General features: G+C 40.7%; 5 protein-coding genes and 3 long non-coding RNA genes across 16 annotated transcripts; 5 read left to right on the top strand and 3 right to left on the bottom strand.

Annotated features, from left to right (window-relative positions):
* Positions 1-859: 859 nt before the first annotated feature.
* On the top strand, positions 860-14,388 carry LOC124264317 (microsomal glutathione S-transferase 3-like). Of its 4 annotated transcripts, none has more exons than XM_046699067.1 (7): positions 860-984; positions 1,889-2,030; positions 5,126-5,190; positions 6,646-6,703; positions 7,038-7,110; positions 10,267-10,392; positions 13,553-14,388. In XM_046699067.1, exons 2-6 carry the CDS (start codon positions 1,896-1,898, stop codon positions 10,374-10,376), a joined length of 441 nt encoding a protein of 146 aa, XP_046555023.1. In that variant the 5' UTR covers positions 860-984; positions 1,889-1,895; the 3' UTR covers positions 10,377-10,392; positions 13,553-14,388. The 4 variants fall into 4 exon arrangements, with proteins under 4 accessions (XP_046555023.1, XP_046555020.1, XP_046555022.1 ...); XM_046699064.1 differs by lacking the exon at positions 10,267-10,392 and adding an exon at positions 9,793-9,925; XM_046699066.1 differs by lacking the exon at positions 10,267-10,392 and adding an exon at positions 9,793-9,925 and having other exon boundaries at positions 926-949.
* An 8,041-nt stretch (positions 14,389-22,429) lies between these two features.
* LOC124264325 lies at positions 22,430-23,407 on the top strand. Of its 2 annotated transcripts, none has more exons than XR_006895101.1 (4): positions 22,430-22,462; positions 22,547-22,625; positions 22,946-23,006; positions 23,110-23,151. It is a non-coding gene; the product is annotated as an uncharacterized LOC124264325 (long non-coding RNA). The 2 variants fall into 2 exon arrangements; XR_006895102.1 differs by lacking the exon at positions 22,430-22,462 and adding an exon at positions 23,398-23,407 and having other exon boundaries at positions 22,537-22,625; positions 23,110-23,148.
* LOC124264324 (N-alpha-acetyltransferase 25, NatB auxiliary subunit-like) lies at positions 23,132-56,345 on the bottom strand. Its single transcript, XM_046699081.1, has 28 exons — positions 56,278-56,345; positions 53,294-53,379; positions 51,720-51,858; positions 50,987-51,183; positions 49,624-49,729; positions 48,503-48,583; positions 46,164-46,275; positions 45,597-45,686; positions 44,708-44,865; positions 43,966-44,078; positions 39,508-39,576; positions 38,745-38,880; positions 38,377-38,466; positions 37,744-37,851; positions 37,257-37,326; positions 36,527-36,626; positions 35,598-35,645; positions 35,130-35,233; positions 34,376-34,428; positions 32,807-32,879; positions 31,178-31,220; positions 30,507-30,707; positions 29,611-29,734; positions 28,635-28,694; positions 27,422-27,519; positions 26,548-26,658; positions 24,534-24,680; positions 23,132-23,591 (listed from the first exon to the last, which is right to left on the bottom strand). Exons 1-28 carry the CDS (start codon positions 56,330-56,332, stop codon positions 23,469-23,471), a joined length of 2,895 nt encoding a protein of 964 aa, XP_046555037.1. The 5' UTR covers positions 56,333-56,345; the 3' UTR covers positions 23,132-23,468.
* A 10,087-nt stretch (positions 56,346-66,432) lies between these two features.
* On the top strand, positions 66,433-77,579 carry LOC124264349. Of its 5 annotated transcripts, none has more exons than XR_006895108.1 (7): positions 66,433-66,743; positions 67,927-68,098; positions 68,685-68,807; positions 70,420-70,693; positions 71,055-71,190; positions 71,240-71,268; positions 77,568-77,579. XR_006895108.1 is itself a non-coding variant. In XM_046699106.1 (4 exons), the coding sequence occupies exons 1-4, from the start codon at positions 66,568-66,570 to the stop codon at positions 70,621-70,623; spliced, it is 675 nt and encodes a 224-aa protein (XP_046555062.1). In that variant the 5' UTR covers positions 66,433-66,567; the 3' UTR covers positions 70,624-70,808. The 5 variants fall into 5 exon arrangements, 1 of the variants encoding a protein (XP_046555062.1); XR_006895106.1 differs by having other exon boundaries at positions 70,420-70,727; XR_006895105.1 differs by lacking the exons at positions 71,055-71,190; positions 71,240-71,268; positions 77,568-77,579 and adding exons at positions 70,875-70,908; positions 70,954-71,020 and having other exon boundaries at positions 70,420-70,796.
* Positions 73,822-77,269, bottom strand: LOC124264350 (mitochondrial import inner membrane translocase subunit Tim10-like). The gene is made up of 2 exons (XM_046699107.1): positions 77,110-77,269; positions 73,822-76,419 (listed from the first exon to the last, which is right to left on the bottom strand). Exons 1-2 carry the CDS (start codon positions 77,184-77,186, stop codon positions 76,215-76,217), a joined length of 282 nt encoding a protein of 93 aa, XP_046555063.1. The 5' UTR covers positions 77,187-77,269; the 3' UTR covers positions 73,822-76,214.
* Positions 77,348-104,529, top strand: LOC124264332 (TRAF-type zinc finger domain-containing protein 1-like). The gene is made up of 12 exons (XM_046699089.1): positions 77,348-77,431; positions 82,387-82,521; positions 84,471-84,663; positions 87,266-87,760; positions 89,395-89,581; positions 96,549-96,616; positions 96,812-96,987; positions 97,795-97,876; positions 98,317-98,890; positions 100,401-100,503; positions 102,819-102,954; positions 103,511-104,529. Exons 2-12 carry the CDS (start codon positions 82,481-82,483, stop codon positions 103,553-103,555), a joined length of 2,100 nt encoding a protein of 699 aa, XP_046555045.1. The 5' UTR covers positions 77,348-77,431; positions 82,387-82,480; the 3' UTR covers positions 103,556-104,529.
* A 199-nt stretch (positions 104,530-104,728) lies between these two features.
* LOC124264352 lies at positions 104,729-105,978 on the top strand. Its single transcript, XR_006895110.1, has 2 exons — positions 104,729-105,704; positions 105,753-105,978. It is a non-coding gene; the product is annotated as an uncharacterized LOC124264352 (long non-coding RNA).
* A 7,363-nt stretch (positions 105,979-113,341) lies between these two features.
* Positions 113,342-114,215, bottom strand: LOC124264351. Its single transcript, XR_006895109.1, has 2 exons — positions 114,152-114,215; positions 113,342-113,928 (listed from the first exon to the last, which is right to left on the bottom strand). It is a non-coding gene; the product is annotated as an uncharacterized LOC124264351 (long non-coding RNA).
* Between the last annotated feature and the right edge of the window lie 8,001 nt (positions 114,216-122,216).

The raw sequence follows: 122,216 nt of genomic DNA, 5'->3' as shown, positions 1-122,216 counted from the left end.
ACGACGTATAGCTCAGTGTGTTGTACCATAACTTTACAACACTGGGGACTTTGAATTCTCAAAGGGTTTAGATTACACCAACGCTTGATCGTTCCTAACAAGTTTTTTATAACCCACCACACATTTGTTTGCTACACAAGTTTTTGACTACCAGTTAACACATTGTTTTCAAATATTTTCCGCATATTTTTAACACGAAGCCAAGCTAAGTTGAAGTTACAACATAAAGATAATTAAAGATGATTATAGATGAATTTATTAGCGCGTTTTCTTTTAAAACAGCATGAGTGTTTGGGTCGGCCAGTGCAGAACGTGAGTTTGAATAGTATTTTAGAAGTCACATACAACGGTCAGATGAACTGGGTCGGATGGTCGAGGTAAAGCAGGTGTTAAATACATAGTGCTTGGGAGAAACCTGAGAGGACAGGATTGACAGACCCAGTATCAGATTTGGGATTTGAAGAAATGGCCTGATGTCACAATGAAGTAGAAGAGCGTTTTCTAAGACAATAATATAATTTCTCTCTCTCTCTCTCTCTCTCTCTCTTCTCTCTCTCTCTCTCTCTCTCTCTCTCTCTCTCTCTCTCTCTCTCTCTCTCTCTCTCTCTTTTTGCATCAAAGACTTGGATATATCAAACTGAATTTGAAATTAAGCTTCGAGTAAAACGTAGATGTTGCTATTGTTGTTATCACTGGTATAAGTATTTAAAAACACTAATAAAAATTCAAAACTGCTAACTGTAGGCCTAGTTGTACGTTTTCGGTGTTTTCTGAAATTTTGGGGAGGCATTGGTGGTATGAAGTACACAATCATCTCTTTAAACTCCCTTAGTGGACATGTTATAACGTCTTGTTTCAGTGTGGTACGTTAACCAAAATTGATCCTCTTGTCTAAGGGAGATCACTCTCATTTCGCGTCCCCTTCCAGAAAGCTCGTGGAGGACTCAAGGTCAGTTGCAGCAGCCGTATCACGTATCGCTTCAGGTGGGTTTATAATTATATGCGTGAGCACTATTAAAATTATGACCTGTCATGAAGTAACTAACTAGTTGTAAAACTTAAATTATACAAACATTAAAGCTGAACGGCGTGGACACTTCAGTGTCAATCGTGTGATAATGAATTTAGCTGACGAAACCGCAAGGAACGGGTTTCCCAGAGTCTAACATGTCTATCAATGCGAAGTGATAACGCTGTGCATGATATAACATGCTAGTAAATTTCGTCAGTTTGGGCAAACAGGGGCTTGGACTTTGGTCCATATTTATCTTCAAATTGTTAGTGTCCTACCTGTCTTCACGACTTCATTTGTGAAGTGCACCTTGAAGATATTGACTACTTCGTACAGTTTATGGTAATTGTCAAAGTATTGTTGACTTACCCTTGAAACAGTGTGTATTTACAGGTTCTTTATAAATTTAGTTCTCGCATTAATAACAGCGCAGTTTTGGAGATCAAAAGGTGGGGAAAATTCTAGTTCAAGTTCAAGTAAATTATATATGTCCTGGATGAATTTTCTTTTCTATTTTCATTTTGTAGTTCGAGGTAGGTTTTAAGGAAAGATTTCCGCCGGTAACCCTCGTTTTATTATCATTCCATGCCTAAGATTTATAGTAAGAATTGATGGTTTTTATAAAAAGCCTATGTTAACCCTAACCCTAAACCTAACATAATGCTGAATCTAAACCCTAAACCTAAACCCTAACCCCCTTGAAATTAACATAATATATAGAATACTTTTCAAGTGGTGGTTACCGGCAGAACTCTTACTGGTTTTAACACAGTTATTAAAGAATGATTATATGATAAATATTCTAGGCAAGACAATGTCATGCAAGATCTATTAAAAATGTTCTGTTATATTCTGGAAGTAATTATCTGATTTCAGCTGAGTCATGGTGTTGTCGAAGTTCTTTGAGACGCTCCCTGAGGGGTACGGCTACGTAGTGTTCGCTGGCACGGGCAGCATCTTCGTCAACATGTGGATGGCCATCAATGTTGGCAGAGCTAGGAAGAAGTTTGAGGTTCAGGTAAGAGGTTAAACAGAGATGTGTCAGAGCAGAAACATCAGGCAGCTATGAATACACAATGCCATTTAGAATCAGTTGCTTCTTTGTCTATATTTGACCTAATGCAGTGTTTAAAACTCCCGAAACCCCAAGCCAGACAGCCTGACAGGTAACTTTAAAACATTACCAGTCCGGATACAAACTTGCCTGTCCGGTTTTCAACAATGAATTTTTTTTTTTAAAATCAGGTTTCTTAATACTTTACTGAACTACATAGCACTAAGAGGCACATCCTGGTTCCCGGGCCTGTTCAGTTCAGGACAGTTGTTCCCGGGCCTCTCATTAGTTTTTATAAACTAATGAGGGGCCCGGGAACCAGGATGCAAGAGGCAATGCACCTAGTTTAGGTAAACTGAAAGTACATGTGTTGTGATTGGTTATTGTAATATGAACTGTCCAATCGTAAATAGTTTAACATAATTATCATAGTACTTTAAACATCTCAAACTGACGACAAGAGAACATGTCTGATGTTATGATATATTTACTGTTAGGGGTGAAAAGATATACCAGACCACCGGACAGGCTACTTTTGAAGTTTGACCGTCCGAGATGAAAAAGACCATTCCGGAATTTTAAACGCTGCCTAATGCCATAAATAATTTTGGGAGCCTCGCCTGACCAATTTGTCTTTTTAAACTTATGTAATGTGATCCACACCATGATGACATGTTTCTGAATCATATTGTATTGCCGAGTACGACATAAAACTAAACACACTCTGAATCCATACCCATATGGAGTTCTAGCACTATTGATAGAATAAATCTTCAATACTGATCTCCCTTGTGTTAGCAGTTATCAATCGGCTCGGGAGACAAATTGATATTTTTAAAAAGTGAAAAATCAAATTAAACTTCAGAAAGCATTTTCATTGTTTTTCTTGTTGAATTAATACATAAACAACTGATGCAGTTTCCTGACTCGTAAAACGGCAATGTAAACAACGTACATGCGTGTCTCAACAGGAAGTATCCTTGATTGACTTGATCATGGTATTAATCAGTGCCTGATTTGTTTGCACAGTGTTATGTTTGTGTCCTGTTACTGCCTATATGAGTTATGTGGAGGGTTTAACAATTATTTAGACAATAACTAGCGAGTGACGGGGAATGACAGATTATCGTTCCCAAGTTTTATTAATTATGTAGTTCTCCAGCCTTGGCATAATTAATATAACAAAGGGAAAATAATCTGTCATTCTCTGTGATCAGTTAGTTATTGTTTTTACTACCCATATCAGTTTTCGATCTAAAAAATGCTAAAATGAACACAGCAGGGTGGTTACACTTTTAGGTGAACGTTGATTGGCTGTTTATTTTCTGAAACAGCCAATCAACGTTCTCCAAAAGGTGTAATCTCCCTAGGGGCTTAGAGGAATAATACTACCCTGTGTCCTCCTTCCCATATGGGTAATGAAATTGATTATTGATCAAATGCTGAGCTCCGAAAGTTGACTTGAAGTATGCAAGAGAGAACCAGCACTAGTAGGTCCTGTAGAAACTATCCATCCATAATAATAATTATAAGGAGAAGAATATCTATAATGCTCCATTCCAGGCTCAATATACACAAACTATGGCACTATTTTAGGATGCTCAATGCGCACAATCTCATTATTATTACCCCTGATAACCCAAGCAGACAGGTTATCCATGTGTTTGCTGTGTTTTGTTTCCAATGAATGACTCACAAACCTTTCAACATACATTTATTTATCTTTGGGCGGTGGGGTAGCCTAATGGTTAAAGCGTTGGCTCGTCATGCTGAAGACCCGGGTTCGAATCCCCACATGGGTACAATGTGTGAAGCCCATTTCTGGTGTCCCCCGCCATGATGTTGCTGGAATATTGCTAAAAGCGGCGTCAAACCAAACACAGTCAGTATTTATCCAACATGGCGGTTCAGTTGAGGTATCCTGCATAAAATAACTCAGTAAGCTCAAGTGGTTTGAATCTGATTTTCAGGATTGGCCTCCACAAAAGCAACATCGAAAAAGCCAGTCGTGGCCATTCCTCAGTCAGTTTCTGTTTAGAATGTCGCCAGTTTTGGTCTAAGAGTAGGAGTAGTGAATCTCAACATGTATGTTTCAAAATTGGTGAGATTAGTTTCTGACCTTGATCTGACTTTAGCAAAGTTCACAGTCAATACTTCCATCCTGAGTTTGAGGTCAGATATAGAGAGTTTGAGCATAATGGGCTCTCACTGACAAAACCTGCAAATAAATAGCATAAATAATGATTTGATATAGAAATCTTTCAATGTTTCATCACAAGGCATTGTCACTACATGATATGGTATCCTTGAAGACCTTCTCAGGTGCCCACCTGGTGCTACTATAAAAAAAATTTAAAAGTAAAAATATATATAAAACCGACCCACCTATTTTTAAAAACATGTAATAGGAAGCGGACATATTTTTTTTGGGGGCCTAAGTTTGGTGACAGGTTTTACACTTATAATTGATTATTGATCGAAAGCTTTGCTAATATAGTAAGAGAACCAGCTCTAGTAGGTCCTGTAGAAACTGTCCATCCATAATAATAATTATAAGAAGAAGAATATTTATAACGTGCCTTTCCAGGCTTCATGTCATGCTCAATGCACACAAACTATGGCACTATTTACAAACGTAAGGATGCTCTATGGGCACAATCTCATTATTATGACCCCTGATAACACAAACAAGTTATCCTGTGTTTGTTGTGTTTCCAGTGAATAACTCACAATTGGAAACCTTTCAACATGCATTCATGAATCCTGCGTAAAATAACTTGGTTTGCTCAAGAGGTTTGAATCTGATTTTCAGGATTGGCCTCCACAAAAGTAACATTGAAAAAGCCAGTCGTGGCCATTACTCAGTCAGCTTCTGTTTAGAATGTCATCAGCTTTGGTCTAGGAGTAGGAGTAGTGAATCTCAACATTTATGTTTCATTTTTGGTGAGATTTTTTATTCTGACCTTGATTTGACTTCAGCAAAGTTTGCAGTCAATACTACCTCCCTGAGTTTGATGTCAGGTATAGCTGGTTTGATGATTTATCTGTTTTCGTTGCAGTATCCCGACATGTACAGCGCCACATCTAAGGAGTTCAACTGTATTCAGAGAGTTCACCAGAACACGTAAGCTGCCGGACATATATGTTTTTAAGGGTACTACTGACAACAAGAGGAGACCATATTTCAGGAATCAGTTTGTAGCTAGTTGTTCTGGGACGGGAGAAAAATATTTATAATGTTTACATTTTCTGCACGCTCAAATGCTACTACAGTCCGTTTGAGTCAGAAACGGACCGATGAATTGCAAATTTCATCATTGTACAAAATTGCCACATAAATATAAATAGTACACATGTTTATCATTTACTAATACCCAACAGCTTTCTTATATTTGAAAATTTTCCGGACTCCACCAAAAAAGTTGTTTAAGAAACTATCACCTTGAAAACGCAAAAGTTGTTATCTGTCGCGGTGGGGTGAAACAGCACAATTAAATTATCTGAAGCTAGCTAGAGAGAATTTCATGCTTCTGCATGATTGTTTCTAGATTTGTGAGCATTATGCCCGTGCTTGTGGTTTTATTGAAGTGGTAAAACATGTGAAACCAGCAACACATGCTTTACTTATGGGCCATGGGGTAGCCTAGTGGTTAAAGTGTTCGCTAGTCACACCAAAGATCCGGGTTTGATTCTTCACGAGTACAGTGTGTGAAGCCTGTATCCAGTGTCCACTGCTGTGATATTGCTGAAATAATCCTAAAGGCAGCGTAAAGCTTAACTGACTCATTCACTCATGCTTTACACCAATATTGAGCTGACAGGCCTAGATATAACTACAATACTGTTATTAAACCCAACTCACGCACTACATTGTGTTGAAGATATAGAGATTATTGATTATGCATTGTTACCTTTCTGATGTGTGAAGATCCGGGGTAGAATAGGTCTTCAGCAACCCATGCTTACCACAAAAGGCAACTATGCTTGTCGTAACAGGCGACTAACGGGATCGGGTGGTCAGGCTCGCTGACTTGGTTGACATATGTCATCGGTTCCCAATTGCGCAGATCGATGCTCATGCTGTTGATCACTGGATTGTCTGGTCCAGACTCGATTATTTACAGATCGCTGGAATATTGCTGAGTGCGGCGTAAAACTAAACTCACTCACTCCACTCACTCTGATGTTAGCCCATTTCTGGTGTCCCCGCCCGTGATGTTGCTGGAATATTGCTAAAAGCGGCGTAAAACCAAACTCAGTCAGTCAGTCAGTTCTCATGTTATTCACCATAAAGTAGTAAATGTCAAGGATGTGCTTTACATCATGGTTACTTGATGCACACTCACTCACTCACTCACTAGGGCTGTGGGTAGCCTAGTGGTTAAGCGTTCGCTCGTCACGTCGAAGACCCGGGTTCGATTCCCCACATGGGTACAATGTGTGAAGCCCATTTCTGGTGTCCTCCGCCGTGATATTGCTGGAATATTGCTAAGAGCGGCGTAAAACTAAACTCACTCACTCACTCACTCGGTCTGGCTGTCAGGACACTAGTTTCCATTTTGTGTGTTTTCTGTTTCAGATTAGAATCGTATCCCCAGTTCCTCATGCTACTGTTTGTTGGAGGGCTCCAGTACCCTGGTCTACCTTCTAAGTATTTCAGATGTATAATCCTGTCTTCAGATTATTCATGGGCGGTGGGGTAGTCTAGTGGTTAAAGCGTTCACTCGTCATGCCGAAGGCCTGGGTTCGATTCCCCACATGGGTACAATTTGTGAAGCCCATTTCTTGGGTCCCCCTGCCATGACATTGCTGGAATATTGCTAAAAAAGGCATAATGCCATACTCGGTCAGTCAGTCAATTATTCATTCATTTATCCATACAAACATCACTACAACTGGTAACTTCTTATTCGTATTGTCCCAAGCATTGTTCCCTTGTTTTTCTATTGTACTGATTATTGTTTGTTTCAGAAAATCAGTGCAGCAGCAGGAGCTGTGTATCTGGCAAGCAGAATTGCTTATGCCCTCGGCTACTACACCGGAGGTAAGGGGAGACAATTTAGAAGACAATATCATGTCGTGGTGGCAAATCATAATTCAAAATAAGATTTGATTATTTCGAACACTGCTTATGATCACTGATCATTTTGTTGAATCAATTTCTGGATGTGATTTACCGAGAATTGGCACCATACTTCGATGGAAAGGATCTTGCACCAATGATATACTCTTAAAAACAAGTAGGGGAACTTCATTTTTTATTTACGATTGGGGGCCTAGTGGTTAAAGCGGGTAGCCTAGTGGTTAAAGCGTTGGTGTCCCCTCGATATTGCGCCGAAGACTCCTAAGATATTGAGAACTGGTTGAAAATACGATTCCCCACATTGGCACAATGTGTGCAGCCCATTTCTTTGTGTCCCCTGATGTGATATTGCTGGAATATTTACAAAGCTGTGACACATAAATAACACAGTGGCGTCGCCCTAAACACCCAGTTGCAGGTACAGCCCAGCGTGCAGTAAACCTTGGACAAAGTACTGTGACTATGTGTCCACAGTCCACCCAGCTGTGAATGGGTACCTACAGCGTGCAGTAAAGGATGGGAAAGCCACATTAAATAGGTACCTCGATGGGAAAGCAAGACTAAGCCTAGTGGCTGCAAGGGTTGCATGCTCCCTAGGGAGTTGAGATTGACAATACGATGTGCCGTTGATATTGACATCCAGTGATCGAGGGAAAAACAAAGCGCCTTTGAGCAGCTGAGCTGGATATCGGCGCTATACAAATGTATGTTTGATATATGATGACAGTGGCACGAAAATAAATGCTGTGTCCAAAATTAATACTAATAGGTGGATTCCCTGTGGCCATGTACTATGACCAATGTTTTATACCCTTCTCCACCACATGGCTTACTGACTTTAACATACATGTGTTGTTTTATAGCTGTATCACCTTAAGATGTCATATACCAGTCGCTGCCACGATAATCCACTGAGATGAAGAGTAAAATTTGTGGGTGAAAGAGTCCTCAATGAATAGAAACATTAGAAGATACAATTGATAATCAGTTTTCCATGCTTAGGTTTCCGTCAAGCAGGACTAGCTCCATCCTCGATAATCTTCAGGGCATACGTTACGATCACTCTTCACTATACCCTGGATGCATCCACGGCTTGGCCCGATGATTTTATTACCTCCCTTGGCTGGCTTTTTATCCAATCAGGTGTCTATGATGGGAAGTTGAGCGAACCAATCACAACTCACTTTCGCTTCTTAAATTATCTAGCCATTTAAACTTGGCAACAAAATTGATGCAGAGGTACTCTGAAAGAGGAAGAAGGAGTTCTTTCATATATTTTTTTAAAGTTTTAGATCTGTCAAGTTGTCTGTAAAAGTTTCAGATCTGTCAATTTGTCCGTATGATTTCCCCCAAAATCTGAGTGTCACTGCGAACAAACCCTTGCGACTGCGACCGCTATCTTTGTTGACACTGGCAAGCTCGGATGTAACGGCAGCTTAGCTGATTGGCTACTGTGAGAATGCGGAGCCAGCAAAGGGAGGTAATATAATTATCGGGCCAAGCCGTGGATGCATCCAGGGTATAGTGAAGAGTGAAACAGTGAAACTATCATATATTTTCATTATATTGTACAGTCGAGCACCGTTGTGTTAAACTCTGATGCATCCGATATCTCGGTTGAAATTAATATAACATCATAATGCCAAAATCCTTTCATAGTTTATTATTCAAGCTCTTTAATCGAGACGGAACACGATATTTAGGATATCTCGATATAATTTCATGGTCCCAACAAACAAAATTACCCCTTTAACTCGATGTTTTCAAAGAAACTCGATATTCACCTACGTTTCATGACAAAATTTTATTTCAGTCTCTCTACTTTTACATCTTTTCATGGAAGGAATATACACACCTAAAACAGCACCATCTAAAGAGTTATGGGAGACTATAAAGCGGTTTAAAAATCTGCAACAGAAAAAGTTTTACATAACTGACAGCGCTTCAAAGAATTCCTTGGCAGGTTTTGGCTGCAACAAAACAAATATCAACAACATGAAGAATGGTGGCCAGTTTATCTATATCCGGCATATTAATAAAAGCCAGGATATTTTCATTTATATTCAGGACAGTCTGATAGCATTATATGAAGGACAGTGAAGAATGGCGTGTGCCTCGTCTTCAACAACATATTTACAGTGGAAACAAGTACAGATTTTCGCGTGGAATCTTCTCATATCTCCGGTTTCAATCCTGATAATTTATGAAAACAGCTTGAAACTTGGATAGTGCAGATCTATAAGATTTAGGCATTTGTCTCAGTAGGTATGTTTCCGCAGTATACACTGACTTGAACTAGTTATAGAGTATTAGCTTGCTACTCCCTTGACGTCGCCGTTCTGACGTGAGGTCAACTTTCCACTGACTGATACAATCATTAATAAGACGTTCCTGGACCATACAGGCTACGTTTCTGTATATGACTGTTACAAAGCAATACCTCTTGAAAACCCAGGGAAGTTAATTTCAGATAACTCAATATTTTTCTTGGTCCCATGAATATCAAGACAACGGTGCTCGACTGTAATTACAACTAAGAATTCAATATATTTGTGGTTATTGTGAGCTGGTTATGTTTTTATGGCTTAGAAAGTTGATAAATATTGATGTAAGTTTTTTTCCATTGCTAACTTCCGCCTGCAGACCCTGAGAAGAGGAGATGGGGAGCGTTTGGCCATTTTGCAGAGCTGGTGCTTCTAGGCAATGTGGTGTCCTTGGCTGCCCACCAGCTGGGCTGGGTCGGCAGTGGCCATTGTCGTATGAGATTTTGAATGTGGTAACAATCGTTTTTCAGTTTGATGTTGTTTTGTTTCATTTTTTATTCTATTTTCTTTCGGGAGATGTTATGGGCTCACTCTTGCAGAGGTCAGCGCTAACACGTCAGTCAAAAGAGTTTTTGATTATTGAAAAGTAATTTCTTGGATGTTAAATCCTTTAGAGAAAGAGACAATTAAAAAGGACTTCAGAGAAACCATATTGTGTTGCATTTGAAAGAAATTTGTTCCTGATTTTGAACTGGCAATGGGTGGAAGCTGCTGCAAGTGTTGGCCCTTAATGTCTCCCTGTCTGCATGTGCCTGTGTGGGAAGTCTGGTCAGTAGAATCTTGTTGCTGGCAGATCCCGAGAAGAGGAAGTGGGGATTGTTTGGGGCCTTCGCGATGCTCACCCTGTTAGGAAATGCCATCTCACTAGGAGCTCACCAGCTGCGATGGGTTCCCTTGAAGTAGCGGTGATGTCAACAGGGTACTGTACTAATGCTGCTTATCTCTACCTAATATTGCTGCGACTCAATGATTCAGCTTCCATTATATTGGTGCCTGCAGAGTCAAGAATTGTTCAAATATTACATAATTAAAGCAGTTATGTGCTCTTTGAAATTAGATTTTGGCTTCATGTAAGAAAAGTGGCAGTGGGGGTAGCCTAGTGGTTAAAGCGTTTGCTCATCGCACTGAAGGCCAGGGTTTGATTCCCCACATGGGCACAATGTGTGAAGCCCATTTTGGGTGTCCCCTCCCCGTGATATTGCTGTAACGTTGCTAAAAGGCGTAAAACCCAACTCACTCACTCACTCACTCACTTGTAAGAAAACACTGGTTGTCAGGATTGCACCATTTGTTCTGCAGAGTTGCCTCCCCTATATTGTGAAATTTTCATGTCATGGTGTAAACGAAACTATGCGGCTGCCTGTGAACTTAAGAGAATATTGATATATTTCTGTGATCACAGTCTAATCCTTCCTTTTGAAATAGATATCCCCTTAATTAGCTGTGCAGAGTTTTGACCCTCCTGTAAGCTTGACACCTATGCTTGTGTGTTAAACTCTCTGTTAATCCCTTGGACCCCTGGTACTGGATTTCCCCAAAGTGGTAAATGAGAGCAAAATGTGAAGCCCATGGCTGGGTGCCGTCGCTCAAAGCGATCTTAGCGTTAAGGCGACCGTAACCCCAAACCTTAACACAGACTTAAGGTAGTCTTAGCGCTGAGGTTGTTCTGCACAACAGCACCCTGGTGTTCCTGACTGTGATGTTGCTGGAATAAAACCAAATCCCCTGTGTACCTATACTGCCAGGAACTGCCCTGTATCACTGACTTTAGGGAGTTGTGGGGTCGCCTAGTGGTTAAAGTGTTCTCTCGTCACGCCGAAGACATGGGTACAGTCACAATGTTTGAAGCCCTAGAATATTGCTAAAAACAGCATAAAACCATACTCACTCACTCACCAGCTTTGGCATAACAGAATCTGTCTCCATTGCCTTGTGAATAACAGTTTTTTTAAAGTGTTTGATGCTTTTAACTATTTTTTGTTTGTTTTGAAATTGCTTCATTTAGCATGTAAAGTGATTAATATACTACTCACACTTTGCTAAGGATCACAAAAATTCACAGCTTTACTAAAACATAGATTTATAATTTGAAATTGTATCCATTTAAAAATGGATAAATAATAATATGGTAACCCCTCTTTAGGCAGACAGTCAATTTAATCTAACCTTATGCACTTGGTACATGAGTAACCATGAAAATGGTTTTCATGGCACCAATTAACCATTTTGCATATCATGGAATGAGTCATTGGCAAGTACACAGCACCTGTCAATAGCAGGTATGGGTTCCACAAGATGAAATGACTTACTGAAACCTAGGATCCATGCTTACAATAAGCTAAGATGCTTAAATCAAACTTGGCCCCACATCATAGTTTTCTGTTCAGTCCATAATTTGATCCTTAGCAAAGTGTGAATAGTATATGAGATATTCTATTAGCATGTTGATATTGTCTTTGTGAATGTTTTAAAAAATACTGTCGATTGAGTAATTCCCATCGGCACTATACAATGTATGATTATTTTAGGGTTGTCTCCCCTTGTTGTTTTTGTTGCATTATATGTTTTTTGCTTGTTTTTTATAATTTGTTGAAAATATTTTACGTTCTTCTTGTATTTTGAATGTCTAAAATATATTTTTATTTCAATAATTTTGTGCATTTGGAGACATTTTGCAACATAATTCTTATACTATGATGACAGGTGTATAAAAATGATATTCAACTTTCATCCAAGAGATCACTGCTGTTATCTATCACTGGATTGTCTGGTCTGTACTTGATTGTTACAGCCAATGTTATAGAGCTGGAATAGCCAATGTGACAATAAAAAACAAACATACAGCTGGGAATATTGCTCAGGCGTCATGACAATATGTTAAGGTATGGGAAAATCAAACAATCGCTGTACAACAGGGCCCTGACGTGCCTAGGTGGACCAGTCATCTAAGGCACCTCAATTTGTTTTGTACAGTTGCGTTCCTTGGGCTTGCCAGAACCCTATGATCATTGGGGACGCCGTGGTGTGTTGTAAGTTAGGTGGTCATACCAAAGAGCACTTGTTGGTCCCATCGGCATTAATGGGTACAACAAGGACGAGTCAGTATAATGTGTCTGAGTGAGGTATTCATGCTTCACTGCAGCGTGGTATCCCAGTGGACTAGCACTATAAAACCAGCAGTCTTGGCTAGTACAAGCAGGCGCACATACACATACCTTGTCATCATATGAGGCGAAATATTCTCAAGCACGAAGTTAAACCCCATTTCACCTCACCTCACCTATGATCATTGGTTCGAATCACTGTTCAACTCTGATTAGTCAATGAGGCTTATGAGCAATGTACCCATGGTCATGGGTTCCACCATAATGGTAAAAGTCGCCTAATGGTTAAAGCGTCTGCTCATCACGCTGAAGACCGGGGTCAATTCCCAACATGGGTACAATGTGAAGCCCATTTTTGGTGTCCCTTACCGTGGTATTGCTGGAATACTGCTAAAAGCTGTGTAAAACCATACTCATGCACTCACTGAACAATGGCATCTCATTATGCCATCCTCCTACATTAAGGGACAGTGGGTTAGCGTAATGGTTAACGCATTAACTCATGATCCGGGTTTGATTCCCTGGTACAATTGTGAAGCCCATTTCTAGTGACAACTGCCATGATATTTCTGGAATATTGCTGAAAGCAGCAAAAAACCATCCCCACTCGCTCCATCATAGAGAAATATTTCCCTTGATGGTAAATCCTTTAGAGAAAAAGTACCATTTCATTGTTTTCCAACTTTAAACTGACACGACATGATGTAAGTGAAAGACATTTCAAAGCGACGTTACATCTCACTCGCATCTCCAAAAGGAATCTGAGGTAGAAGAGATAAAAAATATTCCAAACCTGTTGTACGAGTTGACTAAACGGGATTGGTTGGTCACAATGACCTTGAGTGTGGATTGGTGTTCATAACATCAACCACCAGTTTGCCCATACGACATTATATGAACCCCATTTAGCTGACATATTGGTGAGATGTTAAGCAAAATATATTTCTGATAACGAGACTGTTTCTCATTTTGCAGATGATGTATAACGCCACTGAGAAGGAAGGGTGCCTTTTAGACATGAAGAATGACAATTGTCTATAGGTTGTCAAGTCGCTAATACTAATAGCAGTGGCGCACATTGCCTCACCATGACCGTGCACACAAGGATTCTAGGAGCTAGGATGGGTAAACCTGAAAAATATGAAATCCACGGGAAGACACCCAAGTCCTTGATTGAAAGCTTTATCATGTTTAAATTCCAATGAAAAAATGCTTTATTTTGATTACTTCTTTTTTTAAAATAGTGAAATGACTAATTGATGCTGTGTATAAATCAACCTATTTGAAGTTACGAATCATAATCTTTATTTGTTACAATTCAGGTATTGTGTGTGTTAAATGTTAGAGCATAGGATTAGGTCAGAAAGAAACATTTTGGTATTTCTCTGAAAGTCCCTGTACGGATAGTCTTGTGAATGTCATTAGACGTGCCACGTGTTTGAGCACCCTCAGTGATTGTTAGGTGTGTGTGTCCTCTGTGTGTACGCTGCAGACAAGTCCATTGGCTCCATTTCGGCTGTAGTAGATGCAAACTAGTAACCTTGTGTTGGGTTTTCTTTTACACCTTGTCAAGTTTTGGGAGAAGGAATTAATAATGAAATAATTTTGAAGTACTTATGTCAATTTCCAGATATGTTTGGATGAAATTGTCCTATTTCTGTGACATTTGTTAAGATTTTTGTATATTTATTTTGGACTCATTCTTCAAATTTTGACTGTCCAAAAGAGTGAAAATCAGGCTTGTTTCACCATTGAACAATACTTGTCATTGTTTTGCAGCATGGACCAATAAAGTGTGTCTGTATGCACAATGTGCGTTGTGTTTTTCTTTGTTGAATGGGTAAACATGTGAAGTTAATTATGTTATAAACTGTTTCAGTTTTCTTGAATGGCTGTACCTGTGTAGGGCTACTGCTATGAACTGTTTCAGTGTCTCTGTTGAATGGCTGTACCTGTGTAGGGCTACTGCTATGAACTGTTTCATGTTCTCTGTTGAATGGCTGTACCTGTGTAGGGCTACTGCTATGAACTGTTTCAGTTCTCTGTTGAATGGCTGTACCTGTGTAGGGCTACTGCTATGAACTGTTTCATGTCTCTGTTGAATGGCTGTACCTGTGTAGGGCTACTGCTATGAACTGTTTCATGTCTCTGTTGAATGGCTGTACCTGTGTAGGGCTACTGCTATGAACTGTTTCATGTCTCTGTTGAATGGCTGTACCTGTGTTGGGCTACTGCTATGAACTGTTTCAGTTCTCTGTTGAATGGCTGTACCAGTGTAGGGCTACTGCTATGAACTGTTTCAGTTCTCTGTTGAATGGCTGTACCAGTGTAGGGCTACTGCTATGAACTGTTTCATGTCTCTGTTGAATGGCTGTACCTGTGTAGGGCTACTGCTATGAACTGTTTCATGTCTCTGTTGAATGGCTGTACCTGTGTAGGGCTACTGCTATGAACTGTTTCATGTCTCTGTTGAATGGCTGTACCTGTGTAGGGCTACTGCTATGAACTGAACTGTTTTCAGTGTCTCTGTTGAATGGCTGTACCTGTGTAGGGCTACTGCTATGAACTGTTTCATGTCTCTGTTGAATGGCTGTACCTGTGTAGGGCTACTGCTACTGCTATGAACTGTTTCATGTCTCTGTTGAATGGCTGTACCTGTGTAGGGCTACTGCTATGAACTGTTTCATGTCTCTGTTGAATGGCTGTACCTGTGTAGGGCTACTGCTATGAACTGTTTCATGTCTCTGTTGAATGGCTGTACCAGTGTAGGGCTACTGCTATGAACTGTTTCATGTCTCTGTTGAATGGCTGTACCTGTGTAGGGCTACTGCTATGAACTGTTTCATGTCTCTGTTGAATGGCTGTACCTGTGTAGGGCTACTGCTATGAACTGTTTCATGTCTCTGTTGAATGGCTGTACCTGTGTAGGGCTACTGCTATGAACTGTTTCAGTTCTCTGTTGAATGGCTGTACCTGTACCTGTGTAGGGTGTAGGGCTACTGCTATGAACTGTTTCATGTCTCTGTTGAATGGCTGTACCTGTGTAGGGCTGTACTGCTATGAACTGTTTCATGTCTCTGTTGAATGGCTGTACCTGTGTAGGGCTACTGCTATGAACTGTTTCATGTCTCTGTTGAATGGCTGTACCTGTGTAGGGGCTACTGTTTCATGTCTCTGTTGAATGGCTGTGAACTATGAACTGTTTCATGTCTCTGTTGAATGGCTGTACCAGTGTAGGGCTACTGCTATGAACTGTGTCATGTGGGGCTACTGCTATGAACTGTTTCAGTTCTCTGTTGAATGGCTGTACCTGTGTAGGGCTACTGCTATGAACTGTTTCATGTCTCTGTTGAATGGCTGTACCTGTGTAGGGCTACTGCTATGAACTGTTTCATGTCTCTGTTGAATGGCTGTACCTGTGTAGGGCTACTGCTATGAACTGTTTCATGTCTCTGTTGAATGGCTGTACCTGTGTAGGGCTACTGCTATGAACTGTTTCATGTCTCTGTTGAATGGCTGTACCTGTGTAGGGCTACTGCTATGAACTGTTTCATGTCTCTGTTGAATGGCTGTACCTGTGTAGGGCTACTGCTATGAACTGTTTCATGTCTCTGTTGAATGGCTGTACCTGTGTAGGGCTACTGCTATGAACTGTTTCATGTCTCTGTTGAATGGCTGTACCAGTGTAGGGCGACTGCTATGAACTGTTATAGTCTTGTTATACTATAGCATCGCAGACATTGGAGCCAACATTATCATACCATTACCCTGGATTTGAAACCCACAATCAGCAGATCCCATCACCAGAAAGGGATGCTATTCAGTTGTCATATACTGTACATCATGAAATTAAAGTGTCACGAATTTAATGCGAGTGCGAGGGTGTAGTCTAAAATGCAAGCTCAGGAATCTGTGTTGATGATAAAATGAATTGAGCTTGTTAAGCAATGAATGGAAATGAGCTGACGATGTTTTGATTGCTTGCTACTACTTGTCTTATGACAACATGTATAAACGTAATCCGACTTGAAAGACACAAAAGTCAGCTACCAAGGTACAACAAACAAGTGGCTGGAGAATGTCCGGCCTGGATGATGTGCTTGAGTGACTTTAACAATGACCAGGGATTGTAACCAGTGATAATTACATGTGGCTTGAGAGACCTGTAATGAGGAAGTGACCTGTATTGGTGTAATGTGTAGTGTCAACAGATTTACGTTTTCTGTCTTTTATTAAGTAGACATGGTCAGACTGAAATGCGTCGTTATGATAATGCGAGAAGAGTACAGACGCATTTTTCGCATTAATTTCAAGATTTACAGTATATTTTGGACGCGGGAACCTTTGGATGTTCCTGCAGCTGGGGGTGCTGGGGTAGCCCAGAGGTTAAAGCATTCGCTTGTCACATCCACGACCTGAGTTCGATTCCACACATGGGTACAATGTGTAAACCCATATTTGTGTCCCCTGCCATGATATTGCAGGAACATTGCCAAAAGGGGCTTAATCATACTCACTCATCACAGCTGCCATACAAAACGGTGTTTAATAATTTGCCATTTGTGATATAAAGCTAAAAACGAAAATAGCCTGAATTTCATTTAGGTACTGAACAGAAACAAGTCTAAAGAACAAAAAAGATACTCCATTTAAAAAAGAATGTATTTATTTCATTGTACATATGCAAAGTAGTTTCACATCACGGATGTGGATAATGTGAGTAGTTTAGACGGTGCGTAAGAAACAGTCAATGTACATGGCTACACGTGACAGTTGCCAGGCAACATCAAAACACTGGATCTAGCACGAGATGATGAACCTTCCTCAAGGGGTTGGTAGCTTAATGGACCTGCATGCATTTGGGTGAAATTTCCCTATATTTACAAATGTGAGGTCCTTAATATGCAATCAATTATTCTCCACAACTTTTGGTTTAGCTCTATACCTGTATCATGTAGTGTGACGATACATCGATCCATGGGCCACCAATACAGTGAATCGATACCAAGTTTTACATCGTCGTATATCCCGATACGATACTTCAAATGGGCCACGATACATCGATCTTTAGCTTTGAAAATTGCAGAATCGCGATATCTGTCAAGAAAAAATTCTTCTGTTTGATGATTAAAATATGTACATACTTATTTTCCTTTCATAAACAAACGTTTTCTCGGTCAAGAACTGTATCAGACATAGCGCTCGCATGTTATTAACATTCACAAAGTCCGTGTACAAATATAATTATCTCGTTTCCGAATTAACATTGAAAAACGCTGGCGGAATTTGATGAAATACTTTATAATGGTTTTGTTTTGATCTCAGGGCGTTTTATAGTTGGTGTTAGAATTAAAGATTTTAATACATATCGTATCGCCACCCTTATATCAGGATTTGTATCGTATCGCAGCTTCAGTGCACAATACTTTGGCAATATATCGTCGGGACTAAAATGTTATTATCGTGATGTATCGTATCGCAGGCCAATACCAGCACTAGTATCATGATCAAATGATTAATACTGGTACGAATATGACTGACCATCAACAACGGCCATTTTGACCTTCCAATACCCTGTTCTTTGAGATCTATGAGGAACTGACGACACCACTTTTTGTCCATTCAATCCGGATTTGTCTGAATTGCCTGGCATCTGTCCCTTCATATAATACTCGGTTCATCAAGCCTAGCACTCACGCTGACCACTAACAAAACAAACACAACACACCCTCATCACTCCTGGGTGAACCTCAAGATGATCATATTTCTAAATGTTAGAAATTCTCATACATCTTACTTTTACAAACCCTATTCAACATCTCAAAGCCGAATGCCCTCTTGAACACATCTTTTCACAAAAACTGTGAAAAAACGTCACTTCTCTATATGGTACCAGATATTTATTTTCTTTTATTTGTTTGTTGTTCAATGCCACTCAGAAATATTCCAGCTATATGGCAGCAGTCACTAAATAATAGAGTCTGGACCAGACAAGTCAGTGATCAACGTCATGAGCATCTATCTACGAAATTGGGATACGATGACATGTCAACCAAGTCAGCGAGTCTGACCACCCCATAACGTTGATGATTGCCTCTTATTACAAGCATAGGTTGCTAAAGACCAATTCTCATCCTGATCTTCAATGGTTCACTTTTATTAAATACTGGCACAATTATTTTTACATTGCTGGCTGCTGTTGTACAAAGCGATCTTAGCGCTAAGGTGACCGTAACCCCCATACCATAACATAGACTTAAGGTAGTCTTAACGCTAAGGTGACCGTAACTCCCATACCTTAACATAGACTCAAGGTAGTCTTAGCGCTAAGGTGACTGTAACTCCCATACCTTAACATAGACTTAAGGTAGTCTTAGCGCTAAGGTGACCGTAACTCCCATACCTTAACATAGACTCAAGGTAGTCTTAGCGCTAAGGTGACCGTAACTCCCATACCTTAACATAGACTCAAGGTAGTCTTAGCGCTAAGGTGACCGTAACTCCCATACCTTAACATCGACTCAAGGTAGTCTTAGAGCTAAGGTTGTTTTGTACAACGGCACCCAGGACACTAGCTTGGAATAGTTTCCTGAAATGTTCCATGACGGTTCACAAGTACAAAAATCCAGACAAGCTGGTTCCGATCCTTGCAAGACACTATGACCTTCAAGGAAAGAACAACCCATTCTGTGATCAACACGAAGTTGACCAGAAAGTGAGACATGGATTTCGATAACAGAATTAATGCCATTGTTGGCATCAATTCAGAAATAACGGCCTTGAAATTTCATTTGGAACTGGCAGTGACAGTCTAAGGTTTCAAATGCTACAGATTCTGTGAATCAAATACTCCATAACCAAAATTTAAGGCATGATGAAGAACACAAAAGTTGTTTGATGTGCACAAAGAATAAAACACTGATGAATCATAACATACCTCTGTATCCTTGACACACAGATTTTTTTAGTCCTTTTCGTTGAGAAATCAGACATTGCTTTCACATGCATTCCCCCACACCAACAATCCCACCCCAATGCACACACACAAGTACCCCCCCTTACACACACACAAGTACAAGTACCCCTTACACACACACACACACACACATTTACCAATGTTCAAACTAATAAGCTCACATTTTGATATGACCAACATCACTTGTCACTTTGGTTTGCAAAAGGCATACATAACGATGAAAACTCCTGTAGAAAATTGCTATGCAAAGTAGAGGGACTGAGGTTAACAGCATGTCGACAGACAAAGGGTTGCAACCACACACAAATCTGATTAGTATCAAAATATCAACACCGAAGGCTTGAATCCTCAACTCCCATACCTCCATACATCCTCCTTACAGATTAGTATTGTCGTAACACGTTATATTTGGGATTACACTTTCTCAGTAAAATACAGATTCCAGGGCTATTATTGGGTTGAGTCTCATCCGGGATTTGAACCCACACGTTAGAGTCAGGTACCTAATCGCCAGCACACAAAATCAGCCACCTAACCCGCTCAGCCACCTCAGCTTCCACCGCTGGCGATAAGGTGCCTGACTCTTAGGGTGTGGGTTCAAATCCCGGGTGGGACTCAACCCCAAAGAAAGTGTCAGAATCTGTACTGAGGAAGTGTAATCCCAAATATAACGTGTTACATTTGACCACTTTCTAAATGGCATTGTGTATTCATCGTATTGATGTTTAAACAGACAAGACTTCACTCCAGTTCCTGCACCTAAGTGTGTTAACGCATGTCAGGCAGAGCTTCCAGTCTCCAGTCCTTGCAGACCTAACCTATATGAAGAAAATGGCTTCATATACAGAAAGGTAACATGCTGTCCAAAATCAAGATCCACAGGGAAGAACAAATAATTTCTGCACTTCTGAGTCTGGCTAGGGAAGATTGTTGAGTCAGATTACCCTAACAGGTGAGCTCAAAGCTTCCACAGGCTACTTCCTCAGGTGAATTCTACTGGCAAGTCCCATGGGACAACTCCAAAGCTGTATTCCACACGCTGTTCCACCAGAGAGCTCCACAGGCAAGTCCCACAGATAAGATCAAAGCTGTATTCCATAGGCTATTCCACAGGCTATTCCACCAGAGACTTCCACAGGCATCCGCCAGGAAAGCTCCAAAGCTGTATTCCACAGGCTATTTCACCAGAGAGTGCCACAGGTATCCCACAGGAAAGCTAAAAAACCCTGTGTTCCACAGGCTATTCCACCAGGAACTCCACAGGTAAGCTCCAAAGGTAGGTTAGCTGACAAGTGTATTCTACAGGTGAGTTCCACAGTACCCAAGACAGTCCACAGGTGATGCCATGGGCGAGTGCTTCAGCTAGTGAGTGAGTGAGTTAATATTTAACGTCACATCGGCAATATCTCAGCCATATCGTGATGCTTCAGTTAGTGATGAAGAACTTGCAGCAGCATGAGTGATAAACAACATGTGGTGAATCTCCTCCAAACTGTCCTCACTTTCCACAATCAGATGAAATACTGCAGATTTTTCTGCAAGACACTGAAGGAAACAAATGCTTTCAGGTAGAGCTCCTGCAAAGCGGCACTCAGAAAACGTTCAGACAATAACAATCCCAAGTTTGACATGTCCAATATATTAATAACAATATTTATGACTGTACCCATTGCCTCACACACTTGGTGCTAATATAAAAATTCACGAAAAACGCCTCATGGACAGCTATCCATTACTTTGGGTCAGTATGATACTTACAGATGAAAAAATAGCTCATGGTTTTGTTGAAGATGTGTGTCACATAACAGGAATTAAGTTGAACTTGATGCATGGAATCTTGGATAATGTACCACATCCACCTTGACAAGAATGTGCTGCCATTTGATGACTACACCAGGACCTCAGAAGGGGCCCTTTCCTTTTCCTTCAAGGCCCCAAGCATGGATTTATAGTGAAGTCTTTCCTTGGTTAAGCTGGTTAACAAACTAGTATGAATAAACCATCATTGCTTCTTTTACAATCACAAGCCCTGAATGTGGACTTTGTGCATCATGTACCTCATTGTCAAGAGTCTTTGGGTCATTACTTATCCAAATATGGATTTATAGCACAGCAAAGGCATAGAGCAGAATCAGCATCAGATGAAAGGTTGAACTGTTTAACACATCAGATAAATGTCCATAGTAAGGGCATTTCCTTGCTACATTTTACCCTCACAGTGTATAATAAATTATCAAAATCTTCACACACATATAAATTTGTCTTGAAAACACTCCGGTCCAAGTTTTGAGAAATTGAACATTGTCTGTACAGTTCTACTGGCCGGCAAACAAAGAGATGACCTCAGATCAGGTCCATCAGGTCATGTGTATCATGTCAGGTCTTTAAGTTGGGTCCTACATATCAGATCCAACAAGTCAGATGATACACGTCTAGTCCTACACTCCAGGACCCACACTTAAGGTACAGCAAGACAGGATCTACACTTCAGGTCTCCTAAATAAGGTCCAGCAAGTCAGGACCTACACTTCAGGTCTCCCACATAAGGTCCAGCAAGTCAGGACCTACACTTCAGGTCTCCCACATAAGGTCCAGCAAGTCAGGACCTACACTTCAGGTCTCCCACTTAAGGTCCAGCAAGTCAGGACCTACACTTGGTCCTGGACTTCAGGTCCAACATGTCCGGTCCTGGACTTCAGGTCCAACATGTCCGGTCCTGGACTTCAGGTCCAACAGGTCTGATCCTGGACTTCAGGTCCAACAGCTCAGGTCCTGGACTTCAGGTCCAACATGTCCGGTCCTGGACTTCAGGTCCAACAGGTCCGGTCCTGGACTTCAGGTCCAACAGGTCCGGTCCTGGACTTCAGGTCCAACATGTCCGGTCCTGGACTTCAGGTCCAACAGGTCCGGTCCTGGACTTCAGGTCCAACATGTCCGGTCCTGGACTTCAGGTCCAACAGGTCTGATCCTGGACTTCAGGTCCAACAGGTCAGGTCCTGGACTTCAGGTCCAACATGTCCGGTCCTGGACTTCAGGTCCAACATGTCCGGTCCTGGACTTCAGGTCCAACAGGTCCGGTCCAGGTCCAACATGTCGGTCCTGGACTTCAGGTCCAACAGGTCTGAGGTCCTGGACTTCAGGTCCAACATGTCAGGTCCTGGACTTCAGGTCCAACAGGTCCTGGACCAGGACAGGTCCTGTCCTGGACAACATGTCCTGGGGTCAGGTCCAACAGGTCCGGGGTCCTGGACTTCAGGTCCAACAGGTCCGGTCCTGGACTTCAGGTCAACAGGTCCTCAGTCCTGGACAGGTCGGTCCTGGACTTCCGGTCCAACATGTCCAGTCCTGGACTTCAGGTCCAACAGGTCTGATCCTGGACTTCCTGCCAACAGCTCAGGTCCTGGACTTCAGGTCCAACAGGTCCGGTCCTGGACTTCAGGTCCAACATGTCCGGTCCTGGACTTCAGTTCCAACAGGTCCGGTCCTAGACTTCAGGTCCAACAGGTCCGGTTCTGGACTTCAGGTCCAATAAGTCTTGTCCTACACTTCCTACAAGTCCGAGTCAACAGGATATGTAAGGTCCAACACAGGTCAGGTCATAGACTTCAGTCCTTCATGTCAGGTCCTACACTTGGTGTACAATTTAGGTCCAACAAGTCCGTCACTACGTTTCAGTTCCGACAAGTCTGGTCCAACACTTCATGTCTAACACTTCAGGTCCAACAAGTAAGGCCCAACATTTCAGGTCCAACAAGTCTGGCCCTATATTTCAGGTCAAACAAGAAAGGCCCAACACTTGAGGTTTGACACACTTCTGGCCCAATAAGTCACTCAAACACATCAGGTCCAACTCATTGAGTCCTACCACGGCACCCAGTCTGACCAGCATGTGAGACAGAGGAGAGAAACAGAGCTTCATAATTTGAGTGTGTGGAGATACTGCAGTTTCAGATGAACGTGGTCATGTACAGCTCGAGAAGACTGCTGGTAGCTGTTCTCCACCTTCAGCCACACTTCCTTCTGTATCTCCATCTCTTCCTGTGGGAAGAAAAATGTCACTTTATCACAGGAAGCAGGAAAGATGAACTGAATGTATCAAACCCCACAAGACTGCCATTTTCCACATGACAGAGTATCAGAGCGGCTGTGTCATCCATTTGGCTGTCCCAGATACTGATGGTGTAGCTCATGGATGCCAGTGTTGCCCATATGCCGGACCTTGAGACCAAGGAGCGAATTTAGTTTTATGCCCCATTAAGCAATATTCCAGCAATATCATGGCAGGGGACTTGTTTGGTTTGTTGTTTAATGCAGCACTCAGCAATATTCCAGCTTTGTGGCGGTGGTCTGTAATTAATTGAGTCAGGACCAGACAATCCAGTGATCAACAGCATGAATACCAATCTACGCAATTGGGAACCTATGACATGTGTCAACCACATCAGTGAGCCTGACCACCCGATCCCGTTAGTCGACTCTTACGACAAGCAAGGATTACTGAAGACCAAATCTAACCCAGATCTTTACAGGTATCAAGGCAGAGGAAGAGGAGGTTAAACTCCTGCCTGACACTGAGGAGTTCAGAAAAGTGGACAGATTGAGGTGCTGAGATAGAGGGACAGGGAGACGGGATCACCTACCTGGTTGTCTGTGAGGGGCTCGGACAGATTGAGGGACGGGGAGACACGGGATCACCTACCTGGTTGTCTGTGAGGGGCTCGGACAGATTGAGGGACAGGGAGACGGGATCACCTACCTGGTTGTCTGTGAGGGGCTCGGACAGATTGAGGGACAGGGGGACGGGATCACCTACCTGGTTGTCTGTGAGGGGCTCGGACAGATAGAGGGACAGGGGGACGGGATCACCTACCTGGTTGTCTGTGAGGGGGGACAGATAGAGGGACAGGGGGCGGGATCACCCACCTGGTTGTCTGTGAGGGGCTCGGACAGATTGAGGGACAGGGAGACGGTATCACCTACCTGGTTGTCTGTGAGGGGCTCGGACAGATTCAGGGAGCTGAGATTGAGGGACAGGAAGACAGGGTCCACCTCCTTCACAGCCTGGTGAAGATCTGGCCTTCTTTCCAGGCCTTCTACCATTGCATTGAAGTTGCTGAATGTACAGGGCTGGAAGAAGAAACACCTCTGATCAGGTCCTCCATCTTGTATCTCAGCTAGATGCCCAGCTGAATGGATTGAAATAGTGCTTAATTTGCACTTAATTTCCATGGCAAGGTAAATATTGAAATAGCAAGGATGAAATATTTTCAAAGTATCCCGCGGCATGACTAAAATCATAAAAATAATATAATTCATTGATGAGATATATTTGACCAACTCAAATGATTCAAATCCTATTTTGCACCCCATCAAACTGTGGTACTCTTAATCTCACAGCTTAACATGGACTTGCCCATTTTGAATGCTAGTGCGCATTGCATGATGGATGATACCATAGTTTGTGGGTTAGTTCATGGATACAGGACAAATGAAGTTGAACAATTCTTTCAGTTATGTTAGTGTTTAGGAAATCCTTCTCCAAGTTTACATGTTTACTAATTCATTAAAGGTGAGGTGAAATTTGGTTTAACGTCGTGCTTGAGAATATTTCGCTCATATGACGACGTGCATGCGTGTGTATGTGCGGCTGCTTGTACTAGCCCAGACTTAAGCTGGTTTTATAGTGCTAGCCCACTGAGATACCATGCCGCAGTGAAGCATGAATACCCCACTCAGACACATTATACTGACTCAGAGCCGACCAGTCCTTGTTGTACCCATTAATGACGAGCACCAGGCAGCGACCAACAAGTACCATATTTTAACGTCTTTTGGTATGACGCGGTCGGGGATCGAATGATTTATTCAAAAAAATCCAATAAGTTGATTGACATGACTGTTGTGAAGTTTAATTGGATTATCAAAAGGTATTCCTGAGCACACTTATTTTCACAAAAGCACACCTAGATTATCATGTCTGGTGCCCATATGCACCTTTGAAAAATACATTTCTATCCTGGCCATCTTGATGCCTGGCTGCAGAGTATGAGGTTGGAATAAAATGACAAAGAATATTAATACCTTTGAAAATAGAGCTTATATCTATGATTGACAAAAAGTGAACATAAATGTAAGGAATTTGGAGTTACAGTGGAAACCGCCTATGTAAAGACCGCTTAACTAAACTGAACGGATAAGTAAACACTATTCTTTGGTCCCAGCAAATTTCTTAATTAATTATCACTATTAGAGTCCGGTTAACTAAACTTGGATAAGTAAACAATACTGCTTAACTAAACGTCTTCTCACTGTCCCTGGAAGTAAATTACTTAACAAAAGAGACTGGATAACTAAACTTGGATAAGTAAACAATACCGCTTAACTAAACGTCTTCTCATTGTCCCTGGAAGTAAATTACTTAACAAAAGAGACCGGATAACTAAATTAGAGATCACCAAATAATCCAACATGAGGGGCAAGTGTCAGTCTCCAGTTATACAAACATCCTACTTACAGCTCGCTGGCGTCATGCAGTTCACAATACACTGACAACTGGAGGCCAGCTAGCTTGCGAGTATCAGTGAGTAGACCAATTAGCAATTGTCAGTGAGTTTATCCAATTTACATGATGAATGACTTGAAGAAGGACGCCATTACGGTCACGTGACAAGTAATAAAAGCTGAAATCTAGCGGTGAAATTGGAATAAGATCAATTGAAAAAAACGTTTGTTTATCTAACACAAATGCAGGTTTTGATAAGTTTGGATAATAAAATACCTGATAAGTAAACAATTTTGGCAAGTCCATGAAATTTTACTTAACAGGTTTCCACTGTATTTCTTTCTTCAAATATAGGTAAGTTCACCCAGAATATTTTCATCATGACTCAAAATCTGTTCCCATTTTTCCTGAGCAGGATAACACATAACCAGCATTCCCACAGGAATCCTGGGAAATCAGGGACCAATGGGAATCCCATTTGGACCCACTTACCTGTGTTGGTGCTGTGTCCTTCTTCTTGCGTAACTTCTTCGTCCACGATGATTTTAGAGGCTTGAGAATCCTATTGCACACTCCCGCCAGGATTGTTGCATAAGATAATGTCTGCAAGTACACAGTCAGACAAGTTCAACGTCAACATAGCAAAATCAATATAAACTAAGAATTTTTTATTACTCGTAAAAACAGATGTCTCCACCATCCCCCACTTCAACGTTGAGACCTCAACAGAAAAAAATAATTGAAACCGAAAAATATAAAATTAAAAAAAAACCCTCCAACCCCCCAAAGGTACATCTACAAAAGGTATAGCAAATTTGGTGAAGATGGGTCAATTAGTTTCAGAATTATGCTCCATAAACAAACTTTACCCTTCAAAAAGACAAAGTCCTAATTGTTGCCATGAAAACAGACAAAATTAAAATTGAAAAAAACCCTCAAACCCCCAAAAGGCACATCTTTATGATATGGAGTGGCAGTTTACCACATTTGGTTAAGATGCGTCAATTAGTTTTAGAGTCATGTTCCGGAAACAATGGGAGCGCTGACACCGACGCAAATGCCGACGGAAACTCAACCAAAAACAATATGTCTCCCGACCCTTCTGGGGGAGACAAAAATATCAATAAGTTTCAACATAAAGAAATCAATAACAAGAAACAATTAAATTTGAACAAACTGCCAACACTGTGTTGATAAACAGCAACTGTACAAGTATTTGAACAAATGTGACGATCACAACTGCTAGTCTGTTGACCTTGACCTTATGACATGTCAAGTTGTTGTTATCTCCATACAATTCAGTTGTCCAAGAATGACCTTGATGAAAGTGATATGATGACCTTGACCTTAGTTAACTTCTACTGACCTCTGCACAGAGGACAAGATTTTCAAGCACTTCTGTGTTAAGGGCAGCCTCACCCTCCGGACTGCGAATTAAGGGACACTTGTGTCGGGACACTGCCTCTGAAGGAAACAAATACATAGAAAACATGAATACAATAATAACATCAGAGTTTGATCCTGTCTAGGAGTGAGTTTATTCTTATGTTGATATATAGCTAAACCTGTAGAGGTTTCCAATTCTTTGAAGAGAATTGTCCTTGCGGTACATATATGCATTTTCTGCGGCTGGAAATGTCATGCGACCGTTGTATCAATGTTTTAATAAAAATATTGTACAATAAATAAAAATCTGTGAAGGAACAGGAATGGCCCAATTGTCTAAGCTGCCATTCACTGTGCAGGGTTGCCTCCCTTGGGATAACCGAAACCAATGATCTCTTTGATTTGCCTTTTTAAAAGTTGATAAATAATAAGAAAGGTATGATACTTTATGGATGACTTCTGTATTATATTATGATGAGACATTTCGGTTTAGATTCTTATACCATTGTCATGCAGGACCCTGGAAATATTGCAGCTATAAATCTCAAGACAACATCTTGTCACAATATGGCTGAAATATTGCTGATGTGACGATAATTTTAACTCACTCACTCAAGACATCATATTTAACATGTGTAAGAAACTGCTAACAAACCAAGAACCATAATCAAACATAGTATAATTCACAATATAGTCTTCAAACAACTGATGACTGGAACCTGGCACACTGAATTAGAGAGCCATATATCATATGTATTACACAGTGGTATTGGAATGGAACAAACAAAACACACAAAAAGTAAACAACTAGAAAAGGAAAACGGTAGGGCAGTTGCAATGCCTCTGCCTATCACACTGAAGGCCCGGGTTTGATCCCTGTGGAGACACCTAGGTTCGGGTCCTGAGGTGGGCACATTTGTGTAGTAACCTTGGACAAGATGCTTAGATCCACATTGTCTCAGTTCACCCAGCTATAAATGGGTACCCGTGAATATGTGCTGGCAATGTGAGTGTTTAGTTCATTGCGATCTAACAGGCAGCATGGCTGTATGATCCCCAGGGAGTTGAAAAAGTATCGCACGATAGTGTCCTATATCCGGGGATAGTAATGTACGTACCGCGTGAGCAGGCAATGTGCCTGGATATGAGCGCCATACAAGTGGACTATTACTATTACGAAAAGGCAGACAAACCTTGAAGTAACTCAGGAACAACTGTTGTGAATCTTTTCTCTTCATTTTCTTCACTTTTACCTGAAACAGATAAACAAAGTAACATTCTTGAAAAAACTATGACATCTTGGGTATTTGAAACCTAGGAGTACTTGTACAGAGCTGACAAACACCATGTCATCTTGGGTATTTGAAACCTAGGAGTACTTGTACAGAGCTGACAAACACCATGTCGTAATAAGGCAGAACTGGAGATTCAACCTCAAGACCATCTGTTGTGATTCTAACATGAGTGGGTGAGTGAGTGAGCATCGTTTTACACCACTTTTAGCAATATTCCAGCATTATCATGGCAGGGGACACCAGAAATTGGCTTCACACATTGTACCCCCCATGTGGAGAAAAACAGTAAATGGGCCTTTGGCGTGATGAGCTTTAACCACTAGGCTACCCGACCGCCCCGATCCCAACATGAGGACCCAATTCAAGCAACACCTTCCACAAACCAATCTTCAATGGTAATGTTTAGGCTTGTTTGCTTTGTTTGTTTGTTGTTTAATGCCGCACTCAGCAATATTCAAGCTATATGGCAGTGGTCAATAAATAATCAAAACTGGACCTGAAAATCCAGTGATCAATAGCATGGACATCGATGACTGACTGACTGACTGAGTTTGGTTTTACGCCGCTTTTAGCAATATTCCAGCAACATCACGGCAGGGGACACCAGAAATGGGCTTCACACATTGTACCCATGTGGGGATTCGAACCCGGGTCTTCGGCGTGACGAGCCAACGCTTTAACCACTAGGCTACCCCACAGCCCCTGGACATCGATGAAAGAAATTGGGATACGATAACATGTGTCAACCAAGTCAGCGAGTCTGACCACCCAATCCTGTTAGTCCCCATCTAGAATAGAATACACAATCTACTGATTTTAACCACTGATGATAAGATCACTTAAAATTAACGATCAATAAAAGTTTGACCCTTACCTACACCTTTATCCTGTAGACTACTGGAATATATAACACACTGCACCATCTCCTTGAACACCTTATGGTGGCCACTGGACAGGAAGGTTGAAAGTCTTGTCCGGTACGGGCCGTCAACCTGACACTGTAAGATGTACAAGGGTCAAGGACCAATGGTATTTACAGGATGAACATTGTTATACACCGTCTTGTCAGATCAGATCTTTTATTCCAGTTCTATATCTCACAATGGCACTGGGAATAACTGGGAATACAAATATCCACAATATGTAAACGGATGGCCTTTCTAAACTCCATACAGAACTTTCCACTTACATTCATTATTAGATTCAGAAATCAGAAGCTGCTCCTAATGTCTATCCCACTTTTACCAAGAATTTAGAAGCCTCACGTCTATTGAGAAAATTTACTGGACACAACTGACTATTAATTCCCATGACTTACAATTATTTTTTGCCTTCAAATATCAGAAAGCCGTAAAAGAGACAAATATCTACTAATCCTTATAATACTTTAACTATTGGGCAGTTTTGGAAAGATAATAGCGCCAATTTCTATTGATGGGTACATTTTCAGAAATTATTAGTGACGTGTTCTGATAATCCTTGGAGTGACTGAGTTTAGTTTTACGCCACTTTTAGCAATATTCCAGCAATATCACGGCAGGGGACACCAGAAATGGGCTCCACACATTGTACCCATGTGGGGAATCGAACCCGGGTCTTCCGCGTAACGAGCAGATCTTTTAACAATTAGGCTACCCCACCGCCCCTCATAACAATCCTTGGAAAATTAACATCAAATCGTACCTAACATTTAGCTTTTGAGTCCAGCAAGTTGCTATACCGAAAAGTTCGTGGACAAGAAAAGAAACAGGTCCAACACTAAGAACTAACCAGCACACTGTTGGTATACTTGTCGCAGTCCTCTAAATGGGAGGTGAGCTTCTCCAGGAGCTCCTGCATCACCTCCGACATGGGTTTACGCTCCTCAGACACGCCGTTGTTGGCGTGGTGGTTGACATCTGGCTGCCGACCCAACATCACTGCCGCAGCCAGCAGTCGCAACATCAGGTTCCGCAGACGGAGCCACGCTTTCTGGTAACAGCAGATCATACTGAGTTCAAATGTGGAGGAGAATGTATAAAATTTTCTAACCTCTTCAGTTGCATTAATGAGAGTAGTTTTTTGTAGTTTTTGATGAGGCCTGATACATCAAAGTCATGATGTTCACATTTACCTTAAACCAGGAATCATAAACAGTGGGGAAAGTTCTATGGATATACAACTTCTTTATTAATAATGAAACCAGTATTTTAGTGTAGATGCTAACACAGTAATGAAGCAAGTGCAGTATCTACACTGAAACGTCACTTACATTAATAAGAAAGAAGTTGTACATCCATAGAAATCTCCCTGTTGTTCATCACACCAACTCGCAAATGCCACTCAAAGAAGCCAAAAATTATACTCCCTGAGAAAGATTAAAAGCCATGATAAGCAGATCAAGGGAAGTAACTCTTAAGTGAATTGTACATCATGACAATTTCTGTCAATAACTAACGTACCTCCTCTTCAAATGATTGTCTCTGTAATGCCTCAAGGTCAAACCTGAAAGAAACACAAAATAGTTCACATTAAACATTATCCATAGAGTTAAACCAGGAAACATGTCATTAAAATTAGATGGGAGCATGGCAGGATGGCTGAAGCAAAATCATGTATTTCCCAACCTCAGGGTGGTTCAAACAATACTTCCAACTAAACAAGAAGACAAAGTCATCAATATCTCCCGCAATGGCAAAATACTCTTCATGATTATGTCTACGAGTTATGATTATGTCAAATATTTAGGTGTGTATATAGAAAAGTGGAAGGAGAGTTTTGGAAGGTTTTAAAATTCTGCTCCAGAAAGGAGCACTATCACCAATTTCAGTCTATGTCAAACTTGTTGCCATGGAAATACCAAAAATATTTTATTCAGAATTTCAAAACTACCAAAGGCACCAGTACACCACCAGATCAATCTATGTGCCAACTTTGGTGAAGAAATAGTGAAAGGTTTTAGAGTTCTGCTCGGAAAAGACAAATGTGCACGGACAGGACGGATTAACGGATGCACGCATGCAGAGTCCATTTTAATACCCCCATAAAGCGCGTTAGCGGGGATAATAACAGTGACTTTTAAATTGTTTGGACCTAACTGACAGGCCAATTTGAGACAATTGTTGTATTGTTCAAGACGGTTTTTATTATTTTTGGAAATTGTGGAGAAATGGTGCCATCTTAGATCCACAGACTGATGACTAAAATTTACAAATCAGAATTCAAAAGTTGCCCTTCCTCAGAATTTCCAAAAATGAAAAAATCCACTTTTGAACAATACAATTGGCCTATGATTAGGGAATTTGAAATTGTACACAAATCCCATGATGCAGACAAAAATGACACTCAACCACGGCACTGAAACTGACAACCCAGTCAAGTTGCCTCGTACAAGCATAGGTTTCCTTGGACCAGTTCTGACTCAGACTCTCCGAGGGTTTAGTGATTGTAAATGCATAACACAAACACAGAACAGTGAGAGAGTGAATGAGTTTAGTTTTAAGCCGCGTTTAGCAAAATAGCAGCGGGGGACACCAGAAATGGGCTTCACACATTGTATCCATGAGGGGAATGGAACCCGGATCTTTAGCATGACGAGCCAACACTGTAACCACTAGGCTACCCCACCACCCCCAAACACAGAATACATCAACTGAGTACAATATAACCACAAACAGGTGAGGTGAGGTGAGGTGAAATTGGATTTAACGTCGTACTTGAGAATATTTCGCTTATATGACGACGTGCATGCGTGTGTATGTGTATGTGCGGCTGCTTGTACTAGCCAAGACTGAAGCTGGTTTTATAGTGCTAGCCCACTGAGATACCACGCCGCAGTGAAGCATGAATATCCCACTCAGACACATTATACTGACTCCGAGCCGACCAGTCCTTGTTGTACCCATTAATGTCGAACACCAGGCAGGGACCAACAAGTACCATATTTTAACGTCTTTTGGTATGACGCGGTCGGGGAACAGAAAGAAGAAGGCTTGAAACACAGTGATGTAACCCAAAACACTTCCTGTCTCTTTTAAATTTTCAGGTTACGGAAGCAGCGACAAAGGAATAGAAATACAACAGCAACTCACAGTTCCGGTGGTTCCCAGCAACTCATTACTTGAAAGTCTCGGTTATCACACAGCTGGTCCATGTCCGTCTTGTCTGAAACAGAACAGAACAGTATTTGACTAATAAAGGTGATTACACTAATCGTTCCGTTAACTCTGAAACACTTCATAGTATCACGCGGAGAGATATGTGAAGAGTTTCACTTTTAGAATCGTACATTGTATGAAAGGTCAAGGTGGAAAGGTCAAGGTGGTGGTTTCTTGTCAAACTATCCTCCTCACTGATTTCATAGTGAAAGTTCTCATTCTCTTCCCACAGAGGTTATTTGTAATCATATCTTTCCTCTGAACCTCTGTTCTAATAATCTGGACATATTTTTCGTAGAAATCCCCTAGTGCAAAAGATTGCAACATCTAATTATCTCCCTTCTTTCTATCCAATCAGAACACGTGTTACATCGCTTAGATTCAACTTTGACTCAACACAAGCAAATGTGGGGCCACAAATATCCCCATCTGCCGGGGACTTGTGTTATTACACACACGCTTAATGGCTAGCTTGTCCGTTGTCAACGAGGGCGATGGAGACGCCACTGATCCGCCATAACATGACTGAGTTCTGTCTAGAAGAAACGTTTGCGCATCGCGCAGGGGAAGCACTTTAGTTTTCTCGAAGCATACGGAAATTACCGAGGCCTTGCGAATGATCACTATTGAAACAACGCCGCTGATTGCACAACTAAATCTGATTGCCTGCTCACACCATGAAAGGGCCGTATTAGAACAGAGGTTACATAGGAAGATATGACAGGAGTAACCTCTGTGGGAAGAGAATGGGCTAGGCTAGGCTAGGAAGAATTATTAAGGTCACAGGGTCATGGTCAAGGTCATGTCAGCATTATGGGCATATTTTGTAATACCATTTACAATTTCCCCTGAACAACAAGTAATCAGCAGTTAGTTGAATAAAAAAGGAGAGTGTGAATTACATGTCACTAGCAGGGTGTTTCAAGCTAAATGGGCTTGTACAGCAAGGTTGAATCAAGGATCATGGTATGTGTTCAATGAGTTAGCCGTGATTAACCCAGATTTGAACAGCAGGGCTCGATTTAAGAGATGTTAACCTACTTGCACCAGGTGCAACCAAAGATAAAAACCTAGTTGCACCAGCCAATTCCAGTTGCACTGCTTTTACTGCAATATGTAGAGGCAATTATCTAGATGTTTTATTCAGAAGTTTACTAACTCTGAAATTGACTTGCACCTGGTGCAAGTTCGACTAATAACTAGGTTGCACTTTCTAATATTGGGTTGCACCAGTGCAAGTAACAAAGCACTAAATCAAGCCCTGAACAGTATTCCACAGCTTGATGTGGGAGAAAAGCCTGCAGTGTTACAGGTATCACGACAATAACCACTTTGGTGAAAACAGCATGCTTGGGTATGAGGCTGACAAGCCTAGAACTAATATTCCATCCCACAAGATTTGATCAACACAATCGTAGTTTTTCACTCACACGAATATTGACAGATGACTTGTCCAGTGCATCACTTCTTTAAGTGGCACCTAAGCATCAAAGGATAGCTCACCTTTTTCAGGGTCAATCTCCATATATGTTATCATTTGTTCCGTACTATTGTGACTGAAACAGACGAAAATACAAAACATTTAATTCTCTTCAAAACGATCAAACAACAAAGTCTGTTAATGACCACAAGACCGAGGTATCATGCACCATGAGTGAGTGAGTCAATATGTCATTCCAGTTTGAGCTCTTTGTGTTTTTCTGCAAGTAAGAGCTTCTGACGTTTTCCAGGAAACTGAAGACAGTTTCATACAGTGTTTGAGAGTTAGAACCTAACATCACATTGCCAATGTTCCGGCCATACTCTGCTTGACATATAAAAAAGATTAGGTTAATGCCCAGCTCAGATATATTCCAGCTATATGGATGGGATCAGTGGCCTGTAATGTAAATAATCGAGTCTGGACCAGACAATCCAGAGATCAACATCATGAGCATTGGTCTACGCAGTTGGGGCAAGATGACATGTGTCAACCAAGTCATCGAGCCTGACCATCCCATCCCATTAGTCATCTCTTACGACAAGCATGGGTTACTGAAGGTCAATTCTAACCGATGTCTTCACGGATGCTGTACATTATCAAGTGTGGACCAAACAATCCAATTTGCCCCTCACAACAGGAAATCAAACAGGGTCGCCCCTTTTGCGGGTGACCTATAATTCTAATGCAGAATCTCTGTGGGGATGAGTCACTATAACACACAGCTGGAATCTTTGTCCTTGACAATATGACGACTAAAATGAGAACACCACTCACCTTGCAGTTTCTAGTGTTAAATCAAGAAGCAGCCTTTCAGACGTGGCGCTCGCGTACTGTAAAGAGTTCTGCAGTTTTTCTCGGAAGTTAACAAATTCCCTGATCTGGAAAACAAATATGTATTTTTCAGAGTAAAACCATTAGTTTATACTTTTCCTTACTCATACTATTTGCTTGTCTCTGCTTTAATTCCCGACATGAAGGAAATGCTCTGTGGTATGTTTCCCAAGAACGGTAAAAACACCTCACCCGAACACACCCCAAGAACACATGCACAATGGCCTACCACATTTCAATAGAGAAAATAGAGTTATATTGCAGCATAAACATAAAAGATTTCATATATTATACTGTCCTGTAAAAAATGATGAACATGTCCAGAAAAAATTGCAGCTTTCATATTTGTAACTAAACTGACTTGAACAATCATATTTAACAGACATGTAGGGAAGACATTTTGCCTCTCACCTTCCCAAAGGACCCATATTTGTAGGATGATATGAGGTATTCTGTGGTCTGAAATGAAGAGAAATAACAGGTGAACCGTGAATGCTACACCGACTGACTGACTGACTGAGTTTTGGTTTTACGCCGTTTTTAGCAATATTCCAGCAACATCACGGCGTGGGACACCGGAAATGGGCTTTACACATTGTACCCATGTGGGGATTCGAACCCGGGTCTTCGGCATGACGAGCCAACGCTTTAACCACTAGGCTACCCCACCACCCCTGAATGCTACACCAAACATTCAGTGATACTATAGCAGATAATATCATGGAGACCTGTGAAATCACAGAATCTGAACCAGTGGTTGATAGTGTGGATGTCTGCAAGTTGAAGTCCTTGGGTTTCATGCAGCTGTCTGGGTTCAAATGATAAAATAACTCGAAATAGGGATAAGTGCACAAAACATAAATGAGACACATGGTCCTGAAACCTCTGTACCCAACAGGATATGAAATCTGACGTTTTATGATCAATCACAGAAAAAGTTGTTTAACACATTGACTGCCTATACCAAGTATACTCAATTCTCAATATCAATTCTAGCAGAATTTGCCACTAAGAGTTATCTTGTAGCTACATCAGTGGTATTTTAAAACAAATTTTTACATGCTGGCAAAATAGGCACAAGAAGCAATCGTCTACTGACGGCAACAAAGAACGCCAGGAGACGATTGCTTCTTGTGCCTGTTTTGCCAACATGTGAAACTTGTTCTAAAATACCACTGATATTAGCTACGAGATAACTCATAGTCGCAAATTCTGCCAGAATTGATACTATGAGTGGAATATTGCTGAGTGTGGTGTTAAACAGCAAACCAAACACAGAAACCAATCAAAATTCTTCCAAACCAATGACTAAAAGTCTGTACAACCAGTAGTGCATCTACCTCTTTATGGTTGACTGTGAAGAACCGTAGCATGGTTCCGTACATCGAGCAAGCTGCCACAAAATGTCCCAGTCTGCCCACGTGGCTTGAGACAATGTGTCTGGAAGTAGACAGGGAAGATTTGACTGACATTTACTGACGGAGAGATTCATAAGCTCTGCACATGTTGAAATAAATGTAAGCTATCAATCTTTTACACGACATACTCATGGATTACACATGAATAATAAATGATTTAGTACTGACTGACTGAGTTTGGTTTTACGCCGCTTTTAGCAATATTCCAGCAATATCATGGCGGGGGACACCACAAATGGGCTTCACTCATTGTACCCATGTGGGGATTCGAACCCGGGTCTTCGGCGTGACGAGCCAACGCTTTAACCACTAGACTACCCCACCGCCCCAAATGATTTAGTAATGTAGTACATGAGTTACACATGGGTAATGTGATATATTCATGATGTACTCATGAATGGCATGAAATTCATGACATGCATACAATTTACTCATGAATCATACAATTAATTCCTCACACATGATTTACTCATGATATACACAATTTTCCATACATTCCAAATGACTTACTAAAAAGTTACCCAATTAACATATGATTTAGTCTTGAATCTCACATGATATATTTATGACTGTTTTTTTCAACATTTAGTGCACATGCACTGACAGGCTATATTTACTCAGCCTATCTTGTGAGCATGGGTACCTGACTTACCCAAGAGTGTCGTTCATTATGTGTTTGATCTCCATGCCATCATACAGAGCTGGACAAGGTCCAAAGGCTCCTATAAATACAACAATTTGTTAGTGGCTGTATACTAGCGGTCTAAATCATACCCAAAATCAAAACACACTCTAAATAATTATTGTTCTATTCGAAACCACAGAGGATATACTGATAGGTGATGTTAATTTATGTGCATTAGATCCTGTGACAGCAAAGGGAGACAACTGCATGGCATGCTGCAGTATGTTGAACAACTGGACCAACCATTTGCCCCACTACAAGTTCGACAAAGACAGCAAATAATTTTGCGAAATTACATTAACATTTTATGGGACTTACAATCAAGACCTACTGGCAACATTCAATTTGAATAGTTGAGTATAATGTTCTGCACCACGAACAAGGAACGCTTGGATTAGATGATCCAGGGACTGACTGTTCCCTGACTACTCAGAAATGTCTATTCCAGTCTTACCCATAATGCAGTAGAGTCTGACGAGCAGGAGTTTGATCTGGAAGTTGGAAGACTTCCTCATGCCGAGCTCCAGCTGCGTCACCACCTGCCACACGTAGTGCTGTTTACCTGCACAGACCACAGGCTAACATTTCAAACACATAACTAGACAGTTACATAGAGTTTAACGTTGAATTAAAAGTTCGAGCACATTTAGAGTAATGTGCATGCATGTATATGGGTGTTTGTACCAGTTGGGACAATGCTAGCACAGATGCTATCCACTGAGAGAGACAGGCCTATTTTTACACTAAATAAGTGAGTGAGTGAGTTTGATTTTACACCGCTTTTAGTAATATTCCAGCAATATCACGGTGGGGGACACCAGAAATGGGCTTCACACATTTTACCCATGTGGGGAATCGAACCCGGGTCTTCGGCGTGACGAGCGAACGCTTAACCCACTAGGCTACCCCACCACTAAATAAGAGCAAGTGAACCAATGCTGTGGAGCTATCAGAGCAATCAAGTCCTACGGACAGCACCTTCACAAAGTGTCCGCCTACAGACAGCACCTTCACAAAGTGTCTGCCTACGGACAGCACCTCCACAAAGCCCCTGTTAACAAACAGCAGCCTACACCTGTCTACACACCTGACTGCCTCCATGCACCCAGGAGGATGTGAGCTGCCAGAATGAGATAGTTGTCGCTGTATTGTAAATCTGTTGGAAGGAGCTCCGTACCTGCAACATGGGGAGATACCCATCAATTAACCAAAAATAGAATACATCACCAGACAAAAACATCTCTACAAATTATCACTGAGTGAATAGAATTTTTTGTCTGCCTCAAATCAGCACCCTCACAGCTACATCCCATCACAAATATCTCACATATCCAGACCAGCTTGATAATATGAGCATGCAGACACAACGCCCAGTTACAGCGACACATGATCACCCATCTCATCCGTGCCTAACTGCTGTGAACTTACTGATACAATACAAAATGACAAACTTACCAAATTCAAGTCCTTTTTTATGCCTATCTAAGAGATCTTTGGCTAGAGTGACTTTATCAGAGTCCGTCATGGCCCTGTGCTGTCCTATGTATCGACTAAGTTGTAATACTGATATATGACGCTGCATGTGCTTGATCTGAAGAAAACACAAAGCATTTTTTAAATTAACACTCATTATTTTATCATACAGTAGATTGAAGCAACATTTAGTGAGTGAGTGAGTGAGTGAATTTTTATTCGCCGCACTCAGCAATATTCCAGCTATATGGCGGCGGTCTGTAAATAATCGAGTCAGGACCAGACAATCCAGTGATCAACAGCATGAGCATCGATTCGCGCAATTGAGTACCGATGACATGTGTCAACCAAGTCAGCGAGTCTGACCGGCTGATCCCGTTAGTTGCCTCCTACGACAAGCATAGTCGCCTTTTGTGGCAAGCATGGGTTGCTGAAGACCTATTCTACCCCGGATCTTCACGGGTCCAACATTTAGTATCTCCTTGGAGATGTTACTACAATGATATAGCATAACAATGCTTTGCAGTCCATTATGATGTCATTGGTCAAATTGACATCACAATCAATTCACATCACTAATCTATCTGCAACTGAACCTGATAAGCTGTAGAATTTGGTCAAATGAATGTTTCAATGAAATTCTCCACAGCAGAAATAGTAGCTAAATTATTTATCTTGTAGAACAAGCTTCACATTTATATTTAACCATTATTAAATTTTGATGTTCTTTGGATCTGTGACTTACATCTTGAGCATAGATGGTGGGTTCTCCCGGCTTGTTAAGATTGAGTGACTCTGTTATGTACACCAGGAGCTGCAACACAGGTTAATACAATATGTCAAGGACCTTAAACACTGTGAGTGAGTGAGTATGGTTTTTACGCCGTTTTTAGCAATAGTCCAGCAATATCACGGCGGGGGACACCACAAATGGGCTTCACACATTGTGCCCATGTGGGGAATCGAACCCAGGTCTTCGGCGTGACGAGCAAACGCTTTAACCACTAGGCTACCCCACCGCCCCACGTTAAACACAGACATACCATTACACAACAGTCATGATACCACTGTCTCTGAAAAGAATATGTTAGAGAGTCTTGAGAACATCTTCAGTTTCAGAAATCTAGGCATGTAACACAGGTTATATTTGGGATTACACTTTCTCATCTGGGATTTGAACCCACACTCTCAGAGTCAAGCACATAATCGCCAGCACAGACAGTAACCCGTCATTCATCACCACTCGCCCCTTTCCGTAACCTCCAAGAAGACTCGTCCCCGTCTCGATGCTTGTTATGAGCGAAAATATGACAAACCAATCAGAACGTGCGTAAAGGTTGGGGTGCTTTGATAACAAGAAGACAAAGTCATCGATATCCCCCGCAATGGCAAAATACTCTTCATGAATATGTCTACGAGTTATGATTATGTCAAATGTTTTGGTGTGTATATAGAAAAGGGGAAGGAGAGTATTAAAAGGTTTTAAAAGTTCTGCTCCAGAAATCAGCACTACCACCAGTTTCAGTCTAAGTCAAACCTCTTGCCATGGAAACGCCAAAAATATTTCATTCAGAAATCCAAAACTACCAAAAGGCACCAGTACACCACCAGACAAGTTTGGTGAAGAAATAGTGAACGGTTTTAGAGTTCTACAAGGGAGAAGAGCACAACCACTAATTTCAATCTAAGTCAAACTTGTTGCCATGGAAATGCCCAGGGATGGAAATAACCCATTGCATGGCGTTTGAGTCCAGTGTTTTTTTTTTCTGTCGGGCAAGCAAATTTGTATATCCATGGCTGAGCACAACCAGTTGACTTTCAATGTTAATAATGTTGTTTATTTAAAAATCAGAAAAGCGGCCCATATAGTGGGAAAATGATCAGGGCAAGTGATTTACATGTGCCACTGTAGCGGAGTACACTAGCAAGTTATTTCCACCCCTGATGCCAAAAATATTATATCCAGAAATCCAAAACTACCAAAAGGCACCAGTACACCACCAGATCTATCGATGTGCCAAGTTTGGTGAAGAAACACTGAACGGTTTTAGAGTTCTGCTCCGGAAAAGAGCACTACCACCAATTTCAGTCTAAGTCAAACTTGTTGCCATGGAAACGCTAAAAATATTTTATTCAGAAATCCAAAACTACCAAAAGGCACCAGTACACCACCAGATCTATCTATGTGCCAAGTTTGGTGAAGAACATTGAACAGTTTTAGAGTTCTGCTCCGGAAAAGAGCACTACTACCAATTTCAGGCTAAGTCAAACTTGTTGCCATGGAAACGCCAAAAATATTTAATTCAGAATTCCAAAACTACCAAAAGGCACCAGTACACCACCAGATCTATCTATGTGCCAAGTTTGGTGACGACATATTGAACGGTTTTAGAGTTCTGCTCCGGAAAAGAGCACTACCACCAATTTCAGTCTAAGTCGAACTTGTTGCCATGGAAGCGCCAAAAATATTTTAATTCAAATTCCAAAACTACCAAAGGCACCAGTACACCACCAGATCTATCTATGTGCCAAGTTTGGTGAAGACACATTGGACGGTTTTAGAGTTCTGCTCAGGAAAAGAGCACTACCACTAATTTCATTTTAAGTCGAACTTGTTGCCATGGAAACGCCAAAAATATTTAATTCAGAATTCCAAAACTACCAAAAGGCACCAGTACACCATCACAATCTATCTATGTGCCAAGTTTGGTGAAGAGAAAAAGTGAAGCGGTTTTAGAGTTCTGCTCGGAAAGAGCACTACCACCAATTTCAGTCTAAGTCAAACTTGTTGCCACAGAAGCGTAAAAATATTTAATTCAGAATTCCAAAACTACCAAAAGGCACCAGTACACCACCAGATCTATCTATGTGCTAAGTTTGGTGAATAAATATTGAATGGTTTTAGAGTTCTGCTCTCGGAAAAGACAAATGTGGATTGACGGATGAGACGGACGAATTCATTTAACGGAGTCCATTTAATACCCCACAAAACGCGTTGAGGGGGATAAAAACAGCAATACAATGTATGAGTACTTCGGTGGTATTAAGTACCATTGGTATCAAACAGGAATAGAGTTATGGTTCCTGTTTGAAGTAGTTCTGATGTTCCTACGCCAATATGAAATCCTTCCAGAGGGGCACGAGTCGCTGTTTGGCTTGTCCCAGGAATAACATGAGTGGGTCACGAATGAGTCACCCGTCTGACCCACTTAGCCATCGCAGCTTCCACAGAAATGTAAGTCGGACAACTGGTAGTCTAAGACCATTGACTTTGTGTACCCCTCTGAGAAGTGAAAATTGGCACGGCTCCCACAGCCGAAAGCTATGAATATACAAAGCCATTTAGAAAGTGGTCAAAGGTGAGGTGAGGTGAGGTGAAATTGGGTTTAACGTCGCGCTGAAGAATATTTCGCTCATATGACAATGTGCATGCGTGTGTATGTGTAGGTGCGGCTGCTTGTACTAGCCCAGGCTGAAGCTGGTTTTATAGTGCTAGCCCACTGAGATACCATGCCGCAGTGAAGCATGAATACCCAACTCAGACACATTATACTGACTCCGAGCCGACCAGTCCTTGTTGAACCCATTAAAGACGAACGCCAGGCAGGGACCAACAAGTACCATATTTTAACGTCTTTTGGTATGACGCGGTCGGGGATCAAACCCACGACCTTGAGCTCTCTGGGTGGACTCTCTAACCACTACACCACCGAGGCGGTCCCCAATGATCATAGCGTTCTGGCAAGCCCAAGGAACGCAACTGTACAAAACGAATTGAGGTGCCTTAGATGACTGGTCCACCTAGGCACATCAGGGCCCTGTTGTACAGCGATCTTAGCTCTCTGGGCGGACTCTCTAACCACTACACCACGGAGGCGGTCTGGTCAAAGGTAACATGATATATTTGGCATTACACTTTCTCAGTAAAATACAGATTTTAGTACTTTTGTTGGGTTGAGTCGCGTCTGGGATTTGAACAGTCTCTCAGAATCATGCACATGATCGCCAACACATTACTTCAGAGATCTAACCCACTCAGCCAATGTGGCTGCCAGAATGTATCAGAATGTGACATGGGCTGTGATAAAAGCTAGTTAAGTACATGGAAGATGGAGTGAGTGAGTGAGTGGGTTGTGATAAAAAGCTAGTTAAGTACATGGAAGATGTAGTGAGTAAGTGAGTGAGGGAGTGAATTCAGCTTTATGCTGCTTTTAGCATTATTCCAGCAATATCATGGTGGGGGACACCAGAAATGGGCTTCACACAATGTACCCACGTGGGGAACCGAACCAAAATGGGCTTCAGACATAATACCCATGTGGGTAGTCGAGGCCAGGTCTTCGGCGTGACGAGCAAACGCTTTAACCACTAGGCTACCCCAGATCCTGAAGATATAGTGAGAGGAGTAGGTTTTTACACTGCTTTAAGCAATATTCCAGCAATATGGCCTTCATACATTATTCCAAAGTAGAGAACAAACCCCGGCCTTCCTTGTGACAAGCATACCCCAGAGATGCCAACCCCAAAGTGTTGCAAACATATTTTTTCGTAGATTAAATACATTTTCGCTTAAAAGAGACAACAAGAAGAAATGTATTGCTGATAATTTGGAAATCTACTGTTGGACATATGTGAAATTAAAGCTTCACTCTTGTTTAGTGTCATATTATCTTTATCAGAATACATCATTAAGTATTTAGTTGACTAATAATTTTATGGTCAAACTACTAATTTTGATCCTTGAAACTACTATTTTTGTCTATGTATGCGAATTTTAATCAATTTTTTTCAAATTTCGTAGAATTTCTAGTGCAATCGTATTGCCGTAGTTTGAGGCTAAGATTCGTAGCAACTATGATAAAATCGTAGAGGTTGGCATCTCTGGCATACCCTTTAACCACTACCAGTGTAGGAAAGATAGCCCATCCCAACGTCCGAGACGGGTGAATTTTGTGGAGGACGGGTTAAAAAAATATCTAGTCCATCCTCATGTTGGGTCAATTTTAGCAAACCAATGACATATATATAATGATTGTAACCTTTTTGAATATTTACTGCCGAAGGTGTTTTATTTATATTTGGAGGACAGGCTAGATTTTGGCAGGACTGGTAAAAAATTTGACCGGCTAGATTTTCTACATCTTCCCTACACTGCCACTACACCACTCTATTGCCCAACGGCGAGCTATAAGGAAACACCTACCTCCTCCTTCTCCTTGTCATTAAGGATGCCCACAAACAGCTTCATGTCCCCGAAGTAGGTGCTTCTGTCGCTGTACTTGTCGAAATACTGCTTCAGCAGAGTCAGGGGACAGCCTGGAAAACAGGAACACATGCAGGGATGAATATACATGAATGCTTTTTTTTGTATCATTACTATCATATTTAGCAATAAAATCGTATGATGGCATTTTGCACTTTGAATATTCAAGCTATATGACAGCGGTATGTAATAATTCAGTCTGCGGTATGTAATAATTCAGTCTCTGGTATGCAATAATTCAGTCTGCGGTATGTAATAATTCAGTCTGCGATTTGCAATAATTCAGTCTGCGGTATGTAATAATTCAGTCTGCGGTATGCAATAATACTACAGTCTGCGGTATGAAAAAATTCAGTCTGCTCCAAACAATCCAGTGACTGACATCATGAGCATTGCTTTACTCAAATGGATTACAGTGACATGCAGGGTGGTGGGGTAGCCTAGCGGTTAAAGCATTCTCTCGTCACACCGAAGGCCTGAGGCCTTCTTCTAAGGTCTTTAAGTCCACACAGTGATAAACAATGAAACGAAACAGTCCTCATAAGCTCATTCTGTTGACAAGCAAAGTATGTCAGAACCCAGAATTACACAGAACTTGCATGGAAGTTGCACCAACCTTTCAGTGGAATATACCCAGAACTGACCACCAATGCTGACTCTGACCTACATTGCTGACACTGACCTACAATGCTGATGCTGTCCTCGCCTCTGTTCTGTAGTAGTCGTATTAATTCAAGACGAGCAAGATAAGGGCCCCGATATAGTCTTCCGTTCTCACATCCCTTGATCTGCTCGGTGATGAAGGCCAGGGCTTTCTCCACAGAGTAATCTATTAGAGCGCTGAAAATAATACGATCTTTACAGTCACAGTGAGTTCATGTTGTACACTTCTGCACAATAATTTTCAATATCACAGTCATATCAGAGAATGCACCTTTGCTGTCAATCTGTGTGTTTGTGACTTGACAGTTAAGGCATCCTTGTCATGACCCCAGAGTTGAAAGTTCAAGGCTTAGGTGTCACTCGACTTAACAAGTATTCCAGCAAACCTCCATGACCCACCTCAATTTTGAACAATGCTTGGATAAAGTGAGTGAGTGAGTTTAGTTTTACGCCGCACTCAGCAATAGTCCAGCTATATGGCGGCGGTCTGTAAATAATCGAGTCTGGACCAGACAATCCAGTGATCAACAGCATGAGCATTAATCTGCGCATTTGGGAACCGATGACATGTGTCAACCAAGTCAGCAAGCCTGACCACCCGATCCCGTTAGTCGCCTCTTACGACAAGCATAGTCGTCTTTTGTGGCAAGCATGGGTTGCTGAAGACCTATTCTATTCCGGATCTTCACGGGTTGCTTGGATAAAGTCTTCTGAGAGAAATAGTGCTGGTGAGGTGGGCTGATTACCAGGCATGGTAAAACCAAGAGCCCTCTTTAACATCTCTTGTACAATATGGCCTGAATTTCATGGTAACAGCTACATTATGCTTGTGCAGTTACCATATCACTACAACACCACCCCATTCCCCGATCTGTTATTAGCCCTACAGTTACCATGGTAACACTGACCACTGATCACCTTCGTCGGGCACCCACTGACAGTCCACCAGGTGGAACACTGTATCGATGTATACCGACCAGAACTGCCACTGGTCAGGGCTGTAACATAAAACGTACTTGTATATAACACACAATGTATGTAACGGCTACAGCTAACAGTGAAAGGCTTACTAAAGTGTTTTCTAACATACATGAAGACATAAGGCTGATTGAAATTTTTATGATTGCTGTAGTATGAGTGAATTGATGCAACTGTAACTTGCATCCAATAACATTTCACACACTAAGTATGTAAAGGTTTGAGTCTGGACCAGACAATCCAGCGATCAACAGCATGAGCATCAACCTACGCAATTGGGATACGATGACATGTGTCAACCAAATCAACAAGCTTGACCACCCGATCCTGTGAGTCATCTCTTACGACAAGCATGGGTTGCTTAAGACCAATTCTAACCCGGATCTTCAAAAGGTAACAAATTTTGAGATTTACACTGACATTAACTGTATTCTTAGGTCTGAATATGAGCCTATGAGCAGGGCCAAGATAAATCCCCTGCCGCTGTATCAACTTACTTCTGCACTAGCAACTGGCGGTACTCAGCATTGGCCTTGGGCCACTTCTCCAGCTTCCTGTACAGCTCAGCCAGTTTCGTGGCACGGAAATTCAGCTCACTCACGAACTTCTCTGAAATAACATTAGGACAATGACAGCTGATGACTGATCATGTTTAGAATGAACACAAATGCCTGCATGTACAATGGACAGTTTTGATGTCATCACATTCAAAGTAAAAATCTCATATTCACGCCCAAAAGCCTCCCAGGACAGAAACCACACTATCAAACCCTCCAACACATTCCTTCAACCCAATCTGGCCCTCCAAAACACATACCCTCACACCCAAGTGGCCCCTCCAAAGCACATACCCTCACACCCAAGTGGCCCCTCCAAAGCACATACTCTCACACCCAAGTGGCCCCTCCAAAACACATACCCTCACACCCAAGTGGCCCCTCCAAAACACATACCCTCACACCCAAGTGGCCCCTCCAAAACACATACCCTCACACCCAAGAACTCCAATACACATTTCTTCACACACACACACCCTCCAAGAGGCCCCTGCAACACACATACCCTCACCCTCATAGGCCCCTGCAACACACATACCCTCACCCTCAATAGGTCCCTGCAACACACATACCCTCACCCCTAAGGGGCCCCTGCAACACACATACCCTCACCCCCAATAGGCCCCTGCAACACACATACCCTCACCCTCAAAAGGCCCATCAAACACACATACCCTCACCCCCCTAGGGGCCCTGCAACACACATACCCTCACCCCCAAGGCCCCCCAACACAACATGCTCTCACCCTCAAAGGCCCATCAAACACACATACCCTCTCACCCTAAGGGCTCCTGCAACACACATACCCTCACCCCTAAGAGGCCCCTGCAACACATATACTCTCACCCTCAATAGGCCCCTCCAACACACAAACCCTCCTTCCCTCGAGGGGCCCCTCCAACACACATACCCTCACCCCTCAAGAGGCCCCTGCAACACACATGCCCTCACCCTCAAGAGGCCCCTCCAACACACATACCTCACCCCTAAGAGGCCCCTGCAAACAACATATACCCTCACCCTCAAGAGGCCCTTCCAACACACATACCCTCACCCTCGAGAGGCCCCTCCAACACACATACCCTCACCCTCAAGAGGCCCTTCCAACAAATATACCCTCACCCTCAAGAGGACCCTCCAACACACATACCCTCACCCTCAAGAGGACCCTCCAACACACATACCCTCATCCTCAATAGGCCCCTCCAACACACATACCCTCACCCAAAATAGGCCCCTACAACGCATATACCCTCACCCTCAAGAGGCCCCTCAAACACACATACTCTCACCCTCAAGAGGCCCCTCCAACACACATACCCTCATCCCCACGAGGCCCCTCCAGCACACATACTCTCACCATCAAGAGGCCCCTCGAGCACACATACCCTCATCCCCAAGAGGCCCTTTTTTTATGCGATCTTCAGTAACCCATGCTTGTCGTAAGAGGCAACTAACGGCATCGGGTGGTCAGGTTCGCTAACTTAACTTGGTTAACACATGTCATCAGTTCCCAATTGCGCAGATCGATGCTCATGCTGTTGATCACTGGATTGTCTGGTCCAGACTCAATTATTTACAGACCGCTGCTATATAGCTGGAATAGTGCTCAGTGCTGCTTAAAACTAAAATCACTCTCAATACTGTCACCCCTAAGAGGCCCCTCCAACGCATATACCCTCCTCCCCAAGTGGCCCCTCCAACACACACACCCTCCTCCCCTAGTGGCCCCTCCAACACACATACCCTCCTCCCCAAGGGGCCCCTTCCAACACACATATACCCTCACCCCAAAGGGCCCCTCAAACACATATACCCTACATCCCCAAGTGGCCCCCAACAAATATTTACCCTCACCCCCAAGAGGCCCCTCAACACATATTTACCCCTCACCTCCCCAAGAGCCCCTTAAACACACATATACCCTCACCCCAAGAGGCCCCTCCAACACACATACTCACCTCATCCCAATGGGGCCCCCTCCAATACATGTACACTCACCCCCAAGAGGCCCCTCCAGCACACATACACTCTCACCCCCAAGAGGCCCCTCCAGCCCACATACACTCACCCCCAAGAGGCCCCTCCAGCCCACATACACTCCCCCCCAAGAGGCCCCTCCAGCCCACATACACCTCACCCCAAGAGGCCCTCACATACCCTCACATACCCTCACACCCCCATGTGGCCCTCCAGCCCATATACACTCACCCCAAGAGGCCCCTCCAGCTCACATACACTCACCCCCAAGAGGCCCCTCCAGCCCACATACACTCACCCCCAAGAGGCCCCTCCAGCAGCTGTGCTGCATCCTCCCATCTCTCCATCTGTTCCAGAATCATCAGGTACAACAATACTTCTGAAATGGGACAAAGTCATCATTATTGATCAGATGCAAATTATTTTTTAACATTAATTGCAACTGATCACAAAGGGACTGATAAAATTGCACACAAGCACTTTCACATTCCACACAAGGCTAAAAAAACTGGCCAGGTTTCTGTTAATAGTTTAGAATAAAAATTGAACTTGCTGGATTACTTTGTCAGGATATGATTGTACTAAATTACAAACTTCCATAAATCCAAACCCTCTACCTGTGCTCTTCAAACAGTTATTACCCCTGTAGGTGTCCTCCCATTTGTGAGAACTCCCAATTGTGAGACACATTAATTAATGGTTCAGTGCACACGGGTGGTGCTTCCCCATCCCTACGATGAAAGTGGGAACAGCCCTGTTGCTGAAGAGTACCCGCAGGAGGCATAGTTCATTAATGAGTTAATTAACACAGAAGACATTGTTCGTTGAAGAGCATTTATTGTTTTCAATAGATACTGAATTACTGGTGATATATTCTACTTGTTGAAGGCCTGCCATAATGGTGATCGGAAAGAGCAGTCAAAGGTTAATAAATACATTTGGATTAATTATTGTTACAACAGTTATTGCTAGATTTTTCAAACACGTAAATCTGAGTAGGTAAATTAATTTCTCTTTCAAAAGATCACGAAGTTACCTACACAAAGTGTTTATTTTTTAAAGCCATTTATCTGAGTAGGTTAATTACTTTATCTTTTAGAGTTTCATTAAGTTACCTCCACTAAGTACCTACTCCACTGTCTCACAACTGGGAGTCTCACAACTGGGAGTTCTCACAAATGGGAGTAGACCCCCCTGTAAAGGTAAATCCTGTTAACACAAAGCTTTTCTGACTTCACTGGTATGCAGATATTTCACACTACTATATAAACAAGCATTTACACTAAATGCCACTACAAATCTGCTCAAAACCAATTACAATATAATATACACTAGGAACACACCAGTGAGAGGGAAATATATACCACAAATGTATTTTAGTATTATGAGATTTTGTTTGCTTGCAGTGGACATGCTGACCTGCTTCGGCTTCAACCTTGCCCTCTGTAACATACTTCTTGGTCATCCTCTCAGCCAGTGGCAGGTACATGCTGGTTGCTAGCTTCTTGTCTGTGGCGCTGTGAGCCTGTAATAGACGTGTACATGTCTGACTGACTGACTAGGCTGACATTTAGGGACACTGTTCTACATATTCAGTCTGGTCATCAATATACACATTCACACATAACAACCTTGCAATAAACACATAAATATCATGCCCCTGCAATATACCATGAACATATCACACACCTGCAATATACACATCCATTCCTGCAATATCACATTCCTGCAATAGACACATGTACATATCACACACCTGCAATATACACATCCATATATCACATTCCTGCAATAGACATATGTACATATCACACTCGTGCAATAGACACATGCACATATCACTAGGGCTGCGCAATATAACCGGTTTACCGGTATGTACCGGTTCAGACATGAAAACGATACGTATTGCAATACGCTGGTTGAAAACCGGTATTTTGACTTGCATTCAGAAAATTTCACAACACTCGGAAATCTTCGGAAATTTCCTTATTTCATTTGTGCCAAATATTCTTCACATTTTTATTTTATGACATTTAAAAGTTGTAATTAAAGCTTAATCAAGCATAGTGATTTTGTTGTGTTTTTGCTCTATAAGTCAAGCATTAACTCGCTTATAAGTAGTTTTTTGTTTAAAAATACTCCAGGCAATATATTGCAATACATATTGCAATACATGCTTTCGCATCGCAATATATTGCAATATGAAAATTCTGTGCAATACCCACCCATACATATCACACACCTGCAATATACACATCCATATATCACATTGCTGCAATAGACACATATACATATCACACACCTGCAATATACACATCCATATATCCGTTCCTGCAATGCACACATGTACATATCACACACCTGCAATATACATATGTACATATCACATTCCTGCAATGCACACATGTACATATCACACACCTGCAATATACATATGTACATATCACACACCTGCAATATACATATGTACATATCACATTCCTGCAATACACACATGTCCAGATCACACACGTGCAATATACATATGTACATATCACACTCGTGCAATAGACACATGCACATATCACTATGGCTGCGCAATATACATATGTACATATCACATTCCTGCAATGCACACATGTACTTATCACACACCTGCAATATACATATGTACATATCACACACCTGCAATATACACATGTACATATCACAAACCTGCAATATACACATGTACATATCACACACCTGCAATATACACGTATTACATATTAAACCTGATCAAGTGATGACTTTCACCTCTCACCTGCATTATGATGCTCATCACTGCCCAGAAGTAGTAGGGGTTCTTCTGTGGCCGCAGCTTGTGCAGCGACATCGCAGTCAGCTGCTGTTTCTTGTAGTCACCAAGTCGCACATGAGCCATGAACAACGCTGACAGGATTTCCTCATTGTCAGGTCGGGACTTATGGGCGTTCTCGTACAGGTCAGCAATCAGCTCCACTGTTCCACACAATAATTGGGATAATCATGTGTTTCCATGCTTATCACAGTCCCCGACACTCCAACATGTATATAATGAAGTTTGGACAATGCAAGCCAGTGATTCATATCAAGACCAACGATGCACACTAACAACCAAGTGACCAAGTTTGACCCATCAAGTCCACTCTCATCAATAGCATGGGAGTGAGTATGGTTTTACGCCACTTTTAGCAATATTCCAGCAATATCACGGCAGGGGACACCAGAAATGGGCTTCACACATTGTACCCATGTGGGTCAAGTAGCATGGGACATTTTCTTCCCAGAAATCTCAGGGTTTTCATTTTCTATTGTAGGAGAATGCTTGTCATTTTAGGCATTATACAGAAATATTCCAGCTATATTACAGAGATAGGTAAATAATCAAATCTAGACCTGGACAATCTGGTGACTGATACTATGAGAATCATTCTATGTAACTGGGATACAAAAGCTGTTAGTTATCAATGATTGTACTATCTATTTTGAAGAAAACGGATACAGGATGCACTTACTCTTATGAACTTCCCTGTAGCAAATGGACATCGCCTGTAGCGTAGCCTCATTGTGGGGATGCTGAGCATGGACTTCCTGCAGGATTGCTGAGCTGTCGTCATGACGGCCCAGTCGCAACATCGCCAGCGCTTTGAGAACCTGAAAATATTTGGCATTAATTACACCATTTTCAAAATATTACATCCTCACAAAAGGGTTGGAAAACAATATTCTACAATTTCTCTAACATTACCATGACTACTGTGATTTCTAATTGTCGGTACTTCCAGGGACTGGAAATGACAGTTCATTTGGTCATATAATGATGACATCAGACATCTTTGTAACTTTAGTTCGTACAGTGAAGAAGCATTAAATTGGTCAAGTCCTATAAGGGATAGATTTCCAGCATGCTTCAAAAGTAACATAGGTCTAATTAAATTTCAATGAGTATAAAGTGACGCCACTTTTACCATTACATGGAAGGCAACACAAGAGCCAGTTATCTATGTGGACGAGAGGAAATAAACCTTAAATCTAGCTTGAAACTTCATTTAAACGCATTCCCTGGAGAGATTAGAAAGAGAGAAGAGAGCACACATTTTCGTTTTAAAAGTATACTTATAAATCACATCATGTAAACACACATCTGAGTGAGTATGGTTTTGTGACACTTTTAGCAACATTCCAGCAACATCATGGTGGGGAACACTAGAAATGGGCTTCACACACTGTGCCCATGTGGGGAATCGAACCCAGGTCTTCGACATGATGAAAAAACACTTTAAACACTGGCCTACCCCACTGCCCCTAAACACACATGTGTAAATATCACTGTTTATCATCAAAAACTGTGTTTCACTGGAAATGTTGCTTGTGTGAGATACAAACAATATATCCTCGGAGATATCGTTTAGACAGTAATTTTATACAATGTCAATTACATTAGATTGCAATGCTTTGACATCATCAATTACATGGCTCACAATGCTATGACGTCAAAAACCTGATGATGTCACAATGCTATGACATCATAAACTTGCTATGACATCACTGCACTGCAAGTACCGTGTTCAGAGATGTACACTGAAAACTAATGAAGAGTGATTCTTTATGATAATTAGAATCTCACCCTAGTGTCTTCTGATATCAAATATATCAAAAACTTGTCAGATAAAAGTAAAAATATCCTCGGTAAGCCTTGAATATTTATAACTTTATCAACTCATGTTGATATAATTGATATCAGTAGACACTGAGTGAGATTCTCTATATATACTGAAACAAAATTAGTAATAATTATTTACAAACCATTCTCCCTCCATTTTCATACTCCCACTCCACACTTACTGACTGACTGACTGAGTTTAGTTTTACGCTGCTTTTAGCAATATTCCAGCAATATCACGGGCGGGGACACCAGAAATTTAACACATTGTGCCCATGGGGAATCTCCCGGATCCAGCCAACGCTTTAACCACTAGGCTACCCCACCGCCCCCCACTCCACACTTAACCCCTATCCCTACTATTAGGTAGTCATCAAGTATGTCACATACAACCCCACTGTCCTGACAGCAGGGCTTGCATCTCACCTTGGCACACTGGAAATCTTTCTGTTTCTTGAGGACTTTATCTGCCTCCTGGATCGCCTTCTTGTTGTTGCCATTGTCCAGGCAGTCTGTAACCATGACAACATGAAATGATGGGTTTGTCTGATATGGTCTGTCAATCAAATGTCATGTTGGGAGCCTAATTGTTAAAACTTAATTAAAGTTATTTCCTTAATTTCAGATATTTTAAAACAGCACTTTAATACTGCCTTCAGTGAGACATGTTATTTTGGTCATAAAAGCTCTATATTATTAGCCATTTCACATTTCTTTTTTCAGGTATATATTCATGCACAAAATCACGAACTTAGTAAGTAGGACATATTCCAATTTGAATCAACAGTAGAGGAAGTAACGTGTACGCGAGACTGTCCCTGTTACTAATACAAGTGACTATCTGAGAGGGGGTGAATCATTCGCATGACTGCCTGATCACAGACAGGGAAATTCTGCATGTCACACAAAAACGCATCTAAATGATCAATGAATGAGGAGGTAAGCATATTATGACATCTCCGACCAAGAATGCCAGAAATTTGGGAAGAAACAATGAATAACGCCTGAGCCTGAAAGTTTTAAAGCACAACAATCAACAGAATTGAGCTTTGTCAATACAACCTGTAAATATGGAGTGTGAGCGAGTTGTCTTTTAGTACTATTATAGCAATATCACAGCTGAGGACACCAGAAGTGGTACCCATGTTGGGAATCAAACCTGGGCCTTTGGTATGACGAGCGAACGCTTTAGTTTAACCACTAGGCTACCCTATCGCCCGTGTGAATATGGAAGCCTAGATAAGGCAAATCAGGGGTTGATAGCATGAACATCAATCCAAACTGTTGACCATGATGATGTACAATCCTCATTTATCAGGTTAGATGTAATGGGGACCAATTCTGGTTTAGGCAGAAACCAAAACATAGATAGAGGCTTTAAGTGCTTTTTAATCATGTCTATACTTTTTTCAAAATACCATTATCACCCAATTCACTTTCTGTCATCACAGTTCATGGGAAAGCTTTGACCACCTATCAATATCTTGTATCTCTACACCTAATATTCGACACAAAAATATTAATTGGGATTCAATTTTCAAACCCAAAATCAGTGAATCCTGAGCTTTTAGTCTAGAGCCTTTAGCAATATTTCAGCAATATCACAGATGGGGACATTAGACTGCTTTGGTTTCGTTCTTGTATAATGCTGCTTGTCGTAATAGGCGACTAACGGGATCGGGTAGTCAGACTCGCTGACTTGGTTGACACATGTCATTGTGTACCAGTTGTATAGATCAATGCTCATGCTGTTGATCATTGGATTGTCTGGTCCAGACTCGATTATTTACAGACCGCTGCCATATAGCTCAAATACTCCTGAGAGCGGCATTAAACAACAACTAACCAACCAACTTTGTGCATGGTCACTGCATTTTGCAATATAAGTTAAGTAGATAGTGTATTTATTATTTTTAAAATCAATATGTACACTGCATGACACAGCAAAATTCATTGTGAAATCATGCATTATATTGATACATTGTGATACTTGACAGTTGATATATCTAACAACTGTTTCAATGAATGACACTGCAACATATGTGCCATTTATCATGCCATGACAGATTCACAATAATAACAAGAAACAATCAATATATAACATCAATTTGGCAATTCATGATTGCCTAAATGTCAAGTAAATTCACACATGACCTTGTATTTGAAGTCATGTTGATCATGATTTGTTGAAGAGAAGTGAATGTAAATTAGGGTGCTGCTTCACATGTTATAGCTTATATCAGCAAAATCTCTTGATTGTTTGAAAATAGGATATGCAAGGACACAGGGTCTCAATTAGGACTGAAAGTGGATCATGCCCACTGGAATATATCTTCCCTGGTATGCAGGGAAATTGTCAACCTCAGTAAAATATCACTTGAATCATGTTCTAACAATATGTTACAACTGTAAATTACCAATTGAATGGATTACGGTTGGCATGGGATGGGTGGGTGGAACTGGCTTTTGTTTGTTTACCATTTTATCCGTCTATATTACCTGAAACTCCTGAACCAATTTACAGCGTTCTTGTTTCAGAATAGCTGGTGCATTCTTTTGAACATTTATGATTTATGTTTATTTGTTTGTTGTTTAATGCTGCACTCTTTCATCTTTCAGCTGTATAACAGTGGTGTGTAAATAATGGAGTCTAGGATTGATAATCCCATGATTCACATTATAAGCATTTGCAACTGGGATATGATGACATGCATCAGTCAAGTTACCATGGTTACCAAAACTGACCACCCAATCCTGTTAGTCGCTCTAACGACAAGCATGAGTTGAAGACCAATTCTAGTCCAGATCGTCATTAGTTCATATGAATAAACTCGTATTCCAGCCAAGGCCTACATCGAGCACACCTTGGTATAGTGCAAAGACGTCTAGTTATATGCTGGACTAGATCGTTATGAGTATGAATATTTGTGACAAGTGTGAAAGATATATCTTAAAAAAAGGGTTACACAAACACTCCCCACTATGGCAACGTCCAAACATGCTTTAAGCATAAAAAACAACAAGATCTGATTACCATCCCGGTATCAAGACAATACCAAGTGTCAATAGCCCTAGGTTTTGTGGCATCTGCATTCAAAGAGAGAAAAGAGCCTCTTGTCCGAAAGCAGTCCATTGAGGCCAATGATCATATCATAGTACATTATACCGTGAAACACAGTATCCATTCTTCGTGTGAAAATACATGCGAAACATGGGATGAAGGATTATTTCAAGCTGATTGAGTTGTATGACTTCGCAGTATACACTATTTTGGACACAGTAACCTCTGGGGAAATCCCGATAGTCATTGAAATCGCTCAAAGCAAATCACACAGAAACATCCCCTGTGCTTTCAGCCAGTGTGTTTCCATACAACCGTCTACATAAGCGATAATCTTCACGTGTCTTACCATATATAAGCCTCAGTCTCCTTTCGTTCACTTCCACATGGCTACGAGACGCCATTTTGGATAATCGTCTCGCCGGATCTCGCAATCGTGCCGAGACTTTACATACAATTCTTATTTTTTTAAATCATGGTTTAACATTGCCATATTGGCATCATGAAAATGTTTGAAGCGACACGTGAAGACAGGGACCCTTACATGAATAGAATTGCTGTGCCATTCTATAAAGATATCAGTCTATTTATAGTATCGCGGATTGTTTTAAAATGTGAGTCGCGCTCTCCTACCTAGCCTTGCTCCAAGGCTTACACAAGGCTAAGTCCATGGATGTATAGTAATTTTATCCTTTAATTGGGCAAGTCTAGATATGCGGACAGCCAGTCTGTTAGAGGGTTATTTATATTGTTTCGAAATTATTTAAACTATTAATTATTACCGTACAGGCCCGTAGCAACAGGCCTCCTTTTTTTCAGGAGTAAATGTTTTGAGCAGCCAGGAGCTGGAATTTTAATGTGATGAAATGAAACAAAAATTTATTCTTTATAACGATGTGTGGGTGCCAAATAAGAAACAAATAATAATTTCTTTAATTATGAAAAATCTTTCATTGTAACAAGTCATTTATCACCCTTTCACGCAGAAAATGCAGTGTAAGTGAGGTCTTTCAGAAGTTTAAATTCATCATAGCTACATAGAAAGTGAACGTAGCCGGCGTCTGTACTACAGCTGAGTATGTTGGCACCGAGGTGTCACATGTCCATCAAGCATCACTTTGATAGTGCAGTGCAAACAAAGTAACATCGATTTGACATGGAGGAAAGTATTTGCAGACGTGACGAAATGCCTATTTTAGATATTCAGAGGAAAGAAAAATAATTTCTGAACAGAAATGTTGAGTTGAATGCTGAAAAATCATCTTTGATTATTGATGAACTTTCCACCTCATTAATTCCTCCTGATTTCTCAGTTCATTCTGAAAATTACAGAGCATACAGAAGTACAGGAGATGAAAACTGTCTGTATAATTCAGCCTCCTTATATCTCTGTGGCAATGAATCTCTTTCCAAATGTCTTTGCATTTTAGTTAGTGCAGAACTTTATTTGAAACGAGGGTCTTATACTCTCTCTAGTCTAACTATCACCAGTATGATGTCAAGGTGCAAAGACCAAGGAGATGGAGCTTATATAAACTTGGTGCTTTCAGATGAGGGTTGGAGAATATTTGATGAAGCAAAGGAATTTGAGAGAGCAATATTATTTGAAGCCCAAAAGAACTGCCATGACAAGAAATGGTGCTTATTTCTGCATATGTGTGCATTAGGAGAGGTGCTGAAGGAGTACTGTGAGATTGTGTCTGTATACCCTGATGTCCAGTATGCAATGAGGTCAGTTTTAAATAGAACTGTAATGCGTTCAGAACCTCGTAGTATGGATAGACGTCTGTACATTTTATGGACTCGAGACAGCATGCTTGACAACAGACCTGGATCTATCTTCCAGCCAATCATTTTGTACCTTGTTCATTTGCTTGCAAGTGCAAGAAAAAGCAGTGGTAAAGTAGATGAACAACATGTTGAGAAAAAGAGAAAGAAAAGCATTTTTGACTATTTTCAACGAGGTGTCAAGAAACATTCCACTGCTCAGCAAGGAAAATATAGTGCATGAATGCAAAATATAGTAATGAATCAATGAATGAAAACACTTGTACACCATCTGTTTCTGACTTCAATGTAATGTCAGTGAAGACTCAAAACAATCAATCCAAAAGCGACGCATTTAAAGTGCAAAGCGTGTTGATGCAAAGTTAACAAACATTCCAGATGTTGGTAACTAACCACATCAACCACAGAAACTATTTCCTACGCGTAAGATTGGTACTCACAAGAGAACATGCCAGACTGGGTGGTTCCAGAAATGGAAGTGCTTTAATAATAATAATAATAATAATGTGTCCATTTATATAGCGCCAAACTCCACACTAGGTATGCTCATAGCGCTAACAATCAAGGCCATTATTACCCCGGATAACCCAAGCTGCCTGTTAGGCGCTAGAAGGTTATAGTCATATGACTTTTTTCCACCGGGTACCCATTTTCCTGCTGGGTGAACAGAGACAATTTTGAACAAACTCACTTGCCTAAGGTGAGACCACATGTGTCACATGTGCTTCGTTGTGGGGCAGGACTCAAGTCCTAGAAACTCTCAGGAGTCAAGCTGCCAAACACGGTCACCCATCCAAGGACTCTCCGAGCTCGACGCTGCTTAACTTCACCGATTTGTGGCCTGAAGCTTTGAGCACAGGACCACGCGCTTCATTATGATGAACACTCTTTGGTTTCATTTGCATAAAAGCAATCCAAGAAAATAAACTCTCTAACCCTTGCACAGAGAAAGCTTTCATTTTTGACGGATACAACAACTGGAAGAAGGGTACTGAGAAATTTGAGAAACATGAAGAGTAAAAGTCATCAAGAATCAGTTGAAAGAGTAATTGTATTGCCTCTGCATACAAAAAAGACACTCGCTGTCAACAGAGTTTGATGAAACTAGAAAGGAGAACAGACAATGTCTTCTAAAAATTCTGTCATGTCTACAGTTTCTTGCTCGTCAAGGACTAGCTTTCAGAGGTGACAAAACTGAGACTGATTCAAACTTTCTTCAATTACTTGTCTTCCAAGCCAAAGATGATCCTATTCTGAGTAATTGGTTGAAAAGGAAAACAGATAGGTATACTTCGCCTTAGATACAAAATCTTCTTCTTGATGTTATGGCAAACTCAGTCTTGCGAGAGGTGTTACAACCTGTTCAAGAAAGAACTTTATTTTCAATAATGGCAGACGAATGTGTTGATGTGTCTAATAAAGAGCAACTTGTAGTCTGCATCAGATGGATTGATGAGAACTTTAAGGGACATGACGAATTTGTTGGATTCTACGAGGTTGCAAACATTGAAGCCAAAACCATATTTAAGGCAATCAATGATGTACTCCGGAGGTTGAATCTGAATTGGTCTCAAGTTAGAGGACAATGTTATGACATGGCAGCAAATATGGCAGGGGTGAAAAAAGGAGTAGCTTCAGTGATCATGGGTATTAAGCCAAGAGCTGTGTACACTCATTGCTATGGTCATGCACTTAATCTTGCATGCTCAGATACCATCAGAAACTGAAACCTTCTTTCAGCCGACGAATTTCCTCGTGTAAAATTGGACATCACAAGCACGAGATCACTTGTTTCATAAGGAAAATGGTATTTAGAGTTAAAAGAAATCGTATTTCCAAGACGGTGTTGGTCTTTTCAAAAGATAAGGTCGTAAAATTCATCTGGCTCTGGTTACACCTGTTATGCGTTTTTTACGCTTATTTTGTACTAAGTTGCCCTATAGAACGGAACCCAGTCAGCAGTAAACGAGACTGTTGTGTAATCAATGTTTTGACTTGAATGTTCAACATTCTTTGGACATCCTGTGAAAGTTGACACCATTGAAAGAGTTATGGCCAACTACGATGTGCTGTTAGAAGTATGGGATGAAGCTATGGAATATGTCAAAGATTCGAAGATGAAAAGTCGAATTAGAGGAGTGTCTGCATACATGAGAACATTTAACTTCCTCTTTGGTGCAAACTTAACCGTCTGCATTTTGAGAAACAGTGACAATCTCAGCAAATCTCTCCAGGGAACCATATCAGCTGCACGTGGACAGAAGATGGCTTCTGCAACCTTAGCTGTCTTAGTAAGCCTCAGAAATGATTAACGCTTCTCTCTCTTCTGGCAAAACCAGAAAATCAAAGCCACACCACTTGATGTCGCCTAGGCCAGTTCTACCAAGGACGAACTGGCCACCCAAGAGAATAGATGATGGAGCACACACACCCCACCACACCTAACCACATCCCACCCCCATGTACCTGGTGGAGGAGTATTACAGAATTACAGACAAGTGTATTTCATGTCTCTAGACTTGGTCACCAGCTGCATCAGAGATAGGTTTAATGAACCTGGCTATATGATATACCAGAACCTGGAGACTCCACACCTTAATGCTGCTGCAGGAAAAGACTACACAAGCGAATTTGACATTTTTTCCAAATTCTATGGATCAGATATTGATAGCTGCGCTTTTGCAACACAGCTGAATATTCTGTCAGTGAATATGTCGAAAAGCAAAGAGTTGGATGTCTCAGACGTGATGGCCCACGTGAAGGAGACAGGTGGCAGTCTCTTCACTGAAGTTGTCACTGTTATAAAGCTCATCCAAGTGATGCCTTCAACAAACTCAGCGAGTGAAAGGTCCTTCAGTAGCCTTAGGAGGTTGAAAACATACCTGAGATCCACCATGACCCAAAGGCGTCTGAACAACTCGATGGTCCTTCATGTACACAGGGACAAAACAGACTACCTCAACCTGAGAGATATAGCAAATGACTTTGTGAGAAGAAGTGAACACAGGCTGTTCACATGTGGAAAATTCTTATGTTCGATGTAGGAATGAATCTGAAAAAAAATGTTATCTGTAGTATAATTATAATAGTGGTATTTTCTGACACTAAAGTTTACTTTAAAAGTCAATCCTCTACACACACACTAACACACACACACACACACACACACACACACACACCCTCACTGAACTACCAAAATGCAATTTGGGACCCCCACTTCTGAAATCGGTGCTATGGGCCTGCCTCAGACACTTGTGTAAGTCTACCAGAGGTCCTTGAGGTCAGTAAATTTTGCCGCAAGTGTAAGTGACTAGCTGTGACTCCGAGAAAAAAAGACCTAAACTCACATTAATTTTTATCTCATTAATATAATGCCCTAAAAATTATACCCTCCCAAAGTGGCTTCTACAAGATATCGCTTGGGTGACAAGAGGCGGTTTTGCTATGTACAATGAATATGCCGCACAGTGCTTTACAGGACATTGTGACATCATCGGAAACTATGACGTCATAATGTAATGCCATTACTAATCCCTCTGCCTCTCTACTAAGGCTGGTTAGGTAAAGCTTTACACTGTAAAAGTCCCGTTACACAATCAAACACTTAGCTAACAACATTGGTCAAAGAGAAACCTTGGTTGGGCTTTTTATCATAGGCTGTCAAAGAGGTGGCAGAATTTGTTTTGCAAAGATTGATGTTGTTCAGAAAGTATGTATTTCTGTTGTGAGTTTAGTTTTACGCCTTACTGCAATATTTATATGACGGCGGTAATCGAGTCTGGAAGAGAAAATCCAGAATGAACGGCATGAGCATCGATCGTCAATTGGGAACCTATGTCAATGAAGTCAGGAACCTCAACAAGCCTTAGTACCTTACGACAAGCATGGGTTTGAAGATCAATTCCTAAGGACCTTCACGGCTATTACTGTTGTTGTATATTTTGGATAATGTCGTTTAAGAATGAAAGGGGCGTCGTGGCACATGCGTTAAAGGTGCTTGTCTTCAACAAGCCTTTACCAAGGTTTGGAAACCGCATTCATAACCATATAAAGGATCTAAGAATGAAAGGGACACTGGAGTTGTTTCTTGAAAATAAGTGAAACCGCATATTCGTAACCAGGATTGAAAAAAACTGGAGGGTTTAATCGGAGAAACAAGATATATTTCGCTTCCATCAATGTCCACCAAAAGCGTTATCAACGGGTTTAGCAGTGTAACGGGGGCTCAGTAACAGTCTTGTCGCCTCAAATCAGATATATCTACACTCGTCAATGATAGCCTCGGCGCTTAAAGCTTTCATCGTTTGTTTGTTTTAGAAACTCTGCAAACCAACCCTTCTCGGTATTATGAACATCGATCGACGCATCTTGGATACGATAACAAGAATCACCCAAGTCAGCATTCGTCACCACTCGCCCCTTTCCGTAACCTCCAAGAAGACTCGTCCCCCACACGATGCTAGTTATGTGCGAAAATACGACAAACCAATCAGAACGCGCGTAAATGAGCGCGGTGCTTTGATAAAAATAATCCCGAGTACTTAAATCGTTTATGGCATTATGTTATTGTCTAAAGAATCATGAAAAATATATATCGTCATATTGAAAGTACAAAGAACGTAGCTAAAAGGATTTTGCTGCCTATTATGAAGTTTTTAAAAAGAATCATGCGAGTGACGGTGAGAGATTCAAATACACGCACGTGCGTTTGTTGACATAACTGCTCTCATGGGTCCAAGTGAGTGTATTTCTGATGATCTTGCAGGCTTGTTATGGAGATTGTACGTGCGCTTCGACCAATTTTAGGAAATGTAATTATAATCGCTATGAGTTTCAAATCAATAATATCGTATTTGTATGTAATTAATCAACCTTAATCTTTAACATTGGGCTGATATTTCATAGCTCTGGGGATATTTTAGTCTGAGTGTTTTTTGGGTCATTCACATTTTTTTCAGCGAATCCATTTGAAATTCCACCAGGGGTGTGACAGCAAGGTTACATGAATGTTCAGTCTGAGAAATATTTTAAAGTCATTTTTGAGTATATGCTTTTGGATTTAATGTAGCTGAAATATTTTTGTGTGTATATTCAATAAATCAATTCCCATTTGTGATGATTAAACCCTATTAAGAAAATTAACATAATTGGAAATATAAGGTGAACCGCTGGTAATAATTACATTAGAATATGTCTTTAACAAATATGTTTTTCTTTTTCTTTTAGTTGTATCAAAGTGGTTTAATTCTTTAAAATAAATAAGTATAAAAATCCCCAAAACAACAACCTATCAATGTACATGTGCTTCGGTGATATTAAGAAATATTGGAATCAAACAGGGATAGAGTTGTCGTTCTTGTTTAAAGTAGTTCTGTTGTTCATGCGCCAATATGAAATCCATCGAGAGGGGCACGAGTCGCTATTCGGCTTGTCCCGGAATAACACGAGTTGGTCACGAATGCCAAGTCAGCTAGCCTTACCACCGTATCCCGTCAGTCGCCTCTTACGACAAGCATGTGTTGCTGAAGATCGTTTCTAACCTGGACCTTCACAGGTTTATAGATTTGTGCTTATAAGTGCGCCCTCGCGCGTGCGCGCTCGCTCGCACGTACACACGCACGCACACACACGCACGCACATATATAACACTATTCATATAACATTATTCTGGGACTTTTCTATCTCTATGGCTGGTACGTGTTACATGTATGCGTTCCGTGAAATTTGGACTTTACTACACTCTTAGAAAAATTGTTTTCATCTCTGAAGTTTATGAAAGTTGACGTTGCAATATGTTTTATTAGTCCACCGACACATGTAAGTCGTGTCTGTTATCAAAAACCATGGATCCCCAAAGAGATGGGTTTGGAATGCGGGTTGTGAGCTTCCTTGTTTCCAAGACACCGTATTGCCCTGTGCCCGTCTTGTGAAGTTTCCACCACTCTTCCTCAAGCTCTGGATCAGCCTCTTAACCCAGTTTCTGTATAAGACATCTCTGTTTTGATGACCAATGCAGTGTTGTTACTCATAAGTAATATATACTAAACTCACGGGAGAAAGAAACGTCACCAAAATTATTTTTTTTTATCTGTCATCGTACACTAAGTGATTATTCATATCTGAAGTTCACACTTTCATCATTCAGAACTGAACGTTCGTCGTGTGGCTGAAAGAAAGAGGCGCTATTTCAGAGACAAATTCGTGATTCACTACTTCAAACTGCAAGATCATTCGTCAAAAGGTCATTCGTCAGAACTGACGGTTGATGTCATTAAAAATCTAACATTTAACTAGTCCTTTTGAGTTCGTTATAACCGTACCGTAGTTACCTGTATGTAAATTTAATTTGAAATCAGGGAGTCTTTCCGTTTCTTATCCTGTTTTTCTAAAAATTATTTTGTAAGAATGGATCTAATGAAGGTATCAAAATAGGGGTTTAGTACCTACGAGGGCGAAAATATCGGGGTTCATATTGTTCACACGATGCCCTAGGGCAAAATATCACTTTATCATGGTGACGTGACGTCATGAACAATGCTATGACGTCATGTTTCTTCTATGACGTTGCGTTCTACATGCAGCGACGGCGTGTAGCCAGCCTATGTTTGAAAGTGGACTTGGGTTTATTTTCCTCAATTTGACGACTTCGGTGATAAACAGAATATTATGTTCGTGCCCATATCATACTCGTGCCTAAATATCGGTATATCCCTCGCTCTCGCTCGTGAAATACCAACATCTAGGCACTCGTGTCGTAAACATAGTATGACACGGGCACTCATATAATATCCTCTATATATTATTTATCCAGTGACATATAGTGCACCTTGCCGCCCTCGTTTACTGGTTCCCGAATGCTCAGATTTGTGTCGCTGTTTTCCCTTTTAAAATGATCTGGAAACGAAGTTAAGTTTTCCCGACTTGACAGAAGACTTATAAAAACGGTCGATTATTTAAAGGTGCGACCAGGACCGAAACACAAAAACGCTGTCCTCGTTTCTGGTCATGGCCCTTTGCGTGGCTCTATTGTAAACCAAAAGTCACTGTGTTCTTTAATCTGATTGGTTGAAAAACATGATCGAATGGTATTCGATTCCTTGAAACGGCCCGGCTGATGACACTTCACTGCTGTACCCGTACTCGATGCCACTGAGTGCAGACAGAAAAACGCGTGTGGACTTTTGGTTTACTTTTGTGTTTACACAAATGCCGTGGGTTCCAAATGAAATAAATACTCAACACATGACGTTTACATGGTTTATCTCCTAAGTATACCGACCACGCGTCATACTTTGTTATGACGTCACACAACATTGACTCTGACGTAATATAATGCTGACATTGTTTTTGTTTTTGCGTCACCGTGTCTAGATCGCGGCTCTTACCACGCTCCGGGAGTGGGCTCTTACGTGCTTACAGTCACGGCTTTGCGTGGCCAAAAATATGCTAACCTACCATCCAGTGTACACGTACTATATCTGAATTTTAGTATCATAAAAGACTGATTGAGTGAATTTGGTTTTACGTCGCTCTTAACAATTACACGAGAAATGGCGAGCGAAGCGTTAACCAATAGCCTCCCCCACCGCCCCATATCATAAAAGAATGGATACGTACTTCTCAGAAAATTCAAGGATGATTATTCACGACTATGATGATATAGCTGTCATGTGACCAGTTCTCGGCCAATGGAGACAAGGGAAAATTCTCCTCTATATAATCGTTTACAATATTCACCCGCTCGTGATATTTAGAGAATATAGCGTCTCACTTACTAATTAACTCTAGACAAGATTAGTGTACAGGTATACTTAGGTCTGGCTGTTCCTTGGGCGGGCAATGTAGAGACAGGTAAAACAACGTTAAGAGCCCAGGCTATATATTCATAGAAACCCATAATGATTAATATAAATTTTGCTCATATCTATAATCCATATGAATCTCTCTCTCTCTCTCTCTCTCTCTCTCTCTCTCTCACACACATATGGTATATATACCTACATATTTTAAAGAATATATGCCTGACTATTTATAGAATATATGCCAAGTCTATAATATTTATAATTAAGATTATTTGTAACGTTATGTAATTAAAATTTATAATGACAAACAGAACTCGCACTAATTGCCAGTTCTACCAGTTTTAACTTATGTACAATAAAAGAAGTTGTTATCCATAAATTTGTCAGTATTGTAGTTCCAAACTTCACAATTACCACTCTAAGAAGCTGCCAACGTAAGGTACTTGAATCCCTTTTCATTTCTTTATCTTATGTCGGGCGGTGGGGAAGCCAAGTGGTTAAAGCGTTCTCGCCTCACCGAAGACCAGGGTTCGATTTCCATGAACACATTCACACGTATCACCCGCCGAGGTATTGCTGGAATATTGCTAAAAGCAGTTCAAAACGGAACTCACTCACTATCTCATATCTGAAATAGTGCTGATGCACTTACTCTTTATTTTAGAGTGTTTCGTGTAAAGCAAATATCCACATTCGTTTTTAAATAAATAAATTTCAACTTTTGGACGACAATGTGATTGATTTGTGGACAAATGGGCAAATATGATGATGATTTCGAGATTTTCCGGTGCAGTATTTCGCGCATGGAGCTCTATTTATAGTATCAAAACAGGAAGTTGCATGTGCGTCGACAAGCACGGATACTCCACACAGTGCATGTAGTTTTAATGAAAGCCATACTCAATGCAGAGAGCGTGGCAAGGAGCTGTCAGCATGTCCGAAATTCTTGAGCAGAGGTATTGCACCAAAGTTTGAAATTCGGAACTCGTACATATATGAGCATGCAGTCAGTGCAATATTTGTGCAATTCACGTAGGACTACCTAAAGAATGGCGTGTGCTACCCCTTCTCGTGAGACTAAACTGGTAACTGAGCCCTACGCCGAACAGAACAAACGCTGGCCCAAAAGCGGCCGTCACATTCTGGCCCACTACGACGAGAAGACGGTGGTTGTGTATCAAGCGTTCAATCCGTCTATCGCCAGCTATGCTGTGGAACACCAGGAGTGAGTGTTGATCCTTATCACCACAGACCGATGCATTTTTACAGTTAGGATAAGATAATATTGCTGAATGAGGCGTTAAACAACAAGCAAGAAACAATATGTTAATCCCATGACTTTAGTCATTCTTAGTAAATTATGGAACGTGAAAATTTTTATTTTTATATATTTAATTATTTTTTAGGGAAAGAGTTCCTTCCGTTCCCCTAACCCTAAATAACTCTAACCCTAAACCAAACCCCAACTTAAATTTTGGACTTTTAGTCATTTTGTGAGTTCTTTAGTAATTGTTGTGTTAAGTTTTGTTAATAATTTTAGTATATTTACAAATATTATTTGGGATGGGGAACAGGAGGAGCTCTTACCTTTTTTAGTAGTAGGGGGACCGTATTAACTCTTAGAAGCATATTGGAGGGAACTAGGATTTGAACAAGGATAATATGTTTCTGATTTGCCCATGTAATGCAGCTTTATGCGAATGGCATATAACCTAGCTAGCTCTTTTATGTAATTTGGGTTTAAGGAAGAGCTGTGATCGATGTAGTGTGACAATCATAACATAAAATCTGTCAGACTTCATCTCAATTCTCAGCTAAATAAATAAAAGCATGGCAGGTTTCTAATCAGGTTTGATTGCTCTTTTGGTAAATTATGTAGAAATGTGAAAATGATCTTTGTATAATAATATTAAATGCATAGGTTAAAAATATGTTTGTTTTACCTTAATTTTTTTCATGAGGATTTTAATTTATTTTTATTTCTGATGTAAGCTTGTAATCTATAAAGTAAACTTGATTTACTAAATAGCCCCTTGGCATCAGATGCAGCTGTTCAACATGGTTAATAAATCGTAATGTGGTGTAAATAAAAAAATTGAAAATGTTTCTAATTAATAGCAGTGCTTCATGAGAACAAAATATTTGGATTCATTTGAAACTAGAAATTATTTCAACAAGCCCTTACTTGTTTTCATCATATGTAAATATACTGAGCATAATTAGAAACGCACCACACTAAAATGCACAGACGATGCTCAGATATCATGGGTACATTTCAGTCTGACAGGGATATTTCGTATTATATGGGTGGTGCGTTTCTAATGTTGTTCAGTATATTTGCCTATGGCCTGCCCATCCCTACAATCTATTAGATAGCATGTTTCTACATACTGTGACTACTGTTTCAGGTTCGGTGGCGACAGCTTCAGTTATACACGCATGTCATGGATCAAGACCAACTTCCTGTGGATGATGTATCGATGCGGTTGGGCTGCGAAGAAAGACCAGCAGAGGGTGCTTGCTGTCACCTTAACACGTGATGGCTTTGAAGAGATTCTTGCAAATGCTTACACTGTCAATGTAAGAACACTGTCTGACTGTTTGAAGGATTGGAGTGGGGGTATTTGTGAAAGCCCCCTCTGAAGATGACCTCTCTAAATGTCTTACAGAAACTTAAAGGGACAAGTAATTTGACCTCACCATCATCAATATTACCGACCCTTGAAGATCCGGGTTAGAACTGTGAAGATCCCTGTTAGAATTTGTCTTCAGCAACCCATACTTGTTGTAAGAGGCAACTAACAGGATCGGATGGTCAGGCTCGCTGACTTGGTTGACACATGTCATTGTATCCTAATTGTGTAGATCGATGCTCATGCTGTTGATCACTAGACTGTATGGTCCAGATGTATTTACAGATCGCCGCCATATTGCTGGAATAATGCGTAATGCGGCATTAACAACAAACAAACAAACGAACAAACCTTAGTGTTCAGAAGTGACATCACCATCACCATCCCACAGTACCAACTTAGCAAAGGGTTTCAAGCTCATTAAAGTCGTTTGATTGGACAGCTATTAGAAATAATATTACTATGGCAATCAAAGCCATTTTGGGGATCTTTGAGTATAAGTTGCAAAGCTCTGAGGAAAGTGATGCTATTAGTTTCAGAAATCTCGCAATGTGAGGACAGAGGACATTGAAGTACGTCTACAATGGGACCCCGATCACACCCCGTCAGGAGAGAAGGTTGAGAGAAGGGCTATTCAACTTGGCCTCAAAGGAAATGTAATTATTTTTATTTTGTCTCTTCAGATTTGATTGTATTCATTTCTATTATAGCAGCAGGGTATTAACCACTTATATAACATACTGGGTTATATCCACTCTATACTGGTAGGTTACTTCCATGTGTGTTTTACATTGTCTTATATTGAAAGAATGTACTGGATCTTCAGTAACCCATGCTTTACGTTCCATGTGTGACTTTTACATTCATCGGTTATATTGATCGATGCTCCTGTTGTTGATCACTGGATTGTCTGGTCCAGACTCGATTATTTACAGACCGCCTATATAGCTGGAATATTGTTGAGCGGCGTAAAACTTAACTCACTCATTCGTCATATTGAAGACATGGGTTCTTCGTCATGCTCCCACATGGGTACAATGTGTCTCTTATACCGCATTGTTTGGTTATATCCATTCTTATATTAGGTTATACTGGGTTTATCTATTCATTTGATATATTAGATTATTACTCGCCCGTGGAAGATACTGCAGTGTAGTATATTTACGGCAATATTACACTAGTGTAATAGCGCTAAACGTATGATGTCATAATGGTTTACAGTTATGACGTCACAATGCTAATACCTCTGTCACAATGGTATTAGACCTTGCTTGACTCGTGGAAAGCTGAGAATCATCATACTTCATACGCAGTTTTTATCAGTTTATGTTAGAGAGTAAGAAACAGAATACTAAACTTGCTTTTGTGAAATACCATTTTTATCAAACGAGTTAATGATTTGGTATTCATCTCCATTTTTACATTTGGTTATATCCATTTAGAGATTATATTAGGTTATGTCCATATATATGTTGTTAGGTTATGATGTTATATATATTCTAGTGAAATCCAGGACAGAATAGGTTCCCATTATCCAGTGCTTGTTGAAAGCTGATTAACATGAGGATCAGGTGGCTGTCATAGGGGACCTACCTGATTGGGTGGTATAATATCTTCATGCTGCTCATGACATCAACCACTGGTTTGACAGACAAAATCTTGATTCTTTATCTGCCATGATAAAACTAGATTATGATAACTGCCATGTAAGCTCACTTTCACCCATTCACTATTACATGATGGAAACTTGTTGTTTTTCACATTTTCCAAGTTTCTGGCAGGGGAGATCAAGGCCAGAATTGGTCTTAGCAACCCGTGCTTGTAAAAAGAGGCAACGAATGGGACCAGGTTGTCAAGGCAAGCTGACTTGGCTTAAATCAGTGTATGACATAAGCCAAAAAACCCAGCCAGACATCTGGGCTGGTAACTTCAAAAACTTACCAGCCCAGAAGAGATTTAACCAGTCCTTCTTAAATACTAAATAGACAGTGCCAGTGGACACGTTATCTGAATATTTTTTTCACCCGTCCATCGGGCTGGCTAGCTGTAAAATTAGACCGTCTGACAGAAATCTATCCCATCTCGGGCAGTCGGACAGGCTTTATTTCATACACTGCTTAAGGGTGTCGTCATATCACCGTTTCGTAGATTGATGTCCATACTGGAACCTGGTTGCACAACTGGAATGTTACTAATTGGGCCTATCAGATGGGATGTAAGATTGTGGAGATTCAGAAATTAAACCAGTATATGCTTGTTATATTTCAGATGCTGAAGAAGTATGGAAAGCAATTCATTGTGAAGATTGAAGACATTACACCGTTTGTGAAGGAGCAGCGTCAGATATTGATGGACAAGGGTCAGTGGGAGATTCACACTCCCTGTGAGAGGGTCTACAATGTCACCAACGATGCTGTGGCACAGAGGATTGCCCTGGACTTCCATGAAACTGGGCCAACTTTGGTCTCCTGAAAGTATAAAAACTGGCCCAACAATTCTCTCCTGGAGGTGATGAAACTGGTCCAACAATTATCTTTTGGAGGTGATGAAACTGGTCCAACCATTATCTCCTGAAGGTGATGAAACTGGTCCAGCAATTATCTCCTTGGAGGTGATGAAACTGGACCAACCATTATCTCCTGAAGGTGATGAAACTGGTCCAGTGGTCCAACCATTATCTTCTGAAGGTGATGAAACTGGGTCCAACCAATTATCTCCTGAAGGTGATGAAACTGGTCCAACAATTATCTCCTGAAGGTGATGAAACTGGTCAACAATTATCTCCTATCTTCTGGAGGTGAGGTGATGAAACTGGTCCAACAATTATCTCCTGAAGGTGATGAAACTGGTCCAACAATTATCTCCTGGATTATCTCCTGGAGGTGATGAAACTGGTCCTAGAGGTGATGAAACTGGTCCAACAATTATCTCCTGAAGGTGATGAAACTGGTCCAACAATTATCTCCTGGAGGTGATGAAACTGGTCCAACAATTATCTCCTGGAGGTGATGAAACTGGTCCAACTGTTGTCTTCTGAAGGTGATGAAACAATGTGTGAGGTATTGATCATGGTCAATTATCTCCCAAGGTGATGAAACTGGTCATTATCTCCTGAAAGTGCATCAATAAGATGTCTGTTCTTTTTAAATACAAGATATATCTACATCTCATCCGACCTTTAGTATTTCTGTGTTTATGCTGAAATATTTGAACATCAGATCTTACTGCTCTTGTATTTATATTTGCTGTGTTTGTTGACATTTTAAACTGTTGACACATATATATTATTGTGACAGATACATGTGAATTTATGGTAATGTATTTATGTTAAAACCCATTAATTTGTTGATATTTATATGCAATAAAAATAGTATTAGAATGTGAAAATGACTGCATATTGGTCAATTTGTCGGAAATGTTAAGAGTGAGTGAGTGAGGATGATTTTACGCCGCTTTTTGCAATATTCCAGCAATATCAGGGCGGGGTACACCAGAAATGGGCTTCACACATTGTACCCATGTGTGGAATCGAACCCGGGTCTTCTACGTGAAGAGCCAACGCTTTAACCACTAGGCTACCCCACCGCCCCGGGAAATGTTAGAAGTTCATAACGAGTGATATATATATATAAGTGTTAATGTTCTACGCCTCCAGTTGTGTTTGTGAAGAACTGGTGAATGGTTTCTGATCTCTGAAAAAATATATGTAATGAGTGAAACATGTTGTGATTCTCTCCAGGCCTAGTCAAAATCTGAAAGATATTTTGATCTACCGGTACGTTATATTTCATAGAAGCTAAAGAAGAAATAATATTCTTTGTAAAAGTATTTTAGATCCACAGTTTGAATATTTGATAGAATCATTTACCAAATGAAAAAACCCAACCCAACGATATATACTACCCATCAAAAGTTTAGACTCACTTAAAGCACTCACTATATGTTATGTATATATGTATGGTTACATCGAAGATGAATTTCTGCCACTAACTTGGGGAACCAACACAAAACCTTATGCAGATGAATCGCACGAGGATCATGCATCAAATTGCTGTAAAGCATGTGCAAATATCGTGCATGTGAACAGCTGTATTTTGGCGTAAAGTTTTGTTACGAATTCATCAATTTTCACTGAGTTTCATCATTTATTGAACTCATGACAATAATATTTTCAAAGTTACAAATTTGTTTTACAATACATCAGTTCGTGTGTAACAGTACCTTTAAACAGTATGAACAATTTTGCTAAATTTATTTTAGAACAGTTGACCTAAGTAAATGGCTACATTTACACTGGTGAGTCTAAACTTTTGATGGGGAGGATATTCAGGGATAAAATCAGTTGGAGAAGATTTCTATGGTAGCAAACTAGGATCTTGCATGTACATACACATTTGCCAGGCATTACGTGCAATATAAGAGAAACCCAAAACATAAAACTTGCAAGGAACTGTTATAATGTCTGCAATTCCTTGATGGTTGGTCTTGGGGTACAGCATCTGCCTGGGGAGTGTCATCCCTGGCTGTGCCATACCTAAACAATGGTACTTGCTGCTACCCTGACTGCATCCGTTTCACAAAGTGATCTTAGCACCACAACTATCGCAAGCCTGTGTTAACGTATGGGAGTTACGATCATCTAAGCACTACGACTATCATAAGCCTACGTTAAAGTTGGGAGATACGATCATCTTAGCACTACGACTATCATAAGCCTATATTAAGGTATTGGAGTTACGATCATCTTAGCACTACGACTATCATAAGCCTATGTAAGGTATGGGAGTTACGATCATCTTAGCACTACGACTATCATAAGCCTATGTAAGGTATGGGAGTTACGATCATCTTAGCACTACGACTATCTTAAGCCTATATTAAGGTACGGGAGTTACGATCATCTTAGCACTACGACTATCATAAGCCTATGTAAGGTATGGGAGTTGCGATCATCTTATCACTACGACTATCATAAGCCTATGGAAGTTATGATCATCTTATCACTACGACTATCATAAGCCTATGTAAGGTATGGGAGTTACAATCATCTTATCACTACGACTATCATAAGCCTATGTAAGGTATGGGAGTTACGATCATCTTATCACTACGACTATCATAAGCCTACGTTAAGGTTGAGAGATGCGATCACCTTAGCACTACAACTATCATAAGCCTACGTTAAGGTTGGGAGATGCGATCACCTTAGCACTACAACTATCATAAGCCTATGTAAGGTATGGGAGTTGCGATCATCTTATCACTACGACTATCATAAGCCTATGTAAGGTATGGGAGTTACGATCATCTTATCACTACGACTATCATAAGCCTACGTTAAGGTTGGGAGATACGATCATCTCAGCACCAAGACTATCAGAATCCTAAGCTAAGGAACGGGTGTTACGATCACGTACTAAGACCATCGTAAGACTATGTTAAGACTAGATCACTTTGTGAAACAGGGCCCTGGCCAGCAGCATTAAGGGGCTAAAAACAAAATACCCCTCGGAGACAGTGTACTTCATTTGTTAAACTGCAGTATTGGTTCTCAGTGGGTTAGAACTAAAATGTCAGCAGAAGCCTAAACTGGAAATGCAGACAACACAGATATAAAGCAGATATAAAGCAGATATAAAACAGGATACAAACATGTGACTAGAACACCACTTACAGTTTCTACCTTTTTATTAATTTGCAGTTATACAAACAGCATTACATCTGGAATTGGAAAACAGTCTGTCTACACTGGCTAAAATATATTTTAGGATGACATATTACATATCTACATACCAACTGGGAAATCACACTTTTCTGTTATTAATATTCTAGTATGTCTAAAATTCATCAGCATATTCCAAACCTGACAAACTTTGCTATCTCTACATAATAATCTTTACATCTCTATAATTACATAGAATCTGCATCAACTGAACCTGCGTTATGTACTGCCATGAACATTAGACATTCTTTCAAGTCCATTCACAACATACTGGAAGTATCATATGAAGTGATCATATTTTGAAGATGTTATTCAGAAGATATTTCAGATGCTGTGAATCTTTGGAAATAGTGAGTGAGTCTACTTTTAAGCTGCTTTTAGCCATATTCCAGTGATATCATGGTGGGGGACACCAGAAATGGGATTCACACATTGTACCCATGTGGGGAATCTGACCTGGGTGTTCAGCGTGACAAGCGGATGCGTTAATCATTATGCTACCCAACCGCTACTTTGAAAATAGGTCAGGGGTGGCAACTGGCCCTGAACACAGGGGGAGTGAGTGAGTGAGTTTAGGTTTATGCTGCTTTAAGCAATTTTCCAGCAATATCATGGCGGGGGTCACCAGAAAAAGGCTTCACACATTGTACCCATGTGGGAAATCGAACCCGGGTCTTTGGTGCAACGACTGAATGCTTTAACCACTAGGCTACCCTACTGCCCCGCACAGTCCCTGGAGTCAAATAGTATATGTTTGTTACAAGTTATAACACTGCATTAGTTAGAAAAACAGAGATGGTCTTACACAGAAACTGGGTTATGAGGCAGATCCAGAGCTTGAGGAAGAGAGGTGGAAACTTCACAAGATGGGCACAGGGCAATACTGGGATCAACAAATAAGGTGTCTTGGAAACAAGGAAGCTCACAACCTGCATTCCAGACCCATCTCTTTGAGGTTCCATGGTTTTTGATAACAGACACGACTTACATAATTAAAAGAGTAAAATTAACAATAAGTTGGAAGAGCACCTCTTTTGAAGTCAACATTATTGTGAATATAAATAGTAGATGGGAAAACCCTATTGTTATTCAATGCCACAAAAACTTGTGGAAGAACATTAACATATTAGAGCACTGATTGTGTTTGGATAAAGCTCAGCGAGCAAACAATTCGTATTTTCCCCTTTGGTACTAGTACTTATCTGGATGATCATATATCCTCAAAAGACCCATGAAAACCAAGTGAGAATTGGTCTTCAGCAACCTATGCGTTGTAAGAGGCACCTTATAGGATCCTGTAGTCAGGCTCGATGACTTTGTTGATGTATGTTATTGTATCCCCATTGGACATCGATATTCATGTCAATCGATGAATTGTCTGGTCCCTACTCAGTTATTTACAGACCACGTCAAATAGGTAGCTGAAAATTTGTTGAGTGTGGCGTTAAACAACAAAGGAAACCCATTAAAAAATCTGACCACCTACATTGAATTTTAGTTAAAAATTGTAAATCAACTAAAAGACATAGCACCCAATGAGACCTTTATCACATGGCTGATGCTAGTATATAAAACGTGTTCAGTACGGTAACTAGATGTGATGTTTATTTCCAAAGTCTTCATACAATAGATAAACTAAACATTATGCAAGGACATGTTTTACTCTGAATATAAATTCTATGCTAGTAACAAATGATTAGCAGCATTCAATAATCACACACTGAGTGCCCAAACAATGACATGACACTGTAATATTACCTCTTCACTTCACCTGCAGCTATTGAGATCTCACTCTCATTCTGAACCTCTGGAATCGACATAACACAGCAAGACATGATTGAATGACAGCCACACATATCACAATGATACTCTTCACATGAAATATATTCTTTCCAATCTACCTTCAATCATCACTGATGATGCGTACTCATGACAACATTTTAACGTGTACATCATCTAAAGATGTGTCTATATGAATGTCATCCCCATGTGTTATCATTTTCAATTCCATATGTCAACACAGAAATCTCGAATACTTTTCTTGTGTACAGTGTGCACTTGAGTACATCGCTCATCTCCATTGGTGGGTACAACTTTCAAGAAAACCATCATGATTTTGTAGTATGAGCAATATACTCACAGCTGTAATGTTTTGGGGAAACAGGAAGTCTGGTATGAAGTATGACATTTGATTGATGGCAATGTGATCCTGTTATCTTGTTCCTAACAGCAGCTATCTCTGGTGAAAAACATCTGACTACATACACCTCCACACGTACATGCATCACATAAACCACATATATACACCATGGACAATGTCTATTTCATGTCTATTTTGTTGCTAGGATTGATTTTGCACTTGTGATTGAAGTTTCTTCATCGTTGCTTCATCTTGCTGTGACAAGGATGTTAATTTCTTGCCAATTCGGTCATGGATTTCCAGGTACTTTGCTACGCATCTGTCGATACACACAGCTTCCCCTTTTGTCAAATCGGGATCTCTGTACTTGGCTGGAATACATTTCTTCTGACATGCATTTGTCATCCTGAAAGACACAATGTGCAATGTAGTTTGGTCTTTACAAGTTGCATGTTTGACAGACAAGCCTAAAGATCTTGAGAAATCACTCGAATGTGTTCATTTCAGAAATATAAACAATAATCAATGCGAAATATTAATGCATGCTTTTGCTGGAGTGAGTGGGTGAGTTCAAGGGGATCAACATCATGAACATCGATCTACGCAACTGGGATACAATGACAACCCAGTCAGCAAGCCTGACCACCCGATCCCGTTAGTCGACTGAGTCTTATGACAAGCATGGGTTACTGAAGATCAATTCTAACCCGGACTTTCACAGGGTAGCTTTTGCTGGATTTTGAGTGTAACTCTGCACAGATCGATACCATTTATACCATTATACCTGGGGTACATATCTGTAGTCCCTGTGCCGACAACGACCCCTTCAGACCTTATACTATTACATCATTCGTATGATGATATATTAAGTTTGTCTAATATCTGTCGATCAATCATAAAAGGATATGTGAGAATAGTGCTGGTGTGCCAATTATATGTCACACACGTTTAGGTTCTGAACTTAATTGACGTTTCTGTCAAGATCGCCCTCTGACAACCTCAGGCTCAAACAGAAAATCGTCATTTTAATCATGCTGACAGTGGTAGCTAAACTTAATGATATTATGAAATTTTGACCGGAAGATAAAAAGATTACCTGTTATACATGTCAGCCATCATTTCAATTTCAAGATCAGCAACAAGTTTCATCTGTGCATCGTTGAGATTTGCCATTTTTGTTGCTTTCTGTGTACAATATACTGTGAGATTGACCAACACACGTGCAGCAAGGTTACAATATGTAGTAACTGAGAGTGACCTCCCTTTTTCGGAGACGATAATAACCAATGGCAAGAGAGTTTTCTTGTTAGGTACAACCAATCATACTCTCTGTACTATATCGCTACTCGGTTAGGAATGCCAACAAATGTTTGGTGTCAAGTTTGTTTTGTTGATGGTCAAAATAACTTTGTCATCATGTAAGTATTGACGTATTTTGAACAATTCGATTCTGTTAGCCTTTAATCACCTTGTTTTCCTAATCTTGTACATCACAATTTCACAAGAATGACACTGCGTTAAGAGGAAATGTATATCAATCCGATCCGAGGCCAGGAAATGAAACTGAAAGTTTAGAATTTCCATCTTGAGGGGATTATCGTCTGACTCAACATATGCTGGTAAGAGGAAACGTTGATTTTAAAAGTTATGATTATGTGGATCATGCCAAATGTGGATCACGCTATTGAAAGGTTAACGTTGCAGCAGCTATCATTCTACTCAACGTTCACTGTTCAACACTCTGTTTTGAAGCGTTTGTTCACTCGATCATATCAAAAGTAGGATGCACTGTCCCTACTTTCCAAAGTAATGTGCATTATAAATTCCATCATTCCCGAGAAAAGACTTCTATGACAACATAATTTTTTGTTTGTTTGTGTAAAGATGCATTTAGCAATATCCTACCTGTGACGATGGACTGGAAACAATCAAGTCTTGAGTAGGAAATCCAGTGATTGATAGCATGATCAAAGACCCATGCTGTCCAATTTTATGACACATAATCAGTCAAGTCTACAAACAACCCTCCACCCCCACCCCACCCCACCCCACCCCATCCCTCTTCTATGACAACATCAGTGTATGAAATAAGCCCAAACCCCAGCCAGACATCAGGGCTGGTAACTTCAAAATGTTACCAGTCCAAAATGGATTTAACCAGACCAGACACCAAGATATGACTCAGATGTATATAACATCTCAATTTTTTACCAGACCATCAGGCAGGCTAGCTGTAAATCTAGACCGTCCGTCTGAAATCTAAACCGTCTCGGGTGGTCGGACGGGCCTTATTTCATACACTGACAACATACTGTTTTGTTTGTATGTGTAAAGGTGCATTTAGCAATATCCTACCTGTGATGATGGACGGGAAACAATCAAGTCTTGAGTAGGCAATCCAGTGATCCAAGTTTATTACACATAATCAGTCAAGTCTGCTCCCCCCGTCTGTTTTGTTTTGTTGGAAACTACTGTCAGCATAATCCTTATCACTTGTAAATAATCTTGGCCAGAAATCTGTTGAGATTTCCACTGTCAGGTTTAGTGACTTATGATGAACCCGGTGTGTCCAAGTCATCGTTTCCATTAAGCCACTGCTTATGAGGAGTATACATTACCTTGGGGGCCTAGTCTAACACATATACCAGCTAGAATTAATGCACTTTACTGATTGCAGCTCGGGTGGGCAAAGCCCGCTTGCTGTGGAGCAATTATTGCACCGTCTCGCTATACCATGGTCCTGAGGTAGCGCGTCCGTTAATTACGGGACTAATTAGCTCAAGTCTGTAATCAGGCTAATCCGGCTTAGCTCATTCGAGCCCCTACAGTGCTAACTGATCTGAAAAAGTGTGATGAGTAATGTTCAGTACTCCCTATATACCTACAGAAGAACTACAAAATTTTGACCGCTTCCATGGTGTAGTGGTTAGTGCGTCTGTCCTGAGAGCGGAAGGCTGCGGGTTCGATCCCCGGCCGCATCATACCAAAAGACATTAAAATATGGTACTTGTTGGTCCCTGTCTGGTGCTCGGCATTAATGGGTACAACAAGGACTGGTCGGCTCAGAGTCAGTATAATGATTTGCCAACAAAAATGAAATATAAAGACTCCAACACATGCACATTATGCAAATCCGAGAAAGAATCAATTCTGCATCTATTTTGTGACTGTAAAAACTATTTGGAAGAAAATAGAAGAATGGATATTCGAAAATACAGGGTCAAATATTATCTTTTCAAAGAAAAATATTATTCTAGGATATTGTGAAAAGAGAAACCATGTTCTGAATTTGATAATAACAGTAGTGAAATATAATATATACAAAATGAAACAAAGAGATAAAACACCAAATTTGAACTACATTATAGAAGACATAAAGACAACATATTATGCTGAACGTTTTAACGCCTATTCAAATTGCAAATACGACAGCTTCACAAAATTTTGGTCACTGTCACAATCTGTTCTGTTAACCTAGCGCTATATATAATGTACCAGGGCTACAGATAAGGGGCGTACATGCGTAATGTACGACACAAAATCAATTAAGTACGACATAATATAAGATTTCAAGCGTATCGTGTACGCACATAAATACCTTCGTACGTCTAACATTTAATTTCCGTGCGTATCGTGCAAATGGAAATCTATTTCGGATAAATACTTGTTCAGTTTCTTTTGCAAAACACGATTTGACACATAAGGAAACCCCAACAGTAGGAATCCCTTGCATTGCCATGCAACGATATGCGTCACTATTTTTCGATTGGCTAAAAACTACACTGTTCCTATTTATATCCAGTCGGACCTGACATTTCGCACATCACACGGTCGCTCAGTTATTTCTCACGCGTCTTCAAATACAAATACATGGTTGGAAATAGTGATCGATGAATCGTCCAGACAAACCACATCAACTCGCTCACACAAAAACATGTCGGTACTCCTTCAAAATTCTCAGTACACCTTCACTTGCAATATGATGTGTAAGTACACTCACACCCCCAAAAGCTATCTGGAACCCTGATGTACTGCTATTATATTTTAAGGTACCTATTCATTTCCACCTGAATGCACATTTGCCTGTACATCGACTTTGTATATATTTGCAAATCGTGTTTATACCAACCCATTATGTAATGAACTGTATGACCTGGATGTATGGAGAATCAAAAATAAATTAAAAAAAAATAATTAGAATTTGAGATGTACAATATAGAACAATTTTTTTTATGGAAAACAACTTCTTTATTTCGTGAGTGCGACATTTCGATACAGATTCTTACACCGTTGTCAAGCTGTTCGATACAGATTCTTGTACCGTTGTCAAGCTGACAACGGTGCAAGAATCTGTATCGAAACCTCACACTCCAGAAATAAAGAAGTTGTATTCCATAAAAAAATTGTTCTATATTGTCAGTATAATGTGGGGTATTCATGCCTAACTGTGGCATGGTATCTCAGCAAGCTAGCACTATAAAACCAGCTTAAGTCTGGGCTAGTACAAGCAGCCACACATACACATACACACGCATGCACGTCGTCATGTGACTTTATGAGCGAAATAATCATAAGTGCGACGTTAAACCTCATTTCACCTCACACCTCACCTCATGTCAAAGTGGTTGCATCATGTCATGTCAGAACATGTGATCATTTAGATAAAGGTGCAGATTCTGAGATCTGTTTTAAATGCTGAACATGTGATTATTTAGATAAAAGGTGCAGATTCTGAGAACTGTTTTAAATGCTGAACATGTGATCATTTAGATAAAAGGTGCAGATTCTGAGATCTGTTTTAAATGCTGAACATGTGATTATTTAGATAAAAGGTGCAGATTCTGAGATCTGTTTTAAATGCTGAACATGTGATTATTTAGATAAAAGGTGCAGATTCTGAGAACTGCTTTAAATGCTGAACATGTGCTGACACATTTCTGTAAATGGGGCAGATTCTGATTCTTAGTATTCAGTCAAAATAAGAGAGGCTATATAGAGCTTGTAAAAAAATATATGTCACTGATTGACAGATGTGCTACTTTGGCCCATGTCCCACCTCCAAAATACGATGGCATACTAACTTAAGTAAGTCTTAAATGTCAAATGAATGATCAACAGAATATATAGCTCTCTACAGTAAATAAACCGGACACAGATAATCAGAATACAGTCTTCCAAAACATTAAATACATGTTCTCCAAACTGAACATATTACTGTGAACAGTATTCAAATGGTATTTCGTTTTGTTTTTCCCAAACTCAGCATTATTCTTCCTATAAAACTGTGGTCTGCAAAGATTCAGTTCTGAATCAGACAATCCAGTGATGGACACCATGAGTATCGATCTGGCCATGGGACATTATGAGATGCATCAGCCCCAGTCAGTGATACTGACCACTTGATTGCCTGTTTCAACAAGCATGGGTTACTGGAAACCAGTTCTGACCAGGAATCTTCATGAGATTGATAGTTGGTAATAGTTGTCCCAAAGCCACATTATGTGGCATTGTATTCCAAGTTTTAGGACTGTTTGTCTCTCAGTGTCATTACAAGAGATCTTTAACACAGATATAACGAAACTCTGTATTTCGACCTTCAAGGTTACGACCTGTGAAGATCAGGTTAGACTTGGTCTTCAGCAACCCATGCTTGTCGTAAGAGACGACTAATGGGATTGGGTGGTCAGGCTCGCTGTCTTTGTTGACACATGTCATTGTATCCTAATTGTGTAGATCAATGCTCATGCTGTTGATCACTGGATTGTCTGGTCCAGACTCTTTATTATTTACAGACCGCTGCCATATAGCTGGAATATTGCTGAGTACGGCATATCAGTTGAACCCTAAGTGACCTTTAGCCAAGTAATCTAAATCAATACTAGATCAATATTTAATCCATCATCACAACATTCAGAGATAGTCCCCTGTTTATTATCAGCTGATTGGTCCAGCACCGGACCATCAATATGACTTATGAAAAAGGAATGATTTCATAAGGCCAGACCAATTATATTTCTTGTTTTACGGATTTTTGTCCTCAGAAAACCTAAAGGCAGGAGGGAAAAAAATAAAAAATAAAAATCACCAGTCAAAGTAATATTCCTTTTAAATACTAAAAGTATTTTATTTTTGGCAATTTATGAAGTGTATATGGGGCAAAACAAATTGTTTTTGTAAGTTTACATTTTTGGCCAATAAAAACATGAGGATTTTATTTTTTGAGCTGGGGAAATTAATTTTTTTTTTTTCTTATTGAAAAAATACGACCGGCAGATCCGTAAAACAAGAAATAAAATTGGTCTGACCTAATCTGTTATTTTCGTTTTTGTCAACCATTCAGCAGTGGTAAATGTTTCATGTGTTTCTATGACAGGTTACCTGAAGACATAATATTGAACTGAAATCCACACGAGGTAACCAAGGGGACGATACTATATAAACAAAGCAGTTGAGATACAGAAACCAAGATGGCTGATGTTGCCGCGGAAACCAAGTATTGCTCCAACTGGTAAGTATATGATTTCTATATAAAGTAAAACCACAGAATGCAAATTCTGTATGGAATGTATTGGCTTTGCCATGCAGTATTTTCATCCATGAATCTTTCCAGAGGTTTAAACTAAGAGGCAGGATGTTTCTGAATAAATCTTACCATTGTTATTTTATACTTATATGCTATAGTGCCCCCTCAACAAACCTACTTGCCACAAATTCTAATTTTAACATTTGGAACTTGAAAATGGAGAGGGTGAAGTCACTGGCTGGTCACATGGGAGGCAGGTGCAGATGCAGAGTGGAGGGGGTACATGCTGCTCAAATATGAACAGGAAATTTGTAATTCTGATTCAGGTATATGTATTGACTTTTGCTGTGAACTTGGGGCAGTTTATCAGTCTCTGATCAGGCCTAGATAAGTCCCTGTTGTTGACAATACTTCTCGGGTTTGCCTACATAATGTTCTTCCTCCCCCATCACCTGCTAAAGGGTGTATATGGCAGCTCATGGTGTTTTAAAGTCATGAGTCAGCATTGTTCCAGCGACCATTCAGACAAATGACGATGATCAATCTACATCATCAGCCCAGTGAGTTCCCCGTCGATGGAGGAACAGTGTATAAAAGACTGAATCATTTACCATATTTGTTTAAGGGTTACATATTCTTATTAATTCAGATGAAGCTCTAATTTAGTTTTAATCTATTTCAATAATGGATGATCATGGTTGTTCAAAAACCTACCAAATATACTGTGTGATGAAGGCCAAATTCTTAAGAAAAATAGGCATATCCAAATGCAGTATGCTAAACAATGTTCTTCTTTCCAGTCTAGAGCGACAACCATTAGAAGTCTGTTGCTGAATATTCTAACTGTGAATTGCCTGTACATAAAATGTATCTACAGTGAAGCCCCATTAGTCCGGACTCCGATAATGCGGATGTCTCGCCTCCCGGACGATTTTAGCTTGTTACCAATCTATGCCTATTTAATTTGCCTCGATAATCCGGAAATTTTCCGGAACCGGACGGTAAGTAGCTGTAACCAATCAGTAAAATAAACAGTAAATTGCTTCACAGTCCGGATGCTGTAAGTCGTGTTCACGAACCATAATTTGCGATGTTTACTTAACTGGCCATAAACAATAAAAACTCGGTGTCATGGTTAATGTACTTTTGCTTTTCGACAATGCTGCAAGTCACAAATGTGCTTCGCTAACTTTGCGAAATGTGACCGAATACCACATCTCATATTCAACCGATGGATGCAGGAATAATTCAGACATTCAAGGCATACTACAATAGATCGCTTGTTAGACATTACCTCACCTGTGCTGAGGAAGGCGTGATCAGACACGTCGGATCAAAATGCAGATGCCACTCGGTAAAATTATTGATGTGATGAATTCAATGAGGAAGGTTAAACGAACACAAACAACAATGAAAGACTTTTTGCTATGACTATAGATTATTGTTGTACTTGCTATTCATCGTTTTATAAGCTTTACATTAAATGCTTATTTTTTTTATCCAGATTCGTGTCGATTTTGTAATAGTAAGGGAAGCAACTCTTGCTTGAACTTGGGTCTTGATTCAGTAATATGGACTTTTCACAATCCGGACGAATTTGCTGAGAAACGCAACCGTCCGGATTAACGAGGCTTCACTGTATATAAATATGAAGAAATTTTATAACAATCTTTCTGTTCAGTTCGCTGTTTCCTGAAATATATATATATGGCTTTCGAGAAAGAGTAAGAAATGTAGTTTTGTGAGAAATGTAAACGTTTTAAACATGCCACGCTATTAGAGTCACAACTTACAAAAAAGTGATTTTTTTACTCTGTGAAAAGTCATTTGACTATAATGAACTATGGCTGAAATATTGATGATATGACTGAATTTTAACTCGGTGTAATCATTGGTAAAATATTTTATGGTTGCTGTCTGTGATTGTTTAACAGCAAGAAGGACATATCAGCAGCCAACTTCACAATGCATGAGGTCCACTGTCGGCGCCACATCGTCCTGTGCGAGCACTGCGATGAACCGGTGCCGCGGTCTGAGATGGAGGAGCATTTCAGTGAGCACCATGCTACAGTTGCCTGTACTCAGTGTGGTGAGCAGCAGGAGAAGACCCAGCTACAGGAGCACATGGTGAGGGGGCGTGTCAGGGATGTAGAGTGAGTGAGTGAGTGAGTGAGTACAGGCGCCTGTACTCAGTGTGATGAAGCAGGAGAAGACCCAGCTACAGGAGCACATGGTGAGGGGGCGTGTCAGGGATGTAGAGTGAGTGAGTGAGTCGCCTGTACTCAGTGTGGTGAGCAGCAGGAGAAGAGCCAGCTACAGGAGCACATGGTGAGGGGGCGTGTCAGGGATGTAGAGTGAGTGAGTGAGTCGCCTGTACTCAGTGTGGTGAGCAGCAGGAGAAGACCCAGCTACAGGAGCACATGGTGAGGGGGTGTGTCAGGGATGTAGAGTAGAGTGAGTGAGTCAGCCTGTACTCAGTGTGGTGAGCAGCAGGAGAAGACCCAGCTACAGGAGCACATGGTGAGGGGGTGTCAGGGATGTAGAGTGAGTGAGTGAGTCAGCCTGTACTCAGTGTGGTGAGCAGCAGGAGAAGACCCAGCTACAGGGAGCACATGGTGAGGGGGCGTGTCAGGGATGTAGAGTGAGTGAGTGAGTCGCCTGTACTCAGTGTGGTGAGCAGCAGGAGAAGACCCAGCTACAGGAGCACATGGTGAGGGGGTGTGTCAGGGATGTAGAGTGAGTGAGTGAGTCACCTGTACTCAGTGTGGTGAGCAGCAGGAGAAGACCCAGCTACAGGAGCACATGGTGAGGGGCGTGTCAGGGATGTAGAGTGAGTGAGTGAGTCGCCTGTACTCAGTGTGGTGAGCAGCAGGAGAAGACCCAGCTACAGGAGCACATGGTGAGGGGGCGTCAGGGATGTAGAGTGAGTGAGTGAGTCGCCTGTACTCAGTGTGGTGAGCAGCAGGAGAAGACCCAGCTACAGGAGCACATGGTGAGGGTGTGTGTCAGGGATGTAGAGTGAGTGAGTGAGTCGCCTGTACTCAGTGTGGTGAGCAGCAGGAGAAGACCCAGCTACAGGAGCACATGGTGAGGGTGTGTGTCAGGGATGTAGAGTGAGTGAGTGAGTAAGCCTGTACTCAGTGTGTGGTGAGCAGCAGGAGAAGACCCAGCTACAGGAGCACATGGTGAGGGTGTGTGTCAGGGATGTAGAGTGAGTGAGTGAGTGAGTCACCTGTACTCAGTGTGGTGAGCAGCAGGAGAAGACCCAGCTACAGGAGCACATGGTGAGGGTGTGTGTCAGGGATGTAGAGTGAGTGAGTCGCCTGTACTCAGTGTGGTGAGCAGCAGCAGAAGACCCAGCTACAGGAACACATGGTGAGGGGGCGTGTCAGGGATGTAGAGTGAGTGAGTGAGTCGCCTGTACTCAGTGTGGTGAGCAGCAGCAGAAGACCCAGCTACAGGAGCACATGGTGAGGGGGTGTGTCAGGGATGTAGAGTGAGTGAGTGAGTCGCCTGTACTCAGTGTGGTGAGCAGCAGGAGAAGACCCAGCTACAGGAGCACATGGTGAGGGGGCGTGTCAGGGATGTAGAGTGAGTGAGTGAGACATGTCAATCATTTGAGGGTCATGTCAGTGACATAGAGTGAGGGATTGGGTAGGCTGAATAAGTGAAAATGGTTTTACACTTTAAAGAATATTCCAGCAATATCACCATGATCATGTCACCAGGGGACACCAGAAATAGGCTCCACACATTGTACCCATGAGGTAAATTGACCTGGATCTACAGCGAATGCTTTAAACACTTGTTTTCCCCAGGCGTTTATTGTGATGTGTGGATTGGATGGGCACAAAGGATGCCGAAGAAGATTTGCATCCTTTGCTACATTTGTGATTACAATTTGTAATAAATTGCAAATTCTAGTAGTTTCAGATTAGATCCTATGCAGGGTTCGAATCCACCCTTACATAGACTTAGTGATCTAACACAGTCCAAAAGCCCAAGTTACCATTGTTTTATTCCCCAGTACCTGTCAAAGCAAAGCATTAGTTACCATTGTTTCATTGTCAAGTACCTGTCAAAGAAAAGCCTTAGTTACCAATGTCTCATGCTCAATACCTGTCAAAGCCCAAATTACCAATGTTTCATTCCGAAGTACCTGTCAAAGCCCTAGTTACCAATGTTTTCATTCTCAAGTACCTGTCAAAGCCCAAGTAACCAATGTTTCATTGTCAAGTACCTGTCAAAGCCCTAGTTACCAATGTTTCATTCTCAATACCTGTCAAAGCCCAAGTAACCAATGTTTTCATTGTCAAGTACCTTTCAAAGCCCTAGTTACCAATGTTTCATTCTCAATAGCTGTCAAAGCCCTAGTTACCAATGTTTTCATTCTCAAGTACCTGTCAAAGCCCAAGTAACCAATGTTTCATTGTCAAGTACCTGTCAAAGCCCTAGTTACCAATGTTTTCATTCTCAAATACCTGTCAAAGCCCTAGTTACCAATGTTTCATTTTCAATACCTGTCAAAGCCTTAGTTACCAATGTCTCATTCTCAATACTTGTCAAAGCCTTAGTTACCAATGTCTCATTCCCAAGCACCTGTCAAAGCCATAGACACCAATGTCTCATTCCCAAGCACATTGTCACGTACCTGTCAAAGCCATAGTAACCAATGTTTCATTGTCAAGCACCTGTCAAAGCCCTAGTTACCAATGTTTCATTCATTCAGGAGGGCACCTGCAGCAAGAGGCCCCTGCGGTGTGTTTACTGTGAACTAGAGCTGCCTCGGTGTGACCTTAACTCCCATCAAGACTACTGCGGAACCAGGACAGAGTCCTGCCCAAAGTGTGCCCAGTTCATAATGAAGAAGGACCTGCTTCAGCATGAAGCCAGCAATTGTGACTACCCAACCCCCAAACCCGCCACAAATGGCCACGATGGTGATAGAGATCGTGAAAGGTTCGTGGACTTCCCACAATACGATTATGAGTTTCCTGATGCAGGGTTTGATAATGCGTTCGCGATGGACGAACTATCCAGGATGATGGAGAACACGAGGATGCAGGGAAGTCTCAACTCCCAGCTGGACATGGCTGGGTTTGGACGGCCGAGGAATGCTCCAGGAACACAGAGCAGGTCGTACACCAATAATAACACCACACGCACAAGGAAGAGCACAACCAACAGAAAGTCTGAGCTGAACAGACAGAGGCAAAGAGGTACTGTCAGGGGTTGAATAGCTTTTATTCATACAGGGCAGTCAATATTACTTCATCTATTAACAGGAATCATTGATTTTGGAACCCTTGACAAGTAATGGAATTTTAATTAGTGTTTTCCACAACTAGAATTGTTTTAGAAAATAGAAATAATGGAAAAATCTTAGAAACATAAATCTTTTATGCCTGCATGTTCTTTTAATCTATTTGCCACATGCAAATATATTCTTAGGTAAATATATGCAAAGTTTGAATGAATTTTGAAATAGTAATGGTAGAATCTTAGAAACATACATTTTTTATGCCTGCATGTTCTTTTAATCTATTTGATTATTCTTAGATAAACGAATGCAAAGTATGAATGAATTTAAAAAGTCCCCGGCATTTGTCATGCTAATAGTGGATGAACTATGTATAATGAGGACTAGTATATACTGGTAACATATCAACACTTCAAATACTAGAACCCGCGAAGGTCCCGGGTTAGAATTGGTCTTCAGTAACCCATGCTTGTCGTAAAAGGCGACTATGCTTGTCGTAAGAGGCGACTAAAGGGATTGGGTGGTCAGGCTCGCTGACTTGGTTGACACATGTCATCGGTTCCCAATTGCGCAGATCGATGCTCATGCTGTTGATCACTGGATTGTCTCGTCCAGACTCAATTATTTACAGACCGCCGCCATATAGCTGGAATATTGCTGAGTGCGGCGTAAAACTAAACTCACTCACTCACTCACTCAAATACTAGATATTGGAAGTCAATTTATACAAGATGATTTTTGTATAGATATCATAATGATATTTATAGGCAGGAATTTATGGATGTCAGCTTCTTTATTTTGATGGACATGATGTTTGGGAGTATATTCTTACTCCTCCAATGAAAGACTAGGACTGACTGACTGAGTTTTTGGTTTTACGCCGCTTTTAGCAATATTCCAGCAACATCACGGCGGGGGACACCAGAATTGGGCTTCACACATAGTACCCATGTGGGGATTCGAACCCGGGTCTTCGGCATGACGAGCCAACGCTTTAACCACTAGGCTACGAAAGACTAGGAAACAGACTGCTATATATGTACACTTGAAACAACTACAGGGATAAGATAACAAGGGAAGCCAGTAGTTAATTAGCACTAAATTGGTAAGGTGTTTCCTAGTCTTTCATTCACCTGATGAAGGAGTAAGAATATACTGTGAAATGTCGTGTCCATCAAAATAAAGAAGTTCTTGCCTTTATGTGTATCACTTCTATATGACATTCAAAGACTCTACACTCTACTTTGCCTTTAAGTGATAAGATATGGTAAAGTTTGTCTTACCTTGGGGTCAATGGTCATGCCGCTATTGAATTTGGGTGCCACAGTTAGCAGTGGAGAGTTACGTTACTTGCACATGCTAGAAACCTATCATTGTAAGTTCAAATCCCCATTTGCCTTGATGATGTTTCAAGTTTGTCAGCACCATGCCAGTGCTTGTGGGTTTCACCAAAGTGGTAAAGTTTTAGACCTGAATCACTTCGGAATTTCCTACCACTGCAAGCTGAGATTCTGGAATACTTCTATACTTGGCTTTAACCCCAACACACTCACTCTGGAACCATGGTAGATAGTTAAATTACACATGTGGTGCTACAGTGGCGGAGCCGGATCCCGGTGGTGAATGAGGACATTGATGAGGACCTGATGCTGGCCATGCGGCTCCAACACGAGGAGGATGAGGACATTGGACAACTCATCCGTCAGATCGAGAAGAACTCCCCTCCAGTCCAAACACCAGTCTCGCCAGCCACTTCTCCGGCTAATGTCAACACTTTCCCTGATGGTAGGTCACCCACGATTGTCAACACTTTCCCTGATGTAGGTCATTCACTATTGTCAACACTTTCCCTGATGGTAGGTCACCCACTATTGTCAACACTTTCCCTTATGTAGGTCACTCACTATTGTCAACACATTCCCTGACGTAGGCCACCCACTATTGTCAACACTTTCCCTGATGGTAGGTCACCCACTATTGTCAACACATTCCCTAATGGTAGGTCACCTACTATTGTCAACACTTTCCCTTATGTAGGTCACTCACTATTGTCAACACATTCCCTGACGTAGGTCACCCACTATTGTCAACACTTTCCCTCATGGTAGGTCACCCACTATTGTCAACACTTTCCCTGATGGTAGGTCACCCACTATTGTCAACACTTTCCCTGATGGTAGGTCACCCACTTATTTGAACACATTCCCTGATGGTAGGTCACCCATTATTGTCAACACTTTCCCTGATGTAGGTCACCCACTATTGTCAAAACTTTCCCTGAAGTAGGTCACCCACTATTGTCAACACTTTCCCTGATGGTAGGTCACCCATAATCTCCCAATATTGTAACTACAGTGAATTCTAATATTTTTCCTTATCCTGACTCATGCTCTTTTTGCTTGTCTCCTTCCTCTTGCGAACATAGTGGAACACTTGTATCTCCCTAATTGAAGTTCCCTTCAATGTAAAATCACTAATTAGTACACCACGAGTTACCTCCCTTCCACAAGCGCGGGAGCGAGAGCCACCCTCTACCCATGTGCCTCCTCTTTTCCTTCTTCTACCAGTGAGCTGGGCGATCGAGAGCCTGTGTCTCCGACACACTATATCCTTTGATTATATTTAGTTAGTTACCTCGTATAGAGATCTATAGAGGTTTAGCTAGTATCTTTCAACAATTATATATTGATATTTAGTCGTGTTTCTACTGTTTATGCACGGGGCCCGTGCTGTTGCAGTGGATTACGTTGATAAAAATTCTGTACTGTTGCACATTACGTTTTTATTCTGCTGCTGATCCGCATTTAATATGCCCTAGCTGTACTGAAGCGCCATGTTTCATGTGATTCGCGTTGCAGTTGCGATACTAATTTATCAATTCTACCTTTAATAAATAATTACTTTGCGTTTGAGACGCGCAGCAGATAGGTCCGCGATGCAGAGTCTAGCATGACTGATACACCTGAACCCCTCGCCAGTCTACTGCTGTTGGTCGACCCCCCTCCCGTCTGGTTTTCCGCTAGAATGGTGGAGAGGCGTGGGACGTAGTCCGCGGCCTCCAAGAAGCGTCCTGCTTCCCCAGACATCCCTTCGTCGCACTGAGGGGTATTCAACGAAGTCTACTAGAACTTTCTCAGCCGAGATTGTTCTCATCGCAGATTTGGGCCTGTATGATGATCAGCCGATCATCATTCCTGATGTACATCAAAAGAATGACTGATGTCGGCAACAGTGATGTCAGCGCAGATCAACATTCGATGATCTTCCTGAGGGTCCGTCGCTACCAACACTCAAGCGCAGACCGCGACCCCCAGGGCAGCTGCCGACCTCTGAGGGGAATTCAGCGAAGTCTACTAGGACTTTCTCAACCGAGATTGTTCCAGCCGCTGAACTTGGCCTCTACGATGATCAGCCGATCATCATCCCCGACGATGAGACAAGTAGCGACCGGTGATTAGCTACAGTGACATCAGCAGAGATCGTCATGCAGCCTGATGTCTCTACACTGATGTCAGGCGACTTACCTGAGGGCCCCACCACTAACAGCGCAGAGATGGCACCGACTACTTCGCCGCAGACCATCCCAGACGAGCTACTATGGCAAATCATGGTGGTGATGGAGGGTCACTACAGACTGGAGAAGCAGCCAGCCCAGAGTACTTGAAGCCGCAAAGGCTCCAACTTAGACAACACTCTAGAGGCACCTCCAGTCAACGAAAGCAGCCAAGGCGATGCAGCCTTCGCGAAGGAAGTCGCAGACCACCTTGACGAAGGACCCAGATGTACAGCCAGCGAAGGCCTTCGCTGGCGGGATAGATCATCACATTCCTCGGCTTCATCCTTAGATGCAGACTCAGCCACCAGACCTCACGAAGCCTTCGCTGAAGCTCAAATCGCCGTTCCCAGGACCGAACGCAGAGGAAGCTTCGCTGGCATGTTCGCTGGCGTTACGCGAAGGCATTCGAAGGCATTCTCGGAAGGCACTCGGGAAGGACACCGAATATAGATCGTCATTTAACAGAGTCAAGGGACTACTCAAGAGCTTGGCGAAGCTGTCAATAGTCTCCGATCTCCTCGTACATCACCACATCGATCGCCTCACAGGTTACCACACAAGTCTGCACACAAGTCTACATCACCTTCCTAGAGTGGCAGTGCACGACGCAGACATACCTGATGAAGGAAGACGATGCAGATGCTATCACCCTACCTCCGATCGAATCCGATTGCTGCGGTAGCACAGAATCTAGACATAGCATCCCATAAAGCCACAAAGTTCAGACACCATAATTGCCGAACTTTCACGCCTAGAAGTTTTCCACGCGCACAACATGGACCCTTCTTCAAGGCTTAAGACATCGATGAAAACTACAAGTTGATCATCGATATCAACAATAAGAACTACAATCGTAAATTGGTTCAGTTGAATCCATGACGGCGAGGCGTATGTTCGTTGGCCTAAATAGATCTAGAACGATCATTGAGACACTTATCACCAGATTTCGTAGAACACGACTTCTGAAAATGATAAGATGATCCACTCGGCCCTACTTATGCAGAACCAGCAAGTCCCAGGCCGCCTCAAGGAGCTAGAGCCTCACCAGCTACAAAGGGACGCCGTCTGAGGAGTAGCGCCACGACCCACATCCTGTTCAACACAGAGGCCATTCGCGAAGCAAAGCTTTATATATATATATATATATATATATATATATATATTCTAATCGGACTTTGACTCGATACCTTTCGAAGTCGTCGCGAAAGGCTAAGTGGCTCCAAGTCTACTTCACCAGTAGATCTAGAAGGGATGCTTCGAGAGCTTCGTGAAGTCTCCGGCGTTCACCGAGGAAGTCTCCTCCAAGGTCTCCATATACTAGCCACTCGCCGTATATAGCTACTCCTCAGTCCGTTCAAGACATCGCGATAAGTTGTCTATCAACTGTATGCCAGATGCCGATCTATAAGCCCTCTGTGAAGACAATTGCACAGGCTATTTACAACACAGAACGCCGCTGTATTAATTTGTCAACGACGTTTCATAGATCTTCACAGAAATCAACTATTCCGTTATAAATTGCTAGTATATGCAATCCCGGACGACGAGACGATTATCTACATGCGTGACCATTACGCATATCTGCAGACAATTCAATATCGAAATTGAACAGCAGCCTTGTTACAGCGAGTATAACTCATAATCGTCAACATTTCTGAGAAGAAATATGTACAACAAATTCAGCTTTAATTCTACAATTATGACGATACATTCATGTATACAGTCTACAAGCTGACAACTTACAAGTTATTGTACCTATATATATAAAGAAGGCGGAATTATATTCAAAAACTGAAGTACTTTCACGACAGCCAGGAAAATAACCTACCCAGCATTAATATTACAGAGTTTAGGTATTTTTCTGCCGAAGCTTCGGCGTTTACCATTAATCCTCGAAACACGTGGTCACTTTCGGGTACCGGAAGTTACGATGAAGACCGACGATTGTTCTAATATCAACGACGGCACTATATTATACAAGGTTCCTTTTCCTGCTACACCGGTGACATCACAGCGGGTACTCTACAGAATCAAAATGCCTTATTCTGATTGGACCCGATGAACAACGCCTACACAGAGGTCGAAGCATAGTTCACAGTTCAAGACATAGGTTGCAAGTGACAACTTTATATCAATGAACGAGCAAGCCTCCTTACAGCCCAGTTAACCTGAACCTTCATGATTAGGCTGCTTTCTTCAGGTTAGAGACCTCCCTGTCAAGTTTAGACAAAGGGCACAGCAGTCAGGCGATTTACATAAAGTTCATCGAGGACACAAACTCCCGGTTGTGCACATACATCGTCAAGGACATCATAGCGATTTACCTAGGACGGCGTGATACAAGTGGATCGATATCCACAGCGTTTCAGACTACACCTGTATTTCATCATCAAGCTACTAACACAACTAGATGGTTAGTAAAACCTACTAAGTTTCTGTTTGAGAATAAGCGGAAGTTTCAATGTACCAACTTGGGGATATGAATATAGTGCTACAACACCTCACAAGTGAGGTTTATGAACATGCCTGGATGACATACTTGGACTCCATGATACCGATGATGCTATCACGCTGGCCAGCAAGAGCACTGTAAATTTATCTCCACCAAACCAAACAGGAAGGAAAAATACAACAGATTTTTCCTCTATCATCAACTTTTGCAGCTGAGTGTAGTCTCAACGTACTATATCTCCGTTTGGATCAGAACTGTCATACTACGTGCATACAAGACAGATGGACCTAATCCGACCCTCCATGAGCTTTAATACTCTTGATATTAGAGCGCTTCTTCAATTTCATCTACACAAATGTTATTTGAAATAATGGAGGGTTTATTACTGTAGATCCGATATGGTGGTTGCCAACCATTATCTGAGAGATATCACCACCGAGGGGCGTCTCAGGTATCCACCAATTCGATCCCATGGTCCTTGCACAACAGTTGACAGTTCTCGGAGAAGATAAGTCAATCTTACAGATTTTTACTTATCTTATAACAGTACTAAATAGCTTCATGCTATATATAATTTGATTAAGCTCGTTTTTATCATCACAGTGGTTACATGATAAATGCATTAGCTAACAAACTCTACAGAGTTTTTTTGGCTATTATATACGTAGCTTAAGTCAAGTATATTTTAAGCATAGTACTATACTCATATTGTAAAATACATTAGCTAACAAACTCTAATGAGTTTTGCTATTATATAGGTAGCTTAAGCTCATTCATATCTTAAGCTCAGTACTATGTTTATATCATATAACTATATTAGCTAACAAACTCTAAAGAGCTTTTGCTATTTGGCTTAAGTTTCATCATATCTTTAAGCAATATGGTTACATTATAACATGTATTAGCTAACAAACTCTATGGAGTTTTTGCTATTATATATGTAACTAAGCTTATTCATATCTTAAAAGCGGTACTATGTTTATAGCATATAGGTATATTAGCTATCAAAACTCTAAAGAGTTTTTTGCTATTATATATTGGGCTTAAGTTTTCATCATATTTTAAGCTTTATGGTTACATTATATCATGTATTAGCTAACAAACTCTCACGGAGTTTTGCTATACATATGTAAGCAAGATTTCTTCATATCTTAAGCTCAATACTATGTTGATACCATATAAGTATATTAGCTATTAAAACTCTAAAAGGTTTTTGCTATTATATATTTAGCTTAAGGTTTACTTCATATCTTAAGCTCAATACTAGGTCTAAATCAACATAATAAAATGTATTAGCTATCAAACTCTCACGGAGTTTTACTATTATATATATATAGCTTAAGTTTAATCATATCTTAAGCTCAGTACTATGTTTATAACATAAAAAGTATATTAGTTAATAAACTCTAAGGAGTTTTTGCTATATACATTTAGCTTAAGTCTAATCATATCTTAAGCTTAGTACTATGGTTACATTATAAATCTATTAGCTAATAAGCTCTACAGAGTTTTGGCTATTGTATATGTAGCTTAAGTTAATTATATCTTAAGCACAGTACTATACTCATATTGTAAAAATATATTAGCTAACAAACTTTACTAAGTTTGGCTATTATATATGTAGCTTAAGTTAATTATATCTTAAGCACAGTACTATACTCATATTGTAAAAATATATTAGCTAACAAACTCTACTAAGTTTGGCTATTATATATGTAGCTTAAGTTAATTATATCTTAAGCACAGTATTATACTCATATTGTAAAAATATATTAGCTAACAAACTCTACTAAGTTTGGCTATTATATATGTAGCTTAAGATAATTATATCTTAAGCACAATACTATACTCATATTGTAAAAATATATTAGCTAACAAACTCTACAAAGTTTGCTGTTATATATATAGCTAAGCTTATTCATATCTTAAGCTCAGCACTGTCTATATCATATAAATATTTTAACTAACAAACCCTAAAGAGGTTTGTTATTATATAATTAGCTTAAAATTAATCATATTTTAAGCTTAGTGCTATGTTTATATCTTTAAAGTATTTTAGCTAACAAACTCTAAGGAGTTTATACTAGCATATTAACAAGCTTAAGTCTATTAGTCTTAAGCATTGTATTAATATTATATATACTTATCATAATAAATTACATTGTAATAACCTCTATATGGCAGCTGATAAGCTGGCAGCAGGAATTCATCAGTTCAATGCCTTTATGAAGTTCCCATAGGGTTATTACAATCATCCCAGTTCAAATCACTAATTATTAAAATCCAGAAGTATTATATATTCCCACCTCCGCTCTGTTGGATTCTACAAGCAAAAGAGCATGAGTCAGGATAAGGAAAAATATGTAATTTTTGAGTAAAATTGATATTTTATACTTATCCTGACTCATGAGGTCAGCCCTCCCATCCTCCCCAAATAACACTTTGGATTTCCCTGTAAATTCAAATGTTGGGCTCAGTATATGAGGAGAGAGTGAGGCACATGGGTAGAGGTGGCACCCTCGTTCCCGCGTTTGTGGAAGGGAGGTAACTCGTGGTGTACTAATTAGTGATTTTACATTGAAGGGAACTTCAATTAGGGAGATACAAGTGTTCCACTATGTTCGCAAGAGGAAGGAGACAAGCAAAAAGAGCATGAGTCAGGATAAGTATAAAATATCAATTTTACTCAAAAAATTACATTATTTTAAGTAACGAGTTATACGAAGTTTTCATCTTCGTTGCAGATGATGACTTAATTCCCTGTGAATTCTGTGGTGAACCGTTTCCTGTTGACATCTTGGTTCAACATCAGGTAAGTTTGATCCTGCCATTGTTTCCAGTAGACAGAAAACACATTTTGTTGTCATGACCTGCAAAAGGATGAGAAAGAAACTTTTAACTTTTCCGCTCTTCACTGGCCGATTTCCGCCTTTAAACAATGTCAGGAAATGTGATGATACTGGTCCCAGTTTAAATTTAGTTGTTCACTGACAATGTTTGTTCACAGAGTGGCTGTGACCCGATGTCAACTGTCAACTGGAATGAGGACACCAGCTGGAGGGGGGAGCGGAACAACGAAGTGGAGGGGGGTTCACGGGGAAGGGGCATAGCAATACCTGTGATCAACAACCTGGACAGCCAGTGGCGGGTGCCGGTTCAGGAGATCCCCATTCAGAGGGAATGGTAAGGATATTGTCTATTGTTATAACTAGAGGTGTGGGACCACGATATGGTGGGGGGTTTGACCCTGATATGATACGTATATCCTGATAATATGGATGCAATACAATTTGTATCCTGATGCAGTTCTTCTATTTCATGGGCGGTGGGGTAGCCTAGTGGTTAAAGTGTTCGCTCATCACACCGAAGACCTGGGTTCGATTCCCCACATGGTTACAATGTGTGAAGCCCATTCTGGTATTCCCCAACGTGATATTGCTGGAATATTGCTGAAAGCATCGTAGAAGTAAACTCACTCACTCACTCTTCTATTTCGTAAGTGCATATTCTTTTCTTGTTTTGTGTCTGACGTTATAACTAGAGGTGTGACGAGATTGGACCACAATATGATACGTATGCCAGTAATATGAATTCAATATGATTTGTTTCCTGATGCAAAATTTCTTTTTCATAAGTGCATAATATTTCCCTTTTTATCCCTGTTGTTATAACCTGAGGTTTGATGAGACGTTTGGCCACGATATGAAACGTATCCTGATAATATAGAAGTTTCTGCTTTAAATAGCTAACAGGGAAATACTAGTAAAACTGAAAAATATGATTCTTGAACAGTTTCTTTCATTATTCACATGTTTAGATGTCTGGAGGAATATTTTTTTAATGTATCGTATTTGTGAAGCTATGTATTGTATGATTAGACTGTTTTCAGGAATTATTTTATCATAATCACTCTAGGTCAGCTGGTTTGTTTGATACATTTTTGTGTTGTCTATTTCAGGGAGAGTCCACCTTACTCCCCCAATGATGACTTTTGGATGAGGCAGGGGAGGTACTTCTTCCATGCGAGTTCTGTACGGAGACTTTTCCTTATGAATTACTTATTCAACACCAGGTAATAATTTACTGACTCATTTAAAAAAAAATTCAGGTGCATTTTGTGACAATTTTGCTACTTCCCAAGATGGTTTTTGATTAAACCTGTCATGATATTGCAGGAAAACTAAACCCACTCACTCAGTCTAGTTAAGCTTAGATTTTCAAGATTTGGAATACAGATAAATTCTGCCAGGAACATTGTTTGATAATGTCTGAAATGATAACATCAAATCAAACGTTTTGTCCCATGTTGTATTATAGCATATTCCAGCCTTTTGTGTTCACTACTGCTTAGGTTTTATAGTCACATTTTATAGCAACATTTCGGTGTAGCTACTAACACCATTATCAAGCAAGTAATACAGAAGTTGTATATGCATAGAACTCTCCTCGTTTTTTTCACACCAACTTCTAAATGCCACTCAAAGAAGTTCATGACAAATGTTGAATTTTCAGTCTGTGTGTGAGTTCAACCCCAACATGACACCCCGGGTTCAAACCCCTGCAACCCCATCACAAAGAAAACCTCATTTGCGCAACAAAAACCTCCTGTCGCTGACTGCCCAAGAAATGCTGATGGGTGAATCAAGGTCACATCGACACCAGGGTCTTCCAACGTTCGGTGATGACCCTGATGACGAGATCAATCATTTACAAGGTGCAAGAAATGGCGGAAGATCTCACAACAGTGGTGCTCGGAACAACACCCCAAGTTCCAGATCTGTTGCTAGCAAATATGGTGCACCGGTCAGTCGCTTTGATGAACATTTGACAAAAGGGTCAAGGCCATCCCAAAGGTCACGTGATGATGTTAGTGGTCGGACAGCTTATTCAGACAGGGCTGGTGGGAGAACTGGAAACACGAGACGAGGAAGCGAGACACGGACCCGGAGTACGCTGGATGAGCTGCTCAAGGAACCAGATCCGGGTCAAGGTCTGGGTCAAGGTCCGGTAGTCCCTGTAGGAAGCTCAAGGAAGAAGGCAGCAAAAAATGAGGACAACTTGGTGAAACGCGGATCTACATCAACAGGTAATTGACAATTGAAGGTGACGTTGTATGTTTACTACATGAGCTAAATGAATACAGGCTCTGTGATATAGAGAACAGACTCTCTGTACCAGCTCGGTGGTAAGTAATAAAGCGTTTGGGATATAGCCTGAATGTGTGAAGGCTCCGTGAGGACAGGTTGTATGATAGGTAGTACAGACTCAATGATAAGCAGAAGAGTCTCTCTAATATACGCTGAATGAGTACAGGCTCCATGATAGTATGCTGAAGTAGTGAACCTCTATGATATAGGCTTATTGATCGCAGACTCTATGGTAAATAGTGACGGCTCTATGATATAGGCTTATTGATCGCAGACTCTATGGTAAATAGTGACGGCTCTATGATATAGGCTTATTGATCGCAGACTCTATGGTAAATAGTGACGGCTCTATGATATAGGCTTATTGATCGCAGACTCTATGGTAAATAGTGACGGCTCTATGATATAGGCTTATTGATTGCAGACTCTATGGTAAATAGTGAACCTCTATGATATAGGCTTATTGATTGCAGACTCTATGGTAAATAGTGAACCTCTATGATATAGGCTTATTGATGCAGACTCTATGGTAAATAGTGACGGCTCTATGATATAGGCTTATTGATTGCAGACTCTATGGTAAATAGTGACGGCTCTATGATATAGGCTTATTGATTGCAGACTCTATGGTAAATGGTGATAATATTGATGCGCCAGACGGCTCTATGATATAGGCTTATTGATTGCAGACTCTATGGCTTATTGATGTGCAGACTCTATGGTAAATAGTGGCTCGGCTCTATGATATAGGCTTATTGATTGCAGACTCTATGGTAAATAGTCAACCTCTATGATATATGGCTTATTGATAGGCTTATTGATCACTCTATGGTAAATAGTGAACTCTATGATATCTATGATATAGGCTTATTGATTGCAGACTCTATGGTAAATAGTCAACCTCTATGATATAGGCTTATTGATTGCAGACTCTATGGTAAATAGTCAACCTCTATGATATAGGCTTATTGATCGCAGACTCTATGGTAAATAGTGAACCTCTATGATATAGGCTTATTGATGCAGACTCTATGGTAAATAGACTCTATGGTAAATAGTGAACCTCTATGACATAGGCTTCTTGATTGCAGACTCTATGGTAAATAGTGAACCTCTATGATATAGGCTTATTAATCACAGGCTCTATGGTAAATAGTGAACCTCTATGATATAGGCTTATTGATCGCAGACTCTATGGTAAACAGTGAACCTCTATGATATAGGCTTATTGATCGCAGACTCTATGGTAAATAGTGAACCTCTATGATATAGGCTTATTGATCGCAGACTCTATGGTAAATAGTGAACCTCTATGGTATAGGCTTCTTGATCGCAGACTCTATGGTAAATAGTGAACCCATATGATATAGGGCTAATGACCACAGTAACAGTACAACCTCTGTGATAAAGACGTAGGTGACTCACTCACTCACTCATGTTGTTCTGTAGGTGCCAAGAAGAAGCCAACACACAGCACCAGTGCCTCTACCCGTGACGTCATGCGGGAACTCAGCCGTCCAACCAATACACAACACAAGCCCAGCAGGAGAAGGTACGATAGACCATTACCTGTTTCATATGTCTGTACAACTCTGGGATGGAATTCTTTGTATGTTAAGTACGAGGATCGTTATTCCCTTCATGCACACAACTGTGGTAATATGGGGATGTGCAGATCTCTTTCCTATCAATTTTAAGACAGTTTGGAGTTTCTCCCGTCCTGTTCGGATGATGGGTAACAACCACCATTCAGGTATTTCCACATTTCAAAGACTCAGATATGTTGTTGACTGAGTAAAGTTCTCCATCATAAGGGATAAATATTTCAATGTGAAAACAGTTAAGGATCTTTTTACCATGGCAATTTAACTGATAAATTTTGGTTAATATGTTCTGTAGATAGATGTGTTTTAATGATTGGTAGTTTAGATTGGTAACTTAGATTGTTAGTGGCTGTACCCTCAAAGCGGGTTAAAGTACTGTAAAACTTTTGTCCTCCTGAGAGGGTATGTAAGTCCTGAAACATTTAAAGCAAATTTCAACTTCAATTATGGCTTAATTCGACTACAATCGCCAGCGGCTGAAGGGATGATGTAAATCCAGCTAGGGTCCATGCAGGTAGCAAAAATACTGTAAGTCCCCATGGTCCGTGGTATGGTGATCTACCTAGTTGTTGGCATCAATAGACCATTTTTACTTTGTTTTGTCCAAAAATAGTTTTCTACTTTTAAAGATATATGCTAGCTAGTTTTACCTCATTTTGTGATAATCTAGTAATTTTACTGTCCTTCGTTGACAGGGTTTTACATATTGTATGTCAGTATTATGAATTTAGAACTAGTTTTAGTCACGATATGGCTGAAATATTGCTGATGTGACTATAAATCTTAACTCACTCACTCAAATATGTGGTGAAAGGTTTCCAGTCGGCTTTAAATATATTTGATTCATGTTATTTTCATCATATTCTTTTCGATAATAAATCACTGCTGTTGGTCTTAGATGACGCTTTTACCTGTTCAGAGTTGCCTCCTTAGGTATAAAAGGAATCAGTGATCAGAGGTTTGTCAGTACTTACTCTCTACCAGCTGCTGGTCAGCTTTGTACAGATTCCAGTCTGACAAGGAAGTGATGTTGCTGACAGTGGTAGAAATCAATATTCACCTACTCACAACCTCTTCCAATCTTGAAGATCTGGAATAGAACTGGTCTTCAGTAACCCATGCTTGTCAGAAGAGTTGACTAGGTTTGGGTGGTAAGGCTCGCTGACTTGGCTGACACATGTCATTGGTTCCCAATTGCGTAGATTGATGTTCATGCTGTTGATCACTGGACTGTCTGGTCCAGACTTGTTTATTTACAGACCGCCACATATAGCTGGAATATTGCTAAGCATAGTGATAAACAACAAACCAAACCACAGCCTCTGCCACACTGCTGTGATTCCAGGTTACAGGAGGTCCCCCACAACGTGCTGGTTTTAGGAGGCAACTAATGGTGTTATGGGGTGATGGGGTAGCCTAGTGGTTAAAGCATTTGCTCATAATGCCGAAGACCCTGGTTTGATTCCCCACATGGGAACAATGTGTGAAGCCCATTTCTGGTGTCCCCCGCTGTGATATTGCTGGAATATTGCTAGAAGTGGCCTAAATTTATACTCACTCACTAATGGTGTTATGTGTTGATTCCACCTTGAAACTATAATGTTAACCAAGGATCACTGCCTAAATGAACCAGACTAGCTATTCTCGAAACGTTCATAGTCCTACATACTTCTTAAGCCCATTCCTAACACATTGGCTACGGTCAAAGTTACGAATTCTTAGGGCTGCAAACGTTTCGAGAAAAAGGGCCCAGGCTAGCTATTCTCGAAACGTTCCTAGCCCTATGAACTTCTTAAGCCCATTCCTAACACATTGGCTACGATCAATGTTACAAATTCTTAGGGCTGCAAACATTTTGATAAAAAGGCCAGGCTAGCTATTCTCAAGCGTTATTTAGATTCTTAACTGAACTGCAAAGTTAAGCCCATTCTTAACAGGCTAGCATTGGCTACTGATCAAAGTTAAAATTCTTGGCTCACGATCAAAGTTAAGAATTCTTAAGTCTATGAACCTTTCGAGAATAAGGGCCCAGGCTAGCTATTCTCGAAACATTCGTAGACCTACGAACTTCTTAAGCCCATTCTTAACACATTGGCTACGATCAAAGTTAAGAATTCTTAGTGCTAAGAACGTTTCGAGATTAAGGGCGCAGGTATATAACCAACAAACAGCAAAGAAATATGCTGTAATTAAGTACTAGTATCTGTATTTTACTGAGAAGGTGTAATCCTATGTTCAAAATTCCCTGATGGTTATTATTCAGAACAAATGGGAGCCTCAATGAAGATGATGCTCCACCATTTCCAATCCAGGCTGTAAGTCAAGCTCGTCCCAGGAATCGCACCAACCAGGTGTTCAACGCTGAGGTCAGGGGTCATAATAGTGAAACCAGGAGGAAAGTAAGTGTAAGACTGTGGTTGCTAGTAGGTTAGAATTGGTCTTCAGCAACCCATGCCTGTTGTAAGAGGCGACTCAAGTTATCTTGTCATCTGGTTCACTGACTGGGTTGACACATGTCATTGTATCTCAGTCGCCTAGATCAATGCTCATGCTGTTGATCACTGGATTGTCCAGTCCTGACTCAGTTATTTACAGACTGCTGTCATGTAGCTGGACAATTGCTGAGAGGTGCGTTTTACAAAAACAATCACGGGATTGTCTGGTCCAGCCTTGATTATTTACTGACTGCTGCCATATATAAATATCCTGTAATAATAATAATAATAATAATAATAGCTGAAATATTGCTGAGTGCAACAAACAACTAACAAACTAAACAAACAGTGTAGATCAAATGTGCACAATTACTCTGCCATAATCTTTAGCTATTGTTGTATACTAGTAATTATGACTTCACTGTCTAGCTGGTGCTTTTTATTCTTCTCTGCATGAGAGAATATTCAGCTTAATGTAAAATTATAAAATTTATGCTGATTTATTGATAATTTATTTCAGCCTTCCAGTCGGAGACCTTTTGAAGAGGATGATGATAATATATGAAGCCAATCAAGATGTCAATCCTGCGATGACCTGTCAGCTTCTTAGTAGCAAATATTTTGCATTTGTTGAGTGTAGCATTGCAGTCATGTACAGGTGAAGTTGAAGGTCATGTAGACTGACGTTGAATGTCATCTTCATTGCTTCGCGTTTGTATACGCTAAGTTACCATCATCTGGCTCTTTGGACTTGTTTGGGAGGCATTTAGAATTTGGGGCACTAAGGAAGGATAACAATATATGGATGAACAACTATTGGTTTATGGGTTGCTGGCACAAAATACTGAGAAAATCTGGAAAAAATAGTAAAAGTTACAAAACAATTTATCGTAACAGACACACAGACATTAGTTTGCTGAGCTGTTTGTTTTTGGAAATTATGTGCATGCATGCTTCATTGGCTGGCAATCGTAGGTTTTCACAGATTAGGAGAGGACTCGCTAGTGTTCAGTTAGTACATTTTGGCTTTAAATCATGGGCTGATGGTAAACAGATGTATGTCACCACAACACCATCCCATCAACATCGTCACCACAACATGCACGTCAGCCTGATGTATTCATGAGGGATGGAGGTGAAGTGAAGTGTTTAAGTGTAATGCTGTGTTCAAAATTATTACACTGATGTAGCGACATGCATGCTGCCTGTGTGCATTTGTGTGTCTGTGTGTGTGGTGGAATTCCTGCTTGTTCTAGTCCAGATTTATGCCATTTTAATAGTGCTAGCCCACGGAGATATAATGCTGCCACAGTTTTACACTGATACACTACTCCAGCACAGACTATGTACTTGTCCAATCGTCTATGCTTAAAGCCCTTTAATGCTGATTTCCAGACATCCAGAGTCTATTGTCTTGACCTGGACAGGGATCAAACTCTGTCACTTGTGATTCGTGAAGATCAGGGTTGGAATTGATCTTCAGCAACCCATGCTTGTCGTAAGAGGCGACTAGCGGTATCAGGGCCCTTATTCTTGAAGCATTCGTAGCCCTAAGAATTCTTAACTTTAATCGTTGCCAATGTGTTAAGAATGGCCTTAAGAAGTTTGTATTGCTACGAACGTTTCGAGAATAGCTTGCCAGGTGGTCAGGTTTGCTGACTTGGTAGACACATGTCATCGTATCCCAATTAGGTAGATCAATGCTCATGCTGTTGATCACTGGATTGTCTGGCCCAGACTCGATTATTTACAGACTGCCGCCATATAGCTGGAATATTGCTGAATGCAGCATAAAACTCAACTCACTCACTCAGTGTATACAAACCTGTGAAGGATGTTAGATTACTGCTGGTCAGACAATACCTGCTTCATCATTGCGTACTTAAAACTGTGAGCTATGTCAGCTATACGAGTATCAGCATACAATTTCCCTTGGGGAGATTCTTGGGTGGATTAAATCCCAACTATCACATGCTTGTATAAGAACTAATAAGCAGCAGAGTCCCGATTTACGAAGTGTTCGCAGCACCTCAGATGGTGAACTACAGACAAATCGTGATATAATTACTGGATTACTAGAAAATCACAGATATATTTTTTGTTCTGTTCCATGATTTGCCAAAAAACGAGAATCGAGAATGTATTCTTTCAAAGAGCCAGTTATGGCTTAACTAACTAGTCCACAAAAACATTCTTGTTTGTAAGGCACACTGGTCAATGCCCACATGCTCAAAGCGATTTTACCCTTATAATGAACAAAACTCCCATACATCGACTTTAAAATATTCGTAGTCACAGCTAGAAGATGTAGAATTTACAAACACTTTGACTGTCACATGTGGGGGATTAAGGTATGTCTGTCAAAGCCATGATCATGTGGGTACCATGTTATTAAAAAGAGTACGAAGTTGAATTTTCAGAATATTAGTTGATTTTTTGTAACTTCATACTGCAGATGGGTTTTTGGTCAGAATCAATGATGTCTCTGGAAATGATAAAACTTTATCTCACAAATGTTTTTTGGTCAGAATTGATGGCGTCTCTGGAAATGATAAAACTACATCCTGCAGACTGGGTTTTTGGTCAGAATCAATAATGGCTCTGGAAATGATAAAACTTTATACCGCAAATGGGTTTTTGGTCAGAATTGATGACATCTCTGGAAATGATAAAACTACATCCTGCAGACTGGGTTTTTGGTCAGAATCAATGACGTCTCTGGAAATGATAAAACTTTATCCCGCAAATGGGTTTTTGGTCAGAATCAATGACGACTCTGGAAATCCTAAAGTGACATATTCCTGCAGTGGCGCCGTGATTCTTTTACCAACCTTGGTGCTTCCTTGTGATGCTTACTGTAAATATTTATAAGCTCACCTTATACTATACTACTCAGAGGATGTTCAAAGACAACCAATTGTGTCCTATGGTTATAGGTCATCTGTCATGGATGGTCAATACTGCAATAAACTGCCTTTCTTAACCTTTTTTGAGTAGTATACAAGAAAGGGTCATGCTTGTCATAAGTTCCTGCTGAAATATAAAGATTTCACTACATAACATGGAGGCTGTGGGGTAGCCTAGTGGTTAAAGCATTACCTCGTGATGCCGGAGACCCGGGTTTGATTCCCCACATGGGTACAATGTGTGAAGACCATTGCTGATGTCCCTCACCGTGATATTGCTGGAATATTACTAAAAGGACGTAAAACTAAACTCGCTCACTACATAATGTGGTACTCATTTCTCAAATGAAAAAGAAATCACTTGAAAGAGTGCTGTTCTATTTTTAATATATTAGCAGATGCTTTTGTTCAGTGCTGCACACAATTTATTTAATTTATTTCATGTTTTCCTTCAAATGGTATTAGGTTAATCACATAAGATGCTATTTTCCTAATGATAGTGAAATCCAGTTACTGGAATGAGTTTGATCTAAACAAAGGATTGTGTACATTTGATAGAGAATATTCCCCATACGCCAAACATATCGTGTGTATTGAACTGTTTTCTGTGTCCATCGGAACTGATCATGTATTCTGAGTTATTTCATCTGACAAATCTGCTGGTATCAGGTGTCTGGTCACCATTCCACACCGTGATCATCATGCTAAGAGAATCGTGACTCGATTACATTAATGTAGAGTTAAGACAATCGTAGCGCTAAGATCTCTTTTTGGGTACTGACTTTCTAAATATTTGCTGCTTGAGTTATTGTAAACCTTAAATCTTTACACATGGATTTTAGGCCCAGGGTTTGCTACGTTTGCTTTGGCTATGAATCTGTCCCATTAAGCGATCTTAGCGTTAAGATGATCCAATAAGACCAATACCTTCAAATAGGGGGAAGTAGGGAAGCCTCGTGATAAATGTGTTCCAGGGGTGGAAATAACCCATTGCCCGACGCCCGAGTCCAGTGTTTTTTTCTGTTGGGCAAGCAAATTTGTATTCACACTGTACTGGTGTCCAGTTGACTTTCCAATAATAATTATGTTGTTTATTTAAAAAATCAACAATAAAACGGCTGGTATAGTGGAAAACTTATCAGGGCAAGTGATTTTACATGTGCCACTGTACCGGAGTACACTATCAATTATAAAGTTATTTCCACCCCTGTGTTCGCTTGACCGGGATTTGATTCCCCACATGGGTACATCATGTGAAGCCCTTTTCTTGGGTTCCCTGCCATGATATTGCTGGAATATTGCTAAAAGCCACACAAAAACCATGACTGCTTCGGCCCAGGACTCTTCTTATAACCTGACTGTATCAGCTGTTACTGTCTGTGTTAAGTAATGGAGTAAAGGCTGGCTTGGTCAGAACCTCTTCAGAGGTATCATGGTGTAGTCATGCATAGAGGTAATATGTAGGTGAGTGAGAGAATATATACTCAGTTCCATAAGAAATGAAAATGACATTAAATTGTGATACCATGGTAAACAAAGAGATTGATGTTTGCTTATGTAAACGTGAAGAAAACGTGAGTCCTTAAAGGGAACGCTCGAATGATCTTTATTCAAAACCAGATGTGTTCTGTGATAATGTCAATAAGACATTGTTAGATTGCGCTATGCCGTAACGTCACTTTGGAGTCGACCGCCTCCGTGGTGTAGTGGTTAGAGCGTCCACCCGGAGAGGAAGGTCGCGGGTTCGATCCCCGACCGCGTCATACCAAAAGACGTTAAAATATGGTACTTGTTGGTCCCTGCCTGGTGCTCGGCATTAATGGGTACAACAAGGACTGGTCGGCTCGGAGTCAGTATAATGTGTCTGAGTGGGGTATTCATGCTTCACTGCGGCATGGTATCTCAGTGGGCTAGCACTAAAACCAGCTTCAGCCTGGGCTAGTACAAGCAGCCGCACATACACATACACACGCATGCACGTCATCATATGAGCGAAATATTCTCAAGCACGACGTAAAACCCAATTTCACCTAACCTCACCTCACTTTGGAGTCATGGGTAATGACATTTCAGCATCAGCCTCCACTAGGAGTCACTTCGGTATCATCAGAACACACAATGGATAAGAATGACTACCCGAGCATCGAACACACACCTCATTGCCTTGATTTATGACTTATTCCTCGTAATTACAAACGTTTGTAATATTCACGCTCTTTTGTAATTCAGTATCATTTCATGCATTCTCTTCGCACAGAGGTTACTAGTCATATCTTCCTACAAACCTCTGTTCTAATGCGGCCCTTTCATGGTGCGGGTGTTCAGGATTCATGATTGGAGGCAATCAGATTTAGTTGTGCAATCAGCGACGTTTCAAAAGTGATCATTCGCAAGGCCTCGGCAATTTCCGTATGCTTCAGGAAAACTAGAACCTCTTCCCCTGCGCGATGCGCAAACGTTTCTTCTAGACAGAACTCAGTCATGTAACGGTGGAGGACGGATATTTTTGGCCCCACATTTGCTTGTGTTAATCAAGTTGGATCTAAGTCGTTGTAACACGTTTTCTGATTGGATAGAAAGAAGGGAGATGATTCGTGTTGCGACTTTTTGCCGCTAGGGGATTTTACCAGAACCGGGAAATATGGCCGTATTAGATCAGAGGTTCGTAGGAAGATATGACAAGTAACCTCTGTGGGAAGAGAATGCATTTCATGCTGCTTTTAGCAATATTCCAGCATTGTAGTGTCAGGGAACACAGAAATGGGCTTCATATAATGTAACCATGTGGGGAATCAAACCTTGGTCTTTGGCATTACAAACACTTTAACCACAGGGCTACCCTACAGGTATTATGAGAAACTAAGTTGAAATGAAACCTCCGTAAATATTTCAAGTACCTTTTTAAAAAGAAATGCAGAATTAACATATAAAACTAGACTGTTTATTATGTCATCATTTACACACTAATGTATGGTTCATTCGAACATGAGTGACATGTACAGCACTTAATGACACATGCTGCTTTGTCTGTCATTGGACTCTGAAACTGACAAGGTTTGTGATGTATTTCAGGTTCCATGTATCTATGCAATGTTTATACAAGTGTTGTAATATTGGAAACATTTTTACCATACCCCTGCTTCAGATTCAAGCCAAAGAAAACAGGAAAAATCTCGATTTTAGACCCATGGGCTTCATTTAACATGGGCTTATATACAGGAAATCCCAGTATGAAGCATCAACAGTACTTCAGCAGGGTTCCGAAACTTAATCGCAAATCTGTAATCACGTGACCAGTCATGTGACATCTAGCAACAGGTGTTGCCAGTGTGTCAGTCATACTCAGTACATTAGTAAGATAGTATACAATGCTGTTCTGTATATATCCATTAAGCATATACTATGATACTGTGGGAATGTTGCTGTGCTGTGATAGTGACTGGGGACATCCGGTCTCGCTCCGGTCAGTTTGTTGACCCTCAGGAGTGGCCGCACTGTTCTGTAGGTCACCAATACGCCTCTCTAAGTGGTCCTGGCATTTCAAAACATCATCCATCTTCAAAATCAAACACAATTCAGCAATTACTGAATCTCCGGTTAAACTCCTTGTTTTGTTCTCTTCCGACATTTGGCGTCTGCTCGGGGAATGTACTGAGCATGACTGTGGCAATATGTTTAACAATTTCACGTTTGAAATTTGGTGAATAAATTCACAATTTAACATCAGTTGTTTGTAATGACTGGTCATGGTGATGTAAGTTCACTTAAATCATGTTTCTGGGTCAGTAAATGTATGCCAGTTTTTCGGTTATGTCGAACCTCAAATAACTCAAAGTATTTATATAAGTCCTTTTAACTTCAACACAATGGTGTTTGATCTGTTTGGCATTTTAGAAGTTGATGAAAACTAAACTCACTCACTCTTACAGTGGTGTTTGACTGTAGTTCTAGTCTGGGAGTATCTTATCGAGGCAGGGGTGTGGTGAGAAAGTTTCACAAAACTCGTCCCTTGTAATCAGGGACTTTTATCAGGTGTTGTTGCTGTTGTTTCTATGTTGTTCTGGTTGTACCAGTAGCACTCAATATTGGAACAAACAATGTCAGTAGATCGGTTATGTGATTTAAAATTGTACATGGACATTTGTTTTCTTGAACTGTTGCCCTTTTTCACAGAATCATGCTGTCTATATTATATTCTTTTCATACAAATTTTAAACAAATCACTGTTGCATTCAGGAAACATGTTTTGAAATTTATTTAATTTCCGTAATCATGTACTTTGAATCGTATCATGTTGCACATCAACATGAAGCACAGAATGTGAATGAAGTCATGTGACTGACAAGGGTTTATCATGACAAATTGTGTCCGGGTTAGAATTGATCTTCAGTAACCCATGGTTGTCATAAGAGGCGACAAAGGGATCTTGTGGTCAGGCTTCGCTGGCTTGGTTGTGACATGTCATCGTATCCCAATTGCTTAGATCGACGCTCATGATGTTGATCAGTGGATTGTCTGGTCAGGCTTGATTATTTACCGACAGCCGCCATATAGCTGGAATATTGCTGAGTGTGGCGTTAAACAACCAAACCAACCAAAACTCGGTACGTAACCATAGTGACAGTTTGTCACAGAATTGCTGTGATTATTATCAATGTACAATAGCTTATCGCCATTTTATTTTCTTGTGGCCTGGGAGTTTTGTTTTTGAATGAAAAAAAGAAATATTTTTCACAACCTGTCACATGTTAACTGAACAGTATCAGCATCGTTTCATCTTTTACATCCAAACTTTAAGAATGTCTCAAACTGAACTTGTTTTGCATCAGCATAATTATTATATTTTCTTGTCTGGACAAGTTGTTTTTCTGAGATCATTATCACATATACCACTAACACAGTTACCCATTTAAGCTTCATTGAAAACAGCAGAATCTGTCTGTTGACAGCTGTAATTTTTGTGGTTAACAATATGGAAGACCCACACATAAACTGGAGTACAGAGGGCTTGAATATTTCATAGAGGGAGACTGCAAGCTATAAGGTTCTTGAAATAGCAATAATATGGAAACTTTCATAATTTGTGCAGTACATGTATATGGATACAGTTAGGGCTGCAACGATTTGGTTAGATTCATCGAAAATCGAATCTGACATCTTAGTTTCAATTTTCAATAAAAATTATCACTATTTTGATTCGATATTTGAATACCTATTGAAATTATTTCCACACAGCCAGAATGTAAGTTTGACTCCAACTCGAGCAGTTTCGAGCGCTGAAATAAGACGAAATGTGATTGGTTGACACCAGGCTAATTATCCAATGAGAATTGTTGTTAGTAGACATCGCCAAGTTGATGATGGATTTTCTAAAAAAGCCGATTCTGAGAGTTAAATGAAATCTCATGATTTTACTTGTATGAAGAATCTAATCGAAAATGATCAAATTGTGTGTCCAATATCAAAAATCGAATCGAATCGAGGTCTGGGTGAATTGCTGCAGCCCTAGATACAATTATTGAACATATAAAGAGAACATATAAAGAGAAGCTTTTTGTAATCAAGGTACAATTTCAGGGGTGGCTTTAAAAATATTAGCTCTTTTCTCATAGGCCCAGTCATCTAAAGGCAGAGTAAAACAGAGTTGCTTCCCTTTGGGAGGTTGGAAATTTGTAATACTGAGTTTGAATCCCGCTTTGCCCTGATTATGTCTGTATGTTTGTCAACATCTTACCGATACTTGTGGGCTTCGCTAAAGTGGTAAATGTCGAAAACCTGCATCCATTTGTAATATCTTTTCACATAAATCAGCTACCCTTTTGTTGGACTGAAATATTGTTTAAGGCGCCATTAAACCAAACACTCCTGATCAGTATATTGTGGTTATTGTCGGAGCACTCAGTCAGAGAGGTCAACTGACCCCTCAAAACTGAGGCTTCAACTTTGACCATTTTGAGAGCTGGTTGTCCAGTTATGTTTGCCCTCTGATAGATCGACTGGCTTCTGAATCACACACCCTCAAAACTGAGGGTTCAACTTTCACAAAGTTGAGAGCTGGTTCTCCAGTAATAGGTTTGCCCTTTGATAGATCAACTGGCTTCTGAATCAGACACCCCTCAAAATTGAGGCTTCAACTTTCATAAAGTTGAGAGCTGGTCGTTAAGTTACATGTTCGACCTCTGACAGATCAACTTGCTTCTGAATCAGAGACCCTCAAAACTGAGGGTTCAACCTACCTCTACCTTGTCATAGTTCAGAGTCAGTTGTATGCCCTGTGATCGATCAACTGGAACCCTTCATATGTGAGGGTACACCCTGCACCTACCTTGTCACAGCAGATTGCTGGTTATTCTGTTGTAAGTTCAAACCCTGCTAGGTCTACTGTCATTTTGTCTGTATTTATTAACCTGCCTTACTTTTATCAAAGTTTATGTATTACATATCTTGCATTATTTGTTAGTGTTGCCATCATCCTCATCACAACACTAATTAATATCGTTAAGACCACCTACTCATTCACAATATTGTTGAATAAAAATATTATGGTCCTTAACTTAGTCAAGAGTGTTTTAGTCAATGTTTCAAATAAAAATAAAAAACATTGACAATGATTTGAAATAAAAGGTAATTTGCGTCACTTTATGAATTTGAAAAAAAAAAATGCCACAGTAATAATGCCTTGTTTTAAGCATCCTTGTGCTTAAGAGAACCAAAAATGGTTTTACTCACCAAATATATATTATTGTTTATGGCTCCCTTGAACATCTGTTGTATATATTTTGTTTTAAAGGCTTGTTTTGTTGTATTTTGTCGAAATAACTTCTGAACAGAATGCAAAGATTATGCAAATTGTGAGTTTGTCTGTAAGACTTTGTGTGCTGATTCATGTTATTATTTTCTAAGTGATTATGGCAGGTGTATAGTTTATATTTATACTGTCATTCTTTAATTGAGGCATCATTTGTAAAAAAAATGGAAGTTGTTATAGATTAAAGGACAACTGAATTTGTGAATGTTTGTTGTTTGTTATGCAAACTTTTTAAAAAAATGCAATTGAATTGGGTTGTTGAAATATTTATATAATAAATTAATGTACATTCTTTAAAACAAATATTTTTCCCAGTGAAAACCAGGTTAGAATTGGATTTCAGCAACCGATGCTTGTCAATAGAGGTGACTAACGGGTCAGTCAGGTGGTCAGGCTTGCTGGATACATCCTCAGTTATTTACACACAGAGCGATTGTTTTAGGGTAAAAGATACGATTTTTATGACTGGTTTCAAACTGAAATTTTGCAATCCTGACTACGGTAAATGTGAAACACGTTAACATGTCTTTCTCTCTCTGTGTATATATATGCATAGTATATATAGTGATACAGGTTAGCTATGAACATAATTTCTTTTCAGTTGCCACGGTAACGAAACAATAAACAGACAACCAAGTAGATAACAATGTATTTTTATTTGCATGATATTAATTATGATACATCAACAACAACCTGATATACGATATAATTGTGCATACCTCCAAAATCTATATGCCATATGAATCACAGTAACAGGGTAGGTACTGAACATTTCTAATAATCTCATATCTGAGCACATTCTACCACGAGTACCACATGTGTTGGTTATATGAAGGTGTCCTTAGACACTTGGTTAATGTAGGTAGATCTACATTGGGACTTCTGTGGGGTTAGGATGCATTAGGTCAAGTGGATGGTGTGAGGGTCACCAGGGTGGGCTGAGGGTCAATGAGATGGGGTGAATGTGGGAGGGTCACCAGGGTGGGCTGAGAGTCAGTGGGATTGGGGTGAATGTGGGTGGGTCACCTGGGTGGGCTGAGGGTCAATGAGATGGGGTGAATGTGGGTGGGTCACCTGGGTGGGCTGAGAGTCAGTGGGATTGGGTGAATGTGGGTGGGTCACCTGGGTGGGCTGAGGGTCAATGAGATGGGGTGAATGTGGGTGGGTCACCAGGGTGGGCTGGAGCTGAGAGTCAGTGGGATTGGGTGAATGTGGGTGGGTCACCTGGGTGGGGCTGGGTGGGTCACCTGGGTGGGCTGAGGGTCCGTGGGATGGGGTACATGTGGGTGGGCTGAGAGTCAGTGGGATGGGGTGAATGTGGGTGGGTGGGTGTGGGTGGGTCACCTGGGTGGGCTGAGTCACCAGGGTGGGCTGAGAGTCAGTGGGATTGGGGTGAATGTGGGTGGTCACCTGGGTGGGCTGAGGGTGAATGGGGTGGGTGGGTCACCTGGGTGGGCTGAGAGTCAGTGGGATTGGGTGATTGTGGGTGGGTCACCAGGGTGGGCTGAGAGTCAGTGGATTGGGTGATTGGGTGTCACCTGGGTGGGCTGAGGTGTGGGTGAATGTGGGGGTCACCAGGGGTGGGCTGAGAGTCAGTGGGATTGGGTGAATGTGGGTGGGTCACCTGGGGTGGGCTGAGAGTCAATGAGATGGGGTGAATGTGGGTGGGTGGGCTGAGGTCAGTGGGATTGGGTGAATGTGGGTGGGTCACCTGGGTGGGCTGAGGGTCAATGAGATGGGGTGAATGTGGGTGGACTGAAGGTCAATGGTTGGTTGTTTTAACGCAGCACTCAGCAATGTTCCAGCTATTATGGCGGTGATCTGTAAATAATCGAGTCTGGAGCAAACAATCAAGTGATCAACAGCATGAGCATCGATCTAAGTCAGCGAGGCTGACCACCTGATCCTGTTAGTCGCCTCTTGCGACAAGCATGGGTTACTGAAGACCAATTCTAACCCTTACTGACACAGAATTTGAAACAAGGTTCACGATGTCTCTTGCCTGATGGTGTGTCCTGTGTTAGGTTATTAGCAATGTGAGATCTCGTAGACCAAATAATGTCTATTCTTTCTTTTGTGCACGGCTTTCAACAAATCACATAAGCCCACACTCGGAGAACACTGGTGTAGCAGTTACTGACACAGGATTTGAAACAAGTGGTGCGAAATCTCTAGCCAGATGGCTTGTCCTGTGTCATGTGATTAGCAATGTGAGATCTTGGACTCAAAAATGTCAGTCCTGGGACCTAGTGTGAATGAGTCCGATGGCATGAAATGGAACCACAACAAGGATAGGGCAACTTGACTTGAGGTAAACAGGTTGTGTGGTGGGTATCGAAAAAGAATATTCATGGTATGGGTTTTAGGTATGGGGCAAGGATATGTGCTTCCCGGCTGGTTCTTTAGGGGAGCGATTGTTGGTTAGACCAGACATGTTTTACATCCAGGTTTACGGATATATTTGAAAATTCAGATAAATAATAGGTATTCCGTTTTCATACCGGTACTTAATTTTTGTTCAAATTTCGGTGGAAGTGATGCAGATGGGAAGGTGGATCTGTAAACTACTTAAGTGATGAAGTAATGTTGTGTTGGTGATGTGACATATACTATTCACACTTTGTTAAGGATCAAATCATGGATTCAACAGAAAACTATGAAGTGGGGTCTAATTTGGTATAAATATCTAAGCTTATTGTAAGCATGGTTCCTAGGTTTCAGTATGTCATTGCATCTTGTGGATCCCATACCTGCTATTGACAGGTGCTGTTTATTTGTCAATGACTCGTGCCATGATATGCAAAATGGTTGATTAGAGCCATGAAAACCGTTTCTATGGTTACTCCTGTACCAAGTGCATAAGGTTAGATTCAAGTGACTGTTTGCCTAAAGAGGGGTTACCATATTATTATTCATCCAGTTTTAAATGGATACAATTTCAAATTATTAATCTGTTTAAAGTTCTGAATTTTTGTGATCCTTATCAAAGTGTGAGTAGTATATATATGGAGTTGTGATGGTGTGAGAGATGGGGATGTGTTGAACAATATATATGTGAGGATGGTGTTGTGAGAACAAATGCAGACATATAAATTTAGAAAAAGTGAGGTAAGGGTTATGTAAGCTTCCTGGGGTTAGATATAAAACGAGGGTGGGGATGGGTACCTGGGGTATAAAACGAGGGTGTTGAGAGGCTGATGTAAGCTTCCTGGGATGGATGTTGCTGTATTGCTCTCACATCATTAAGGCTGATGCAGTGTGCGAAATAGCCACTGGCCCGCTAGCTCGTGGCCCAAAGCCGAACTGCATTACTCAAAAGAAGTTAAGGACACCCCATGTCTTAACAGCTTGACTATAGTAATATTTATGGATAGGACAGATTAAAAATAGTAATATTAAAGAACTGGGCGGTCCATGACAGATTGACTACAGTAATATTAGTGAGTGAGTGAGTTTAGTTTTACGCCACACTCAGCAATATTCCAGCTATATGGCGGCGGTCTGTAAATAATCGAGTCTGGACCAGACAATCCAGTGATAAACAGTATGAGCATCGATCTACGCAACTGGGAACCGATGACATGTGTCAACCAAGTCAGCGAGCCTGACCACTCGATCCTGTTAGTTGCTGGCTTACGACAAGCATGGGTTACTGAAGATCAATATTCTAACCCGGATCTTCACGGGTTACAGTAATATTAAAGAATATCATGTCATAACAGATTGACTACAGTAATATTAAACAATCTGTGCTGTGTCCAATGATATTTAAGAATCAGGGGTCCATGTCTTGACCCATATTAATGAACTGGGTGGTCCTTAACCTTTTTTGAGTAGAATAGCTGATTTGCAAGCCACTCTTGGTGAGTTATTTCGTACGACCGATGAAGGGTCGGGATGGGAATGGAAGGGACACAATGACCATGACAATACACAACAAAATATAGTTCCTCTAAACTGATGCCATTTAAACAGATATTTCACAACTCGACAGTCGTGCAGCACAACACATTCTTTAAATATAAACAAGTACCATATTTGTTATAATAAAAGCACTGGGCACTTAGTTCTGGAGGTGGCAGCAAGGGTGGTCCTTTTGCTCACAATTATGTTTTATTACAAAAAATGTCATTTGGAGAATTTTGCCCAGATGGTTAGGAGGGGCTTTCATTGGATAAATATGGTAAGTGAGCTTAAGCATGAGATGCAGCACTCCACCTGATGATGAGACTGACGACTTCTATTGGTTATGTCATGTACAACTCAACAACAAGGGACACATGTTCTATGTTTGAATGGGAACACAGGGCTTTACACAGTGGGCCACAAATGGATTCCTTAAAGGGGCTCTTTGAGTACTTACAAAACACTGCCAGGGGGAATATGTTCACTTTAAGTCCCTTAGTAAATTTCCTTTATGATTATTTATAGTGAGCGAGTGTAGAATTTTGTGTTTTGCCATTGTCATTCAGCAATATGATATTTCAACAATATTACCTGATTATTTCAGCAATATTATCTAAATATTTCAGCAATATTCAAGAATATCACCATTACATTTCGGGAATATTTGCCACAATATTTCAGCAATATGAGCACAAGATTTCACCAATATCTTTCATGATATTTCAGCAATATTACAGCAATATCCCTGGAATATTTAAGCCATATCTAAACAGCATTACTTCTGTTTCATGATAAGATTTCAGCAACACCATAGGGATATATAAGCAATATTTCAACAATATTAGCAAAATATTTTGGTAATATCCCAGGAATATTTCAGCAATATTACTGCAATATTTCAACACTATCGCTGCAAGCAGAACCCTGTTAGACAAAGCGATCTTAGTTCTACAATTATTGATCGGCTATGTTAAAGTATAGGAGTTGCGATCATAAAAGCCAGCTTTGTCTAACAGGGCCCTGAACCAGAGAAGAGCAACGTGACATCCTATCTTGCTAAGCAAACACTGTTGCCAATTAAACAATTCATCTGATCCACATTTAGTTTCCTTCAACAATTCATCTGATCCACATTTAGTTACCTATAAGAATTCATCTAATCCACATCAAGTTACCTTTAACAATTCATCTGATCATCAAGTATTTGCCTCTACTCACCCAGATACAGGTAAAATAGGATACAATATATACAACGGGAGATATAAATATGTATATATACAGACATACAACCATCTCAAAGTGCCCCTTTAATCCTTGTTTGCAGTGTATACAATTAGGCCTGAAAGAACTGGGTTCCTTCTCACCCTTTTGTTGAAACATCAGGGCAGCTATATCAAGTACCCCAGGACCATCCCTAATTTGGAGTGAGTGAGTGAGTGAGTGTATTTTTAAGCTGCTTTCAGCAATATTTCCAGCAATCTGATGACAGGGGATACCAGAAATGGGCTTCACACATTGTACCCAGGTGAGGAATCGAACTCGGGTCTTCAGTGTGACAAGCGAACACTTTAACCACTAGGCTACCCCACCAACTCCCCTAATTTGGAACACTGATTGTGTGAGTGAGTGCATTTAATGCTACTTTGGAAAGGGGTCCAGCTATGTCACAGTTTTTCAGCAACATGGGAACGCCTGAAGTGGTGCTTCACGAGCTTAGGCACAGTATTGACAAGCCAAAACATTTAATGTGGTGAACTGGAATTCAGAACCATGATCATAGGTTCCTTGCATGCACAGGGGACACAACTCTGCACAGTCAATTTTGGCACCTAACATTACTAGGCAACTCTTGGCCCCTCCCTGTGTGCAGGGAGCTGATAATATGTGTATTTCCTCTATTAAATACCAAAAAATGTCTTTAGATAATACTCTAAGGGTTGGAAAATTATGTACAAGCTCACCAGTGTGGCTTAACAATTACTGAACATTTCTTTTCAATTTCACCACAAAACTTTCTGGTGTTATTAAATATCTAGCATGAGTTAGAGACCAAGCATTACACTAACATTTACAAGAGGAAATACTGTATACCACAAACAGGCTAGCTACATGCATAGTGTGAGGTTCTAAGTTGTATACTATTGCATAGGCTGACCAGCTATTGGTCAACACACAACACTGGCAGGCTAGTGTTCACAACACAGCACTGACAGGCTTGTGGTCACTACACTTCACTGACCAACTTGTGGATTCTACAGCTGGACAGTCGGCTAATGGGTGGTATATGTGAACAACCTTTTCTGTGCTAACTATAAAACAGTTCCATAAAACACCTACATGTGTCCGTCAAGTAACATATACCTTATGGCTAAACATAATGCCATGCTAATAGGTTCTGTAGCTCACCTGTCTCAATGTGACCAAGCTAAATGAAATTTGGAACAATCTGTCATAAAGTACAGGAACGATTTTTTTTTATGGATAGACAATTTCTTAATTGCAATGGATGTGACGTTTCAGTGTTATCAAGCGAGATAACAGGGTTAGCATCTACACCGAAACATTGCATCCATTGCAATACAGAAGTTGTCTATCCATAAAAAAATCGTTCCTGTACATCATCCCAGCTTCCAAACGCCACTCAAAGAAATCAGTCATAAAAACTGAACAAGCTGACAGTCCTTACCTATTTAGTCTAATTATTTAGCTACCGGTAATTTTAATGTTGGATTGGAAAATAATGAAGTTTACAATCAACAGTATTGGTTGATATAACCTGGAAAATGTGAACCCCTGGTTCAGGTAAACTATAATGAACATTTTCAATTCAAGCAAACTTCAGTGAGTGAGTGAGTTTAGTTTCATGCCGCTTTTAGCAATATTCTAGCAATATTCTAGCAATATTCCAGCAATATCACGGCAGGGGACACCAGAAATGGGCTTCAAATGTTGTACCCATGTAGAATCGAACCCGCATCTTCAGCATGACAAGCTAACGCTTTAACTGCTAGGCTACCCCACAGCCCGTCAAGCAAACTAAAGCCATCCAAACAATTCACCAAGAGGCAGCCATTTTCAATGTGCCATACTTGCATTTTGATTCGGTCTTGATTCCCAAAATATATTGACAATTCACCAAGAGGTAGCCATTTTGAATGTGCCATAGGTACTTGCATTTTGATTCAGTCTTGATTCCCAAAATATATCGACAATTCACCATGATGCAGCCATTTTGAATGTGCCATACTTGCATTTGATTCGGCCTTGATTTCCCAAAATATATCGACAATTCATTTTGAAAGATATATTGACAATTTACCAAGAGGCAGCCATTTTGAATGATATATATCGACAATTCACCCAAGAGGAGCCATTTTGAATGATATATCACCACGAGGCAGTCATTTTCAATGTGCCATACTTGATTGATTGGGTTTTGATTTCAAACCAATGAGGAAGCAGATTCTTAGCTAAGTAAGTGATACAAGAGAATGAGAAAATCTCACTTCCAAGTCAAAGTTTCTGTGGTAGATCAGTTCAAAGTATCTATTCACACAGCAAACTAAAGTTTGACAACACATGTTGTTAAAACTTTAAAAGGTGTCAAACTCACGTGTTCAAACGTCAAACGAAAGTGGTCATTCTTTCATGTCATTTGTGCGCCATGTCACATCACATGACAATTTCTTTGACTGCGATTGGTTGTTTCTGAACAACACGAGTTTGACAACTCTTCACATGTCAAACTCGAGTTGGACAACACCGAAAGTTGGATGGAAAAGTTGGTGAGAATAGAGACCGATCCTGTTTCTCCACAACTGTTTGACAACTCTGAAATTGGTGTTGGTGGCGAGTTGTTGGAATGTGCACACTCTCAAACTTTGTTTGATGTGTGAAGGATGCTTGAGAAAGATGATATGATACACTGGGTGATGAAAGATCTATCTTAAACAGGCACTTATTTTAAAAGATCCTGAATGGTACCAATGATATTTATCAACTACCCTTTGCTTTTGCCTCTAGTTCATCTTGGCACAATGCCAAACATAATCACATCAATTAGATGCTCTCTACATCCAGGTCTGACACCCCTCCATCACATAAAGCTATCAGCATCTCCTGAATCGATCAAACTCTAAATGGTGTGTGAGAAATACACATTATGTCAGACAGAACATATACGATCCCCAAACCACCTCATCATCATCATCATCATCATCATCATCAGCTTCTGAACTTCAGTACAAGAAATTACAGCATTTGAGGCACTACTTCTAATTTCCACATCACTAAAGTAAAAGGTACTCCCAAATACAACCAACAAATTGAAAAATATGAAACCAATCAATAATGTTTCTCTTAAAAATGTTTACTATCACAGGGGCATTTTTGTGGGTTTTCATTTGATTGATCAAAATATATAAAACTGGGTCACAAGCTCTGCATGTCAAAGGACCATGTTGTCAAATAGAAAAACTGCTCTAGAAAGTTGATATCAGACTGGATCAACAAGTTTTATTGAATTGGGAAATTTACTCATTGTTCACAACTTTCGTCTCACTTTGTGAGGAAGGCATAAAGTCATTGAGAGAGTGAGAGTACTTTTAAACCACTTTTAGCAATACTCCAGCAATAACATGGAATTGGACACCAGAAATGGGCTTCACACACTGTACCCTGTATGGAATTTAACCCAGTCTTCAGCGTGACGAGTGAACGCATTAACCACCACTTTTACCTCACCAAGCTGATAAAGGTACCAAAATAGAACAAGCAAAAGAAATGATTTTTTTTAAATAAAAAACTTAGAATAGGCATAATAAACCCTGTGCTATGTGGATGATATCATATTTTCTTATGCCAAAAGTATTGAGTCATTTTAACCATATGACAAGTACGAATTATACGAAACGAGTGTCCTTCCTATGGTATCTGACCAAGCGAAAGAGAGGTCAGAAACTATAGGAAGGTCATGAGTTTCGTATAATTCATATGTCATGAGACTGAGTGTGGTATTTTATTTATTACCCACGTCTTACATGCACTGAAATGACAAAATAGCGTATTTTTGTTATTGATATGGTTTCAAACCGAAACCGGTTTCATAAAGAGGTTGCAGAAGAATTTTGTTCTGTAGTACACTTTTGCATGACATCACACTGTATTGACGTCACTACACCATTCTCGTCTGTCCCCTTGGTAACCGACGTCACGATGCATGTCAGTTGTCATTGCCTCTCGTACAGCCTCCTACAGTAAACTACTCCGTAGCACCCCGTTTCTTGGTTTGCAACTGCTTCACCCGGCTAACATCACTGGTGGAAACATTGCGTTTATGTTTTTCGACGGATATAATGTCTCAGTTCAACTCACAATTAAACAGCGACACGGCAACGTTCGCAATGTTTACATTCCCACAATGCATCTAAGTTGTAGAATGAATGAATTCAAGTGTTTGTTATGAATGAACAAGTAGTTCCGTCACAACATGACCTAACTGAGAGGTCATCGGTTATCCAATCAAATCGTTAGAATCTCAGGTCAAGTCGTTACGACACATGTCAACGCAATACGACACTCGTGTGACGTACGAGATTAGTATGCAA

Source organism: Haliotis rubra, unplaced genomic scaffold (assembly GCF_003918875.1).
Source record: "Haliotis rubra isolate DU_JTF1 unplaced genomic scaffold, ASM391887v1 Scf92, whole genome shotgun sequence".
In the NCBI taxonomy this organism is placed as follows: domain Eukaryota; kingdom Metazoa; phylum Mollusca; class Gastropoda; order Lepetellida; family Haliotidae; genus Haliotis; species Haliotis rubra.
This window is presented reverse-complemented; position numbering and strand designations above follow the sequence as displayed.

Coding starts and splice junctions, on each gene's coding strand:
- LOC124264349 (XM_046699106.1), top strand. CDS start 66,568: ATGGCGTGTGCTACCCCTTCTCGTGAGACTAAACTGGTAACTGAGCCC. Junction 66,744..67,926: donor TATGCTGTGGAACACCAGGA/GTGAGTGTTGAT, acceptor CTACTGTTTCAG/GTTCGGTGGCGACAGCTTCA. Junction 68,099..68,684: donor CAAATGCTTACACTGTCAAT/GTAAGAACACTG, acceptor TGATGCTATTAG/TTTCAGAAATCTCGCAATGT.
- LOC124264332 (XM_046699089.1), top strand. CDS start 82,481: ATGGCTGATGTTGCCGCGGAAACCAAGTATTGCTCCAACTG. Junction 96,617..96,811: donor ACATCTTGGTTCAACATCAG/GTAAGTTTGATC, acceptor GTTTGTTCACAG/AGTGGCTGTGACCCGATGTC. Junction 98,891..100,400: donor ACGCGGATCTACATCAACAG/GTAATTGACAAT, acceptor GTTGTTCTGTAG/GTGCCAAGAAGAAGCCAACA.
- LOC124264324 (XM_046699081.1), bottom strand. CDS start 56,332: ATGGCGTCTCGTAGCCATGTGGAAGTGAACGAAAGGAGACTGAGGCTT. Junction 35,234..35,597: donor AATATGGGTCCTTTGGGAAG/GTGAGAGGCAAA, acceptor TTTGTTTTCCAG/ATCAGGGAATTTGTTAACTT. Junction 28,695..29,610: donor TCTACAGGATAAAGGTGTAG/GTAAGGGTCAAA, acceptor TATCTGTTTCAG/GTAAAAGTGAAGAAAATGAA.
- LOC124264350 (XM_046699107.1), bottom strand. CDS start 77,186: ATGGCAAATCTCAACGATGCACAGATGAAACTTGTTGCTGATCTTGAA. Junction 76,420..77,109: donor ATGGCTGACATGTATAACAG/GTAATCTTTTTA, acceptor TGTGTCTTTCAG/GATGACAAATGCATGTCAGA.
- LOC124264317 (XM_046699064.1), top strand. CDS start 1,896: ATGGTGTTGTCGAAGTTCTTTGAGACGCTCCCTGAGGGGTACGGCTAC. Junction 2,031..5,125: donor GGAAGAAGTTTGAGGTTCAG/GTAAGAGGTTAA, acceptor TTTTCGTTGCAG/TATCCCGACATGTACAGCGC. Junction 6,704..7,037: donor TTGGAGGGCTCCAGTACCCT/GGTCTACCTTCT, acceptor TGTTTGTTTCAG/AAAATCAGTGCAGCAGCAGG.